General features: G+C 43.9%; 4 protein-coding genes and 1 long non-coding RNA gene across 5 annotated transcripts in view; 3 read left to right on the top strand and 2 right to left on the bottom strand.

Moving 5' to 3' along the window:
• Positions 1 to 16808: 16808 nt before the first annotated feature.
• Positions 16809 to 24794, bottom strand: LOC311232451. Its single transcript, XR_014619952.1, has 2 exons — positions 24658 to 24794; positions 16809 to 17478 (listed from the first exon to the last, which is right to left on the bottom strand). It is a non-coding gene; the product is annotated as an uncharacterized lncRNA (long non-coding RNA).
• gucy1a1 (guanylate cyclase 1 soluble subunit alpha 1) lies at positions 23115 to 35796 on the top strand. Its single transcript, XM_084319255.1, has 8 exons — positions 23115 to 23832; positions 24110 to 24171; positions 24473 to 24564; positions 24687 to 25417; positions 27604 to 28089; positions 31175 to 31318; positions 33438 to 33592; positions 34620 to 35796. The coding sequence occupies exons 1-8, from the start codon at positions 23581 to 23583 to the stop codon at positions 34813 to 34815; spliced, it is 2118 nt and encodes a 705-aa protein (XP_084175381.1). The 5' UTR covers positions 23115 to 23580; the 3' UTR covers positions 34816 to 35796.
• Positions 35797 to 37184: 1388 nt separating this feature from the next.
• Positions 37185 to 82715, top strand: gucy1b1 (guanylate cyclase 1 soluble subunit beta 1). The gene is made up of 13 exons (XM_084318071.1): positions 37185 to 37315; positions 37650 to 37723; positions 50879 to 50979; positions 51166 to 51284; positions 51684 to 51881; positions 56400 to 56630; positions 57399 to 57515; positions 58920 to 59053; positions 65375 to 65572; positions 71707 to 71944; positions 74191 to 74331; positions 76325 to 76479; positions 79426 to 82715. The coding sequence occupies exons 1-13, from the start codon at positions 37313 to 37315 to the stop codon at positions 79556 to 79558; spliced, it is 1842 nt and encodes a 613-aa protein (XP_084174197.1). The 5' UTR covers positions 37185 to 37312; the 3' UTR covers positions 79559 to 82715.
• Positions 82716 to 111519: 28804 nt separating this feature from the next.
• fabp2 (fatty acid binding protein 2, intestinal) lies at positions 111520 to 115037 on the top strand. The gene is made up of 4 exons (XM_084318774.1): positions 111520 to 111642; positions 113475 to 113647; positions 114374 to 114481; positions 114792 to 115037. Exons 1-4 carry the CDS (start codon positions 111576 to 111578, stop codon positions 114840 to 114842), a joined length of 399 nt encoding a protein of 132 aa, XP_084174900.1. The 5' UTR covers positions 111520 to 111575; the 3' UTR covers positions 114843 to 115037.
• Positions 115038 to 121906: 6869 nt separating this feature from the next.
• The window catches only part of usp53b (ubiquitin specific peptidase 53b), a gene marked incomplete at its 5' end in the record, with an annotated part of 59216 nt that continues 36943 nt past the window's right edge, over positions 121907 to 144179 (bottom strand). The window contains 6 exon segments of the mRNA XM_084318217.1: positions 121907 to 122042; positions 123855 to 125062; positions 126224 to 126305; positions 132189 to 132250; positions 134644 to 135355; positions 136196 to 136318. Of these exon segments, the coding sequence (XP_084174343.1) occupies positions 121966 to 122042; positions 123855 to 125062; positions 126224 to 126305; positions 132189 to 132250; positions 134644 to 135355; positions 136196 to 136318 (2264 nt within the window). The 3' untranslated portion in view covers positions 121907 to 121965.

Consider the following 144179-nt stretch of genomic DNA (forward strand, 5'->3'; position numbering starts at 1 on the left):
GAGGGGTAGACCAAAGAACACCTGGTGAAGGACAGTGATGATGGAGCTGAAGGAGATGGGTCTTTCCTGGGACGAAGCGCAGGCCAAAGCACGAGACCGGATTCAGTGGCAGTGTATGATTGCGGCCTTATGCCCCAACCGGGACGAAGAGGATAAGTAAGTAAGTAAGTAAGTATTGTACCCATTCTGCAATCTGTTAATAAAATGTTCAATCAATCAATCAATCAATCAATCAATCAATCAATCAATCAATCAATCAATACAATGGAGCTAAATGGCACTCAAACTCAAGTTTGTGGCTCTCAAATGAAAAACTTAAAAGCAACGTCTCTTTCTAGATCCCATTATACCATTCTGAATTATGTTCTAGATCTAGATAACCCACAGACCTTGTTGTGAACAGTTTCACGTAGGAACTATGTTCTACTGAACTACACCCCATAATAACAAATGGGGGTCAGTCCAGCCTGACCTGAATGCAGCCTTTGATACCGTGAGCAACAGCATCTTGAAGACCTTGCCAACGAAGGCATTGCACTCAGCTGTCTCCAACAGATCACACTTCATTTCACTTAAAATCCACTCCTCATCCACAGTCACACAAGGTGTTTCCCAAGTGTAGTGGCTATTTGTCAACAACAAACAATAAAAACTAAAAAGCCACTGAAGCACCAGGCATCGAATCTTACGCAGATCAGGAAGTCCATTGTCCAGACAGGCATTGACGGTTTTGTGGCATTTATTGTGATTAAAGAATATACAGCAAAAAGATGTTTGAAATTGTGTTTTCTTGTCTCTCCCTGACGCTGGTAAAAAACCATACACCTTCCCTGGTGCCCACTGTGCTGTTGTATTCTAATCACCTAAATACACCCAGCTGTGCTCCCCAATTGCCCAAACCCCCTTCAAAATAAAAGCATTTAGCTGCAACTCATAACAACTTAAATAATATGGCTGTAAACAAATTAACTCTACAAAACCACATAACAAATAAATATATTAAATAAATGTGAAAATACGGAATAGCTCCTACACCAAGGTTCCGCACTCTGCCCACTCTTTTTCATCATCTACATCCTCCCTCTCTGTCAGATTCTCCACCATTTCAACCTGGACTTCCACTGCTATGCAGATAACATTCAGATATACCTCAGTACCACACAGTACCACACACCGACTCCTGCCTGTTTGCAATAAAAGTCTGGATGCAACAAGATTTCCTCAAACTCAACAGTGACTAAACTGAGCTTCTCCTCATCGGCTCCAAGTCCACCCTCCGCAGTATCAACAACCCAACACTCACTATTGATGGCACCACTGTCGACCCCACCTTGTGATCCTCAACCCCACCCTATCTCTTGACTCCCATATCTGCCAAACTGTCAAATCCTCCTACTACCTTCGCGATACTGCAAAGATCAGGCCCTTTCTCTCACACCCTGCTGCTGAAACACTGATTCATGCCTTCATTTCCTCCTGTCTTGACTACTGCAACTCACTCCTCTACAGCATCAGTGCTATAGTTCCAGTCCTAAAAGACCTCTACTGGCTTCCTGTCTCCCACCAGATCAACTACAAAATATTGTTCCTGACCTACTAAGCCCTTCTGCAACCTTTCTTGGACCAAGTGCAGAGAGATGGAGGCAGAAGCAGGTTGAAGGTGTGGTAATCAAACAGTTTTTACTCAAGGCTTCAGGCAGGAAAGAACGAAAATCATCAGAGAAGGTTGGCAGCCTATCTGTCTAACCTAAACTGGTAACAAACAAATGACTGGGAGACAGGAAAGGAACAGGCAAACAAACGATCAGACACTGACTAAATGGGGCAGAAAACTAAAAATATACAAGGGGCTGATTACACATACAAAACGACGAATGAATGACGACGAACAGCGCCCACGAGGGGGACATCTGCTGGACCAGGGTGGAAACACAAGAGAAGAGACGGGGCAGAGGGAGACTGGGACAACTGTGACACCTTGACCAACTGTGACCCGGACCCCCCCCCCCCCCCATCACTCCTGTCCTCCACTCTCTCCACTGGCTCCCGATCAAGGAACGCATAAAGTTCAAAACATTACTCCGCACCTTCAAAGCCCTCCATAGCCTGCCCCCCCCCCTACCTGACTGACCTCCTTCGCCCCTACCGCCCCACCCGTTCCCTCCGGTCCTTTTCCACTGCTTCCCTCACTGTCCCGTCATCCAAACTTAAAAGTTTTGGTGACCGGGCATTTTCACGAGCTGCACCCCGACTTTGGAACACCCTCCCGCAGACTGTTAGACTCTCCCTCACTCTCCACCTTTAAATCCAGACTCAAAACCTACCTGTTCTCCCAAGCATACAACCGTCCCTCCTCCAACCTACCACCTCCTTTTCCCCTTCCCTACTTTCTCTCCCTCTCCTGCCCCACCCTCCCCTCGGTTTCCTTACTTCCCTGACTGTTCCCCTACTGGACTCTGTATTTGTTACTACCCGTGGTTTTATGTCTTGCGTATATACTGTTGCTTATTCCCTGTGGTTCTTTGTTTCTCTGTTCATTTGTTTTGCTCATTGTCAGCGTCTTTGGGTTCTTGAAAAGCGCTTTATAAATCAAATGTATTATTATTTATTATAATATCTCACTGACATCCTCTTCCCCTTTATGAAATTCTACATTAGGATCTGGGTCATGAAATGTAGTCACAATATTGAAAACTAAGTAAGAACCTGACAATCAGAAGCAGGATTGGAGATACGAGGTTCCCCCTCCCCTCGACAGCAGCGCTGTCTAAACCTGTAGCTTAATAATTATTGCTTAAATTAATTTGATGTTGAAATACGTGTGTTTTGAGTGTTGGAACATCACGTTCCTGTCCCGTATTTCACAGACATAAATCGCATGCTAGTCAAACCTTCCCAAAAGGAGATGGGAAAACTCCCACAAGCCAGGCCTTCCTCGTCTGTTTATTATTTAAGAGTTTGTTATGTTAGACAGTGGAATTCCTCTGTTCGGTCATGATAATCCAGGCCACTCAGTATCTCCTCTTTTAGACAAAGATATGTCTCCAAAAAGCCTCATTTACCCTGTGCATTTAAAAAAATCCACAATAGGATTGGAATGGATTTCATAACCTCCAAGGTCATTATTCAACACATGAAGGACCATGCTTCAATTAAAATGAAAAACACGAAAAATCACCTAAATTGGAGTTAGAACGAAGGTTTTATACAAGCAAAATATTGAACAATTTGTGGGCTTGCTTGATATTGGTAGAATCTTTATTTGCATCACATGTTGCTATGGCACTTGGCTGCATATGATCACACAGTTCCTATAAACAAGCAGTCAAGGAAGTACGATTTTATTTTTTTATGTACACAGCCTCTCACTTGTTGCCAGTTAATTGGCCGACCCTATGGTCAAGGTCATACACGTTTCAACTTGACAACATAAATATTTTAAATGGACCCAAGTTTGTATCCTGTTGCAGTGCAATGATTGTGGTGTTTGCTAATATCAATAGCGTAGAGATTGAGAATAATATAAACAGGAAATAAACTTGGGATGTTGCCTAGCAACACAATTTCACTGAAACAAGCCTATAGTCAGACTCCAGATGTGCTACTTTCATCTGTCAATCACTAGGGAGGCGGAACGCACGGAAGTTCATCTAACGTAACGTTAAGTTAAATAGTGTTTGCAAGTAATTATTAGGTTTTAACCTTCTAAATGGGTGGTATGCCTCAGGACAACTCAGAGAGTGTCAGCCAAGTTGTCAATTACCGAAAAGTAGAATTAGGTTGCCGTCATTCGTTTTTCAAATAGCCTAAACTTCATGGCACTCATTGTAGCCTACTGTTCTATGTAGCAAACATCACCCATCTGGCTGTCCAAGATGATTGAAACAATGTGGATAATTAGTTGGAAATTTGGGAATAGTTGAGCAGAGCCAGACGTGTCTAATGAAATCACTTACCCTTTTCTCCAGAGTCAGACAAAAAGATACCAATTTCCTCTCTGTGCGTTCAGTAGAAAGCTATCCGGCTGCAAGCTAGCCTAGCTTTAGCTTAGCACAAACAAATGGAAGTGGATACGGACCACTTGCCTGGCATAAAACTCTGGGAGAGGTGTTTTTGGCAGACAGCTAGTAGGCTAGCTTGTCCGTATCCACTTCCCTTCACTTGTGCTAAGCTAGGCTAGCTTGCAGCCGGATGGCTTCCTACTGAACGCACACAGAGGAAATTGGTATATATCTTCTTAGATAGAGTGTAAGTGCATGTTCCTTTAACCCTTGTACTTATTATGTGAAGTCTGTCCACCACTACTGATACTCTATGTAGCCAACTAAGCCTAACAATGTTGATCCACTGAAGTTTAGAGTAGAAAAGGTAAGAAAGGAGCTGACCTTTACTTGATCTCCAACACATGTCACACTTAGTCAGTGGGCTGACTTCCCAGCGTACAGTCAACCTCTGGGATGAGCTACTCCCAGTGGCATCTGTAAAGATTAGAGAGACTGCTGGAATGCTGTTAGTGAGAATGATTTGTATGTGTGTGTGTGCATGCGTGTGTGTGTAGTGTGAAGAAATCACCAGAACCTAAACTGAACTTCAGGGGCAGCACCAGACCCCTTTTTAGTGTCTACGCCCCCCCATTAATGTGTTCATACCCCCTAATATTGATTATATTCTACCAATGGGATTGCGATTGGTTCACCATCTTTCGCTAACGTTCACAGGCTCAATTCCAATGCTAAAGCGAAGGTAGAGGTATCACCTAGCAGCCACATTAGATTATTGGGAAAGGGGCTAGACTTTGCTCCAAAATTTTACTGGAAAAGAATCTGTGGCCATTTACAACAGGGTCCCTTGACCTCATTTTCATAAAAAGCACGTCATTGTTATGTGGTTTTATAAAAAACAATTTTTAAAATCTAGACATTCGCTGATTGATTGATTGATTGAAAATGTTATTAACAAAGGCGGTTAGGTGGCCGAGCGGAGATTGCGTTCGTCACCAGCCCCGGAGCTGTGAGCTCGATTCGCCTGTTCGAATCCAGCTCACAGCTCCGGGGTTGTCACCAGCTTGGCTGGCCGTCTGCACTGATACAATTGGCTGTATCAGAGGGTGGGAGAAGCTGGCGGGGTGGGTCCGGGTCGTTGTAAACAGCGACTCTTACAGTTCGGTCGGGGCGCCTGCTAAGCGCGGATTGGACGTGAGGGGGATAGTGTGGTCCTCCCACACGCTACGCCCTCTCAATGAGAATCCGCGCTGCCAGGTGAAAAGAAGCGGTGATTGGCTGGACGTGTGTCGGAGGAAGCACGTGGTAGCCTCCACTCTCCCAGATGATCTGACTGTGGGGGGTAAGTGCGCAGCGATCAGGAAGGGACTGGGAATTGGCATACGACTAACATTGGGATGGGAGAAAATCGGAGGAAAATGGAGGGGGAAAAAGACCAATAAAAAAAAAAAAAAAATGTTATTAACAGATTGCAAAATGGTACAATACAGTACAGCTCAATACACACAATTGTTAAGGGGATGCAGACCATATGTAACCTGAGGTACACTAGGACCCAGGAGTTCTCCGGCCAGGTACTGCTAGTGTAACGGATATGTACCGCGATAGTGTGACTACGGTACATAGAAGTAAAACTCACTCCCCTGAGGCATCCAGACTGAGCGCTTAGAGAGGATATCCTTTCTTGGCACAGCAGTCTGTGTTGCTGGCCCCGGTGCGGACGCCCGGGGTTCGACTCCCACTCAAGGCATGGTCGAAGTGTTTGGCAGGTACAGTGTTGTACCGGCTACAGTGGTGCCGTGACCCGGATGCCTGAGTGGTGTGAGTTTAGGGGGGGTGAATCTAACGGATATGTACCACGATAGTGTGACTACGGTACATAGAAGTAAAACTCACTCCCCTGAGGCATCCAGACTGAGCGCTTAGAGAAGATATCCTTTCTTGGCACAGCGGTCTGTGTTGCTGGCCCCGGTGCGGACACCCGGAGTTCGACTCACCCTCAAGGCATGGTCGAAGTGTTTGGCAGGTACAGTGTTGTACCGGCTGCGTCTATGCCAAACGCAACGCAGTTCGGTTTCCGGGTTCCTCTGATTGGCCGCGATGCCCACGTGACACGCGCTAGAACGCCCCCTTATCCACCGCTGCCGCTACAGCTTGCCTGTGTGTTGACGCTCGCCTGTGTGTTGACGCGCGCGCGGCAGAGCTGAGAAAGTAAACATTACAGTTCTACTTTATAAAATGCTAATTGTAAATATGTTTAAGTCCACTCCACATTACAGTTGATGCGTGATGCTGCTGAGGCGGTTGTTTCTTGACTGGCGTTGCATAAGATTTACATTTAGTCAGCTAGCTGATAACTGCATAAGCAGCATATTAAGATGACTGCGTTCCTTGACTCAGAGTGGCGGCGCGACAATAGCGTTTCTTGACTCAGGCGTCTATGCCAAATACAGCTGATAACTGCATAAGCAGCATATTAAGATGACTGCGTTTCTTGACTCAGAGTGGCGGCGCGACAATATTATTAATATATTGAAATTCTTTTATTGGGAAAAACCACTTGAGATACAGTATCTCGTTTTCGAGAGGGTCCCACATTTTGTGCAATGTAACACATGACACACAACAACAACAAAAATTAAATAAATACAGGACATACAAAAACACAACAGAACAAGTACACAGTGTAAGAGGATATGTCTCATTATAAGAGGATAAGAGGATATGTCTCAATCTCCATCATAAGATGCCCACTCCACGGCAGTCACATGACGCTGCCACCGCAGGGCAAACAAATATGCTTACCCTGCGATGACACCGCCAGGCAGCCGCCGCGAGAAAGGCCCAACAAAACATTCAAAGGGTGAGTAGAATACAGGATGTAATAGAAATTGAGCTGACTGGCAGGAGAAGAGGAGCTATCAACCTGCCCAACAAGCGCCCCAAATCAACCAATCGGCCCCCCCTGCCTAAAAATAGGAGTAGAGCCAACTAGCTAACCCGTAACACCCGCATAAAGGACGGCTGTGCCCCACGTCCCCTCACCAGCGCAGGAGCCCCACCAAGGAAGCATGTACACTTGACAATAAAATTAGAACAAAAGAGGAGAGCTCTGTCATTGAAGTGGGTGGTGTTACCAACAGCGCGTTTCTTGACTCAGGCGTCTATGCCAAATACAGCTGATAACTGCATAAGCAGCATATTAAGATGACTGCGTTTCTTGACTCAGAGTGGCGGTGCGACAATATTATTAAACAAGAGAGCTCTGTCATTGAAGTGGGTGGTGTTACCAACAGCGCATTTCTTGACTCAGAGTGGCGTGTTTCTTGACTCAGGAAGCGAGCGTCAAAGCCGCTCTGCCGCGCACGCTGCAACACACAGGCGAGCTGTAGCGGCAGCGGCAGCGCTGGATAAGGGGGCGTGCTAGCGCGGGTCACGTGGGCGTCGCGGCCAATCAGAGGAACCCGGAAACCGAACTGCGTTGCGTTTGGCATAGACGCGTACCGGCTACACTAGCCTTGAAAAGGAAGTCCCGTGAGACTTTGACCAAACTCACGTTTGTTCTCGTCAGCTGGCATTTACACTCCAGGTGAGTACAGTTGCAGAGGAGGTCGTGCTGCTCCACAGGTTTTTAAGGTATGAGCAGGTTAAAACACTATAATTTGATAGATCGGTTCACCCTTGCCAACTTCCATTTATCTTTTATCATTTATCATTTATTCTATCTATCTTTTGTGTAGACGTGTTTTGTGTGGCCAACCATCCTGGTGTCTGGGAGCACAGTTGCTGGCTGGCAATTGGGAGCTTGAGGTGGGTGTCACATTTTAATTGTTAATTGATGCGTTTGTGTGGCACATTCAGTATTACATTGTGTTAACAATTGTTTGTATTTCTAGGCTGGACCAACACGGCGTGTAGGGCAGCCACTGTTTTTCCTCTTTTTAACTTCTCTGTGCGTCAAGTAATTTCCTTTTTAGAGTTTTAATTCGTTTCCATTTTTACCTCTGTGCCATCTGACCGCTTTATTGTATTGTGTATTTTATCCAGCAGTGCAGTGATGTTTCCTATTTATTAGACGTGCTGTGTGGGTGCTCTATAGAGGTGCAGTGCTGAGTTTGTGTGCAATATTCGTTTTTAATTACTAGTAATGGTGGTCTAGATTGGTCCAATTAGGTAACTATGATCCCTTTTTAGTGTTTTTATTTAATAAAGTGTCAAATCTTGGGAATACAAAAACCTCTGTTGTACGCCTGTTCTTTTATTAGAAACCCTGTGTGGTCTGGGAACTCAGAACATAAATGTGTAACAATGAATGAGGGTCTCTACCCTTAACAGAGAGTGGCGCAGTTTCTATATATTCAACCATTAAGGTTACATTTGGCGCAGTTGACAGGAGTTTTTTTTTTTATCCACTTTTTCTCCTTTTTCTGTTTTTCTCCCGTCCCAATTTAGTCGTGCCAGTTCCCCCTTCCCTGTCTTGATCGTTGCTTGCATGTGCCCCCCACTGGTCAGTCGTAGGGAGGGTTGAAGAATCTATCGCATGTCCCCTCCGATACATGCAGAGTCAGCCAGCCACATCTTTTCACCTGCCAGTGCGGACTCTCATTGGCGAGGTGTAACGTGTGGGAGGCTCACACTACCCTCGACATCTCCTGTCCTTGCTGTGCAGGCGCCCTGACCGACCTGTAGGAGTCGCTGTTTACAACGACCAGATTATTTATCACCCATCGACTTCCCTCCCGCTGACTCTGCCAATTGAGTCAGTATGACGGCCGGCCCCAGCCGGAGGCAACGCTGACAGCCGGATTCGATACCGGTGTCTCACACGTTGGTGATGAGCGCTTAGACCGCTGCGCCACTCAGCCGCCAGGATTCAGAGGTTTTTGTAGTCTCATGTGTGGTTTGGTTTTATTTGATTTTATTGTGAGGCACAGAGAGTATTGTTTGGGGTTTGAGGAAAAACAGTGGTTGTCCAGGAAAAGAGGACATCCACAGCACTCTACCAACAGTTACAGTGAACATTCCTACCTGATGGATACTGACATTCAAGAACAAATTAAGGCCTTGACTAAGCTTGTTAAACAGCTGCAGGCAGAAAATACTCAGCTTCGAGACAGGGGAAATACACCAACCCCTAAAGCATCAGGCCAAGCAGGACCCTCTGGGCCTTTAGCCCCGACAGAGAGTAATAACGTCACTATTAACCCAGCACCTGAGAGAGTGTATATTTATGCACCCAGTGAAAGGAGGTGTCCACGTTTTTCCGGCGTTATTGCCCAGGATAATATGACTGTGGAGGAGTGGGTGGAGGAAGCACGAAAGTCACTGTCTGTGCAGCAAACATCCCTGGTAGAACAGACAGCATTTCTGTGTGATCTTTTAGATGGAGAGGCTAAGAGGGAGGTTAAGTTTAGCTCCGCTACAGATAGAGCTAACCCGGAGGCCATCTTTACTATGCTGTTGAATAATTTTGGCTGTGATCAGACGTATGTGACGCTGCAAAAACAGTTCTTTCAGCGGCAGCAACGAGGAAATGAATCCATTCGTGAATTTGCTCAGGCACTGTTGGAGTTATTGGATTTGCTTAAAAGCAAAGATCCACGGGGTGTTCCAAACCCAGACATGGTAATTCATGACACCTTTGTTGAGAATGTACGGGATGCTAAACTACAGCGTGAATTGACACATCTAGTCCGGCAGCACCCCACCCATTCATTTAAAGCTATACGTGAAGTTGCCATTAAATGGGAAAAACGAAGGCCCCATATTGACACCCACAGAGCACGAGCATATTCATGTGACCTACACACCTCTGAAATAGTAGAGAGTAATGTTGACACCAGTGCCATTTCTGCCTGGCTCAGTGATGACTTTAGGGAACTTAAAGAGTGTTTCCGTAGGCAGCAAGCTCAACTTGACGCCATTCTCAAACATGTAGGTATACCAGCTACTGCTGCTAGCCCCACAGAGCCCCAGGCTCACCCCAGTAGGCACAGGCCAGGCTCGTACCGTTTCCAACCAGATGGCAAAACAATATGTATGAGTTGCAACAGAGCAGGCCATATTGCTAGGTTTTGCAGAGTGGAGCTGGGTGGGGCCAGGGGGGGGGGGGGGGGGGGAGTCAAGGACACAGGACAGACAGGTGGGGGCAATGGTGAATGCAGTGGAGCAGCAGGGAAACTAGCACCCTTCTGTGTTGAGAACCAGGCACCAGAGGGGGGTCATGTGGGTTAAAATGAGAACAAGGTTGCATCACGTTTAATTGGACAGTGCCCAGTGATTCAGGCCAGAATAGGGGGGGTGGAGGTGCCGTCCCTACTTGATACTGGGTCAATGGTGACTACAGTGACTCAGGCCTTCTTTGAAAAGCATCTTAAACCCCAAACCAAAGAGCAGCTGAAATCCTGTAACTGGCTTCAACTGAGCGCAGCAAATGGGCTGCATATCCCGTACTTGGGATATGTGGAGCTAGATGTGGAAGTCCTGGGAAAAGTCCTCCCACAGATGGGCATCTTGGTCGTAAAAGACCCTCCGCTTACCCAGCGTCGGAAAGTAGCTGTGCCTGGCCTGCTGGGAATGAACATTATCAGTGCATGCTATGATGAACTATTCCGTGAACACGGTAACCACCTCTTCTCTGTCCCCCTAGTTAAACAAGCAGGGACAGAATGGGCGAGCGCACTATCCCAGTGCCAACAAAGGGAGTGACTCCTGGAGACCGGCAGAGTGGGAGAGGCAGTGTCATTATCGGGCAGGGCAATCCGGATACCGGCGGGTTCTCTACGGATTGTCCAGGCCACATGTAATCAGGGCCCAGTACTCCATACAGTACTACTGGAGCCACTGTCGTATGGAGAAGGTAATCTGCCCAACAATCTACTAATCTCCAGTGCCCTCCTTTCTGTTTCCAGAGGGGCCATCAATGTCCCTGTGGTTAATGTGGGGGAGGAAGACCAGTGGCTGAAACCACGGACGGTGTTGGGGACACTTCATCTGGCTGAAGTGCAGTCCTCATCCCAGACCGTACAAGTGGAGGAGCAGACCCAGGAGGAAGGACGGCAGGTTGCATTCATCTGCTCCATGGCAGCAGAGCCCCCTCCACCCGCTACCATCGCTGGCCTCGAGGAATTGAAATGGCCTGACCTGTCTCCCCAGGAAATAACAACAGCAAAGACTCTGTTGTCACAGTACAGTGACACATTCAGCCGCTATGATGAGGATATGGGCTGCACCAACTTAATCCACCACGAAATCCCTCTCGTGGATGATGTCCCGGTACGCCAACGATACCGCCGCCTTCCTTCTCACTGGTCAAGGCTCACATCCAGGGGCTGTTACAGCAGGACATTGTGAGAGTGAGCTGTAGCCCCTACGCCTCACCCATCGTGGTCGTCCTGAGGAAGGATGGGAACATACGACTCTGTGATGACTATCGGCCACTCAACCGCCTTCTATACCCCGTTTGGCCTGTTTGAATTGAACAGAATGCCATTTGGACTGTGCAACGCGCCAGGGACATTCCAACATCTGATGGAGCACATCTTGGGCGATCAGAGTTTCCAGTCAATCCTACTGTATTTAGATGACATTGTTATCTTCCTAACCTCCTTCAGTGAGCACTTGCAGCGGTTGGAGATGGTCCTGAGTCGGCTCCGGCAACACCACCTGAAACTGAAGATGTCCAAATGCCACTTATTTCAGAGGGAGGTGAAGTATTTGGGCCACATCATCTCGGCCGCCGGGGTGGCTACTGATCCGGAGAAGACCAGAGCATGTGGTGGACTGGAAGCACCCATCGACTGTCTCAGAGCTCAGATCCTTTGTGGGGTTTGCGTCATACTATCTGCGTTTCGTTGAAGGGTTCGCCAAGCATGCCGCTCCACTCCACCGGCTTGTTGCAGAGCTACAGGGAACCAACAAAAAGCCCAGCTCAAAATCCAGTGTAAAGTTACAAGGACACTGGAATGAACAGTGTGAACAGGCCTTTCAGACCCTGAAAACAAAGTTGACCACCACCCCAGTCTTGGGGTATGCCGACTTTAAGCAGCCCTTTATTCTAGAAATTGATGCTAGCCATCAGGGCCTCGGCGCAGTACTCTCACAAGAACAAGATGGAGCACGCAGGCCGATTGCGTTTGCCAGCAGGGGGCTTAGGAAGACTGAGAGAAACATGTGAAATTACAGCTCCATGAATTTGGAGTTTCTGGCGCTGAAGTGGGCGGTGACTGAAAAGTTTCGAGAATACCTCTTGGGAACCACGTTCACCATCTACACAGACAACAACCCCCTGAGCTATCTGCAGACAGCTAAGCTGGCAGCTGTAGAGCAACGATGGGCCTCGGAGTTGGCCAGTTTCAACTTTGACATTAAGTACCGACCGGGCCCTGTCAATCGAAATGCCGACGCCCTTTCTCGCATCCCAAACACTCAGCCCATCTCTGCAGCCCTCCCTGGCATCGACATCCCATCGCAAGTGGCAGACCGCCACTCACAGAGCCCCAGCAGGACACCAGAGCTCACAGCCCACACTATGGCTGTGGACGCAGCTCCAGTGCGCACCCAGGCTGACCTGCAGGCCCTGCAAGCCGCCGACCCTGTGATTAAAGCCTTCCTGCCCTATTGGAGAAGAGGGCGGCCCCCAAATGGAGCAGAAAGGGTCAGAGAACCGCCTCAGGTGTTGGAGCTGGCTAAACAATGGAAGAGGATCAGGGAGAAGCACAGGGTACTTTACCGGGAGATCTGGATACCCCCAAGCCAAGAGGCTGTACACCAGCTACTGCTACCCAAAGCATTGCAGGTCGAGGTACTGACCAGTCTACACGACAATCATGGCCACCAAGGAGCAGAGAGGACAACTGGCCTAGTCCGGGAGAGGTGTTACTGGTCGAACATGCGTTTGGATATCGACCGGTGGTGAGAGTGTGAGCGGTGCGTTGTGGAAAAGGCAGTACGGCCAACAGTCCGCACCACCATGGGACATCTAATGGCTTACAAGTAGGGATGCTCGATATTGGCTTTTTTACCGATACCGATATTCCGATATTGTCCAACTCTTAATTTCCGATACCGATATCAACCGATACCGATATATGCAGGGTTTCCCCCCCAAAAAAAACGGAATAATTTCAGGTAACTAATCATTTCACTGGATGCAATATTGTTATTGTTTTTTTTTGTTTTTTTACCGATACCGATATTTTCCGATATCACATTTTACTGCCGATATCGGCCGATAATATCGGTCGGCCGATAATATCGGACATCCCTACTTACAAGCCATTGGAGGTAATAGCCATTGATTTCGCCACCTTGGAAAGGGCCAGTGATGGCAGAGAGAATATTCTGGTCGTCACCGATGTCTTCTCCAAATTCAGCCAGGCGTATCCCACGTCTGATCAGAAGGCTCACACAGTGGTCAAGATCCTCACCAAAAAGTGGTTCTATACATATGGAGTGCCAAAACTGATTCACTCTGACCAAGGCCGCAACTTTGAAGGAGAGCTACTCAAGCGCCTCTGCCAGTTGTATGGCGTGGCAAAGAGCAGGAGCACCCCATACCACCCAGAGGGGAATGGACAATGCGAGAGATTTAATAGAACCATCTTCGATCTCTTGCGCTCCCTCCCAGAGGGGAAGAAACGAAAGTGGCCTCAAGTGCTCCCTCAGCTACTATTCACATACAATACCACTGCCCACCAGTCAACAGGCCACTCACCCTACAAACTGATGTTTGGCCAGAAGCCCCAGCTGCCTGTCGATCTGCTTCTGGGTCAAACAGAGGAAGAACAGACGCCACCACACTGGAAGATTGGGTGACCAGACACCAAGATCACCTAGCCTCGGTCTATGTGAATGCCGGGAGGTATCTCGAGGCAGCTGCTACGTCCAGAGAGCACTGGCGGCCTGAGCCAAACCCACCCATCCTCTTAACAGGGACTTTAGTCTACAAGAGGAACGGACGGAACAACGGACGGTCAGCATTCTAACCCTTTCAACCTGCCCCGGCCGTTAGCCCCATTAGCTCCAGCCGTTAATTCCCACCAAGTAGTCTCCAGGCCATGGGACTAAGTGTAGGGTAAATTATGTTGCCAGGACGGCAAGATTTTAAAGTGGGGGTGTATGTAACCTGAGGTACACTGTCTAGGACCCAGGAGTTCTCCGGCCAGGTACTGCTAGCCTTGAAAAGGAAGTCCTGTGAGACTTTGACCAAACTCACGTTTGTTCTCGTCAGCTGGCATTTACACTCCAGGTTGTTACAGTTGCAGAGGAGGTCGTGCTGCCCCACAGGTTTTTAAGGTATGAGCAGGTTAAAACACTATAATTTGATAGATCGGTTCACCCTGGCCAACTTCCATTTATCTTTTATCATTTATCATTTATTCTATCTATCTTTTGTGTAGACGTGTTTTGTGTGGCCAACCATCCTGGTGTCTGGGAGCACAGTTGCTGGCTGGCAATTGGGAGCTTGAGGTGGGCGTGACATTTTAATTGTTAATTGATGCGTTTGTGTGGCACATTCAGTATTACATTGTGTTAACAATTGTTTGTATCTCTAGGCTGGACCGACACGGTGTGTAGGGCAGCCACTGATTTTCCTTTTTTTAACTTCTCTGTGCGTCAAGTAATTTCCTTTAGAGTTTTAATTAGTTTCCATTTTTACCTCTGTGCCATCTGACCGCTTTATTGTATTGTGTATTTTATCCAGCAGTGCAGTGATGTTTCCTATTTATTAGACATGCTGTGTGTGTGCTCTAATTACTAGTAATGGTGGTCTAGATTGTTCCAGTTGGGTATGATCCCTTTTTAGTGTTTTTATTTAATAAAGTGTCAAATCTTGGGAATACAAAAACCTCTGTTGTACGCCTGTTATTTTATTAGAAACCCTGTGTGGTCTGGGAACTCAGAACATAAATGTGTAACAATGAATGAGGGTCTCTCCCCCTAACAGAGAGTTGCGCAGTTTCTATATATTCAACCATTAACACTTTCAGAGCCCTTGCTTAACCTTGATTTACCCGTTGAATGCCACCATCCACTTCAATGTTAGCGTTAAAAACGCCTAATCTATGTTTATTATTATTATTATGGCTATGTGTCTAATCTGCCCGTCGCTTTATCAATGACTCGTTTGCAGTCAACATTGTCGAAGCTGATTGTTTTTTTATCGGTTAATTTTCGTTTTATAGCATTTTGAAAAGCCCTTGTTTTCAAGGAAAATATAAAGATTCCACGATAAAAGACATTTACTGGAATATTCTAGAATACACAAAAACGTTGTAATTTTTCCAGGCTGATTCCCGTCCCGCGATGACTTCCATGTTGATCAGACTTCTTGCCAGCACAAGGAACCAGCTGGCTCCGCCTCTACATATCTATAGATCCCAGGTCAGTCTAAGCGACTGACCTGCAGTTACACAGGGATAGACGATAGGGGGTGCTTTTTTCCATTCTGAGCTCCTGTAGGGGCTGCTGTACCAACGGTAGACTCGGTTGATGAAATATGATTTCAGATCGCTAATAAAACAATAAAACGATATTTGTCGTCGTGGGCACTCCGTGGGGGGGCTAATAAAACGAGTTATGTCGTCCGTGGCACTGAAAGGGTTAAGGTTACAGAAAGACTTTCGTCTTGTTTACATAAGGGTCCCCCATTTTCAATTAATCATAACATATATGACATACATGACATACAGATAGACAGTACTGCTACATCTATACATTTATGACATACCAGATTTACAAATACAGTACTGTTTTTGATACAAGAAGAGTCTAAAAAAGAGAGTATACATTTGACGAAGAAACTGTACATTGGAGGAGGTTGGTAGGTAGGAGGTTGGTAGGAGGGGTGGAGGGGGCGGGTTGGGTAGGTGGGGTGGTGCGGGGGGAAACTGTACATGGTGGGGGGGGGTTGGGTAGGCGGGTGGGGGGGGTAACTGTACATTGGATTATCGACTAAACCTTACTTGTTCCCAAGAAGAGGGTCTCGTGTATTATTGGGTTTAATAGGACATTTATTGTACATTGGAGGGGGTTGCGTTAGGACATTTACAGGGGCCAGTTTTTAATTGCAGTCTCTCGTAGGTGCTCTTTGAGAGTGGTTTTGAGGCTGTCAGGTATATTTCCCTGAACGGCCTGAATTCCCAATCTCTGCCCCTAATATGAGCAGAGGAATCGTTTTTTTTTTTTTATCCACTTTTTCTCCCATTTTCTATATATTTTTTTTCTCCCATCCCAATTTCGTATCATCCAATTCAACCCTCCCCTGTCACGAACGCTGTTTCTTGCCTCCCACAAGCCGGCTGCAATGTGGACTAAGTCATACATAGCACAAGTCCCCTCCGGTACTTGAGGTAACAGCAGTCACATCTTTTCACCTGCGCAGCTCGATCTCTCAGTGGCGAGGAGTAACACGTGGGAGGCTCACGCTGCCCCCGACACTTCCTGATTCTACTGCGCAGGCGCACCAACCGACCTGTAGGAGTCGCTGTCCACAACGCCCGATCCCCACCCATCAGTTTCCCACCCCCTAATACGGCCAATGTGTATTAGTACGGACGACCAGCTAAACTGAAAGCAAATGTGGAGCGCTGGGCTCGAACAGATGAGCCCAGCGTCTCCAGATTTTGTGGCGAGCGCCTTGCCCACTACGCCACGTAGCCGCCCTAGCAGAGGAATCGTTTATGATTAAGTTTCATGAGAATAGTGCCACCATGAGGCCAGATGACTCCGAACTTTATACAGGTACTGTCTCCTTGCATTGTCACAAACGGGTCAATTGTGACAAACAGGGAGTCCACACGTGAAAGCAATTTAACAAAATAATTTATTTAAACCTATCTAAGACAATTAATTACATAAACAACGAATAATAATAATATAATAATAATAATGCAGGACCTCTTTAGGGGGGGTCTTTATTCGGCATGCAACGAACTGGACATGCAATTGGAGCAGCACACACACACACACACATGCATTGTCTTTTTCTCAGTCGCCGATGCGATTGAGTCTCTGCACTTGACCCATCCCGTCGTCCTTCCCCCCATGGGCAGCCAGGAGCAGATAGGGCGTCAACGTGAGCTGCGCCCCGGGGACCAATCCAAGTGCTCCTGCCCGTCTTCGTCAAGGACACCACAGCGTTAGCGATCTGTTGTTGTGCATGTTTTTCCATTGGGTTTATCTTATCGGGGGGGAAACCCTTGCGAGCACGGGGAGAACATGCAAACTCCACACAGAAAGGCCTGAGAGATCACCCACCTGGGTACCTGGCATCATGGAAACCTGGTCCCCAAGCGGGAATCGAACCCTGGACCTTCTTGCTGTGAGGTGACAGTGTTAACCACTACACCACCGTGTATCACAATCAGTGATGAAATGCAGTGTGTGGATGAGTGAAAAGTGTGGTTTGGTGCGTGTGGTGTAAGTATTAGTATTCCAATATCAAAAGACCCAATGGGTGGTGGATAACCTGTTCCTGGGAGATGGGAAAAGCAGACAGAGGGAGTTTAGACAGGGGAACATATACATGTGCAGGCAGCTCTCACTGCCCAGGTGAGTCTCATTGAGCTAACGAGCCACCCACTCCACGATGCTCCCTGGTGACTCACCCATTAGCAGGTAGAGTGGGGGTCGTCACACTATGGTTAATCAAAATCAATAGGGTTCTTCCTCTACTAGGAGTGATGAATGTGCACAGCAAATTGTAACAGCTATTTGAGTTATCGTGTTCACGCTTAGGATCTGCTATGGTGGCGGCAGACGCGGTGAATCCATAACATCCCTGACACGGTCATTCAGAGATATAATTATATTTTTGCCTATTTCTGTATACTGTTCTCCCAAACCGTGTTGGGGTTGCGAATTGGTTAAATCTGTACAGCTGAGACTTGTGGGTCCAAAGACATGAGTGATGATGTGAGAAGTAACCCTTTTCTTTATCTCACTGTATAAAATGACTGTGACCTCTTGGATAATCACAGCATCATGGAATGTAACCCTCAAACACCACATTGACCATATAAGCATTTTGGATATACTTCTGTATATTTACAAATTCTGAGCTCATTCTTGCAGTCAGTGTCATGTGTTTAACATGTTTCGGGGGTACCATACCCTTTCTTTCTGGCGCAGTTCAAAGTCACAATTATACATTGCCTTTGTGTGAGTGTGCCATAAAAAAAAGTTTCCTCAGTGAGTTATATATATTATGTTATTGTACAATAACAACTACACAGAAAATATGAAATATCTTTGTACATCCTTCAACAAAACTTGATGGTTTTGGACTAAGACGACATAAACCTGATATGGCTGTAAAAAATAAAGAGTATTGATGTGCCAATGAGCCCACTTTGATTCAGATATCTGAATGTTGAGAGGTCAAGGGACTCCATTGAAAATGGTAAAAGCTATATTTAGCCTCTACCAGGTAAGCTAGCATACCTTGGTTAGTACTAGTACCAACTACTAGCTGTATCTACGGATTCCTTGTGGTCGCTATAGTTTCATGAGATACTGGTATCTTCGCTCTTGCCTAAAAAATTTGCCCACAAGAGCCTCTGAAAGACAGCCGCATCACCGGCTATACCTCTTCAACTAGACCTGGGCCAATAAGAGTTTACAGTTTGTAGTAGTATAACTTTCAGTAGAAATAAATGCCCGCCTTCCAATTTATGCAGGAATCTCCAGATGTATAAAATGACTGAAAGCAAATCACAGTATGAACTTTCCCTAAGTGTTCTTCAATGTCTTGAGGGGATATTCATTTTAACATTTGTTTCTCTCTATTCTGCAGCGGTCAAAATGGCTCAAAATCAAAAGTTCAGCAACTTATTAAGCCTCCACATAATGGAGCTTGGGAACGGCCATGTCTCTACAAAATACAGATATAGGATTTTTTGTAACATAAAAGAATGCAGTTAAGGGGGAGCTCCAGTAGCTCACCGCGTATCTCTGCGCTATTTCGGCGTGGGGGACAACCGTGCGCGTCACGGATCTGGGGTACACGAGTTTGACTCCCGGACTCGCCGTATTTTCTCAGAGTGTCTTCCCCCGATCTATATCCCATTCAACCTGTTTCTGTCGGTCATGCTTGACCAGAAAAAGCGATAAACGCTAAAAAGAACCAGCTGTCTGGTCAAAGTAAAAAAATAAATAAAAAAATGCAGTTAAAAGACACAAGTCATGATTAGCCTGATGTCATGTCTGCTAACGACTAATAAATACGGTAATACATTCTGATTATTTCCTTTAAGTACTGCAGGGACCATTTGGCTAAATGGTTTTCAAATTGTAACCAACATTTAATATCCCATTCAAGGCAGTCTGTTCATTTACAACATTCTGGGATTTTTAGTATCTATAAGTAGCTTTACTTGAGTATTTCCATTTTAGGGAACTTGATACTTTTACTCCTCATCATTTAACAAATAATATATATTTTTAAAAAAGGATCAGAATTGTAATTACTTAAATAGTTTGCTGGTAACAGTCAGATGCTGCGGGATAATGAACAATATCTATTTGCCATCTAACCAACAATGAAAAACGTCATATCAAGAACAGGAGGCGAAAGAAGAGATGATTGTTAGCTTTTGATAAAGGCTCTTTATTAACTTCTGTTTAATACCGATTGCTCACAGCAATAATACAGTAACTACACTTTAACTCGTCTAAATTGCTCAAAACTCATGGGAAACCAGCATTTAGGGGTTTTCTTGACTCGCAGGGGAGCACAATTATGCAATTATGCATAATTGCATAATTGCATAATTGCATAATTATGCAATTATGCCACATCAATGTGGAACGCCCTACCCACAGCTGTAAAGGAATGTGAATCACTACCCACTTTCAAAACCACTCTCAAAGAGCACCTACGGGAGACTGCAATTCGAAACTGGCCCCTGTAAATGTCCAAACCCAACCCCCTCCAATGTACAGTAAATGTCCTAACCCAATAATACACAAGACCCTCTCCTTAGGACCAAGTAAGGTTTTGTCGATAATCCAATGTACAGTTACCCCACCCCGCCTACCCAACCCCCACCCCCCACCCCCACCCCACCCACCCAACCACCTCCAATGTACAGTTTCCCCCCCCATCCCACCCCACCTACCCAACCCCCCCCCCCCTCCACCCCACCTACCCAACCTCCTCCAATGTACAGTTTCTTCGTCAAATGTATACTCTCTTTTTTAGACTCTTGTATTATATTTGTAAATCTAGTATGTCATAAATGTATAGATGTAGCAGTACTGTCTATCTGTATGTCATGTATGTCATAATATGTTATGATGAATTGAAAATGGGGGACCCTGATGTAAACAAGACGAAAGTCTTTCTCTGGTCTGCATCCCCTTAACAATTGTGTGTATTGAGCTGTACTGTATTGTACCCATTCTGCAATCTGTTAATAAAATGTTCAATCAATCAATCATGTCCAGACTAATAAGAAGAACTATTTAAATGATACGGTTCACTTTATTTGAACCCAGGCCGTATTTATCTGGCATGATGTTGACATGTAATGTCACTGATCACTTTGATATTGAGAATGTGCTGTCCTCTCACCAGGCTCCAATCCAATCCATTGGGACAAGTGTTTTAGCATAAAAAACCACAGGTCCTTTTCCAAAATAGAAAGCCTTTTTACTCAAGTACTTTACTTAAGTATTTCCATTTTAGGGACCTCGATACGTTTACTCCTCATCATTTTAAAGGAAATAATCCTAATTTCTTACTGTACTGTATTTATTAGTCATTAGGAGGTATATGCCATCAGGCTAATCATGACTTGTGTCTTTTAATTGTGCATTTTTTTTTAATGTTACAAAGAAGCCTATATATTTGTCATGTCAACAGGCTGCCAGATAGAACCAGGCTACCAGATAGAACCAGGCTACCAGATAGAACCAGGCTGCCAGATAGAACCAGGCTGCCAGATAGAACCAGGCTACCAGATAGAACCAGATAGAACCAGGCTGCCAGATAGAACCAGGCTGCCAGATAGAACCAGCTACTAGATAGAACCAGGCTACCAGATAGAACCAGGCTGCCAGATAGAACCAGGCTACCAGATAGAACCAGATAGAACCAGGCTGCCAGATAGAACCAGGCTGCCAGATAGAACCAGCTACTAGATAGAACCAGGCTGCCAGATAGAACCAGGCTACTAGATAGAACCAGGCTGCCAGATAGAACCAGGCTACTAGATAGAACCAGGCTGCTAGATAGAACCAGGCTACCAGATAGAACCAGGCTGCCAGATAGAACCAGGCTACCAGATAGAACCAGGCTACTAGATAGAACCAGGCTGCCAGATAGAACCAGGCTACCAGATAGAACCAGGCTGCCAGATAGAACCAGGCTACTAGATAGAACCAGGCTACCAGATAGAACCAGTCTACCAGATAGAACCAGGCTACCAGATAGAACCAGGCTGCCAGATAGAACCAGGCTGCCAGATAGAACCAGGCTACTAGATAGAACCAGGCTGCCAGATAGAACCAGGCTACTAGATAGAACCAGGCTACTAGATAGAACCAGGCTGCTAGATAGAACCAGGCTGCTAGATAGAACCAGGCTGCTAGATAGAACCAGGCTACCAGATAGAAGTGTTCTTGTGAGGATTCGCCTGTTCCCTGGACCTTTATTCCCTGTCTCCTCACCTCACCAGCCCCCACCCTTGCGATGATTTACTCTCCTCTACTCTTCACCAGCCCCCACCCTTGGACTACCTTTCGCAGCTGTCATAGTTTATGATTAGCGCCCCAGAGGGCTTTAAATACCTGGACCTCCCTCCAGTCCTTGTCGGGTCGTTCTTGTTACTACAATCTACTGCCGCGTCTCCGGCGTGAGACGTCGTGCCACCCCGGTACATCACCACCTGTCGCCGTTTGCCTGGAGTGGGACGCCGTCTACGCTCTCTAATTCTCTACGGGAGGTTTCCCAGTGTTCCCACTCCAGACGTCAAGCCGGCGCGCATCGCTTCCTATTTCCACGGGAGGATGCGTCTCTTCGCCCGGGTCCCCTGGGACCCCTGTGTTCTGCGCTGCCCGTCTGCAGCATCGGAGGAGGATCTCCGTGCCAGGCCTCCGCCGTCGGGCCCCTGGCCCCGTGCCAGGCCTCCGCCGTCGGGCCCCTGTTCCCGTGCCAGGCCTCCGCCGTCGGAACCCTGTTCCTCATCCCTGTAAGCAGCTCTGGCCCTCGCCCTGTCCAAGGCCTTACTTACCCTGTTCTCTGTCCCTGTCTCCAGCCCGCCTCTCCGGGCCTCTGTCCCTGTCCCCCTCTCCAGTGCCCCTGGTCCTGGTCCTTGACTTTTAGCCCTGGCCCTGTCCCTTGCCTTAGTCCCTTAGCCTGTTCGCCTCTTAAAGGCACAGTGCCACATTTTTTCCTTATTTTCTTTGACTCTAGTGTTTTTGTGTTCTCCCTTAAAGGGACTGTGCCGCCTTTTGTTATGTAAGAAATAAATGCCCTGTTTTGGCTTACTCTCATACCTGTCTTGTGTTGTGCGATTGGGGTCGGTTACAAACCATAACAGTTTTACAGCATCAGAAAGATGTGATCCAGAAGATTAATTTGGATTGCATCTAAACAGATGTGTGTCTTCATAGGTTCCACTGAGGAAATGGCTGTAACCCACACATGGTATCAAACATTGAGTTTCGGGCCTTGTGCTATCTGGTTGCCCATAGGATAGTTTGATCTTCATGGGTGGCTATAGCTATATTATATATATCATCACTTTTTTTTTAAATAATCCCACATCCCGTCTCCATAAAATAAAACGTTCCTCCTATTGGTTCACAACAATGAAGTGAGTGACAACATTGTATTGTCTAGTCTCTGTTCAAATCAAGTCCCTCCTGTCGTTGAGTGCCACCCGAACAACCTCCTCAATGCCAATTCGTTATGATTTCAAGATACTGATGTTTACATGATAGGACCACATTTAGAGAGAGAGAGAAAAAAATGCAGCCTTTGATGTTACATTTTTATCTCAATATACAAATCTGATTATATTGATTTGAGTGTCACAAGGGGTTTTCTATAGAGAGCTTTTTTTCCCTACTAAAGGACCCTGGTCTTGGGAGAGTATGTCTCTATACGCAGCAGCTCTAACGGCCTGAAAACACTTGACAGTCTGCAGCTCATAGGTTGATATACCAACCTACTTGCGCATGGATTGGCGCGTTTGTGTTTTTCTTCAGACTCTCATTGGCTTTTTGCTAATGATATTTCTCTCTCTCTCTCTCTCTCTCTCTCTCTCTCTCTCTCTCTCTCTCTCTCTCTCTCTCTCATCGTTTACCCGTGTACTGTTCAATGAACAGCCTATACTGTCTTTGATTTTGGACTTTGGTGCCGATCATTTGAAAGGACAGCAGCGCACAGAGAAAGGCAGGTCGCTTGGTTGGTTCACCCATCATATAGGATGATGAGCGCATTAGATCATCAGCCACTTTAGAGACTATACATGAGAACGATGGAGTTTCCGACTGATGATCATCAGACCACAGTTGCTCGACCGAAGCACCCCGATTGTCCCCTCTGAGATTAGAGATTAGAAGAATAACAATGTTTTGCGCACAATTGAAAGAACTGAAGATCTCGGGAGAGTGTCCCTTCTCCATGATCGCCAAAAACAATGAACGCGGAGACTTTGAGGAGCGCTCATCAAGTGATGCCGCGGAGGATATATCGCCTATTTCTAAGGATGTGCCTGGAAAAATATCTGAGGATACTGTACCACCGCGACGGAAAACGAGCAGATCGAAAGTTAACCTTCATTCACTTGGAGATAGCATCCGAAAACTGGCATGCCCAGAGGTGAGTACAAAAATAAAAAATTTAAATATATATCCCTTTATTATTAGTAGCATGACAATATGGGTTTGAAAAGATTGTCTGTGAAAACACGTCCAGACACTGATGATGTCTCGCCTTGGTTATTATTATTATAACCTGCACGGAACTCTCATGCGCATTGGAATCCATAAAATTAAAAACCGTTTGTTTTATGATGGTGGAACATTGCTGGTCAATCATGCGTAAATGATTGTAGAATTTTTTTGTGGCTGCTTATACTGGACTCTTTGTTATACAGTTTCAAAGACTGCTTACTGCGCTCCAACGAATGATGCGACTTTCACTAATGGACAACGAAAGGTATGGAAATGTTGTGTCACATATACTTCAAATATAAACTGCTGTTATTGGTGTGACAGATACAAATAATATAGGTCAAATGATTGCTTGTTTACAATCAGGCCTATTGTACAGAGACACTGTTCCGGGTGAAATAATATAATTTATAGTCTTTATATAAGTTATATAGATCATTTTAATTGTATGTTTAGATTGATATAGGCCTATATGGCTGATTTCTGTGTGGCTATAGAGAACAGCAGAACATATTGCTAATTGGTTATTAAGATGTGACCATGGCCTTTTATGTTGTCTCCCCCAGTCCAGCAACGTGTTACACAGACATATGTCAAGGCAGCATTGATAAACCAGAGCATTTAGTGGACATCATGAAGACCTACTCAAGCAAAACAGGTACACAGTAACCTCCTAAACCCCAAACGATGTAACAATGTAATTGTCATGTAAGGCCACGTGGTTATAGTTACCCCCCGCATGCCCTCTCACCTCTGTACCCTCATCTAACCACCATGCAGGCATCAAAATGGACACTCTGAAAGTGGCCTTCGGCGAGGAGCTCTTCAACCTGTGCTACGAGGAAGACGGACACATCCTGAGGGTGGTAGGGGGCGCTCTCCACGACTTCCTCAACAGCTTCAATGTCCTGTTGAGGCAGAGCAGCGGCGGCACGTCGCCAAACCTGAACAAAGCGGATTGTGTAAACGAACCCTCTGTGCTGTGCTTAGACAAGGATCCGGGTCTGCTTACTGTCTATTTCTTCAACCCCCGGCCGGCCACGGAGCTCTTCTTCCCCGGCGTCATCAAGGCCGCCGCCCGCCTGCTGTACGACACCACCGTGGACGTGCTCGCGGTCGACTCCCCCGGTGCCAAGGACACCATCTTGCAGTCCGGCCTGCAGCCCAGTCTTCTCTACACCGTGGTTGTCAAGGATACCAAGAAGAGGCTGACCCCCAGCCCCCTCCAGTCCAGCTCGGCCGGCACCCTCGCCACGTCCGTGTTCTCCACTATCTTCCCCTTCCATCTGTTCCTGGACCGGGACCTGGTCCTGGTGCAGATCGGCAGCGGGCTCCGGAAGAGGATGACGAACAGGAAGGACGGCCTGAGGCGGCCCGCCATGTTCCAAGAGCATTTCTCGATAGTGACTCCGCTGGTCAAGTGCGCCTTCCAGAGCATCTTGACCATGTTGAACACGCAGTTTATCATAAGGATCAAGCACAGCGCTCCCGCCACAGATAACACAGGGAAGGTAGGTTGATATCCCTGCAGATCCCTGACCTCGAACATTTGAAAAGTCCATCCAAATGTTGACTTGATGTTAAATTTAGCCTGCCAAGGGGGGGGCGTGGGGGGGGGGGGGGGGGGGATCAATTTACTGTTACAGCTAATTAGTGGCATACTTATCCTGGGGAAAAGATCAACATCACAGCCCCGTAGGGCCTCATCAGAGGCAAATGTCAAACTATTTCATCCACCAAAGGCACAATCATGCTTATATGCTGCTTCTCTCGAATGGGCGCAGATCGATTTTGGTCTGAAAAAGTGATCTAAGAATAAACAAAACAGAGGAGATAATAGACGGTATGATTTATTGCTCGACATACAAGGTCCCATAGCTCCACTCTGACATGTGGGCTCCAGTTCACCGTTTCTTTCCCCTTCATCATCACCAGATAAAAGGATTTCTTCAGAATAAAATTAAATAGAGTCAGTGCTGACAAAAACAGGGGATCACAGACTATCTTTATGATTCATTGCTGGACATACAAAGTCCCATGTCTCTGTTTTAACATTGGGCTCTATTTATTTTTCTTTCTTTCTTTCTTCATTGACGCTAGATCTAAATATTTTTTTTAAGAATATAATTAAATAGAATCTTATAGGTGACAATAAATTGGCTAAGAATTTATTTATGTGGGGAAAGGCCAACAGTCGTTCAAAACATCAAAGGAGACCATTCAACAATAAGCATTTTATAATATTCAACAAACCCATCCTTTGTAAGAAGCCATTACCATTTGGCCGCAGGGAACCGGTCACTCCACACTGTTGCTGTGTTGGTATGTGTTTTTAACCCTACTGGACTGCCATAATATATTGCACATCCCGCCAATTTATATTATTGTGAATGGTGAAGCATGCAAACTGTTCCCACAAGGCCCCATTTAATGGATCCTATACAGTGTTGCAAATCAACATAAAAATGCAAATCTCGTAACCTTTATTATGGTTATATAAGTGTATTATTATGGTGGTTGGACTAGGGAGTTATGGCCATTATTGGTAATCTAGGCAGGGGAAGTGAACAACTGTCCCTGTTCCTATTCCTATACCTCAAAAACGTCCATTGAGGTGCCCTTGAGCAAGGCACTTTAAATCCACCATCTCCAGTGGAGCTCCTGAACAATTTGTTGGTTGTGTTAGTGATCCAAACAATGAATCCATGTCCACGTTTACTTAACAGGTGAAAGTGTTACACTTGCACACGTTGCTGATGTGGCCAAATGACATTCAGTAATTTTAATTTGAAAGGACTTTTTTTCAAAGGTGTGCCATGGTTTTGTATAAGTAGACATTGTACATTTTCAGCGCAGCAGGTGTTGCTGATCGAGCACAGCATGTTTACAAACTGGAAACTCACTGGAAACCCACACTCTTAAAGACAACTATGGATATTAACTTATTCAATAAGCCCCCAAACCTTATATGGATTGATCTGTCAGTATCACAGGCATGTTTCCTCATTTCCTTACAAAAAAAGTATCATGGTTTCAGTTTTACCATGGTACCAGCCATTGTATGAATACTCTACCATGGTACTGCTATAGTAAAAGTAATGTATCGCCATGGTACCACTTCTGTAAATGGTAAATGGTATAATCCAATATAAACCATGATACGGATGGTATTGGCATCATTTTCTATTGTATAATCTTTAATACAAATTGATGATATTATCTTTTGTTGTCCTTTGTATGTTTCTGTATGTCATCAAGTTTAATAATGCTCGACCTTCACCTGTATTCGTTCTCCAGTTTGCGTCATGACTTAATCTGAAAGCTCCATCATCTTTAAAGCCATAAGGGCAATGTGGACAGCATGCGTCTCACTCTCCTTATACAAGCCACCAGCTACACAATAGACATCACCAATAGTTTCCACCTAAATGATCAAAAAGATGATGGGAATAATATCATTATGCAATTGCTTACATGCCAGGGTATGAAGCTCTATTGTAACTTTCAGTATTGCCAGAGACACAGAGGCCTTACGCGAAATGTTCCATATGTAAACAAAGTAGTGGGGTGGCACTGTTTAAACGGGGGCTGCCATACTGCAATCCAGGATCAAAGAATCAACAAGGCCAGGGAGCCACAAATATATATTTTCAAAAGGTTTACTATACCCACTTTATTAACTATTCTTTCTTTTCAGCTCATGGATCTGAAAGGTCAGATGATATATGTTCCTGAGTCCAATGCCATCCTGTTCCTGGGCTCTCCCTGCGTGGACAAGCTGGAGGAGCTAACGGGCCGCGGCCTCTACCTGTCAGATATCCCTATTCACAACGCGCTGCGTGACGTGGTCCTGGTGGGCGAGCAAGCCAAGGCCCAGGACGGGCTGAAGAAGCGCCTGGGAAAGGCCAAGGCCGCCCTGGAGCACGCTCACCAAGCGCTGGAGGAGGAGAAGAAGAGAACGGTGGACCTCCTCTTCACCATCTTCCCCGGCACCGTGGCCCAGCAGCTCTGGCAGGGCCAGACGGTACAGGCCAAGAAGTTTGACAATGTGACTATGCTGTTCTCTGACCTCGTGGGCTTCACGTCGGTGTGCTCCCGCTGCGATCCCATGCAGGTCATCACTATGCTCAGTGAGCTGTACACCAGATTTGACCACCAGTGCGGGGAGCTTGACGTTTACAAGGTAAGTAAATACGTCTCAAGTGCCGCCCCTCATCTCTTGATCCTCCAATCACGACCGTTGCTTTGTCCGAGGAAAGTTGTGATTGGAGGATGAAGAAAGGAGGGTGCGGTTTGAGATAGGTACATTTGAGGGTAACACGTGGTTTGAGCTTTGGTTTTAAATATGCGCCTGACCTGATAAAGGATAATTTTTTTTTATTCAAGAGAGAAATCAATATTTGGAGAACATTGCTCTATTGACTTTGCATTTGTTTTGTGGCTTACTGGCCAGTGCTGTGGATATCCAGTGTGAACTGAAGTAATATATGTACGTATTGTATTGTATTGTATTGTATTGTATTGTACAATATGTACATATTACAAATAAGTACATATATTACATATTCACCATTTCAAAAAAAATATGATATTGCTGGATCTTGAGTCATATTTGATCTGCAATGCCTAGACAGTTTGATCTGAACTACATCTTGTGGTACAGTGTTTGTAAACCCCACATCGTTTTGGTGATGCTCTTTGGTTACATCTAGTAGCTAAATCTACTTCGTTTTCGATATAAAGATATCTCTCACTCTTATTCCCAAACAATACAAGCAATAAACAAACCTATGTACAGCTTCATAGTACATGCAAACTCATATTTAGCTGAATGTTTCAACCAAAAGCTCAGTCAATCAATTTAAGAGAGAACAAATGTATCTTTAATGCTGCAATAGCTATTTTCTGATAATATATTTCACATTTTCAAAGCTTCTCATGACCACCTGCCATTAAAAGGTCATGGTGTCCTATTCAACAACCCTGCTCTACTAGTGGCCAGTCTGTTGTTATTCCATCGTTTCTTTGTTGACAAAACCTGGCCCACACTTTAGCTTTTCCTATTTTATAAACCTATACATTTACTGTAAGTACTGTGAAGTATCTTTTTAAGCAAATCTCTTAATTACATCAATATTGTGCTGTCTAAACAGTATTGTGATTGTAGGTGAAGTATTTATCTAGTACCTTGTTTAACAACCAGGAAATGTCCAAGAGAACGTTGAATGTATTGTAGATGAAATCTTGTAATCCATGCACAAAAACAAAGTTTCTCCCCAGCAAATCTCGTAGTTACAACAATATTGTGCCGGCAAGGCATTTTTATGTTGATTGTGAAGAGGCTTTCGTTTGGGGAAAATTAAGTTTGTTTATAGTGTCAAATTGTGGCCCCTTAGTGGTCAGAAATTCATTATTGCAGCGTTAATACACATAAACAAAGCCAGCTCATACTTTCTCATACTCATACATTTCAATATTTGAACATTTTGCTGGCAATCTAGCTGGAATATTAAAATAAAAACAATGGAAAATGCATTAGGAATGTTTTCATCCCGTACAATAACTCCCATTAGGACTGTATGGAACAATGATGGACTATCATGGCCCCCCAGACAATCGTAGCTTCCTAAAATAGGCCAGAGCTGTCAGTATAGATGAATGGTTGTGACTTCTAATGTAGCGAACTTCACTGAAAACGAAGAAAGTTATGACTTGATCCAGACTAAACATGTTGCTATAGTGCTCATAGAAATGTAGTATTGCATTTTTATTTTATAAAACAGCCAATAAAGCTTTCTCCCGGAGTTGGAAGGATGAGTGATCTCAAACCCTGCCCTCCGATCACAACCGTTGCTTCCCTCGGACAAACTTTGTTTGATCAAGAAAAGAGGGCGGGGTTTGAGATAGGACAATTCTGTGCACAGCACATCGAGTACTAGCATATATAGGGCATATAAGGTCAAGCTATTTTCGACCACAAATCTGGCGTAGACTCCAAACTGCAAGCAAAGACGACACATACATACAACATGTCTGACTAATCTGGCTTCATGTGTTTGCAGGACAGACAGTGCTTGTGCCTCGACCAGACTTTGTGCCAACCGCTCCTAATCTACACGGAGGTTGGCTAATGTAATCAGAGTGTCAAGGAAGCATAACAGAGAGCGCATGTTTGACAAATACCTCGTAAAACACTAGGAAGTCAGTGGTTCGTCCATGGCCCTGTTTCTACTCCACATTTGCGTCTAAAAATAGTTTCACTTCGCATTCGAGTGCTTCTCCTACTCTGATTTACACACAAGAGAATTGGCTTTACTCTAAAGCTTTTTAGGCTTTAGGCTTTACTTTTAGTCTATGGGGTCCAAGGGTTAAGTACTACTACAGTCTTTCTCCTCTGTGATTTGTCTATTGTCCACTCTTATGCCCACTTTATTGAATTATATTCAGAGAGACACTGGCAAATCTGCAGCACCAGCATTATACTTTATTATACTGTGATTTATTTGAGTCAAAGCGTTAAATAGGACATTATTTTATTTCATCGAAAATCAGCGAATCAATCGGACATCTCTGTCGAATTGACTTCATGTATTATTATTACTGGTCATAGTGGAACAGGAATATCATGCCTTTCCAATGTAATGTATACTTTTTATTAACTCCCTTGGGGAAATTCGTCCTCTGCGTTTGACCCATCCTAACTATTTTGGAGCAGTGGGCAGCCACACGTAGTGCGGCACTCGGGGACCAACTCCAATTATGATGTCAGTACCTTCATGGTCAAAGGCAACGGCAGGATATACAGTACAGTACCTACAGAATCATGCATGTCTTTCTTCTGCATGGTGTTGGGGAAACTGGAGTATCCGGAAACACGGATCCCACGTGTCCCTTATTTACCAGTACCCACGGAAACACAGGGAGAACATGCAAACTCCACACAAAAAGGCGCCCATGCTGGTTTGATGGTTTGAACCCAGGACCTTCATGCTGTGAGGCAACAGCGCTAACCACCGTGGCACCCTTCTGGCTACTCTACCTACTCTTTACCACTCTACCTACTCTACCACTGCACATAAATTAGGTATTTCCTTTCTAAAGTGGTTACCAATGGTTACAGGCAGCCATGTTGGACTTGGAAGAGAGACACCTACACAACCATTCCGTACAATGCCTCTGTTTGCAATACTGAAACGTAATAGAGCCTTATACCATAGTATGCAAGCAGTTTGCATATGATCATTTCCATAATCTTCCTTCTTTTTTAGGTGGAAACTATTGGTGATGCCTATTGTGTAGCTGGTGGCTTGCATAAGGAGAGTGAGACCCATGCTGTCCAAATTGCACTTATGGCTTTAATAATGATGGAGCTTTCAGATGAGGTCATGACACCAACTGGAGAACGAATACAGGTGAAGGTCGAGCATTATTAAACTTGATGAGGTATGCAGATACATAGAACAACATATAATATATACGGGTGAAGGGCGAGCATTATTAAACTTGATGAGGTATGCAGATACATAGAACAACATATAATATATAAAGGTGAAGGGCGAGCATTATTAAACTTGATGAGGTATGCAGATACATAGAACAACATATAATATATAAAGGTGAAGGGCGAGCATTATTAAACTTGATGAGGTATGCAGATACATAGAACAACATATAATATATACAGGTGAAGGGCGAGCATTATTAAACTTGATGAGGTATGCAGATACATAGAACAACATATAATATATACAGGTGAAGGGCGAGCATTATTAAACTTGATGAGGTATACAGATACATAGAACAACATATAATATATACAGGGGAAGGGCGAGCATTATTAAACTTGATGAGGTATACAGATACATAGAACAACATATAATATATACAGGTGAAGGGCGAGCATTATTAAACTTGATGAGATATACAGATACATAGAACAACATATAATATATACAGGTGAAGGGCGAGCATTATTAAACTTGATGAGATATACAGAGGTACATAGACAAACAGATAACAACATAACACTACACAACAACAACCACCAAACGCACATAGCACACACATCCACACGCACACACTCACTTTAAACAAACACACTGTAGCACCCACTCCACACACTTTATATTTATTAATGAAGGATTGCACTACAACTCGTACACCTTACTGTAAATTGTACCTAAATTGTACCTCATCCCATTTCTGCTTTGCACTATATAGTACTGTACATTAGTACACTGCATAGTATTGTATATTATATGGTAACTCAGAACATTGTACATATGTCTATACCGAACACTGTGACCTCATTTTCTTCTTCTAAATTACATGCTATACTATGTTATTTGATACTATCTTGTCTAGCACAGTCTCTGGAGCGTAACAGTAAGAAGCATTTTGTATGAAAGTATTCTGTACTTCTGTATGACAACTATTAAAGAAACTTGAAACTTGAATATATACAGGTAAAGGTCGAGCATTATTAAACTTGATGAGGTATACAGAGGTACAAAGAACAACATATAATATATATAAAGGTGAAGGGCGAGCATTATTAAACTTGATGAGATATACAGATACATAGACCAACAGATAATATATACAGGTGAAGGGCGAGCATTATTAAACTTGATGAGGTATACAGATACATAGACCAACAGATAATATATACAGGTAAAGGTTGAGCATTATTAAACTTGATGAGGTATACAGAGGTACAAAGAACAACATATAATATATATAAAGGTGAAGGGTGAGCATTATTAAACTTGATGAGGTATACAGATACATAGAACAACATATAATATATAAAGGTGAAGGGCGAGCATTATTAAACTTGATGAGATATACAGATACATAGAACAATAGATAATATATAAAGGTGAAGGGCGAGCATTATTAAACTTGATGAGGTATACAGATACATAGAACAACATATAATATATAAAGGTGAAGGGCGAGCATTATTAAACTTGATGAGGTATACAGAGGTACATAGAACAGTACCTCTGTATGAATTTGTGTTGAAGATAAAATAACAAAAAACGAATATACAGTAGTATTGATAGGCTGAATATGTTTATTGTGAAAATCTCTCTGTTATATAAACCAAGTTTAATAGCACAATACATTGTAGCTATTTCGATTCTAGGTCAACAGGAAACTCATAATCTAAGAAATGCATGACATTTGTGCTCATAATTGCGATGCAATGCAGCAAAGTTGGGGGATACATTATCTAATTCCATAAGGATTAAAGTTCTTTCAAAAAGAAACGTTCCCAAGTTCACTCAAAACACACGGCGACAACTGCCAAAAGAATATCATTATTATAATCTTTATTTAAAAGATTTTTATACAAAGAAGAGATCATGTTTGCTACTATTTATGTTAAAAATTAATAATTCCCCACAGTGGGGAATTCCCCTCAAAGAATTACAAAAGACATCATATAAGGATGTATATAAGGATATATAGATCTACTCATGTTGATACACGTTGTCTGATACACGTCTTGTCTTTTCTTCACAGATGCGTATCGGCCTCCATACTGGTTCAGTACTTGCTGGTGTTGTTGGTGTAATGATGCCACGCTACTGCCTTTTCGGCAACAACGTCACGCTGGCAAACAAATTCGAATCTTGTAGCCAACCTAGAAGAATCAACATCAGCCCTACCACCCACAGGTACCAGCACTTCTCACCATAATCCTGTCCAGATCTTCCCACTTGTTTACGAGAGCGATTGCCCTCAGAATGCCTTCTCACGACATATAAAGGATGCTACTTTTACTTTTGTTGTACTCTTTTCATGCTAATTGTGTTTAACCCTTGTGTGGTTCAGGTCTGTGGAACCCGTTTTCAATGTTTACTAGAAGAGAAATGGTTTTTAACCTGAGACTTCATTGGCCGTGGTTCATTTTATGTGAAGAACATATAAAAGAACACATTTTCATTGAATGAACGCTGTGCACTCCCCTACATATTTATATTACATACCTGGTGTTCGGGTCCACTGGACCTGAAAGTGTGAAAATTGTAGGTGATAACAAGTAAATATGGTAAATATGAAACAAAACGTTTCACTGTGTACCTTCACTATCTCCCTCCACATTGTGTCTTAAATTTCTTTCAAGATAAACTTGATTTAATCCATTCATGTCATGATTATAATGGTTATTATTTTTACAGACATCACATTTTATCGCAATATTGATAAATGTGATCTAGCAGAGGTAAATGGCGAATATTAACCATATATGCTGTCTAGATCGCTTGTAACTGAGATAAAGTTAACCTGTATTTTTACATTAATTGTTATGACTTCATTGTTTTAAAATCCCAATAATGTTGCGGGTCCAACCATAACAACAATGCAAACACCACACAGGGGTTAACGGAATGGTTTCTCACTCTCTCACTCTCTTCACTCTTTCATTTCACTCTTCTTAGGCTTGAACGTCCCCCGGGCGAGGACATGTTGAGCGGATAAGATATACAGAAGTCACATTCATATTATCCAATAAATCCCGTTACCGTTAGTTTCCGAGCGCACATGGCACCGGGGAGAAATATGAAGTGTTGCTTTCTTCTACACAGGCCACTGAAGACTGAACACAGCCCTGTGTTTCCGCTTATGTCAAATAAGTTGCCATTTTTCACCGATTTATGTTTTGTATGTTTCCCCCCCCCCCCCCCCCCCCCTTTGTCCCAGATTGCTGAAGGATCGCCCAGAGTTCCTCTTCGTCCCCAGGACCAGGCAGGAGCTTCCGGCCAACTTCCCAGAAGATATCCCTGGAGTTTGTTACTTTTTGGAGGCTTTTGATCCGCGGCCGTGCCAAACTACGAATGACTCTGAAATGAAAGAACCCTCTGACGGCACCACAAACTCCATGCATGAGCAAACATAAAAAGACAAAGTGCCCTTGTGAACAACACAAAGCATGCACGCCTTGCACGTTTTGGTTTGGGTGTCCTAGGGGCAGTGTTGTAGTCGAGTCACTAAATCTTGAGTCTGAGTCGAGTCTCGAGTCCCCAGTGTTCGAGTCCAAGTCCAAGTCTGAGTCACCAAAGAAGAGCCAGAGTCGAGTCCCCGTTACTGTAGTCCGAGTCTGAGTCCAAGTCATCAAGGTTGAGTCCACTCCATTCTGCCAGTCAAAGAGCTGACATACAAATACAAAAAAAGGTCTACATTAAACACAAATGACAGCGGTCACCATTTCAAAGGGACTTTATTTACTTTGTGACACAATAGCCAAACAAATGCACTATCCATCAATATCTTATGCCAAATGATTAGGGCATATTACAAAAAAAGTCAACTGTATTTATCAATGAACAAGTCCTGAGTCCTCGTCTGCACCTTCCAAGTCCGAATGCAGTCAATGCTCGAGTCCAAGTCCAAGTCTGAGTCATCAGTGCTCAAGTCCAAGTCTAGTCACGAGTCCTGAAAATCTGGCCAGGACTCGAGTACTGTACAACACTGAGTACTGTACAACACTGAGTACTGTACAACACTGTACATACACGGTCAAAATGTGACGGCTGCTTGCAGTTAGGTAGATATGAGTTTTGTTGTCAGTCTGGTCTCTCTGTACAATACAAATTGTTTCGGAAAATCATGTGTCAAGTTTGCTTTGTTTTCCTTTCAAAATCGCTCTTATCTCGGATGCCTCCCCGGAGGACAGTTTTGTTCACAGAGCATGTAAATTACAAGAATGATTTGATACTGTATAAGAGCAGATACCGTATAAGCAAGTTATTAATTCTCATTTTGTCATAGTTTTTTTTTTTTTTTTAGCATCTTGAATAATAGATACTGTATCATAGAGTAATGCTTTGTAGATATTGATCTCAAAACCGTCCTTTCTAAAAAAAATAAAAACCAAAAACATTTGACCACCGAATTTGACCACTGTATACCTGCATGTCAACAGCAGTCTGTAAATACTTCAAAATACACTCTCAAAAAAGCTGTGTTGAAATAACTGTCCCTAACTTTCAGATGTGTTGAAAAATGAGTGATTTGTTATAAGCAATACATCTTTAGCATATTAAACCAATTTCCAATACATGACTCCTCAACCAATGGCACATGGTATTTCAATCGTAGTTAAGGGGATTGGTCTGGCCTTTACCCCCCGCCTGCCCCCCCCCCCCCCCCCCCCCATTGAATTGATGGAATAGATAAATATGCTTCATGGGACCTGTGGGATAATTTTGCAAAGACTTAATTCTTCTATCATAGCTGAACTGTTTCCTTTTTTGTTTGTAACTAATTCTTCCATTGAAACTGTCTCAATTCACTTGTGTGCACATGGCAATACTCTTGTGATTCAATACAAAGCAAATGTACCAGAAATAATTGTAGATTTTTCCTGATTTTTGTACAGCCAATGCAGTAAACATTAGCATATTTATTTTGAATAAAATGTAACATAAATAGGCATTATATATTAGTCATTAAGCCTTAAGAAACCCATTTTCTTAGTATAGGTTATCTATTTTTTACTATTTCACTGAGCAGGTATTTATACTGTATGCATTACAGCAGTTTCATGCGGCACGCCTTTTTCATACAATGGGAATCGGACCATTGCTAGACAAGAAATGTTCTACCATCAATTAAAATGAATTGCTGTAATCAGTATTATTATTATTATTATTATTATTTGTATTGTAATCATTCACAATAAATATTGACGTTAAGGCACTTTTGTGTGATGCATTCCCTGTTGCTTTGCTTACCCTAATTTGTTCTTGCAACCATAGATATAATTAATAAATTGCAATGTTAACTTATAGGCCTAGTTGACACAGTGATAAATGTGGTGAATTATATTTTAGTTATATTTGGACAGATGTAGATTCCTATGAATAGGTTTTTCTTCTTCTTCAAACAGAGATGATCAAATTGTTCTAAATCGAATGTTGTTTAATATTATTCTAATGTAGTAATAAGTAGCCTAATATTAGAATGGTCAGAATAGTGTAGTTTCTTTCTTTTCTTTGAATCACTGCAAGCTAAATGTTGTCGGCTGTTAGCCTCTAGCCTACCTTTATCACATAAGCTCAGGGCCCCTTTTCCCAAAATAAATCATTTTAGCACTAATAATTTAGCCTATTGACTCAAGATGACACTTGTTCCAGTGCTAAGAAGCCTTTGGGAAACTGGGCCCAGGTCAGTTCATCCATACCAACGGGACAGCCCCCCTGCTTCATTCTCACTGGTCTGTATTGAAATGCGTTTCTTCTCCTCGAGCTACAATTGGACAGACTCGCCGTCAGTTTCTGGTGGAAAAAAAGGAACGCAACGTAGAGCGCAGTAGCGTCTACAAGCGATGAAGGTGCTTTAATATACAGCGATAATATCTTAAAAATAAGGAATCGCGAAGAACAGCGCGCAAAATGGTACGTTGCATCGGGATTTATTATATATCACAACCGCGTTGTTGACTTATGCTTTTTGATGTAGCCCGTATCACTGTGTTTGCGTTTGACGTTTCCTGTATAAGATACCGCTATAGATACCGTTATATAACAATATCTATAATTGTATTTGCATATCAGTTTACAGTTTAGCCTAAAAACATATATTTGTGTGTGTATTTTATTGAGTCGTCTATATGAGACTCAGCCTGCGTAGCATATAGGCTTTTATACGCACGCATGACCAACCCATCTCATCGGTAGATGATCTGTTTTGCAAATGATCTATATCTCTGTGTTTTCCGTCCATTTCCAGTATGGGTTTGTGAATCACGCCTTGGAACTTCTCGTCTTAAGAAATTATGGTCCGGAAGTGTGGGAGGACATCAAGTGAGTTTTTTTTGATCGCCTGCATTAATAAAACCCCAAATCAGTAGCCCATCACTGCATGGTGACAAGGAAGGAGTCCGGATATTGTAGCAAGTCTATAGCCAAAAAAGTTTCACCTTCAAACTTTTTAGATGTTCTACCAACAAACGGTTAACCTAATGATCAACCACCATCCTCTTATTACTGTTTGTGATCAGGCCGCCGCCTAGTCTCACCTGTAACATTCAGATGATCACTTTGCATTTTGAAACTTGTGAAATAATAATCCATAACATGAAGAATTATGACATTTAGACTAGATTAGATTCAAATGTATTGTCATTATACAGTACAAGTAGTACAGTAGGATATATATGCGATATATGGTATATACAGCACTATTGTACATGCTATCATTAGATTATATTCACATTTATTATACATTATACAAGTGCATTTATGTAGCAGTAAAGTGCAACAGCAATACAATGTACAGGATATTAAACTGGGTACAAAATATACAAATTAGTACTGAGTGGGTAGTGCTAATCAGATGTACAGAGTTGTAGTATAATATGTACAATGATACAGGTGTAAAGACAGTATGGTACAGTAGTAGTCATACTGGCCAGCAGCGTAACTAATAAGAGTAGGATATGTACAGATAGATATAATATGTACAGATAATATGTAAAATTACTATGTGCAGGTAAATACGGACAGGTGTGGATAGGTATATACTGTATGTGGTGAGAATAAATATATATACACATCTGTATACAGCATTTGTACATTATTATGCCACATCAATGTGGAACGCCCTACCCACAGCCGTAAAATAATGTGAATCCCTACCCACCTTCAAAACTGGCCCCTGTAAATGTCCAACCCCCCACACCCAACCCCTACAGTTTCTCCCCCCTCATATATATATAGTTTTAGAAACTCTGTCTCTTAAACAGTACTGTATATCTGTATACTGTGTATGTCATAAATGTTATGATGAATTGAAAATGGGGGACCCTGATCGGCCTGATGTAAACAAGACAAATGTCTTTCTCTGGTCTGCATCCCCTTAACAATTGTGTGTATTGAGCCGTACTGTATTGTACCCATTCTGCAATCTGTTAATACAGTTTTCAATCAATCAATCAATCAATCAAACATGCTATCATACAGAGCTAAGTGTTATTTGCAAGTATATGGGTAGACTATAGTATGAGGTTCAGATTATTATGATTACTAATATGAATACAGTGTAGGGCAGTTGTAGACACTGGAAAGCAGTAGGTAGGTGTCAGGATCCTAGGCCCGGTCCTGGCTGGACTGGGCAGGATGGTAACACTGGGCAGTATCCTCCACCTAACTTTGGGCAATGCCCTCTATCTGACATTGGCCCTCGGCCTGACATTGGCGCCCTACCACCCTCTAGTGGTGACAAACAATCGGTGCGCTCCAGTACACTGGACATCCTGACTACTGTGTTAACTATAATTAATAGTTTGATTAATGTGGTGTCATGGTGTGTACTGTCATTGTCTTTCCCTTCCCTGGTGTGATGTCATGCACTGTTTTGGGTTGTTAGGAGTTGCTTTTGTGTTTAGTTGTGTTTAGTTGTTCTTTGCTTATTGTCTAGGTGTTGTTGTGATTCTGTGTTGGCCAGGTGTTCTTAATTGTTAATTAGTCGGGGTATTTAGGTGTCTGTCTGTCTCCCCTTCGTTGTGGCGACATTCCTCCAGTTACCCCCTGTTCCTCCACGTCGTGTCGCACCGTTCTCCCTCTAGTAAGTCTTAGTGTTTGTTGTTTTTGTATTGTGAAGTTTGTTATTTAGTTTCTGTATTCTCCTTGTATTGCACTGGATTCTACAGTAAACACCCTTCTCCAAGCTTCACTCCTCGCCTCTGCCTCCTCCATTCCTTCCCTTTCTGTATTATTGCATTCAACCTAACCCCGTCGGGACAGAATGTCGCCACCAACATTAACGAATGCAGCAGGAAAGGCAAGCGATACCATCACCGTTGTCCTGGCCCTGATGGCCGGTGACATGAAGAGTTACTCACTGGCCAAATGGGGGTTCCTACTCCGGAAGATCGACCAGGTCGCCACTGAGAACCCGACACTGCAGACGGCGATGTGGGAGATGGCTGAACATATTGCGGTCCTCATGGAGAAGCATAAGCCGAAGGCTAGTGTAGCTAGCCTGCCGACTGTTCTCAGGCTTACGGTCAGCCTAGATCCTCCCACAGCCGCTGAGGTTGCTCGGATGTCCATCGCCGGTCGGACGTCCACAGCTAACCTAGCTCCGCCGGTTAGCTTAGTGTCAAGAGCTAACCAGCCTCTCCCAGCTAACCTAGCTCCGCCCGTTAGCTTCATGCCAATAGCTAACCAGCCACTCTCAGCTAACCTAGCTCCGCCCGTTAGCTTCGTGCCAATTGCTGACCGGCTGTTCCCCGTTAGCACAGCTCCTCCTGTTAGCTCCGCCACTATAGATGGCCAGACGTCCCCAGTTGGTACAGCTCTACCCGTTAGCTCCGCTCATACAGCTAACCAGACGTCCACAGCTAACATAGCTCCGCCGGTTAGCTTAGTGTCAAGAGCTAACCAGCCTCTCCCAGCTAACCTAGCTCCGCCCGTTATCTTCATGCCATTAGCTAACCAGCCACTCCCAGCTAACCTAGCTCCGCCCGTTAGCTTCGTGCCAATTGCTGACCGGCTGTTCCCCGTTAGCACAGCTCCTCCTGTTAGCTCCGCCACTATAGATGGCCAGACGTCCCCAGTTGGTACAGCTCTACCCGTTAGCTCCGCTCATACAGCTAACCAGACGTCCACAGCTAACATAGCTCCGCCGGTTAGCTTAGTGTCAAGAGCTAACCAGCCACTCCCAGCTAACCTAGCTCCGCCCGTTAGCTCCGTTTCAATAGCTAACCGGCCGTTTCAAGCTAGCACAGTCACTGCCAGACTAGGCTCCAGGTTCAGGGTGAGCCTAGTATCTGAGAGAGACCAGATGTCTCCAGCTAGCACAGTCTCCACTGCCAGACTAGGCTCCAGGTTCAGGGTGAGCCTAGTACCGGAGACGGACCAGATGTCCCAAGCTAGCCAGGCATCCCCAGCTAACATAGCTCCGCCCGTTAGCCCCCTCCCAATAGCTAACCGGCCGTCCCCAGTTAGCACAGCCCCGCCTGTTAGCCCCGCTACAGTAGCTAACCAGACGCCCACTGCCAACCTAGGCTCCAGGTTCAGGGTGAGCCTGGTAGCGGAGACAGACCAGATGTCTCCAGCTAGCACAGTCTCCACTGCCAGACTAGGCTCCAGGTTCAGGGTGAGCCTAGTACCTGAGACGGACCAGATGTCCCAAGCTAGCCAGGCATTTTCAGCTAGCACAGTTCCCACAGTGAGTCCAGGGCCCACAGTTAGCCTAGCCCCCGAGGCTAGAATGGCTAGTAAGGCCTCCACAGCTGGTCCAGCTTCCACGCCCAGTCCAGCCTCAGCTCTGGGTCCTGGCTCCTCATCCCCGGATCCTACACCACGCCTCGCCGCCGGGACCGATCCGGTCTCCACGCCCTGCCCGGCCTCTCCACCTGGTCCGGCTGCCGTGCCGGCTCCCGGCTCTTCGACGGATCCTGGCTCCCCGTCTGGTCCAGCTCTGCGCCGTGATCGGCGTCCTGGTCCTCGCCGTGGTCTCCGCCGGGGTCTTCGCCGTGGTCTTCGCCGGGGCCTGCGTGGGATCCTGCTCCGGGGGTCGTCGCCGCCGCACCTCCATTCCGGCTCTCCGGAACCGGTCCCTAGTCCGGCGGCTGGAGGGCCTCTCGTCCGGGATCCGGCTCCAGGGTCCAGCTCCCCTTCCCGGGCTTCTACACCTGTACCCACCCCCCCTCGTCGGGCCTCGCTTCCCAGGTCCAGCCCTCCTCGTCGGGCCTCGGTTCTCAGGTTCTGCCCCCCTCCCCGGGTCTCGGTGCCCATCCCCACCCCCCCTCGTCGGACCTCTGTTTCCAGGTCCAGTCCTCCTCCCCGGGCCTCTGTTCCCATCCCCACCCCCCCTCTCCGGGCATCTGCGCCCGTTTTCTACCCCCCTGGCTGCTATGCCCCTCCTGGGTTTTTTGTTCAGCATCCTGGTCCCTCGTCTTCGGGTCCTCTCCCTGGGTCCTCTCCGGGGTTCCGGCTTCCTCCCTCACCTGCTTATGGACGTTGTTTTCGGGTGTCTGGAAGCCACCCGTTGAGGGGGGGGTACTGTCAGGATCCTAGGCCCGGTCCTGGCTGGACTGGGCAGGATGGTAACACTGGGCAGTATCCTCCACCTAACTTTGGGCAATGCCCTCTATCTGACATTGGCCCTCGGCCTGACATTGGCGCCCTACCACCCTCTAGTGGTGACAAACAATCGGTGCGCTCCAGTACACTGGACATCCTGACTACTGTGTTAACTATAATTAATAGTTTGATTAATGTGGTGTCATGGTGTGTACTGTCATTGTCTTTCCCTTCCCTGGTGTGATGTCATGCACTGTTTTGGGTTGTTAGGAGTTGCTTTTGTGTTTAGTTGTGTTTAGTTGTTCTTTGCTTATTGTCTAGGTGTTGTTGTGATTCTGTGTTGGCCAGGTGTTCTTAATTGTTAATTAGTCGGGGTATTTAGGTGTCTGTCTGTCTCCCCTTCGTTGTGGCGACATTCCTCCAGTTACCCCCTGTTCCTCCACGTCGTGTCGCACCGTTCTCCCTCTAGTAAGTCTTAGTGTTTGTTGTTTTTGTATTGTGAAGTTTGTTATTTAGTTTCTGTATTCTCCTTGTATTGCACTGGATTCTACAGTAAACACCCTTCTCCAAGCTTCACTCCTCGCCTCTGCCTCCTCCATTCCTTCCCTTTCTGTATTATTGCATTCAACCTAACCCCGTCGGGACAGGTAGGTATACATTGAGTATAGGCAACCGAGTTCAAGTCGTACAGTATGGGTAGCAGAGCCTAGGGTGTAGGCAAGCCTGGGTGTAGAGTTAGAGGTCAGAGTTTATATGGTGGAGGGGGGCGGGGGGGGGGGGGCTGTCAACATGGCACAGAGTTCAGAGAGATGACAGCTAAGGGAAAGAAGCTCTTCCTGAGTCTGCTTGACTTGGAGCGGAGGTTCCTGTAGCGTCTCCCGGAGGGGTGGAGGGCAAACAGTCCATGATTGGGATGAGAGGTGTCCTTGACAATGCTGCGTGCCTTCCTCAGACACCGCTTGTGATGGATAGACTCAATAGGGAGTGATGTACCGGACCGGTGATGTGTTGGGCCAGTTTTCACCACCCTCTGCAGTGCTTTCTGGTCAGAGGACATGCAATTGTTGTACCAGACTGTGATGCAGTTGGAGAGACAGTTGAGGTTGAGGAGTTGAGGAGACAGGTGGGCTTTCCTCAGTCTCCTCACAGATGAAGAGGCTCTAGTCTGGTGAGCCTTCTTGACCAACTGCAACTGGTGCTGAGGTGTTGAGGTTCCAAGAGAAGTCCTCAGAGATGTGGACCTCCAGGAATTTCAAGGTGGAGACACACTCGACCTCCGTCACATTGGTGTGGGCTGTGGACGGGGGCATTATGCGCTCGCTCTAGTCTTCCTGAAGTCCACGATGAGCTCTTTTTTGGTTTTCTTGGTGTTGAGGGCCAGGTTGTTATCAGTGCACCACACCGCCAGGTGCTGGACCTCCTCCCTATAGGCCGACTCATCATTGTTTTTGCGTTTTTGATGAGGCCCACCACTGTTGTGTTGTCTGCAAACTTAATAATGGTATTGGTGCCATGTATAGGAGTGCAGTCGTAAGTGAAGAGGGAGTAGAGGAGGGGGCTCAGCACACAGCCTTGCAGGACGCCGGTGTTCAGGGTGAGGGTGGAGGAGGTGAGATTGTCTATCCTTACAAACTGAGGTCTGTTCATTAGGAAGTCAAGTATCCAGTTGCAGACAGAAGGGTTGGTGTCAAGTTCCTTGGTTTCCACAAGGTCTACACCTGGTGGTGTAGTGGTTAACACTGTCGCCTCACAGCAAGAAGGTCCAGCGTTTGATTCCCGCTTGGGGACCAGGTTTCCGCGTTGCCAGGTACCCAGGTGGGGTATCTCCCAGGCCTTTCTGTGTGGAGTTCGCATGTTCTCCCCGTGCTCGCAAGGGTTTCCCCCCGATAAGAGAAACCCAATGGAAAGACATGCACAACAGATTGCTAACGCTGTCACGTCCCTGACGAAGACGGGCAGGAGCACTTGGATTGGTCCCCGGGGCACGGTCCCTCGCCGACGCCCCTATCTGCTCCCGGCTGCCCTTGGGGGGAAGGACGACGGGATGGGTCAAGTGCAGAGACTCAAATTGCATTGGCGACCCAAAAATTGCATGTGTGTGTGTGTGCCGCCCATCGCATGTGTATCACTGCATGCCAAATAAAGACTTCTCCAAAGTCCTGCATTATTATTATTATAGTTTGGAGATGAGTTTGGAAGGGATGATGGTGTTGAATGCTGAGCTGAAGTCGATGAACAGCATTCTCACATGGGCGTTGCTCTGGTGGGAGAGGGAGGAATGGAGCACTGAGGAGATAGTGTCCTCCGTGCTCCTGTTCTCACGGTAGGCAAATTGGTGATTGTCCAGTGAGAGTGAGAGGCCAGATTTGAGGTGAGCCAGGACCAGCCTCTCGAAGCAACAGGGTGGAAGTCATTAAGGCTCAAGACAGAGGAGTGTTTTGGCACTGGCACAATGGAGGTAGTTTTAAAGCACGTTGTGACAACTGCCTGGCCTAATGACAGGTTGAAGATGTCAGTTAAGACCCCGGACAGCTGCTCAGCGCAGTTCCTGAGCACTTTGCCAGGGATGCCATCAGGGCCAGCTACCGTACGTGCATTAGTCCTGCTCAGTACTGTACATTTACATTTAGTCATTTAGCTGACGCTTTTATCCAAAGCGACTTACAAGTTCTGTACGACAAGTCATCAGGAAGGGTACAACTCTATCAGCTGAGTAACAATGTTCATCAAAGTGTTGAGTGTTACAGTGTAGGTTAGTTTATTAGGACAAGTGCATGACAGTAAGGTTAGTTATGGTTAGATCTTTTTTTAATAATCTTTTTAAATTTCAGATAATGGTTGAAGAAGTGCGTCTTTAGTCGACGGCGAAAAATTTGACGGGTTTCGGCTGTCCTAACTGGGGTGGGTAGTTCATTCCACCATTGTGGGGCAAGGACTGAGAATAGGCGACTTCTCTTTGATGACCCTCCCGGAGCTTGGATAGGAGTAGGTCTGAGGTGGCCAGAAGATGCAGAGCGTAGGGGTCTTGAGGGTGTGTAGTTCTCTGCTCACATCGCAGCGACAACCAGAACCTGCCGATTCCTCCTGAGCAACGTCAGAAGGATACGCCCCTTCCTGACAAAAGAAGCCACCCAACTCCTCGTCCAATCAACAGTCATCTCCCACCTCGACTACTGCAACGTACTGCTAGCTGGCCTCCCGGCCACTGCCACCAAGCCTCTTCAACTCATTCAAAACACAGCGGCCCGCCTGATCTCAAACCTACCGAAGTCGGCCAATGTCACCCCACTTCTTAGGGACCTGCACTGGCTCCCCATTGCTAGCCGAATCCCGTCCAATCTTTCGCCGTCGACTAAAGACTCACTTCTTCAACCATTATCTGAAATGATAAAAAAAAAAAAAAAAAAAAAAAATTACTGTCATGCACTTGTCCTAATAAACTAACCTACACTGTAACACGCAACACTTTGATAAACATTGTTACTCAGCTGATAGAGTTGTACCCTTCTTGCTGTCTTGTCGTACAGAACTTGTAAGTCGCTTTGGATAAAAGCATCAGCTAAATGACTAAATGTAAATGTAAATGTAGTTAGAGACCATTGACCGGAGGTAGGCGGGAGCGGTTCCCTTTGCCGCACGGTATGCTAGGTCGAGGGCCTTGAAGCGGATTCGTGCAGCAATGGGGAGCCAGTGCAGGTCCCTAAGAAGTGGGGTGACATGGGCCGACTTCGGTAGATTTGAGATCAGGCGGGCCGCTGCGTTCTGAATGAGTTGAAGAGGCTTGGTGGCAGTGGCCAGGAGGCCAGCGAGCAGTGCGTTGCAGTAGTCGAGGTGGGAGATGAGGAGTTGGGTGGCTTCTTTTGTCAGGAAGGGGCGGATCCTTCTGACGTTGCTCAGGAGGAATCTGCAGGTTTTGTTTACATACATGCACAAACCTCCACCTGGATTTACCAGAGCCGTCAGCTGTTCTGTCTGTGTGTCCTGGAAGCTCAATAGCACTGACTGTTGTGAATCCCGCTATTTAACCAGCTTTCCGTGAAGAACATTACATTGCAATCCTTAGTCCATTTATGATTGATGATCCGCAGCTGCAGTTCATCCATTTTGTTTGCCAGAGACCGCACCTTAGCTAGGAAGAGGCTGGGTAATGCAGGGTGATGGGGAGCTAAGGTTAGCCTAGCTCGCAGTCCTCTGCGCCTACCCCTCCTTTGTTTACGCTCACGGCGGGGGCAGGGGGTTGTGATGATATTCCCCGGTGTAACCCACTTGACGTGTGTCGCTAAGTTTGCAGGTATATCTAAATATCTAGGTTCTAAAAGGAGACTGGCATACATTAAAGCACTGAAGTACCAGTGAACCTGCTTCCGCTTGGATGGACAGTATTCCCAGATTTCCCCTCCTAGACTCTCTTGTCTCCGTTTCCTCTTCTGGAGCTGCCTCGATCGGCAGAAAACCACAAGGAAGAAGAAGATATCTGTAGTGTGCGTTGTGGACCGTTGCCTCTCAGGCTTGACTACATAGTCGAGTCCCCTATTGATTATTTTTCAATCAATTGTTTCCCCGCCCCTATCAAGCCAAGCAATCTCTGCCAGCTTCTAACAAACGTTTGCTAGCCTGTAGCTAACCGTTAACAACAACGCCTAACGTTATCTAAATTGTGTTTGTTCTCCTTGAATAGTCGTCCAAATGCGTGTTCAAGACTAACGTTACCTAATACAAATTGAAATGTAACGTGCAGCCCAGCTCCAGGCCGGGTTCATCTTTCACATTCACCTGTCAGACGTGTGACAGAAGTGTGGTAAAGTGACATGTATAGCCCCAGGGAACTGGAAGGAGAAGTGGATCACTCATTCTTCGACAGTGATTGTGACAACGACGGCAGCAGCATCAGAAAAGATGGAGGGCAGCAGCAGGTGGAGAAGAGGTCGGAGGCCGAAAAGGGCAGCCTACCAGTGCCTGACCACATACAGGCTAGCCAGAGTCAAAATAGATATAGACAAAACATATTATCGAACAACAATTATCAGGATTAGCAACAACTCTTCTTCTTTTTCTTTCGGCTTTTCCCGTCAGGGGTCGCCACAGCGGATCATCCGTTTCCATCTGTTCCTGTCCTCTGCGTCGTCCTCCGTCATGCCCGCTGCCTGCATGTCCTCCTTCACTGTGTCCATAAACCTCCTCTTGGGCCTTCCCCTCCTCCTCTTTCCTGGCAGCTCCATCTCCAGCATCCTCCTCCCAAACCATCTCAGTTTTGCCTCTCTCACTTTCTGTCCGAACTGCTCAACATGGGCCGTTCCTCTGATGTAGACATTTTTGATTTTGTCCAACCTTGTTATTCCCAGATAGGACCTTAACATCTTCATCTCTGCCACCTCCAGCTCCGCCACCTGATTGTTGGTCAGTGCCACCGTTTCTAGTCCATACAGCATAGCTGGTCTCACTACCGTGCTGTAGACCTTTCCTTTTACTCTTGCTGGTACCCTTCTATCGCAGATCACCCCCGTCATCCTTCTCCACCCGGCCAGCACTCTCTTCTTCACCTCCCTACCACAGTCCCCATTACTTTGGACAGTTGACCCCAAGTATTTAAACTTGTCCACTTTTGGTACCTCTACGCCTTGCATCTTCACCACCCCTCCGTCTTCCTTCCCATTCACACACATGTACTCGGTCTTACAAGATTAGCAACAACCAGAATGCTAATTTGCTAGCAGCTAACTCAACGGAACACCGGGCATCTCCATGGTTGTTGTATAACTTTTCTTTCAGCTTTCAAGAATATCTCAATTCTATTTTCTACTTTTCTATGTTGATCAAAGTGGTTAGACAAATCAAACCATCTGCATAAGAGCTACCTGTTGGCACTAATATTGTGAAAGAGAAAGAGGAAAATGAAAAACACATCAAAATGGCATTCTCACCTCCCTATTTAAATTACACCAGCAGGGGGCACCAGATGGACCCTAACAACCCAGAGGAACAGTTGTTCTAATAATTTGTCAAAACTGTCTGGTGATAATAATAATGAAAATAATCACTGCTGAGACAGCCTGGCTACCAGGACACATGGAACTCAGTACCAACACACATGACTGCTATAGAACAATGTGTTGTTTGTGATGAAACAGAGACTCTGGGTTTTGAGATAATGTCAACACGCCCCCTTTTTTGTTCAGAGTGTTCAAATATTTGCCTGGGCCCGAGTTTATTTTTCATCTTTAGTCTGAACTGTCCTGGACTTGATCCAAGAAGAAAGCAGCAGCTGCCTTTTTGCAAACGTCTTGAACGCTCCGCAATTTATTACCCTCCACGAACACAAGCTCTCAACATCATTCTAGTGTTATTTCTGCAAATGTAATGCATCATTATTTAATGCCTTATTCATCAGGGCTTTGGTCTATTTTCAGAGATCCCTATTCTGAGCAATTGAAAAAAGAATTCCTCATTTTCCTTTTTGAAGTTTTTCATCACGTGGCATGTTTACTCAGCTGTTACTCAGTCCTGATAAAAGTTATGGCTGCTTGCCAAGCTCTGAAAAACAATGTTGTTTGACAATCAGCGCATCATTAGGCTTAATAACAGGCTTGTTTATTCATTCGCCAAATGTATTTGAGTGCCACATTTCATTATTGCATCCTGGTAGCGGACCTTGAAATGCCACCGCAATTTAAGGAGTTATTTGACAGAGATGTAAACCTCAGCATGTGTAATTATGTAACCGTGTAGTCCTAGTGCAGTATGTTTATCGCCGTGGCATCCGTCCAACCAGTCAAGGGCAAGGGACAGGTTTTTAAACTTTTCTGCACCCTAGAAACACAAGGTTGCGACAGTATGTGTAGGTTGTTTGAGTAGCATGTTACTGCAGTACCGAAAGGCCGCAATTCCAGGACCGCAGTCCTGGGAGTGCATTTCTAGGACCGCATTTCTAAGACCGCATTTCTAGGGCCGCATTTCTAGGACCCTAGTTTTTCGCAACAACGCCACCTATCGGATTGGACGACCAAGGGCCGTATTACCATGGACGACAATCAGAGTGTGAGTACTGAATGTGAATCAAGTTTTATTCGCGTAATGTTAAAAACAATTCCGAGGGGTGTCCAAATTCAGCGAACAAGGCGAACGTATGCAAACTATTTAAAACTTATTTTCTTTAGCGTCGTGTTCGCCGCAAACTTTGCAAACAAACAAAGCGAATTGTCTGAAAAGGTAGTGTATGGTGAGCAAAAAAGAAGCTGGACTGAGGGAAATGTACCAGCTAAAATAGTAGGATAATCTTAAAGACACTGCAATCATCTGTTTATGGTCGCTTGCTGCAAAATGAACTGTTAGCTTATTTGTTTGATTAAACCCTTATATTAATTGTTGACTTAATGACTATGATCATTAATTCTAGCCAGCAAATTAATTAAAGTCTCTCACTTTCAGCTATATTAAAATCAGCAGTAGTCTTCAGTGAAACACTTGTTTAATACTCATTGTTTACAATTTTAATTGTATTAATTAAATAATGTATGGATTAATAATCCATACATAATAGTCTCTTCATTTTGAGATTGTTTTGTAATGTTGGATGAGACATTTGGCATTTTTAATAGTCAGTTATTATGTAGGCCTATTCTGCAGGCCTATACCACACGTTAGATTCTGTCATGTACTGTAGAGCCAAATTTATATGAAGTGATTTCATGGACCTGGATTAACCAAAATGTATTTTGGTCCAGTACTAGGTTTAGGTCTAATTTTTGTCTGTGAAATTATTTCAAAATGTTCAGTTTGACCAATTAGTCTCTCTCTTTTTCAAGATGCATACAACAAACCAATAACGGAGATCCTTGCCAGAGTTGGAAAGATGCACCACATGCTGCAAAGACATTCACTGCCCGTTCTGTTGCCTACTTCACAATCTGGGGTTTGAATATTGAAGGGTCAGGGAAAGTCAGATATCAGTCAATAACATGTTATTTCTATTCGGTTTTCTTGCATCTCTCTCTCTCTCTCTCTCTCTCTCTCTCTCTCTCTCTCTCTCTCTCCCTCTCTCTCTCTCTCTCTCTCTCTCTCTCTCTCTCTCTCTCTCTCTCTCTCTCTCTCTCTCTCTCTCCCTATCTATCTGTCTCTCTCTCCTCTCTCTATCTCTCTCTCTCTCTCTCTCTCTCTCTCTCTCTCTCTCTCTCTCTCTCTCTCTCTCTCTCTGTCTGTCTCTCTCTCAACTGAAAGTGCTGAACTATGTCTAACTAAGCATGCATGCAACATTCCAACTTAGCAACATATGGGGGGGGGGGGGGGGGGGGGGGGGGGACGACACACACACACACCGGGTGACATGATCAGAGGGGGTGGGACCAGAATGATGTTCTATAAAGTGTTTGTGCAGTTTTGTTCCAATACGTTTTTCTTGCCGGTTGATTTAATTAGTGGTATGTAATGCATAGAGAAGCGCTTTGTTATTTGAATGCATGACACGCAACCCCCTCTTTTAAATAAATCTTTTTTTATTGTTTTTATATTGTTATAAAGATGTTATGTTGTTATACACTTTATTGTGTGTCTCTTTTAAAATATATGTTTTTAATCTTTTTATATTGTTATAAACATGTTATATTGTTGTACGTCTCTTCTGGATAACATCGTCTGCCAAAAGAAAAATAATAAATAAATTATACATAAAGAAAAAACCATCTGTGTCTTCCTTTAAAACTATAAGAAGTTGGACAAAGTAGCATTTGGGTGGAATAAACCTTTAAACCTAGGATCTTAGAAATGCAGTCATCTAATTCGCTAGGTGACGCTAGGGTCCTATAAAAACAGGTCCTGGAAACACGGTTCTGGAACTGCAGCCCCTGGTACTGCAGGTACCTACTGTAGAGTTTTTTTTTTTTTTTTTTATTCAATGCGATGCTTGAATTTGTAACAAGTTAATCCCTCTTTCAGGAGGGAGGCCCAGCTTGACATTGAGGGTCAGTTCCTCGTCAGAATCATATATGACGACTCCAAAACATACGACCTCGTAGCCGCAGCGAGTAAAGTTCTCAGTAAGTGGCTTTTATCGTTATTACGTGATACAGGGATGTGTTTCATACTGTACCACTAAGGGCTTGTGGTCATAATAGTGTGCTGATACAATTATATGTATTATATAATACAGTACATTACAGCTTTATTTTCACTATATACCTAATCGATTGATGAGGAAATAAAATATCCTTTCTATATTTCAGAGATTGAAGCGGGTGCCATTTTGCAGTTGTTCGGGAAGATGTTTTTTGAATTTTGCCAAGAGTCGGGCTATGATACCATCTTACGAGTTCTGGGGTCTAATGTCCGTGAGTTCCTGCAGGTAAGCACATAAGATTAGGCATTTCCTTTGTTGCCCGTGGGAGAGCTGGCTAGTGTAGGGGCCACAGTGGCTCAAGAGGTAGAGTGGTCCTCTGGTAGTCGGAAAGTTCCCGGTTTGATTCCCGCTCCTCCCGGGCAGCGCGTTGATGTGTCCTTGAGCGAGATACTTAACCCCTAATTGCTCCCCAATGTGCAGGTTGGCACCTTGCATGGTTGCCTCCGCCATCAGTGTTACGTGAATGGGTGAATGTGAGGAACAAAAATTGTAAATTGCGTTATAAGTGCTATATAAATGCAACATGGCCATCGTGTGAATGTTCAATTGTACCAGAATATAGCATCATGGTAGGTAACGCTGGCATTAAATGTTGTCCCCCTAATCCTTAATACCACTCCTCAGAATTTGGATGCCCTACACGACCATCTAGGCACCATTTATCCTGGGATGAGGGCTCCGTCGTTCCGCTGCACAGACGCTGAGAAGGGGAACAATCTGATCCTGCACTATTATTCCGAGAGGGAAGGTCTCCAGGACATTGTGATCGGCATCATCAAGACCGTCGCCCAGCAGATCCACGGGACAGAGATCGAGATGAAGGTTGGCCTTCTGTTGCATTTTCTTTTTTTTTACATTTTTATTTTTACATGAAATACATAGTGAAACCGTGAGCGGCGTCACTTGGTTTGTGATGGCTTACAAAATCCTCCCGCTGCTGAATACAGATAGATGCCTTAAAGGTCAAATCAGCGCATCCAAACGCATACAAATGGATATCCCCCCCACGGCCACAACATGCTTTCATTCTCTAGTTGATTGACTGAGCTCTTTATGCAAGGATTAACTCTAGGCAACAGGTAAATATGAGGTTTTGACTGTATTCACTCGTATTTCGTTGATGAAAAAGGGTTGTTCACATTGGTAAGACACTGGGGTTAAACAGATCTATATTTGGGTTTACAGTGGGTTAAGAAAATTCCAAATATTCTCCATCAGATGAATCTCGTCAAAGATGTATGTGAATATACCCCATGTTGATATGGGCTTTAAAAGTCACATATTATGGAAAATGACTTTTGCCTAGTCTTGGTATGGATTTGGCAGTGTGAAATATTAAGTTGGAGAAATTAAATAGGTGCTCCATGCCGTTTGGCCAGGGTTAAGATTAACAAGATTAACAGATTAACAAACAACAAGGGGACATTCCACCACAAAGCAACATTAAACAAATGTACCAGATTGAGGCATAATTGATTAATTCTCTCTGCAGTACGTGATTGACCAAAGCAGCTGTATGTCATAATATACCCTAATTGGATATCAAAGAACTACAACGGGCCCAGGAGTTCAAAACTTTTAATCCCTATCTGATCCGATCAGATTTTTAAATCCTATTTTGTGATCCAGGATCAGACAACTCGGCCAGATTTGGTCCCGGTATTTCAAAGCAATCCAGGTTAGGATCACCCTGATCCAGATTCAGACTTTTCAAGATGACTAGATCCTGAATATCAGTGCTTTAATCCTACCGATCTCCATCTAGTGGATATGAAAAAGAATACAAGGAAGACAAGAGACCACATTGCAGAGACATCTATAATGTCTAATTATATTGTTAAATACATAAAGGACATAATATCATAATGGAATTGTAATACAAAACATATTCCCACTAGGGTAACAACAAAAAAACATTCATTCAAAGGCAGCTGATCATCCAGGCGTGCTTTGAGGAGCTGAATTCTAAGTGAGGTTTCAGTTTGCTGAAGGTGATGACAGATGATGGACTTTCTTTTTGTTGAAGATATTTTCTCTTTAATCTAAATTACATTTGTGATTGACAATCTTTGTTGGGATACTTTTATGAGCATAAACATTTATGTCATCAACATTTGGTTGAAAACAAAATAGGCCACCACAAATGTGACCAAAAAATGTAATTGATTTGCCATGAAGGCAAACATTTTTGTATTATTTCAGTTAACAAAATGTGCCATCTTATTTATATTGAAACACATTTTTTTTAATAAATTGCATAGTACATTTTGCTCTGGTAATCCACCTGAAATCCACCCCTCTGGTGGGATCAAGATAATCCATTGTTTTGGGATCAAACTGATCCCATCCTGTGTTGTCGGTTTGAACTACCCGTTTTGAAGATTTGATCCAGATTAAAGCTTGGATTTTATTTCCTGATCTGATCGGATATCAAAGTGATCCTAATCAAATCAAATCAAATGTATTTGTAAGGCCCGACAACACACGTTAATGTCCCCATGGGCCGGACACGTCTTCTTTAAACAAGTCAAGAAGAAACATCACAATAAGTCAAGAACAAAACAAAAACACCATAAAGGCAATTTTTTTTTAAATAAATGCAAAATAAATGCAACACTCCCAGACATACTCCCCGCGCAAAGGTAAGGAAAAACTCACTAAAACCTAGCAATAGGAAAAAATGCACCACAGGCAATGTGGAGGAGAGAAACCTTAGAAGGGACATTGAAACACAGATAAGTGCATGCGATAGCAACTGAACATTTTGAAAGATTATAGATAGAGCTGATAGCGGATCTATTTGAGGCAAAGGGGCGGTGCAGAGAGGGTCGCATCCTCTCGGTCATCATCACGGGATCCTGTTTTTCGGTTTTTAACTACCCAAAATCCAAATCTACCCAAAATCCAAATCTGATCCAATCAGATAGGGATTAAACGTTTTGAACTCTTGGGCCCAGGTAACGGAGTAACCAAAGTCTTTCTCTGATCTGCATCCCCTTAACAATTGTGTGTATTGAGCTGTACTGTACTGTACCCATTCTGCAATCTGTTAATTAAAATGTTCAATCAATCAATCAATCAATCAATCAATCAATCAATCAATAGGGATTACAAGTTTTGAACTCCTGGGCCCAGAAGTACACGCTCAGCCCCTCCCCTCTTCGTGTGTGTTTGGGTAGGAGGGGCAACCTTTGACTGGCGTTGCCATTTTCACTCCTCAGTGTGGTCCTCTGTAAAGCACAGTGGTTCAGGGCTCCATCTCTGGACTGGCGACATGTACAGAGTTGGCCCTGAGCTCATTTTACTCTGTAGTTAAGTAACCTTTCTACAAATACGAGACAGGCCCAGAGAGGAATTCCCCCTTTAACAAGCTGCTCAGAGGTACTCCCCTTTGTGATGTCACACCAAGGACACAATTAATCAATTGACTTTACTTAATCATGTAGCTGTGGTTTTTGTAGCCAGTGACACTGCCTACCTAATCTACTGTACAGTTTGTAAACTTAAAACAAAAGAATGATAATAATCTTTACTTTGAGGTAGCCAGGGAAGTGAATAATGGATGTAAAATGTGGTGTGTGCTGCTGAATATGGCCTGTTCAATACAAGGGAATGTAAAGGTGTGAGACATTTAATTAAATTAATATTCGATTTGGACAAATTTCTCCAGAGATTCAGATTCAAGGATGTATAAAATGTATAAAAAATATAGGACCTTAAATCTTTTTATTTGCAATTCCCGTTAAATTGTAACATTCAATATATTGCTAAACACATTGATTGTGTGTGTATGTGCGTGAGTAAGCAGCATGCATACTGTACATGCATGTGTGTGTGAGTTTTTTTGTGTGTGGGTGGATGAGGAAATGATGAAAGAGATCATAATGGTTTAATAAAAAGCCACCAAGGACGGCGATGTTGTTTGATTGGGCGTCCAAATGCCTAAATGATGTCACAGTGCTGCGACAATGACAAATCTGGTTCAGGGTTGAGTTGAAATAAGGTTTTTTCGTTTACGTCTGTGACTCAGAGGCTATTTTTAGATCTAGGGTCTGTAGCCTGGGGACATTGGGAGTCTCTCCTAGACCATTTTTGGCACGATTCTAACCTCATTCGCAGTACGTGTGCTCGAATCAGAACTTTTGTCCTCATTATTCTTTCATCGGATCATCCAGCTATTCGCTGCCGTGGCAGATTCAGAGGCTTTCTGTTGTGCTAGAGTTGTGCTCAGCGATCTTAACGGCAGTAATTACATCTTTTAGAGTCAGTGATTAGAGAGTTGGACCTCATCATATCAGACCAATTATCATTTGTTTGTTGACTCCCCGAATCAGAGGAAATTATCCAAACAAACGAGCGTGATTCTTTCCAGAGATGTCTGTATCGGCTGACATTTTTATTTGCCACAAGAGCTGCCATTGAGACTAATCACACACCGTAGAAACAGGCACAGTGCCCTATGTGTAATGAAAGAGCAGAAAATGACAGATGCTTCAAATGTGACACCCGATTTCTGGAAATGTTAGCCACCGTTGCCACGGCAACAGGGCGCAGAGACTGCATGTTGACGTCAGCGTTCCTATTGTGCCCATAAGCCCTCCCAACAATATCATTGTAACCAAAGGTCTCCTAACTCTGTAACGCTACGAGTATGGACATTTGTTTTAATAGGTCAACTACACTCTGGACTGATGATAGTCCTTGATGAATGTGCTTCTTTCTACATTTTCAGTTCCTGAAAGGCATACAATTAAAGGGGTGACTTCATCAAAAAACAAGGCTGATTTATTTTGCACATAATTCCACACACATCCAAAAACTCCCAAAACGGTTTTGTGCACATTCATTTAGTTTGATAGGTATTCAGAGTAAATTAGTTTGAATATGGCTACCAGTGATGTCATCGGGGACGTTGAACCCTTGTGTTGTGTTAATTACAGTCAACAGTGTAGCAGTCCCTACAGGACAAGGCATTGCTACCTTTTCATCTACATCATTTTATGGAGCTGTAATGAACAAGAATTCACTGGTGGCCATATTCAAACTAATTTACTCTCAATAACTGTCAAACAAAATGAATGTGTGCAAAACTGTTAAGAGGTTTTTTGATGTGTGTGAGATTATGTGCAACATAAATCAGTGCCCCTTTAATGACATAATTAGAATTTCGTAAAGCAGTTTTCTGATAAAACTTCAACCCTGGTTCTGTCAGCACTGTAACCATCTGTCACAAACACCAAAATACACCGTCATTTCATACACCGTATACATTATGTTTCCTTTTTTTAGAACCGATTGCATTGTGCAACTTCATTTATTTGGTAACTTCATCCTGTGCAGATGGTCCAGCCAAAGAACGAGGATTGTGACCACATCAAGTTCCTGATCGAGGAGAAGGAATCTGAGGAGGAAGCGCTCTTCGAGGACCTGGACGGCTTCGAGGAGAATGGCACCCAGGAGACCCGGATCAGCCCCTACACCTTCTGCAAGGCCTTCCCCTTCCACCTCATGTTCGACAAGGACCTGGTGCTCACCCAGTGTGGGAACGCCATTTACCGCGTGCTGCCCCAGGTGTGAATTTACACATTCATCGGCTGCCTAGTTAAGTTTTATATTTGGCCAATCAAAGAGATATTTCATCATGTTAGAACTTAAAGCTGCTATATGTACGATTTTTGTTTTGTTTTAATTTAGCTGCTTAACGTGGAAACACTGACTCACAGTCTACTGTGAGTGAGTTTCGTTGACCGCTGTAGCAGCAGTCCTGAGATGTTCCACAGCGAGGCTTCCTATTCTATCAGAGAAGCACAAAGGAATTACGTTCAATAAAAACACGATTTATAGGCTGAATCTAAATGTTTCTGACTTTGTCTGGCAGGCAAGATTACATTACGTTCTTATTGAACATAATTTGTACGTGGTTGAGTTGAGTCATTCCAAATGATCAAAAATACATACATATTGCAGCTTTAATATGTACTACTATTAAAGCACCAGGGCAGTACTGGTATACAGAAAGATACAGAAAAACTTTTGGCCAATTTAACCCATCAGAGGAAGGACCATATAAGTCCGTTTTGACATTATTTTGGACAATCCAAATCACTTGGGCTGTGAAGAACTCAACCTCTACTGTCTTTAAAATTAACTAGGAACATACTTAACACTCCAACTTAAAAACCTAAAATAGATGTATATGGTTCTTCTCAAGGATGATGATTACTCTAACACCCACCAGAGGTTCTACAATAAGGGAAACATCTTGTTGTGTGGGTGAGAGGACTTCTAAATTCGAACCGAATAATGTCTAATTGGACCACATGTGTGTTTGTTCCCCAGCTTCAGCCTGGCACCTGTAACCTCCCCTCAGTCTTCTCTTTGATCCGTCCCCACATTGACTTCAGTTTCCACGGCATCCTCTCGCACATCAACACCGTCTTTGTCCTACGAAGCAAGGTAGATAAGTCCGCTTTTTGTCACACCATGTGACGATACTCATGTCAAACTGTGAAACCATAATAAGCTATAAATGTGACTTTCTATAGCTTTTTTCCTTCGAATTCTGCAGCGCCATAGCAATATCAAAGACGCTGGAAGAAGCTACAGATAGAAACACCGGTACAGATAGATCTGTGTACTGATATATTGATATTGATATTGTATATTGATGAGCTCACTGACACGTTCAGCAGCAGCGTTGCATTTTAAGAGGATATTATAATTACCTGTAGGTAATATGGTAAAGAGGGGACTGTTGGGGTGTACACCCTAACAGTAAACCCTGGTTCAACTAAATGTATCGAGGCCCTTACAAATGAGAGAGATGAATGTTTTTGCTGATGGAAGTTTGGTCGAGAAGCGCATACGGTATATGTCGCAGAGAGAACTCAAATGTGACATCAGGAGAGAGGGCGGGGCCACAAAGACGAGTTAGAGAGGAAGTCCAGTCAAATATTCAGCGTCATCGACACCGTGAAACCAATAGGAGACATTCATTTGACTACCTGCGCAAGAAGCCTTCCTGGAAAAGGCCAAGGAAACTATAAAAGAAGGAAGGGTCATCACATCACAGTGCAAGTGTGGAAACTTTCGGTTCAGCTGACATTGAATGTGATCATGCCATCTCCTCATCACTTTGTTGCCTAGCTAACTAGCTGACGTTTGATATATTGGTTGATTTATATTTCCTCAGATAGCTTGCATATTTAGAATTTTAATACAGGCTTCAAAAGAACTGGCACCAAGAAGTCTGGCACCGAGCAGAGCATAGAGCGCTGGTATTCTGATGCGATGACCCTTCCTTCTTTTATAGTTTCCTTGGAAAAAGGCCTCCCTAACGCCAGTATCCCACTGCCACGGGAATGCATTGGAAGGAACACACTATAAATCACCGTCAGTGTCAACAGACTTGAATAATGAATCACACACGGAGTAGGAGCATCTCGGAGGAATCCTGAGCCTCGTCTCGGCTCTAAGCCGGGACGGAATAATGAGCTCCAGTGAGAAAGAAGAAATGCAGTTTTACAACAGCGTCCCGACTTCAAGGTTTATGTACACAGAGCCCTTATAGCAGGCTATGCCATAACCTTTGCTATGCGAGAGTAAACCCTACGGAATGATGCCGTCTCTTGTTGGAGCTCCCACTGATCTCTCCCCCCCATTATATTATAGCAGACCGTCCGACCTTTCATGTGCTACAAATCACCCGTCCTTGGCGGGATTATGATAAAACCTGCGCTGAACTCGCTTCTACAGTAGTTTTACGACATAACCAGAGAAGGGCCAGTACGTACCTACGCCATGCTTAGTATTAATTCCCCCGGTGTCTGTGTGTTAAATGACGTGACGTGACCTGGACAGGAGGGCCTGCTGGACGTGGAGATCATGGAGAGCGAGGACGACCTGGCGGGCGCGGAGTCCAGCTGCCTGAGGCTGAAGGGACAGATGATCTACCTGCCGGAGGCTGAGAACATCCTCTTCCTCTGCTCCCCCAGGTACGGTGCCACATGCCCGCGCTTGTCTCGGAGACGGTGTTTAGGCCCCACTACTACAGGGATAATAATAATAATAAATAATAATAATAAATTGTACTTGTAGTGCACTTTTCTTTCACTAGAGCTACAGGGTTAAAACATAGTATAAACAGAAAAGTAAAAACAACAGAAAAAAAAAGAAATCACAAAAAATAGCTAGCATTCAAATGCCTTTTGAAATAGGAATGTTTTCAGGCCTGCTTTAAAAGAGTCCAGGCTCTGTGGTGCCCTCAGCTGGATGGGGAGGCTGTTCCACGGGCGTGGTGCAGCCGAGCAGAAGGCTCGGTCCCCCATGGTGCTGAACCTGGTACTGGGGACCCGGAGGAGCAGGCTACCTGCAGATCTGAGGGTACGGGTGGAGGACTTTAGAGTGATGAGTTGCGTGTCCATTTATACAGTTATGGGTAAGCAGCAGTATTTTGTAGTTGATCCAGGGATGAGACGGGGAGCCAATGTAGTGAGTGGAGGATGGGGGTTATGTGCTCATGTTTACATCCTGGACTCCACCCTTTCCTACCAATCCCATGTCAGTTCCGTCACCAAATCCGCCTTCTTCCACCTCAGAAACATCTCCAGACTCCGACCATCACTTTCCGACTCCACAGCTGAGACCCTTATCCATGCCTTCGTCACCTCCCGCCTGGACTACTGCAACGGGGTCCTGTCCGGGGTCCCAAGCAAAACCCTGGACAGGCTCCAGTACGTTCAAAATTCAGCTGCCAGTGTTCTAACCCGCACCAAACCCTGGCAGCACATCACCCCCACCCTCATCCACCTCCACTGGCTCCCCATCAAATCCTGCATCACCTACAAAATCCTCCTGCTCACTTACAAATCCCTCCACGCTCTGGCACCTCAGTACCTCACTGACCTCCTCCACCCCTAAACTCAGTCACGGCCCCTGCGATCCACGGACACTGGTCAGCTCTCCATTCCCCGAACCAGACTGCGGACCCTCGGGGACAGAGCTTTCAGTGTGGCAGCTCCCACCCTCTGGAACTCCCTCCCAGCAGAACTCTGCAACGCCCCAACTCTGGACTCATTCAAAAAACTCCTCAAAACCCACCTTTTCAACTTGGCTTTTAACCCCTAATTTCTCACTTTGTATGTTGTGTCTGTCCACTATGTTTGTTACTTTTGTTATTCCCCCCCCCCCCTATGTAAAGTGACCTTGGGTCTTCTGAAAGGCAGTATATAAAACGAAGTTATTATTATTATTAGACAGAAATCCTAAAGGTCATCCAGAAGGGTAAAACTGGAAAAAGTCCTGGAAGTGATGGATTTACTTACAAATTCTACAGGGAGTTTAGATACCTAGTTACTCCCATCTTATGTAGAGTTTTTAATGAGATCCTACAAACAGGAAACTGGCCGGACACATGGAATTCGGCAATCATTACTGTTATACCTAAAGAAGGAAAAGACCTGACAGACTGTTCATCGTATAGACCAATATCCCTCTTAAATGTAGATCAAAAATTATTCACATCAATTATAGCAACCAGACTCTCACATATACTACCTAATATAATTAACCTGGACCAAACAGGATTTGTTAAAGATTGTCTCTTAAAACTTTGAGTGCCAACGACGAGATATCTCGTTTGTTCATGCCGATCGTTCAGTGCCAACGACGATAGATCTCGTTTTTTTTTATTAGCGATTTGAATTCATATTTCATCAATCTAGCCTCACGTTAGTGCTGCAAACTCTCTCTGAGCTCCATTGGGAAAATACCGCCCCCTATCGTCTCTCCCTGTGGTACTGCACCCCTTTGGAATGGATTGAATGAAACGCAAGGGAAGAAAAAAAATCCTGCTTCCTCATTTTACTTCTCAGGCAAGTCACCCGAGACGATCGAATCCATTGTGGAGCCCCAGAACAGCGTGGAATACATATTTCCAGTACCCAGCGTTGGATCAATAAACGCGATCGATATTTGGAATGGCAATCAGGAATTGGAATAATCTTTTTGGAGAACATCTGATCTGAGGTAAGGAATCTATTTGACCAGTCTTAGGATAATCAGAGCTTTTTTCACAGAGATATCAACGTGTGCCCTATGTGTGTGTGTGTGTGTGTGTGTGTGTGCTGATCAGGAAATGAGATAATCGATTTTTCAGCCCGCTTATATAGCGTGCATAAGTACATACTATCGATAATCTAGCGTTTATTTTAAAACGATTCATAAATAGGCCGAAAAATTTCAACGTTTTTTGTGTATTCCAGAATATTCCAGTAAAGGGCGTTTATCACAGAATCTTTATATTTTCCTGAAACTTTCAGAAAACTAGTGTTTTTCAAAATGGTATAAAACGGAAATGAACCGATTAAAAAACAATCTGTTTCAACAATCTTGATTGCAAACAAGTCATTGATAAGCGACGGCCAGATTAGACACATAGCCATAATTTAAGATGTAGTTTATGCGTTCGCAAATATGAGAGCGCTATCATTGAAGTGGGTGGTGGCACTCAAGCACTAAATCGTGCGCCCCCTGCTGGCACTGAAAGTGTTAAGCGATAATGTGCAACGTACTCTTAACATCATTGATTATGCAGTACAAACAAAGCAACAAATGTTGACATCGATGTTAGATGCTGAAAAAGTGTTTGATCGGGTGTCATGGCCCTTCATATTCGGAGTATGTGAGAATTTTTATTAAATTGATTAAGGGAATATATAAAGAACCTAACGTAAGAGTGAATGGGACACTCTCTACAAGCTTTATTTTAAAAAGGGGGACAAGACAGGCGGTCAGGTGGCGTAACGGAGATTGCGTTCGTCACCAACCCCGGAGACGCTGGATTCGCCTGTTCGAATCTAGCTCACAGCTCCGGGGTTGTCACCAGCTTGGCTGGCCGTTCACACTAATACAATTGGCAGTATTAGAGGGTGGGAGAAGCTGGCGGGGTGGGTCCGGGTCGTTGTAAACAGCGACTCCTACAGTTTGGTCGGGCGCCTGCTAAGCGCGGATAGGATCTAAGTGGGATAGTGTGATCCTTCCACACGCTACGCCCTCTCAGTGAGAATCCGCGCTGCCAGGTGAAAAGAAGCGGTTGATTGGCTAGACGTGTGTCGGAGGAAGCACGTGATAGCCTCCACTCTCCCAGACCGACTGTGGGGGGTAAGTGCGCAGCGACCAGGAAGGGGATTGGGAATTGGCATAATGACTAACATTGGGATGGGAGAAAATCGGAGGAAAAAGGAGGGGGAAAAAGATATAAAAAAAAAGACAAGACAAGACAAGGGGACCCATTATCGCCCCAAATATTTGCTTTATGCATAAAACCCTTAGCCGAAAGCATAAGGAAATATAAGAGGATAAAAGGTCTAACAAAGGAAGATGAACATAAACTAGCACTGTATGCGAACAACATCATAGTGTATCATACAGATATATATAGTTCACTACCAGGGTTAATAGATGAAATTACAAACTATAGGGCTCTCTCTGGATATAAGCTTAATTTAAATAAAACTGAAGCTATGGAAATAGGTGGCCACTTGGAGAAAAACTTCACAAAACAGTTTAACTTTAAATGGGACCAGAACAAAGTGAGATATCTGGGAATAACTATACCTAATAACCTAGACCATCTACATCAGTGCTATTATGGAAATTTGGAGAACTCTGTAAAGGAGGATCTGAATAGGTGGAACATTTTACCTCTCACTTTATTTGAAAAAAATTATATTATTAAAATGAACATCTTGCCACGTTTTCTATTTTTAAAGCTTTTTTGAAAATAGAATTGAAAACCGATACCGATATTTTCCGATATCACATTTTAATGCTGATATCGGCCGATAATATCGGACATCCCTAGTATGTACACATGGATGTGTGCCTATGTATATGTGTGTGTTTCTGCAGCTTTCTCCAGAACGTGATCTATAGCCCCAAATGCATTATATTGATGATGCAATACAGTTTTATGGCAATCAGCGCGATATAAAAAATTCCAACTAGACGTACTTCTAGAAGTTACTACACGTCATCTGATGTTGACCGGATGGGCTAGGGGGCGTTTATAATTCCGTGGGCAGCGTTATACCAATCATCTAATGTGGGTCAAATGTTGATAATAGCAGTTAGTATCGAAGACGGTAACGTTACACGCTGAAACTCACCCCAGTCTCCGCGCGCCGTTGGGCGATCATCGTCGAGTTGAAATCTTATCATTATGGGATGTAAATTTACCCGGTCCATCTCCAGCTTGTATAATGGTATATACGTCCAAATCATGTTGTTTATCGAGTTATTGGCAATCGATCACTGTGTAGTGTGACGAGCCAGAGTCGCGGGACCTATAGCGAGCGCCGGAAGTACTACGGTCGTCTAGGACAACCTCTATTCAACATCCTGTTTGGCGATTGCGCCGATCGGCCACCAGATGGCGCTCCTGAACCGCCAGAGAGCTCAGTGGGTCCTGCTGGTGGATCTCAGGCCAGCGGAGGGGACATTATGAATCCGATCGCAGATTTTTGAAATATTGATATAAGGACGCTGTACAGCGTCCCCCGGCAACTTGAGCATGGCCAGCAATGACGTGAAAAGACGTTTCATGGCAGTCAAAGTGTTAAGTACAATTTCGAGCTACTTGTACTTTACATGTGTATTGTCATTTTAGGGAACTTTATACTTTCACTCCACTACATTTCAAAGGGAATATTGTACTTTTTACGTGTATGAAGATGATATACTTTCACATTTGAAGCCTGTCAACTTCAAGAGGACGTAATCAGAGCAGCATAACTGGATCACATACCACTTTAACTGTAACATAACCTTTAATCAGAGCAGCATAACTGGACAACATACCACTTTAACATAACCTTTAATCAGAGCAGCATAACTGGACAACATACCACTTTAACATAACCTTTAATCAGAGCAGCATAACTGGACAACATACCACTTTAACACAACCTTTAATCAGAGCAGCATAACTGGACCACATACCACTTTAACCACTTCAGAGGTCAATGGGTTGAATGTTCCCAAGCACTGGAATAGACAAACATAATGTAGAATGCATTATTTTACTTTAGATACTTAAGTACATTCAATAGCAAATAGTTCTCTACTTTTACTTAAGTATAATTTGAATGGAGGACTTTTACCAGAGTACTCATTTATCTCGGTATTTCTACTTTCACTTAAGTAAAGGAACTGTGTACTTCTTCTACCACTGCTTGCACCTCAAAGGGTTAATCTGATAATGTACTGTAGGCCCTTCTTGTCACAATATAGAAGCGCTATTGGGCGAACCTTTCTTTACCATCACTTTTTTTGTGTCTGTACTAAGAAAACAACAACAAACATTAACATTTTAAGTATCCTTCGTTACATAAAAAAATATATATATATATGTAATGGGCACAGCTACCCTTACACTTGTGTGGTTAGTGGTAGTCATTAGTTAAATGAGCACTACCAACACTGTTTACAATACATGTTAAGGTGCAACAACCTAGAGACCAAGGGACCATCCATCTAGCTCAGATACTGTATGTCTCTCCTCTTGCATTCCATATACTGAAATCTCTTTGTGGCTTTCATAAAGAGACAAACAAAAACATTATAATATCTAGGCTCATTGAACCCCCCCCCAACAGAGGTAGAAATAAGCGTGTCTCTATTTGTAAATTGTTTTTCAATCCCCCACCACCACCACTGCCACTCCATATGTTCAGATTGCTCTGTGTGTAGCCGACATAATGACACCTCGCTGCTGTCCTGTAGAGGGCCTGTAGTCTACATTGTGCTGGCAGGTAATTTGAGGCTGAATTGTATCGCTTCCTCCAGTGCCTCCATTAGCTTCCCTGCTCTCTGCATAACCAATCAAACATACCAGAGGGACACTGTACGCATGCACACAGGGGTTAAGGAGACCCCCTGGGCCCTTATTCACAAAGCCTCCTGATCTCGGGTCAGTGACCAGGACCACTGTTTATGACCTTATTCGATCTAACAGACTGAAGCGGACTCTGAATCAGTACTGCCACTTTGTGAGTGTCGGCGGCAGGGGTCTTCAATAATGTCACAACGCATTGCTCTCGGACTGACGATAACATCATTAAATGAAACGCTGCCACTGCAAACCCACTTACCTCCATATTACAAAAGCCAGGTGATGGAATACATCACCATGCTGCTGCAGCTTCTCACAAATTAGACTCCCAAGTCGGATTACGAGCGGTAACGTTCGGTAATGTCACATTTTAACTAACTATGAAATAAGCCTCGTCTCTCTGCCTTTTTATGTTTCCGTTCAGCGTCATGAACCTGGACGACCTCACGCGGAGAGGCCTTTACCTGAGCGACATACCGCTGCACGACGCCACGCGTGACCTGGTGCTGCTGGGAGAGCAGTTCAGAGAGGAGTACAAGCTGACCCAGGAGCTGGAGATCCTGACGGACCGTCTGCAGCACACGCTCCGAGCGCTGGAGGACGAGAAGAAGAAGACAGATAGGTTGGACCGTTTGTCATCTCTGTCTGAATTGAGTTTTAATAGGCAATGGGGGCCTCTCCGTGACATTTATATTACATTGTATTAGATTATATCAAGTCAGTATAGGAAAATAAATCGAATAATACATTGTGTTGACAATACATTGTATACAGATGAGCCACTGTCAAACGGACTCTGGCTATACGATTTCCTTGACCCCAGCTCTAGGAAACAAAGAGGCTGATGAAAATGGTTTGTGAATGTATTTTGTACATCATCATGTCGATATATATTGACTATTTAGTGCAATTTATGTTTGAATAAGATTAGGTCAAAACCTAGTATATGTCTGGACTATATGGTCAGTGTTCAGAATTGTGGCCAATTTGGCGGCTGGGTGGCGCAGCAGACATTGCCCTCGTCACCAACGCAAGAGACACCGGGTTCGACTCCAGCTGTCTGCGTTGCCTCCGGCTTGGGCCAGTCGTCATACTAACTCAATTGGCAGAGCCAGCGGGTGGAAGTCGATGGGTGGTCATCTGGACGTTGTGGACAGCGACTCCTACAGGTCGGTTGGGGACGCCTGCACAGCAGAGACAGGAAATGGCGGGGGTAGTGTGAGCCTCCCACACGTTACACCTCGCCAATGAGAGTCCGCGCTGGCAGGTGAAAAGATGTGACAGGCTGCCTCCTCGTGTATCGGAGGCGACACGTGATGCAAGGCTTCTATCCTCCCTAAAACCGGCCAGTGGGGGGCATATGCGAGCAACGTTCAAGACAGGGGAGGGGAGAATTGGCACAGCGGGTAATTGGGATGGGAGAAAAATAGAAAAAGAGGAGAAAAAGTGGAGGAAAAAAAACAAAAAAAAGGAATTGTGGCCAATTCCACTTCAGTGTTTACCAGTGACATCATTAGACGGTCACCTGATCTAGCCGCCCAATCGTGTAACTTCATCACTCAGGCGACAGACATTTGCGTTAGTGAGCAGCTGCTGCAGCCGCGAGTGACATTTAGTGACATTGCCAGTCACTGAGGTGCTTCACATCTAAAAACTAGGAATCATTATAACTGATTTACTTATGGAGATTGATATTCTTAATGGTTGGCAGATATGTCTGATGAGATTTAATTAACTATGATCATAGAGCGATTAGTCTATTGTAGCCAACTATATTGTAGCCGGCTGTTGATGGGATCTGTGGAAATGTTTCCACCTGGCAGGATAATTATTGTTAGCAGCTTTAATCAGCAGGCATATTCTCAACCAAATTTTTTACGACAGATGTCGTTGCCAGATGTATTCCACACTCTGTGTAACAGTGGATGAAAAACAGTAAAAGAACCTCTTCCACCACTATCTCTGACTGTGACACATAATACTAGGTGCTACAGTACACACACACACACACACACACACACACACACACACACACACACACACACACACACACGCACACGCACACGCACACGCACACACACACACAGTGCCCGACAGCCCCCCCCTCCTCCTACTCACAGCGCTGACTGCTAACTTCTTCTCCTTCTGCACACAAAGAGCCGATAGCTTTCTCTCTAAAAATAGCAGTGTTTTGGTGTTAGAGAGGACGCCTCAGGCGGCACTAAATTCACGTGACCTGTGACGTGGTCCCAAAACTCTGACAATGTTTGTGCCAGTTAGATGTCTAATGTTTGGCCGGTTGGACGTCTGATGTTTGGCTGGTCGAGGACTATGAGGCTCTGATCTAGCGCAACAGGTTTGCAACTGCAAAGCCCATCTGTAAGCGCGGCCAAAAATATGACTCCTGTAAGCAATGACATAGCCTTTCACTTCTATCCAAATATAGCAATGTTTACAATGCAGACGGCCCATATATTGTACTGACACTTGTCCAGCTTTCTCTCCCCCAGTAGGCTACCTCATCTAATTCACTTTATTTTTACAGTACAGTTTTTACTGTAAATCTAGTACAGTGATTAGAAGTTAGACAAGTACAGAAAATGAATTGCTGGTATGCTATGATTCTACCGTGGGCTTGCTATGATAAATGTGACATGGCACTGCTGTGATTTATCTTGAATCTACCTTTTTCATTTTGGAAATGTTCCTGGGAGTCTATGGGCAAGTTATGGTTGTTTGTTTTTCTCACATGGGAGGCAAGTGCCTTTACCTCAAGACTACAGAGACACACTGTTCTGATAGCCTCGCCCAAACCCTAACCACACTGTTAGCTTAAACAGTGCTTCTCAAACTTTTTCTGTCAGGCCCCCCTTTGGCGGACCAAAATATTTTGGCCCCCCCCCCCCCTCGCCCCAACAAAATAGTCATGAAATGGGCCATGTTTAAATTTATTGAAATAACACCAATATCGTGACCTTTCAAATTGGCCCTATATTTTGTTTTCAGAGCTGTCATGGATGAAAAGCCAGCTTCACACAGATACTGTATGTGGTGCTGAATGGTATCAACACCTTAACTGCTGCATCATGAGATACTTGGTGCAAATATGAGAGCTCTGTCATTGAAGTGGGTGGTGGCAGCTTACTAACAGTAGCGATTTTTATTGTTTTGTCATGACCAAACATAATCCCAACATAGATAGGAGGTGTACTGTATGTCAAATGTCGGTCATGTGGTGGAAGTGTTTAGTACAGTCACACAACAGAACACCGCTGTAGTACAGTCACACAACAGAACACCGCTGGTTCGACCAGCGCTTTTGCCGCGTCTCTCTTTGCGCGAGGGCGTGTGCTAGTGGATTGATTGATTGGCCGTGCGGCCAATCAGAGAAACGCTGAACGAAAAGCTGAACACAAGTTGGTTGCCTTTAATATTCACGCTGGTGGGCCATGAGATGAGATACTTAGTACTCAGCACCACACTCTGAAACTAGCTCTATCAGATGAGATTTCAAAGAGTTCTTCCAAGAGTTTGGATGGAGATGTGTCAGGAAGCTTTGTCTCAATGTTGTCTGTAAATGTTTTTTTTATCCAGAGTAACTTGGTGATCCTTTTCTGTGTTTTATTAAATAATGATTTTCAGATTTTGAGAAATGGTATTTTCATGGAGAACAGTGCAGCTGCAACAGATAGCACTTTAGTAAAAAAGACGTTTTTTTTTTTTTTTTTTTTATAAATCTCAAGGCCCCCCCTGTCATGCCTCTGGCTTAAACTAACCATAACCGTTGAACCCTAACCTTAACCTTAACCATAACTTCATATCTTAACCATAACCGGTAAGCAAATGTTAAAACTAACCTTAACTGTAAACATAATCACAGTATTGCTGTATTTGTATTTGAGAGCAGTCTCCTGCGACCACAATCATTGATGCTTTAACTCCCAGTAGCTGTGTTTGGTTTGGACTTTTGCCAATACAAAACGTAAATACATTACTTATACAACGCATACATTAAATATATGACTTATTCCCTGCGGTCGATTCATACTTTATTTACGTTTTCCGATGAGACCGACCCATACCGTTCCAGTCAAGGCCACAGGACCGTAGGACCACCGTGGGTCACATTCTGTCAGCAGACCCAAGTCGATATTTACTAAGAGAAAATTCTAGAACCCCTGTGGTCGTGACGGCTGACTGGGATCTGACTCCGGCTTCCCCCTAAAGGGTCTGTCATAGCAATTTGGCACAGCGGCAGGAGCTGCCTGAAGAGGCGCACAGAGGTGGAACCCGCTCTGCCTCTATTAAGTGTTCTGTAACAGGCCTCGTCACACGGAGGTGGAACCTCTCCCTCTATTAAGTGTTCTGTAACAGCCTCGTCTTCACGGAGGTGGAACCTCTCCCTCTATTAAGTGTTCTGTAACAGGCCTCGTCACACGGAGGTGGAACCTCTCCCTCTATTAAGTGTTCTGTAACAGCCTCATCTTCACGGAGGTGGAACCTCTACCTCTATTAAGTGTTCTGTAACAGCCTCATCTTCACGGAGGTGGAACCTCTCCCTCTATTAAGTGTTCTGTAACAGGCCTCGTCACACGGAGGTGGAACCTCTCCCTCTATTAAGTGTTCTGTAACAGGCCTCGTCACACGGAGGTGGAACCTCTGCCTCTATTAAGTGTTCTGTAACAGGCCTCGTCACACGGAGGTGGAACCTCTCCCTCTATTAAGTGTTCTGTAACAGGCCTCGTCTTCACGGAGGTGGAACCTCTGCCTCTATTAAGTGTTCTGTAACAGGCCTCATCACACGGAGGTGGAACCTCTCCCTCTATTAAGTGTTCTGTAACAGGCCTCATCACACGGAGGTGGAACCTCTCCCTCTATTAAGTGTTCTGTAACAGGCCTCGTCACACGGAGGTGGAACCTCTCCCTCTATTAAGTGTTCTGTAACAGGCCTCGTCACATGGAGGTGGAACCTCTCCCTCTATTAAGTGTTCTGTAACAGGCCTCGTCACACGGAGGTGGAACCTCTCCCTCTATTAAGTGTTCTGTAACAGGCCTCGTCACACGGAGGTGGAACGCGCTCTGCCTCTATTAAGTGTTCTGTAACAGGCCTCGTCTTCTCACAGGAAAACACTGCTGGATGCCATTATTATTCCCCTCGCCGTCCTCTGAGATGACTCCGGCTCAGAGCATTGATTAGAAGTCAGGGACCCTTTCTAAAAATGTAAGGCCAGCGCTGCACAGTGATTGCTCTCCTGTTGGCTTTAAGAGGTTCACGAGGACACGTTCACCGCTTGATGAAGGTGCACAAATGCCTACGTGCCGTTTTCAAGTTGATACTGTGTTGCTTTTCTTAATAGTCAACTGTGACCATATGTATGTATGTATGTATGTATGTATGTATGTATGTATGTATGTATGTATGTATGTATGTATGTATGTATGTATGTATGTATGTATGTATGTATGTATGTATGTATGTGTGTGTGTGTGTGTGTGTGTGTGTGTGTGTGTGTGTGTGTGTGTGTGTGTGTGTGTGTGTGTGTGTGTGTGTGTGTGTGTGTGTGTGTGTGTGTGTGTGTGTGTGTGTGTGTGTGTGTGTGTGTGTGTGTGTGTGTGTGTGTGTGTGTATGTATGTATGTATGTATGCATGCATGCATGCATGCATGCATGCATGCATGTATGTATGTATGTATGTATGTATGTATGTATGTATGTATGTACCGGTATGTATGTATATATGTATGTATGTATGTATGTATGTATGTATGTATGTATGTATGTATGTATGTATGTATGTATGTATGTATGTATGTATGTATGTATGTATGTATGTATGTGTGTGTGTGTGTGTGTGTGTGTATGTATGTATGTATGTATGTATGTATGTATGTATGTATGTATGTATGTATGTATGTATGTATGTATGTATGTATGTATGTATGTATGTATGTATGTATGTATGTATGTATGTATGTACTGTATGTATGTATGTATGTATGTATGTATGTATGTATGTATGTATGTATGTATGTATGTATGTATGTATGTATGTATGTATGTATGTATGTATGTATGTATGTATGTATGTACTGTATGTGTGTGTGTGTGTGTGTGTGTGTGTGTGTGTGTGTGTGTGTGTGTGTGTGTGTGTGTGTGTGTGTGTGTGTGTGTGTGTGTGTGTGTGTGTGTGTGTGTGTGTGTGTGTGTGTGTGTGTGTGTGTGTGTGTGTATGTATGTCTGTACGGTAACATGTCTCATTTTCGCTTCACTCTATTAGTCTATTTGATGCATCATTTAAGACATTTTGCTTTTGACCGGCAGCCATGATCCCAACAGTTGCCATAGGAACAGCACCCTCCCAATCTGAGAACAGCTTGTGTGAAGAAGAAGAAGAAGAAGAAGAAGAAGAAGAAGAAGAAGAAGAAGAAGAAGAAGAAGAAGAAGAAGAAGAAGAAGAAGAAGAAGAAGAAGAAGAAGAAGAAGAAGAAGAAGAAGAAGAAGAAGAAGAAGAAGAAGAAGAAGAAGAAGAAGAAGAAGAAGAAGAAGAAGAAGAAGAAGAAGAAGAAGAATTATTATTATTATTTACCAAAAGGTGTCTGGTGTTGTACACCAAATAAACATGCCATTCCAATACTCCCAGTGTAGAGAAGTGCAGACAGTATAGACAGCCCTGGGTTAGTCAAGTACACAAAACTCTACAAGCTGTCACAATAATTTATCTCAAAATATCCATCGTCTTCTCTGCTCCTTCCTCAGGTTGCTGTATTCCGTCCTGCCCCCTTCCGTCGCCAACGAGCTGCGGCACAAGCGCCCCGTGCCGGCCAAGCGCTACGGGAACGTGACCATCCTCTTCAGCGGCATCGTGGGCTTCAACGCGTTCTGCAGCAAACACGCGTCGGCAGAGGGGGCCATCAAGATAGTCAACCTGCTCAACGACGTTTACACCAGGTTTGACATCTTGACGGACTCCCGGAAGAACCCTTACGTTTACAAGGTTGGAAAAAAGCGTTGAACGTTGTCTCTGAGAATGTTGCAAATGTCTCTGTGTGTATATGCAAAAATTAAGCAGCATTGTACGACTTGACGCATTGACAGCAAATGTGGATTTATAACAGATGCTGTGTTGTCTAATTTATGTCAATAGCATGATATTGGCAAAAAAAAATCCTTTTCCAGACAATTCTGAAAGACCTTGGCATACTGTAATCATGATCCTATAATTGCCATAATCTTCATAGACATCAAAGCCCCTCAAAACATCCCTAAAATTAGTTTTTGATTGATTGATTGATTGATTGATTGATTGATTGATTGATTTAAGTTTATTTCAAATATGTAACATAACAAACAAACCTCAAGTACAGATATAGCCTTAAGCCGTTCAAATAATAAATGTATATAAATATATATATAACAAAGAACAAACAAAAAGGTCAAACTCAATTGAAATTTTTTAAACATTTTTGACAATTACATATATTTGACTAAATAGGCCCTTTCAGTGTGTATTTGATCAGGGTTGTGGTAGAATCCCAACAGCATGTATACTTGGAGTCTTGCTACTGTAGCACTCACAATGAGACCAGAGAGAACACAGTGTGGGTGAGAATTGATTGGAAATAGGTGGGTTACTGCGGATAAGGTCACTTCCAAGAGCCCCAGTGATCACTATGTTAATTTATTTATAATGGATGACTGCACTTAACCCGTTAGAATCGTTCCACAACCCAAATCCACAGCTTGAGGAAAAACACTTAAATCCGTTAATCTCATAGTTGATTAATAGTCGAACAGTAGCAATTTGAACATATGTACAACCAGTAACCTTCTGGAATGATTTGTAAGTATTTCAAAGAATTTGAATCGGTTGATTAAGGTGTTTCTCCATATGTAGCCGTAAGTTACAAACAAAATGTAGTTTTTCTGAGGGACTACATCGTTTTATAGTCTTCATGCAGCAGCTTTACACTCTAGGCTTTCAGACAAGAATGCACTTTAAGAAGTCAAACAAACGGACCTGACCACTTCCATGGGACGGCTTTCAGGCACTAGGTCACCAAAAGAAGTAATATTTACTCTACACGCTCAATGACTAGGTGGTCCCAGGTTTTAACTGGCCCCTAAGAGGCGCTGGATGTCTTTAAGCTGACGTAAGTGTTTAAGTGTTTGTCTCAATATATTTCACCTTGCGTGTGTTGTTACACAACGGAGCCGCGTGATGATTTCACATGAGCCAGAAGCAACGCGAAGCAAATAAACAAAACCAAAGTGCAGCAGTGTCAATTTGCAATGTAAACCAACAATTGGGAGACATTTGTCTCTGCTGGAGATATCCTCGACATTTTGTGTTGCCAAACTATGTGAGCGGCAGAATAATGAGTCGGGTCAGTTGGGGTTGACTGGGCTCACAACAGGACATGTTGTCTTTGTTAACTCTGTCCTTCACAGGCAAATGCGTGTGGAGAAACGAGAATGGAACAATTTGACAGCTAGCACAATAGAATGCCACACATTGGGCCGTATTCCTTATGTTCTTACGCCACAAATGTGGTCTTACACACTATAGGAGTTGTATAGCCCTATTTGTAACTCCTTGCACCCCGACATCTATTGTGGACCTCCTAACATTAATGTCTTTGCAAGCCTGGGTGATCACCAGTTACAAGAGGTACACAATAGATGTCAGGAGCAAGGAGTTACAAATAGCTATCAAGCTTTGCTTCCTGTCTGTAAGACTAAATTGAGTGCTAAAGAAACTCCTACTATACTGTATTGCTTTGCCTCTGTGACTCTCTAATCAGAGTCACAACCCCATAGTGTCCTTAAGCCTTAGACCGCCGTTTCAGTATGGTGAGTAAGAACAAATTATGCGTGAGGACATTTCATGAATGAAGCACATTGTCTCCGGTTTCCACCGGCGACTAAAAACACAAGTCTTTAAACTATATCTAAACGTCTTTTTTTTTTTTTTTTTAACAAGCCTTCTTACTGTCTTTTTACTATTATGTACCTTACTACTATGCTAACTACTGTATACTTATACTACTACCTATCATGCTGATATGTCTATACTACTATGTACCCTTCCTGCTGACTTGTTGTTCACAATTTGTAAGTCGCTTTGGATGAAAGCGTCAAGCCGAATGACTAAATGTAATGACAGCTTGTATGCAAACATGTGTTGACAAAATATGAGGGAGACGTGTCGACGTTTTCAACTAAATGGTTTTCTACCCACAGGTGGAGACGGTGGGTGATAAGTACATGACTGTGAGTGGCCTCCCTGAGCCCTGCACGCACCACGCCCAGTCTATCTGCCACCTGGCTCTCGATATGCTGGAGATCGCCGGCCAGGTCAAAGTGGACGATGAGCCTGTACAGGTGTGGATGTGGTGTAATCGTCCTTAGGACTTTTGTTGATTGTTCAACTTGACAACAAAAGCAAAAAACGTGAGCCAGCATTCTAGAACGGACTACATTTTATCTCCTCTGTCGGTTGTCAATATTTGCGAACACTGGAACAGGAAAAGAACTGTAGTCTGAGCTGTTTCCTAGCAACACATCAAACATTCACATACACACACACACACACGCACACACCCACACACACACACGCACGCACGCATGGTGCATGCACACACACACACACACACGCACGCACACGCACGCACACACACACACACACACACACACACTTAATAATAATAATAATACTTACTATACTGTATTGTATATGCTATTTGTAAATGCGTACTACACAGAGAAAGTGTTATTACATTTTTTTTTATGTCTGAGCTAGTAACAAGAAATAGTAAACAAGTAATGTAAAATAATTTATAAACAATTTAAATTCATCGAGAGTAACTGTAGGAATTATTTGATGACGAGTGATATGTCTGCGTGCTACTGAGTCCGTTTGCATCCTGGTGAACCTCAGAAGGCGTGACTTGGATGTAAAACAGTGCACTTTTGTGTAACCGAGCAGTCAGGAGTTTGCTATTGTATTAGTGACCGCTGAGGCTTCGCATTGGGGGAAAAAACGTGTCTGTTTAACAAAAGATTGTTTATTAGACACGTGGTGTGTTGGCTTAAGAGGAGCCCTGTTTGTCAGTAGACACAGACTCAAATCATCTCACCGTGCTGCTGAGGTTAAAAATAGCGCGGCGCCATTATCAGTCGTCCCAAACACCGCAAGCTGCTGCTCACCGTCCGAGCTCCGGAGGTCCTGCGCCTTGTCAAATAACAATATAGATTACATGAGAGAGTATTTCTTTTGGAATGGTTTGTTTACGGTTACATATGTGTTAACTTGAAACATTACAATCTACATCTATTTATTCTGTCCATGCGCATGTAGATCTCTGGCAGAAGCGTTGACCTTAACAACCACCTACTGAAATGTTCCAAAACACAGCCGGCAGGAATGTACGGCAACGGACAACAGGGGCCCCTGTAAAGAGAAACATTTGGACGGATCGCAGCTCGGTTATCATGTCTCCTTCTATTTATCTCTGACCCTGCGCTGTGCAAATCATTTACACACTCCTTTGTTTACCTTTCACACGGTCTGATCCAATTGTTTGGAGGGGGGGGGGGGGGGGGGGTTTCGAAGTATAAACAGTTACACTAAACTACAGCTACGCACTCACGTGCCGCTTCGGTAATCCCCCCGCAAATGAACAGTACATGTGTTCTTCTGGACCGTAGGTTATCAGCGCTGTAACTATTATAACGTTGCTCGCAAAATTTTGAACCTTTTGAGCCAAGATCTAGGTGTTTCTACGCCTTATTGGCATATTCACGTGTCCGAAATACGTTAGGATTAGGGGCTGTGTGATATGGAAGAAATTAATAGCACAATAACAATAAAGATATTCATTCAAGCCTTTATTTATTCTCGAAAAGGACAATTGAGGTCACCCTCATTTTTAATGTCGTTGAGACTTAACGGACATTCCAATGCATACATAATGCAGTATGTGATCCCTGGTCACACGTGTGAAGCGTGAACTAAAGCAGCTTATGTTCTTCGCATTGAACCGCATGGTAATATAAAGTGTGATAACATCAAACCAGTTCACCTTTAAAATGATAACATTTCAGAATACATTTTGCAAGAGATTTAAGTTGATACAAGCTGGCTATCATTAATTTAGACAAGAGAATTTACCTATTTCAAATCCCGCCCTCTTTTCTTGATCCTCGTTGAAGCAATAGTTGTGATTGGAAGATCAAGAAAAGAGGGCGGGATTTGAGATAGGTCAATCATGTACCACAATATAACAAATGCCTGCCCAATATGATCCTATCAAAAATAGGGGCCTATATTGTGGTGACCATCATTTTTGTGGTGACCCTTCTCCTCCCTTCACAGATCACCATCGGCATCCATACAGGAGAGGTCGTGACCGGGGTCATAGGGCAGAGGATGCCCCGCTACTGCCTGTTTGGAAATACCGTCAACCTCACAAGCCGCACTGAAACGACGGGTGAAAAGGGGAAAATCAACGTCTCTGAATACACTTACCGGTGAGGACGAGGACCTCTCTGCGCGTCACGATGCCGGCAGAGAGCCTGTTCTGTTCTTGTGAAACAGTGATGTGGTTCAACCACTTGCAGTGGAGAGATGCGTGAGAGCGCTTCAGAACACCCCTCAGTACACGGGGATCCAGGCTTGATGTTAATAGCTATTCAATATCGCCCTGCGATGGTCACGGAAGAGATGGAAAGATGTATTGTAGTGAGACTCGTGATACAATACCATACTGATATTTGGTCCTCGATAGCGCTAATAGCACGATACACTGTATCTGCAATAATTGATCTGTTGCAAGAAATCTGATCTATGATAAATCATCATCTACGATATCTGTAACTGAAAAATTTAAAATACCCATAAAAAGGCAAAAAGCAGGAATTATGTGTTTGTTCACAGAATTGACATGAAAGCTTATCAGATTATTTAGTGCACATCACAAACTGGCCAAATGTATAACAAATTGCATAGTGTCTCTTTACACACTGACAGCAACTTAATTATTATTTACTATTAACTTTGTTAGCTTTGTTACCATCTGTAATACAAATATATATATACATCATCTGCTAATAAGATAACGTCGTATCTTATAAGACACTACTGTCTCATGGACCTGACTGCCGCGTACGATACTGTCTGGCACCGTGGACTCCACCTGAAGCTGATGAGGATGGTACCTGATCGGCATATGGTGAAGTTTATCATGGAGATGCTGTCTAACTGCAGTTTTGTCCTACACACCAGCGATGGCCAGCGCAGCAGGCTCAGAAGACTGAGGAACGGTGTCCCACAGGGGTCAGTTCTTTCTCCGATGCTGTGTTTAATATTTACATCTACGATCTCCCAGTCACAGCATCCAGAAAGTACGGCTACGCGGACGATCTTGCCATCATGTTGAGAAGACCCACATGGAAGGCACTGGAGGACGGTCTTAACCAAGACATGGACATCCTAGTAACCTACGTACCCCGGGGCGACAGTGGCCCAGGAGGTAGAGCAGTCGTCTGGCAATCCGGAGGTTCCCGGTTCGATTCCCGCTCCTTCCGGGCAGCGTGTCGATGTGTCCTTGAGCAAGACACTTAATGTGAGTAACAAATTGTAAAGCGCTTTGGATAAAAGCGCTATATAAAAAAGCAGCCATTTACCATTTATATACCTACAAAAGTGGCGCCTACAGCTCAGCACCAGCAAGACCATTACAGCAGCATACCATCTCTGCAACTGAGTCGCCAAGAGGGAACTGGAGGTATATGCTGACCACAAGCGTCTGGAGTTCCAGCAAGCCCCTAAATACCTTGGCGTGCGTCTGGATCGGACACTGTCCTTCAAACAACACCTTGAAGATGTCAGGGCAAAGACAACATCAAGGGTTGCGCTGATCCGACGCCTCGCTGGTACAACCTGGGGAGCCACTGCCAAGACCCTTCGGATATCCACCCAAGCCCTGGTCTTCTCGGCAGCGGAGTACTGTGCCCCAGTCTGGAGCAGAAGCCCACACGTTAAAAAAGTTGATGCGGCTACTAACAACGCCCTCCGGATCATCACTGGATGCCTGAAGGCTACACCCGTCTTCCTGCTGCCAGTCCTTGCAGGAATCGCACCAGCTGGCCTACGACGAGAGGCTGCAACTCTCGCCCTAGCAAGGAAAGCAGTGAAGCATGACTGGCACACCCTACATAACACCACAACAACAACAGCACCTATGAGCAGACTCAAGTCCCGCCACCCCTACAACACGGCGGCACAAGAGATTGCTCCGTTCCACCACTGAGGACCTGTCCAGAAATGGATGGCTGGCGGCAGCCTGGAAGAGAGAGTGGGAGAGTGCTGGGCCAACCCGTATCCACCACTACATCTGGGATCCAGGAGATGGCGCCACAGGAGACGATCTTCCACGCCGGCAATGGGTTCTGCTGAACCGTTTAAGATCTGGGGTCGGTCGCTTTAAAGCAGCATTAAAGAAGCGGGGCCTGGTAGACAGCGTGTGAGTGTGGAGACCTTGAGCAGACTGTTGACCACATCCTGACCATCTGCCCCCTATACAAACCACCCTCGGAAGCCAGCCTCTTTGATGTGGGACCAGAGTTAAGGGCATGGCTACAAGATACGGAGTTGGACCTCTGAGGTTACACGAAAGAAGAAGAAGAAGCAGTAAAATGGGATTGTCAAGCAAAAAAAATGTAAATGCATCACTGTGTACTAGGGCTGACCCCTATTAGTCGATTAGTCGACTAATCGGTCGAAAGGAGCAGTAGTCGACTGGCCAACCTCTTAGTCGAATATAAAAAAATATATATAAAATATTTATAATTTTATTTAAATTTTTTTATCATTCTTTCCAAAAGAAAAGAGGCCTAGAAGCGTGGCTAACGCTAATGGCACGCATACCAGAGGCTAACTGCCTACGAAAACAGGCACAGAGGCACTGAAAGAGGATTTCACCTCTCAAAATTTGTTTAGTCTAGTGTGTTCATTAGATGGGTGAAATTGATTGATATTTAATATCAAGATGTATCCATCAGTGGACCAATTGCATGCTTTTGCAGAGGACAAGAAGCCTTCAGTCGACTCCTTCAGACATTAAGCACCCCCCACAGCCCAAATGGAATGATACAAAATAAAAAATAAATATATATATATATATAAAAAATATTATATATCGGTATATATATATATATATATATATATATATATATATATATATATATATATCTTTTTTTTTAGTCGACCAATAGTCGACTAACGGCAAATTATGGCCAATCATAGTCGACCATCCAAATCCTTAGTCGGGGACAGCCCTACTGTGTACTTATGTATTGATATAATATCAGCACGCATAATCTTGCAATATATAGATTTTCCGAGTTTATCCATTGGTAATATTACATAGATTGAGTGTAACCCCCCCCCTGACCATGTTGAAATGTGTGTTCCAGGTGTTTGCAGTCTACTGAGAATGCTGACCCTCAGTTCCATCTGCAGTACCGGGGACCTATCGCCATGAAAGGGAAGAAGGAACCGATGAAGGTGTGGTTTCTGTCCAGGAAAACCACAGAGGCTGACATTTAAACATTTAAAGGGGAATTCCACTGAAATTGACTTCTTCTGCAAAATAGGTTTTCCTAAACATTGTGCAAAATTTTTCTTTCTGTTATTATGTGTTTTGAGTTATAAGCTCCCAAAGTGAGGAATATGCTAATCCTATGACCTCATCAAATTGCATTGCCTATGATTGGTTGAAAGGAAATTGTATGTTAATGTTAATAATGTTAATGTATATAATAATGAATAATGTTAATAATAGTAAATACAATTTATATAGCACTCTTCTAGAACTTTACGTGAAGGGGCGGTGGACAGACAACGGACAAGCATAACACAAACACACATGGATGGATGGGGGGGGGGGGGCTTTGAGAAGGCAGTGGAGAACAGGTGGGTCTTGAGGCGGGATTGAAAAACAGAGGCTCTGAGTATTGGAAGAGGGAGTTCCAGAGCCTGGGAAGCTGCCCTGGAAGAAGAGCTCTGTCCCCAAAACTGCAACGGTTGGACTTAGCGTTAATGACAAATGTTAATGTGTCTGTATTAATCATCTAGCAGGTCTTCTTTCAACCATCTCAAGTCAGTGCAATTCGATGATGTCATAGGGTTGCATCTTCCTCACTTTGAGTACTCATAACTCAAAGCCAGAAACTAGAGAAAATGTAGTATATTATGTTGGCACATTTTGGGGGAGATTTGTAGAATGAATAACTTAAAAGCCAATTTTAGTGGAATGCCATTTTAAGGCCGTCCTATAACCCTCAAGGCTAATGGGCTGGAGGATGAGTCCCTCAGTAGGAGCTTGGGGGTAAGACACATGCACAGTGAAACTTTTCCTTTTTCCTCCAATCACAACTGAGGGACAGTTGTGATTGGACGATCAAGAAAAGAGGGCAGGCTTGGGATAGGTTAATTGTACTGGTGGAGTGCCAAATGGAATGAGAGTCGTTACTTCCTGTGTACGTGTTACACTCCAGTGACCTCTCCTCTACCTTCTTGATAAACTTAAAGGTCCCCTCCACAAATTTTTTTTTCTAGAGTTAACTCCTCTTGGAGGCATGACTTTGACAATACAGATTGTTATTTGTGCAGAACTTATTACCAGAGCGCCCTTTTCACATGCTTCCACTGGGAGGAGGGAGAGGGGGAGCTTCTCTGTACTTCCTCAAAATCGGAGCCGCCTGTGTGACACAACTAATCCTGCGAACCTGTCATGGCCGCTTACTCGCTATTGCCCAGCTAGCCACACTGTCATCCAGGAAACACTACCTGCTACCGTGAAACTAGTATTATAAGTTGATACATCTAGTGATCTACTGTATGCACAAAAACAAGATTGTGTAAGACGTGTTGTGTTTGGGTGAAACCAATTTTTGGCAAACTGTACAACTACTGTAGTTTAGATATATATATATTTTGTAACCATACAAAACAAAAATATACAACATTTCTACTGTGTTAAAAACACACGTGGAGGGGATATTTAATCATTTCCTAGTTTTCTGTTTTAGAAGATGTTAACACCAGTAGTCCCTTCAGTCCCTATTTCAATGCAAATTTAAATGCTACTGACTACTTTTTAACGCAAGAATCAAATGGATTATCCCAAATTAAACTAGAAGCTGGTATCTGTGGTTAGACACGAAGACATTATCCTGGTGAAGGGATGGTGTAAAAAGAGAGACTTCATCTCCCCTCACGTTCACCTGTTTATTCTTGCCTCCTGCGGCCTAATCTTGTGTACCGAGCATCCTATTTTTTCAAAACATACTAAGAACCTACTATATATAGGCATACTATTTTCAGACAGCTTTCACTATGTAGAACATTTTTCTAGGTACCTTGAAGGTTTTTAGGCCATAGGAGATCTTACGTGTGGTTTTTTTGCTCACATTCTTAAAAAATCTTTACAATTCGTAGCACTTAGATTTATTCATGTACTTCTGTGTAGTTTGGAGGTTCGCTTGATGTCACATTAGCTGCAGACATTTTTTAATGAAGCAGATTGTTTTTAAAGTACCTGTCTTGAGTCTTTAGGACGCGTAGAGCTAAATTAATATGTTACACGCAGGTATTCCCAGCATACAATGTGTTGAGAAGACAGATTGATCTGTACCAGTGCCCCTCTGCAAGCTCTTTTGTATCTCTGAACAACATGTCTAACATCCTCCTCTCAACACTAGAAATGAGCATTTAGAGGCTGCTTTTCTAATTGTAAAAAAAAAGAAAAAAAAAATTTGCCACAGAAACGGCTTGTTGTTGGTCAAGCTGCGATGCCAGACCACATCATCATTTTCACCTGAAAGGTTGTTTCTAAACCTACTGTAACCCTTAACCTCTGTGGAAGCTGAACCCTGAAACCTGCATGTCAACAACAGGTTCTGATTTGTGAACCGCGGTACAACAGAAGGAGTTAGATTGTCTTGACTGTCTGGTATCCTATGAGTAAAGTCCTTGCAGAGGTGACCACAGAGAAGTATTTATACCGTACAGTGCTTAAGCCATACTGTATTATGTTTTATTTATCTATCATTCCATATTTTAAGTACAGTAGTACTGTATACCGGTTATGGGGGATATATTGCAGCTTCATGCATATTCCCATTCACCTTGTGTCTACATCCACTGATATATTTTTAAGTATTATTGTATTAAAGTATTATTGATCACTGTCAAGTTATATTTAAAATATATATATTTATATGTCGTGCACTGATTATTATTTATTCTTTCATTATGTGGTGACAAATAAATCTATGGGCCAAAATATATATATTCTATGCTCTCTAAAGTCTAGAAAACACTGAGCCTATACTGTTGATAATGAAAACTATAATGTTTATAAAACATAAAAGGGTCATTATGTGCCAAAAAAATACATTTGAACACTATGTTTTTCTGATTTTTAAGCGTGTATTAGTGTCACCTAGTCTCACTCTTGTGTTGTTTATTAAATATTTCTAATATGTTATTATCGCATTCTGTAATATGTTATTATCGCATTCTGTATCATCAGCATAAGGTCACTGCAAATGCATCTGCTGTGGTTCAAGGACCTAAGCGTACGATTCACTATCTTTGATTCTTGTTATGCATCTCACTCCCAAAAATGTATCTGTGCCAAGTGCCTCTTGTATGAGTGCATTTTTTGTGTGTAAGAATAGACTATTATATTTGAACACTGCTTTCCTTGGGGAATCGCTGAATAAAAGAGATTGCCCAGAGGTGAGATGTTTTCCTTTTTTATGTGGTACTTTTGTCACAGTAGCAAGATAAATGACTGTTCAAGGTTTACAAAGACCGGAAGGGCTTTTTGAAGTGAACATCATGCAGACTTATTTCACCTCATGATGGGAACTCTGGTTGTGGGAATAAGTATAGACTGGGAAAAACGAATAAAGCCTCAGCTTTAAGCTGAACAGAGTAAAATAACAGTACAGTTGTTGTGATAACAGAATGCACGATGATTGGCATATCTGACATTCAAAAATAAATACACCATTACAGTAAACCATTAGTTCCACTGTAGGCGGTATGGAAGTTAATTTTAGAGCTGCTTGTCTGCACTTGGCATAGAGCTGGAAGAGTGCAGCCAGGGGAAACCAGAGAGTTCTTGGCTTGCATAAGAGAGGGACAGTGTTATCCTAGCCAAGTATTCTCTCTAGTGGCCACTTAAAGGAGTAGGCTACAATACTGTTGATATAAATTTGTGAATTTTACAGAAGGCAAAAAAATGCTGTGGCAGAACTGTACACCAAACCGTGCAACTGATACCATTCAGTGATCACTGAATAATTAGTAATGATTAGAGATTTAGTAATGATGCCGGTAATATCGTAACATTGAATTTGATTGAATTTCCTAATAGAATCAAAGCGACAGGTTTGAATCTAACTTTCACTTATTCCTTTCAATGTATTCAATGTTTATTTGTTAGAATCTCACAAACAGATAAAAGCTACGTTAATTAAGAAAAAGGTTTGTATTTATTAAACGTATTCAAATAAATAAATAAACATTTATATTTTCTCCACTTTAGCCTACATGTTCTGTCACAGCTTCTGGGTGCTACAACTGGGATATTCTTAGTATAGTGTGTAAGTCTGTTAATGGTTAGCTTCTGTAGTGCTCAATCAAATGTGTCTCCTCGTCGACTGATTACATTGGTATAGGGTGTAAGTCTGTTAATGATTAGCTTTTGTAGTTCTTAATCAAATAATATCTCCTCGTCGCACTGATTACATCACTGAAGCCAGAGTGGAAAGGTCCTCCCTACAATGACTTGAGGGACCTTTACTGAGGCGCCAGTGAAGGCCAAGGTTGGCTAATAACAATCTGAGGCAAGATCAGAAACGATCAGTGACTTGGATAAGGATGAGTTATGTCATCACAGGCAGGAACGGGACATTTTGTCCATTCGTTTTCTCAGAGGAGTAGCCCAGGGGATACTGAAATGGCCGTGGACTAGATTCTATTAAAACCAGAGGATATCTTTAAACATTAATGATCACAAAAATACGTCCTGTCCTTCTGCTTTAATATAATCTGTATTTAGGAAGAACATCATCTGTATTTTTTCTACATATGTATGTTAAATTATTAACCTAATCTGCACTGTGTAATTTGGCGAGGGAAAATGACTCAGAAACAAACACTTGACATTTCTTCGAATTTCTGCAGCACTATATCTACTAGATTGAACTTCTGTTTTGATGTCAAAGCAGCTGGCAAGCTTGTTTAATGTTAGCTGCTTCATCTATCATGATAAGCTCATGGTTAGTTTTGCTCCTACTCATTCAGTTTAGCAACTGGCTAAACCTACTTAGGACACTTGCCAATTTCTTATCACTTGTATTCATTTGCAAAGTGCTATAGCTGGCTAGCTAGATAGAGATGTTGTCAAGACTTTCATATTTGTAGGTACGTTGCCACAAGTGAAGTATCACTTCTTTCTGTGCATCATATCTTTACAGTAGACTTCTAGAGTGCTGGCAGCTAGGGCCGGCTCTAGGCATAGGCCATACGGTCGTCTCCTAGGGCACCATCCACAACAGCTGCCAGGTCAAAAGATTATTATATTGCGGGGGGAAACAACTGTTGACACCATGGTCTTTTGGAGGCTCTAGCGGTCTCAGATGTAAGGCTACAGTGAAGATACAGACATCATCTAAAACTAGAGACCCAGAAGAATCTAGAAGTAGGCTACTTGGAAATTGATGATAATGTGCTCCATTTGATTTGGGAAAAAAATCAGTACAGCCATTTACAATGGAGTCACTTGACCTCTCACCGCAAGATATCTGAATTAAATTGGGCTCACTGGAACCAGAAAAGTCTCTAATTTACTTGTATCTATAGTAATTATGTTACTAGTCATCATGATCTTTCAATGTGGTAACAAAATAAATTGGTAGTTGGCTTCACTGTATGAAATGATTATTTTTTATATATATATTTATTTTGTACTTATGTCTGAATTATTTTGCAAACAGATGCCTGCTAAAGAGTTCCAGCTGAGAGGTATGAGCTGAAAAACACAATGGGTCCATAGCCTGAAGTCTTATCTAGTACAGGTCCAAAGTTGATAACAATACCTACAGAAACTAGTTTTACACATGTTTCTAGTGTGTATCGGTATGTTGGGCTTCTCCAGTCTCTCTTTTCTAGAGAAAAGGACATATATCCACGGAATTATCCCTCACGTCATATATCCTCGTTTCCAGAATTTCATTGGCTACAAAAACCTTTCACCGGGAGGTGAAACCGGATGTGGTCACTTTTTATAAACTGATGCTCGTTGGCTGTTTGGTCTTATAAGCTGAAATTGGCAGCAAGTAATAGGGTGTCAATCAAACGGCTGCCATTTTAGCTTTCAATCGACGTGTTGGTTCATAGACGATAACACAGCCGGATGCCGACAGACAAGTGCTGCGACGTGCGACTGCCCGCAGGCGTCCAATGCTTAATATAGTTTATGGTGTATCTATGTACATTGATGATATTTTCACAAATAAATGCAGGACTCTTCAGATGTCCAGATTGGATTTCATTATATTGTCGATTGGGGGAGGTGGGGGACCAGTCTGAAATCCCACCTAGGGCACCGAATGTAACAGAGCCGTCCCTGGGGATTAATGGTTTAGAATCCCACGGCTCTGAGTGAGGTAAGTGAGTGAGGCAAGTTGCTGTGAAACATGTTGATTTTATAGAGGTGCCCATTTGATGCATTGATTGCTGGCTTGCCACGGCTATTCTTTTGGCCTCATAAATCTAAACAAAATCCTTTTTGAGGCAGTGTGAACCAAATATAGCTTTGAAGATACTTCTTATAGTAAATATATCTCTAAATTGTTGGTCCTGCACATGTATCTCTATATAGAGATGTTGGTGCACACCCTAGCGTTATCCCAGGTGTATGTGTGTATCTGATGTTAGATTAGATTAGATTAGATTCTTTAATGACCACCCAGCCAGGCTGGTGGAATTTGTTTTCAGTGCAGTTACAGCATTGTTCCAACATAGAACATAACATCACTTACAATACATACATACTACATGCAGTTAAATACATAATCACAAAGACCACAATAGTGAGGGCATATCTACTTTATACACTAACTGCTTTTATTACCTTTTTATTTACCTACTATGTCCTATTTTATAATGTTTTATAAATAATCAGCCCTTTAAGGGACAGGTGTTGCAAATTAGATTTTGGCTACAAACACTATGACACAGGCATTATCTATGTATTTGTATCTGTCCCTTTCAAATCAATCAATGTAATTAACCCAGTGAAACAGTAGCCTGGCTATACGCTTTTTAATATTTTTGGCATTCAATGAACCCAATGTTCCTCTTAGGACAATTTTATTTTTTCCAGTAATGAAAATAAATGTTTTCTTTCTACAACTACAGTATTTGTTTTCTCCAACCTACATGACTGCTGCCTTCCCTCCCTCATGCTGTCTAACACTAGCACAGCCGACAAGGGGTCACATGACCCATAGGCATTTTCAATAAATGTATCCTCGTCACTCGGTCGAGCTCCAGCTCTGTCACTCAATGACTTTTCCTAAAAGTACCCGTTTTATCTGGCACGGTTTCTGAAATTTCAAAATGACTTCAGGAAAATGTAATTAGAACGTTATTCCACATTATGGGCCGTTGGAACAGACGAAAGTCACAGCACTTTGCGAGCGTCTAGCGCTGCAGGGGTGGCCAACCCGTGGCTTGCGAGCCGCATGTGGCTCTTTGCCCATCAATGTGTGACTCTTCCACCCAAAAAAAGAAGAAAAAAAAGTATAAATTATTTTTTGTAATTAAATTTTTTTTTTTTTTTATGTCACTCAAACCTACATTTCATTGTGGTAAACCTCATACTTTTATATTCAGAGGTAATTATATAGTTTACACTGTTTATTGTTCTCATATTTCTCATTTCATTTGGGACCTCTGCCGCTTGCAGGGACGGCTGCCGCGTTCGCGGCAAAAGGGGGCGGGGGGGTCGTAGCCAATCAGAGAAAAGCTGAACACAAGTTGGTTGCCTTTAATATTAACGCGTCTTGCAACACTGCCCAGAAGAGGATGTTCTTCCTCCGGCAGCTGAAGAAGTTCAGACTGCCGAGGACCATGGTGGCCCAAATTCTACACGGCCATCATTGAATCCATCCTCACCCACTCCATCATCTCCTGCCCTGGTTCTCCCCGCCACAGCAGCAAAGGATCTCGCCAAGCTGCAGCGGGTGATTCGCTCTGCGGAGAGGGTGATCGTCTGTCCCCTGCACGACTCCAGGGGGCGCTGAAGAGAGCAAGGAATATCATGGCCGACCCCTCCCACCCCGGCCACGGCCTCTTCACCCTGCTCCCCTCTGGTTGCGGATACCGAAGGCTGTGAAAGCCCAACACAGACTACTGAGCTTTTTCCCCTCAGCCGCCAGGCTGATCAATGACTCTGATCAATGATCAATATTTAGAAACAGACTTATATGGTTCTTCAGTGCAGGGCATCTACCAGTGGATAATTTATGTGTATCAGCACCTGGAGTTCCAAGCAGCCTATTAATGAAACTGATTTTCCACACACAGGGATCATACAACGCAAACATATACAGTATATTGTATAAAAGTAATTTTGAGGACTATTTTCATCGGTATGTTTACATTTAGATAGACAGCATAAAATAATCAAACCACTCTTTCCTCTCTTTCTAACACAGACACACACTATCTCTCCCTCTCTCTCTTACTACCCCCCCCCCCCCCCCCACACACACAGACACACACACACACACATTATCTCTCTTACTACCCCCCCCCCCACACACACAGACACACAAACACATTATCTCTCTTACTACCCCGCCCCCCCCACACATACACACACACACACACACGTGCACAATCACATACTATACACATAGCCTTCACTCCCAGACTTACAGTATCTATCTACACACACTACCCCCTCACTCTCTCTCTCTCTACACACACATCTTGTCCACATTATGCACACACACACACACACACACACACGCACGCACGCACGCACGCATGCACACACACACACACACACACACACACACACACACACACACACACACACACACACACACACACACACACACACACACACACACACACACACACACACACACACGCACACACACACACACACACACATCCTTATAATAGTTCATTTGTAGTGTCTACTCCCCTGGATAAATACATTGTTAGCTCGCCATTCTTGTTAGCTCGCTACTATAGGACCATTATCTCTCCATGTTGCAACATGTCCTTCTGTCAGGAAAACCCTTAATCAAAGACTGTCCGCCTATACGTGAATAATATCTGGTGAAATCATTCCACATCATCTATTGACAATCTACGATTATCTGTATAACATTAACCAAAAATGTCAAAGGTCCCTTTAGTGAGGTAATCTGCAGTGGGCCAATTAAGGTCAAAGTCAGGCACGTGCACACATAGAGGCCAAGGGGTGCTTGAGCACCTGCCTTTTTGAGCCTCATCAAAAAAGTGCCCTTTTTGGATTTTTTTTTAACCGTTACACATATAGACTGCCCTTCCAACTGAAAAATATCAGGATAGAATAAAAATATTAGGTAAAGAGAGAGAGATGCCCCATATTCGTAAGAAGCATTTCGTATGAAAGTATTCTGTACTTCTGTATGACAACTATTAAAGAAACTTGAAACTTGAAACTTGAAACTATTCCATTGCAGTTTGCACGGCCTCCTCACCGTGCCTCTCCGCGGACCTATATATTTTATGCATAGCGTGGGTGGTGATGATGATGATGATAGAAACCGCTGTAGCACATACAGTTGAATGCTGGTATTACACTCATTGAGGGACACGAAGAAGTCAAGTCCGATGGGATTTGGGAATCTCAAATACAAATCGGGATTGGAATAAAAAAAATGCATTTATATTAAACAATACAGAATATACAGCACTTCTTGGGGTCTGTAGGGTAAGCACTTATTCCCTCCCCCCTGAACATTTATGGAGATGTATGGGCCTTTTAAGTCAGTGATAAAAGTGTCTTTCAAGGATAAGTGAGCTCCTGCACTGATTATTATAGTTCAATATTCAATATTTGATCACCAAAACCCCCCAAAAAGCATAAAAAGCCCCCCCCCCCTACGCGCGCTCGGTTAATATATACACACAAGTGTAGTGCCCTTTTCAGCCTTTGAGCACCTGCCCCTCTAAAGTCCTGTGCACGTCCCCACTGAAAACGCATGATCAAAGATATAAATCAGAGCCACAAAGATCAAAGACCACACAAAACACACAGTACTAATCCAATACAAATGTGTCTACGATATCTGTGCTGTGAGTCCCATGCTATGTTTACTGAGTTCTGATAAGCGAGGTTTAGTTCAACAAAACAGTTAAATATAGCTGCAAGCAGCCTATACAAGGGTGCAAGCCAAACCACATACCGGTATATTGATGTTGTAACTTGTGAACTGGAAAATACAAATACCACAAACTTCCACAAACAGTGCCCATGTTTTTAAACCGATAGAGACCTTCCAACGTCTGTGTGGTTCTTCTTCCAGTATGGCAGCCTGTAACCATTGGTAACCACTTTCAAAAGAAAATTTCTAATAATAACACATAGCAACTGTTGTTTTGCACATATACACTGTAGCAAACGTTGTCTCTTCCATTGCCATGTACAAAACAATGGGTGCTATATGTTACAGACAGCCATGTTGGAAGACAAAGAACTACACAAACATTCCATGCAAGGCCTCTATTTAGCTGGGTTGAACAAATGCATAACTATCACCCAAAACGCATTATCAGCCACAACACATTATCACCCAAAACACCTTATGACCCAAAACACCTTATCACCCACAATACCTTATCAACACCTCATCACCCACAACCACAACACATTATCACCAGGAGTGTGCACTGTGCAGAACGAGGCTGTCTGAAACACCGAGACTGAAAACACTGGTTCGATTATGAAACGCTCAACACCTTTACTCGACAGTGACATCTGGTGGCATCCACAGTCATAGCAGCTATTGAGGGTCCCTGGGGATACATCTAGTCCGTTGTTGTAGGTAAAATGCTGTTGTCAGTGTAGGTTTGGTCAGCAGTATGGTGCGTGCGGTATAGAATCCGGTTTTTGTCATTTTGCCAAAACATGGCGTGTTTCGTAGAATGATTTGTGTGGAACAGAATGTAAAAATCTACACAACAAATGGCCTTTTTTTATGTAACATTAAGTGGCATATGTCTATTGTACCTTTGACAATACATGTTTGAGTGAGTGTATTTTGAACATGAGGTTTCATATCGTTTGTTCAGAGAACAGTGCAGTTACTGGCAGCCGCAACGCAACCATAGCAAGCTTTCCAAAACACAGCGGGTATTGAGAGTATTACTGTAGCTGCTATAGAAGGTGTCTGTGGCTGAGCAGTAAGATCCTGGTCTACTAAGAAACATGTCATGAATTGATGAATGATGAATGATGAATTGAAAATGGGGGACCCTGATGGAAACAAGACGAAAGTCTTTCTCAGGTCTGCATCCTCTTAACAATTGTATGTATTGAGCTGTACTGTACTGTACCCATTCTGCAATCTGTTAATACACTTTTCAATCAATCAATCAATCAATGATATTGAATCCAGAAAATCCAGAATTTTACTTATCAATAGTTTGCCACAACTGTGTTTTCATAGGTCAGTGGTTTCATTGAACATATTATACAAGGCTATTCCCATTGTATAATACCCTGCGTCCAATATATTGTATGTGATCTTGGCAGATAAAGATAAGAATAAGATAAGATATTCCGTTATTGATCCCCTTGGGGAAATTCAGGCTTCATAGCAGCATGGGGGAGGGGGAGAGGAGGTACAGGTATGGGCAGGGTAATAGTAGAAAGACATAAATACATAAGGACACCTTTTACAGCCACAGAATACAGTACGTTGCTATTAAAAACAATACAGGAAATACAAATTTAAATTTAAATAATAATAATAATAATAATAATAATAATAATAATAATAATAATAATAATAATAATAATAATAATAATAATAATAATAATAATAATAATAATAATAATAATAATAATAATAATAATAATAATAATACACTATGGAACTAAATCCATGACAGGATAATCAATCAAAACTGACCAAAAAAATCAAGTAACTTCAAACTAAAGTGTTTTATGACCATATAACAGGGAAGACTCAGGTTTTCAATATTTGCATTGTTATTACCCACATTCCTTTTAGGGTTTCATATTGTTTGTTAGAGAACAATGCAATTACTGGCAGCTGCAAACATCCGAAACACAGAGGCGGAATAGATTTACAAGATTGTCTCAAACCTAGACAATCTGCCGGCAGCTATTGAGGATCTTGTAAATCTATTCAACAGATGTGCATTCATTTCTGTGGCTGAGCGGTAAGTTAGTGGTCTTGTTGTAAGCAGTATGTCATGATATTGAAACCAGGCTTTTGCTTATCAATATTTAGCCAAAACAGTTTAATGTCATGATTTGTGTGAAAAATAATCTAACAAATAAACCCTTGCACTGAAGAACCATATAAGTCCGTTAGAAATGTTCTTGGACAGGCCATGTATTTGCAGTTGTGAAGTTAATTTAAATCACTTAATAAATGTGAATGTGCTATATCAAGAAACGACTCAACCTCTACTGTCTTTAACTATGAGTGAACACAGCACTCTAACTTACCATCTTTAATAAAAACATTGAAAACATTGTTCCTCTGAAAACGTAATGGTTCTTCTTCTGAGGTATACTCAACAACAAACAATGTTGTAAAATGTTGTACATGTTTGAATGAGTGGATTTTGAGCAAGAGGTTTCATATAATTTCATATCAACACCTATCAGCCACAACACCTTATAACCCAAAAAACCTTATCACCCAAAACACCTATCAGCCACTAGACCTTATAACTCAAAACACCTATCACCCAAAACACCTTATAACTCAAAACACCTATCACCCAAAACACCTATCAGCCAAAACACCTATCAGCCACTAGACCTTATAACTCAAAACACCTATCACCCAAAACACCTATCAGCCACAACACCGTATAACCCAAAACACCTTATCACCCAAAACACCTATCAGCCACAACACCGTATTGTGAGGTTCGCCTGTTCCCTGGACCTTTAATTCCCTGTCTCCTCACCTCACCAGCCCCCACCCTCGCGATGTTTTACTCTCTTCTGCTCTTCAACAGCCCCCACCCTTGGACTACCTTTCACAGCTGTGATAAGTTATGATTAGCGCCCCAGAGGGCTTTAAATACCTGGACCTCCCCTCCAGTACTCGTCGGGTCGTTCTGTATGCTACCATCTACCGCCGCGCTCCTGGTGAGACATCGTCATCGCTCTCTATTCTTCCACGGGAGGATTCCTTTGTTCTCACTGGGAGACGTTGTGCCATTCTGTATGCTGGTTCTTTGTTCTGGACTCTTTATCCTTTTCTGTGTTCAGTGTTCATGGAGTCCTGGACGTTACCATCACCTGCCGCGTCTCCGGCGTGAGACGAGGTGCCAGCCATCACCACCTGTCGCCGTTTGCCTGGAGTGGGACACCGTCTACGCTCTCTAATCCTCTACGGGAGGTTTTCCAGTGTCCCACTCCAGACGTCAAGCCGGCGCGCTCCTACTCCAGACGCTCAAGCCGGCGCGCATCGCTTCCTATCCCACGGGAGGATGCGTCTCTTCAAGCCGGCGCGCTCCCACTCCAGACCCCTAGCCGGCGCGCATCGCTTCCTATCCCACGGGAGGATGCGTCTCTTCAAGCCGGCACGCTCCTACTCCAGACGCTCAAGCCGGCGCGCATCGCTTCCTATCCCACGGGAGGATGCGTCTCTTCAAGCCGGCGCGCTCCTACTCCAGACGCTCAAGCCGGCGCGCATCGCTTCCTATCCCACGGGAGGATGCGTCTCTTCAAGCCGGCGCGCTCCTACTCCAGACGCTCAAGCCGGCGCGCATCGCTTCCTATCCCACGGGAGGATGCGTCTCTTCAAGCCGGCGCGCTCCTACTCCAGACGCTCAAGCCGGCGCGCATCGCTTCCTATCCCACGGGAGGATGCGTCTCTTCACTTCCGAGGAGGATCTCCTTGCCAGGCCTCCGCCGTCTGAACCCTGCCATCCCTGTAAGCAGCTCTGGCCCTCGCCCTGTCCAAGGCCTTAACCCTGTTTCTCTGTCCCTGTCTCCAGCCCGCCTCCCCGGGCCTCTGTCCCTGTTTCCCCCTCTCCAGTGCCCCTGTTCCTGCCCTGACCTTTTTGCCCTGGCCCTGTCCTTTAGCCTTAGCCCCTTAGCCTGCCCGCCTCTTAAAGGCACAGTGCCACATTTTTCCCTATTTCTTTGTTTCCAGTATTTTTGTGTTCTCCCTTAAAGGGACAGTGCCGCTTTTTGTTTGTATTGAATAAATGCCCTGTTTTGGCTTACTCTCATACCTGTCTTGTGTTGTGTGATTGGGGTCGGTTACAAACCATAACAGTACGACCCGACCCGTCGACGACCCCAGCCAGCACAGACAGTGTATGTTGAGTTTGCCCTTTTTAGTTCCCTCTAACCCACTCTAGCTCCCTCTAGCTCCCTTTAGTTTCCCCTGTTAGTTCTCTTGTTAACTCCCCTGTTAGCTTCCCTGTTAGCCTTGTTAGCTTCCCTGTTAGCCTTGTTAGCTTCCCTGTTAGCCTTGTTAGCTTCCCTGTTAGCCTTGTTAGCTTCCCTGTTAGCCTTGTTAGCTCCCCTGTTAGCCTCGTTAGTCTCTCTTGTTAGCTCCCCTGTTAGCTTCCCTGTTAGCTCCCCTGTTAGCCTGTTAGCTCCCCTGTTAGCCTCGTCAGTTTCCCCACTGCTAGGACTGCCCCTTCAGCTAGCAAGGTCAGTTTCCCCACTGCTAGGACTGCCCCTTCAGCTAGCAAGGTCAGTTTTCCCCACTGCTAGGACTGCCCCTTCAGCTAGCAAGGTCAGTTTCCCCACTGCTAGGACTGCCCCTTCAGCTAGCAAGGTCAGTTTCCCCACTGCTAGGACTGCCCCTTCAGCTAGCAAGGTCAGTTTCCCCACTGCTAGGACTGCCCCTTCAGCTAGCAAGGTCAGTTTCCCCGCTGCTAGGACTGCCCCTACAGCTAGCAAGGTCAGTTTCCCCACTGCTAGGACTGCCCCTTCAGCTAGCAAGGTCAGTTTTCCCCACTGCTAGGACTGCCCCTTCAGCTAGCAAGGTCAGTTTCCCCGCTGCTAGGACTGCCCCTTCAGCTAGCAAGGTCAGTTTCCCCACTGCTAGGACTGCCCCTTCAGCTAGCAAGGTCAGTTTCCCCACTGCTAGGACTGCCCCTTCAGCTAGCAAGGTCAGTTTCCCCGCTGCTAGGACTGCCCCTACAGCTAGCAAGGTCAGTTTCCCCACTGCTAGGACTGCCCCTTCAGCTAGCAAGGTCAGTTTTCCCCACTGCTAGGACTGCCCCTTCAGCTAGCAAGGTCAGTTTCCCCACTGCTAGGACTGCCCCTTCAGCTAGCAAGGTCAGTTTCCCCACTGCTAGGACTGCCCCTTCAGCTAGCAAGGTCAGTTTCCCCACTGCTAGGACTGCCCCTTCAGCTAGCAAGGTCAGTTTCCCCACTGCTAGGACTGCCCCTTCAGCTAGCAAGGTCAGTTTTCCCCACTGCTAGGACTGCCCCTTCAGCTAGCAAGGGCAGTTTCCCCGCTGCTAGGACTGCCCCTTCAGCTAGCAAGGTCAGTTTCCCCACTGCTAGGACTGCCCCTTCAGCTAGCAAGATCAGTTTCCCCACTGCTAGGACTGCCCCTTCAGCTAGCAAGGTCAGTTTCCCCACTGCTAGGACTGCCCCTTCAGCTAGCAAGGTCAGTTTCCCCACAGCTAGGACTGTCCTTCCAGCTAGCTTGTTCTCTCATGCTGGTCCAGCCCTGTCTGCTAGCCTAGCTCCGGCAGCTAGCGCAGCCTCTATGTTAATGTAGCAGTACAGCTAGCATAGGCCCTGTAGCTAGCAGTGCCCTGGCAGCTTCCCTGTCCCTCTGCTAGCCCCCTTTTGGTGTAGCTTCCCCTGCTAGCATGGCCCAATGTTTTTGTTTGTTGCTTTGTCGTGTCCCCTGCCCCACTGTCTGTGTTTTTGGGTCGCCCGGTGGCTCCCGTGGAGGGGGGGGTACTGTGAGGTTCGCCTGTTCCCTGGACCTTTAATTCCCTGTCTCCTCACCTCACCAGCCCCCACCCTCGCGATGTTTTACTCTCCTCTGCTCTTCAACAGCCCCCACCCTTGGACTACCTTTCACAGCTGTGATAAGTTATGATTAGCGCCCCAGAGGGCTTTAAATATCTACCGCCGCGCTCCTGGTGAGACATCGTCATCGCTCTCTATTCTTCCACGGGAGGATTCCTTTGTTCTCACTGGGAGACGTTGTGCCATTCTGTATGCTGGTTCTTTGTTCTGGACTCTTTATCCTTTTCTGTGTTCAGTGTTCATGGAGTCCTGGACGTTACCATCACCTGCCGCGTCTCCGGCGTGAGACGAGGTGCCAGCCATCACCACCTGTCGCCGTTTGCCTGGAGTGGGACACCGTCTACGCTCTCTAATCCTCTACGGGAGGTTTTCCAGTGTCCCACTCCAGACGTCAAGCCGGCGCGCTCCTACTCCAGACGCTCAAGCCGGCGCGCATCGCTTCCTATCCCACGGGAGGATGCGTCTCTTCAAGCCGGCGCGCTCCCACTCCAGACCCCTAGCCGGCGCGCATCGCTTCCTATCCCACGGGAGGATGCGTCTCTTCAAGCCGGCGCGCTCCTACTCCAGACGCTCAAGCCGGCGCGCATCGCTTCCTATCCCACGGGAGGATGCGTCTCTTCAAGCCGGCGCGCTCCTACTCCAGACGCTCAAGCCGGCGCGCATCGCTTCCTATCCCACGGGAGGATGCGTCTCTTCAAGCCGGCGCGCTCCTACTCCAGACGCTCAAGCCGGCGCGCATCGCTTCCTATCCCACGGGAGGATGCGTCTCTTCAAGCCGGCGCGCTCCTACTCCAGACGCTCAAGCCGGCGCGCATCGCTTCCTATCCCACGGGAGGATGCGTCTCTTCAAGCCGGCGCGCTCCTACTCCAGACGCTCAAGCCGGCGCGCATCGCTTCCTATCCCACGGGAGGATGCGTCTCTTCACTTCCGAGGAGGATCTCCTTGCCAGGCCTCCGCCGTCTGAACCCTGCCATCCCTGTAAGCAGCTCTGGCCCTCGCCCTGTCCAAGGCCTTAACCCTGTTTCTCTGTCCCTGTCTCCAGCCTGCCTCCCCGGGCCTCTGTCCCTGTTTCCCCCTCTCCAGTGCCCCTGTTCCTGCCCTGACCTTTTTGCCCTGGCCCTGTCCTTTAGCCTTAGCCCCTTAGCCTGCTCGCCTCTTAAAGGCACAGTGCCACATTTTTCCCTATTTCTTTATTTCCAGTATTTTTGTGTTCTCCCTTAAAGGGACAGTGCCGCTTTTTGTTTGTATTGAATAAATGCCCTGTTTTGGCTTACTCTCATACCTGTCTTGTGTTGTGCGATTGGGGTCGGTTACAAACCATAACACGTATAACCCAAAACACCTTATCACCCAAAACACCTATCAGCCAAAACACCTATCAGCCACAACACCTTATAACCCAAAACACTGTATCACCCAAAACACCTATCAGCCACAACACCTTATAACTCAAAACACCTATCAGCCACAACACCTTACTGTATAACTCAAAACACCTATCAGCCACAACACCTTACTGTATAACTCAAAACACCTATCAGCACAACACCTTACTGTATAACTCAAAACACCTATAAGCCAAAATACCTATCAGCCACAACATCGTATAGCACTATAGCTCAATACACCTATCAGCCAAAATACCACTATATATATAATCGCCACGAAAAAATTGCTGTATCTCTGGCATTTCTTAGCTGATCTGCAAACTTTTTGTGTCATTGTGTAACTGACAGACATTACTTCATGCATGTATTTTGCGCCATTTTCCCAAACTTTGTTTGTTCACAGCAGCCATGCTTTTCAACCAATTCATCTGCTTGAACAACAAATGCGTAAATATGGCTCCTGAAATATGCTGCAAGTTTGGTTCAAATTGGTTTATGTAATGTTTATTTATATAGTAAGTAATGTTTATTATGTTTATTTATATAGTAAGTAATGTTTATTTATATAGTAAGTAATGTTTATTTATATAGCACCTTTCACAGACCAGGGTCACAAAGTGCTTCACATAGTAAAAACATCAATAAAATGCAAAGATAGCAGCATGGTAAAAGAAAATAATAAAAAATGTGAAAGATCAGGAAAACCAAAACAGATAAAAATACAGAACATAATTAGCCAAACGCCTGCTTGAACAGCACAGTCTTTAGCTGCTTTTTAAAGGTGTCTACCGAGACCACAGATCTAAGGTCCAAGGGCAGAGCATTCCATAGCCTGGGGGCCACGGTTTCGAAGGCTCGGCCCCCTTTTGTTTTTAATCTAGACCGGGGGGACAGCCAGCAAGCCCTGGTCAGACGACCTGAGCGATCTGTTCGTGGTGTATGGACACAGTAGGTTGCAGATGTAGGCAGGTGCCTGACCGGAGTGCTCTATGTGCCGTACATTTCACATCTCTACTGTATATAGTTTATTTCACATCTCTACTGTATTATTATTATTATTATTATTATTATTATTATTATTATTATTATTATTATTATTATTATTATTATTATTATTATTATTATTATTATTATTATTATTATTATTATTATTATTATTATTATTATTATTATTATTATTATTATTATTATTATTATTATTATTATTACCTTTATTGAAGATGAATGAGTGCTTGTATGTTGTGTGTAAGAGAGTGTATGCAAGTGTGAAACTGGGGTATCAGCAAGAGCAGGAGGGATCTACTAAGAGCGTGTTGATTATATTCTTGAAGGCTGTCAGTGAAGTAAGAGCTGTAAGTTTAAGGGTGTCTTGAATAGCGTTCCAGTCATAAGCTGCTGCAAAGTGAAAGGAGTTTCGGCCGAAGGTGGTCTTGGATCTTGGGATGTTTAGTTTGATGAGTTCGCTTGATCTTGTGCCGTAAGTGCTATGAGAAAGGTGGAGCAGGGAGGAAAGATAAGGTGGGGTCTTGGCCAGGATTGTCTTGTAAATGGAGTGGAATCAATGTTGGAGTCGCGGGTGTGGAGGGAGGGCCATTTAACCAGTTTGTAAAGGTCACAATGATGTTTAAGCCAAATGTGGATTTTATGAAATGACTGCTCAATGGAAGTGAGACTGTCTTGAAGAGTGGAGGCCACGGAATGGAGAGAAGGGCCAGAAGCATACAGGATGGTGTTATCAGCATAAAGGTGGATCCGAGAGCTGCCTGCAGCCTTCGCCACATTAATATAAATGGAGAACAGGGTAGGATCCAAGATTGAGCCCTGAGGCACCCCTTTAGTGATGGCAAGTGGCTCAGACAGGATATTCTCTGTCTTGACCTGTTGGATCCGGTTAGTAAGGTAGCTGGCAAACCAGTTGCAGCAGGTGGTTCAGTTGTATATGGTTCAGTTTCACATCTCTACTGTATATGGTTCAGTTTCACATCTCTACTGTATATGGTTCAGTTTCACATATCTACTGTATATGGTTCAGTTTCACATCTCTACTGTATATGGTTCAGTTTCACATCTCTACTGTATATGATTGCATATAATATTCAATGCTTGTTATAGCGCCCCCATGAGGTTTGTTCGTTCCACTATTTTGTAACTTTTGCTGGTCTATCAGCTTGCCAATTGCATAAAAAGCACATGTGGCAGAAGCTGAATAATAATAATAAAACCACCAATTACATTAGGATTTCGTGCCTTTGGGGCTTGCACCCCAAATATGAAAAAAACTAGTACAGGTGATGATGCAGTTGTACAAACTATGCAGTTAAGATTTGTGAAGAGACGTGCTGCAGTTTCCACCCTTAAGCCCTTAGACTCTGTACTGTAAATCATTCAGCCATCAGATTACCTGTGATGGTTATATTACTCACCATTGTGTCCTGTACAATAAGGGTGGTCCTCTTTGGTGGAAAAAGGAGATTTGCACTGGCATTTGTTTCTATATGAAGCCATAATTAGAGATTGTCCAAGCTACATTGCCTTATTGTTGAAATGGACCTCTGGACTTTATGAATGACTGGCTTACACATGCTTAGAATTTACACTGCACTTGGTAGATCTGTCTTTGGCTTCTGTGCTCCTGAATGGTGGAACGCCCTGCAGGGGACATTGCAATGAGGTGCACTGGTGTCCATGGGTCCATTTAGAGAACTGGTGACCAAGCAGGACACCACAATCTGTAATAGTTTTTCAATTGTGTTTGAGTGTATAACGTCTTAAAGGAATCTATTTTTCTATTTATAGTACAGTTTTATTTATTCTTATTACTATTTTAAATTTTTTTGTGTTCTCTTCCTTGTACTTTGTATATCAATTGATGATATATCAATCGCTGTTCATACCCAGGCCTACTCTGACCACATCATCTCCTACAGACTCGCCCTCACCCAAACCAAGTCCTCCTTCTACTCTCTACACCTCCAAAGGCCAAGGGAATTCCAAAGCCCTCTTCTCCACCATCACCAAACTCCTCCAGCCCCCCGACGACCCTGTTATGTCCTGTTATGCTACGTATAGGTTGTGACATACTAGCAGTTACATTGTAGGCTACTGTGCCTTTAATAGACAGGCGTGGTTAGCGCTCGAGGTAGGGCTGTGTTGGTAACCTAAGAGTCAGTCGAATAAAGTAATGAAACCACACGGTCGTGTGTTCATTGTCTCAACATAATAATTGGCGAACGAGGATGGCTGATTTCGTTTTACCACCGCCACCACCGTTTCTACCTGTTCCCGGTGACCCAGCGGTTCCATGGGTTAGATGGCTAACGTCATTGGAGGACTATTTATTGGCGTTGGGACTGGAGGATCTGGAAGAAGCTAGGAAGTGCGCACTTCTGCGACACTGCCTCGGACAGGAGGGGCAACGGATTTATGCTACGCTTACATTAGCCGACGATCAGTACTCTACTGCTACCGAGGCTCTGAAGTCGCATTTTAGCTCGGGAAGAAGCCGTCGGATGTACCGGTTTGAGTTCCGCCAGAGAGCACAGAGGTCTGGTGAGACTGTTTCGCAATATGTGTCTGCCCTGCGGGAGCTAGCCAAGCATTGTGATTTTAGGAACTTGGAGGATGGACTCATAGTCGACCAGCTGATTGAAAGAACATTGTGTGCTCAACTGAGGGAGAGACTGTTATTAGAGCCGGACGCCATGACACTAGCTGATGCAGTAGTGATTGGAAAACAGTTGGAGACAGCTATCTCTGAGGCGCGCAAGTTTTCCCGCGCGGTGCATGAGCCTGTGACGTCACCTCCACCCGGAGTTCAGAACGTGGCCCAGGAGGCAGCTGGCGCAGACGGTGACAACTTCGATGTGCAGAGAGTGGCAGACAGGGCGCCGAGGGAGAGGGAGAATGGACAAAGGCGTTGTGGTAACTGTGGCTCCCCTAAGCATGCAACCAGGGACCTGTCCTGCCCTGCTCTAGGCAAGCGCTGCCGTAACTGCAACAGGGTTAACCATTTTGCGCGCTGGTGTCGCTCTCCTCCTGATCATGCACAGTCTGGGGCTGTTCCCATCAATACAGTACAAAGCCCACAGGCCTCATTCAGTCATTGCACATGTCGTGTGGGTGGGGCCTCCATACCACTCCTCGTGGACACAGGGGCTAAAGTGTCGCTCCTGAATAAGTCCACTTATGACCGGCTCTTCAGTCACGTGCCGTTGACTACAGCAGCAAACGCCCTGTCGGGGTATGGCCACGCCCCGATCACCACTTTAGGGGTAGCCTGCCTACCTGTGGAGTACAAAAAGAGACACATCCCTGACACCGAGTTCTACATCACACGGAGAGGGGCTAACATCATGGGGCTAGACCTGTTTCATGCTCTGGACTTCACATTGACCGACGCTGGGGGTCTACGCGTCCTGCAGGTCACCGCGTCCTGGCCTGACCATCACCCGACACTGTTCGAAGGCCTGGGCTGTATGACTGGATTTGTGCACCAGCCCTCGGTGGACACGTCTGTCCGACCCGTCATTCAGCCGCTGCGGCGCATTCCCTTGGCCCTCCGTGATGCGGTGGAGGAGGAGATTCGTCATCTGGTGAAGGAGGACGTCATAGAACCGATCAACGCCTCTCCCTGGGTGTCCAACCTGGTGATAGCCAAGAAACGGGGGGGGCGCGGACTGCGTCTATGCGTCGATCTGACAGACGTAAACAAAGCCATCATCCCTGACAAGTATCCCCTCCCCACAGCGGAGGAGCTGACTAGCCATTTCCATGGCTCCACGATTTTCAGTAAAATGGATTTATGTCACGGCTACCTGCAGGTTCCCCTGGCACCGGGCAGTATGGACCTCACAGCGTTTGTCACACATGTGGGGGTTTTCAGGTACAAGCGCATGGCTTTTGGCCTGTCATCAGCCCCAAGCTGTTTTCAGAAAATAATGTCGCTCATTTTGGCTGGCATCCAGGGGGTCAGCATCTACTTGGATGATGTGGTGGTGCATGCGCCCACCGCTGCACTCCACGACGCTCGCCTGGAGCAGGTCTTCCAGCGCTTCAAGTAAAACGGGGTCACACTCAACGCGGAGAAGTGTACATTTGGAGCTACTGAGGTCGAGTTCCTGGGGTTCAGGCTCTCCAGGGAGGGTATCACCCCGATCATGTCCCACACCGAAGCAATCCTGTCCCTGCCGGACCCGCAGTCGCCGTCCAAGCTGTCTTCTTTTCTGGGCATGGCTGCCTACTACCTCCGGTTCATGCCACACTATTCTGACTCGACGGCCCCTCTGCGCCAGCTGTTACGCAAGGATGCGGTATGGGACTGGACCCCGGCCTGCCGGGAGGCTGTGCGCGTCATCAAACGGCAGCTCACGTCCCCGCCAACACTGGCACATTTCAGCCTGACCGCGCCCACCTTGGTCACCTGTGACGCCTCTGGGGTGGCGCTCGGCGCCGTGCTATCCCAGGTTTATGGAGGGGTAGAGCGTCCAGTGGCTTTTGCCTCTCGGGCCCTCACACCAGCCGAGCAGAAATACTCTGTGGGGGAAAGGGAGGCCCTCGCCTGTCTGTGGGCCTGCGAACGCTGGCATGTCTACCTGTATGGCAGGGCGTTCACCATTCGCACAGATCATCAGTCTCTGACAGCGCTGCTGGCGACCCGAGGGGCGGGGCACAAGCCTATGAGGCTACTGAGGTGGGCTGATAGGCTGAATCAGTACAACTTCGGACTCGAGTTTATGCCGGGGTGCTCTAACACGGTAGCTGACCTTCTTTCAAGAGCCGTCTCTACGACAAAAGAGGCGGGTGAGGCGAGTCCTGAACAGGAGGACGACGTGGACTGGGTCCACATGCTGCATGGACCGCTCAGCGCAGTAGTCACGCTGGCTGAGCTGCAGCAGGCTGCGGCTGAAGATGAGACATTTACAAATCTCCGTGCCTATATCCAGGACGGCTGGCCAGCCACGGTGGAGGACAGACTGCTCCCCTACCGCCGAGTCCGCGACGAGCTCTCCTGCTGGGGGGAGGTGTGCCTCGCCCGCGGTCACCGCGCTATTATACCAGAGGCGCTGAGGGCCAGGGTATTGCACATGGCGCACGACGGCCACCTGGGGGTGGTTAAGTTGAAACAACGCTGCAGAGACACAGTGTGGTGGCCTCACATAGACGGCGACGTAGAGGAGCTGGTGCGCAACTGTACCTGCTGCCTGCTGAGTGGGAAAACGGGCCAGCCGGCTACAGCACCCCTCACCCCGACCCCGTGGCCGTCCGCGCCGTGGGAGCACATTCAGGTTGACCTATGCGGAGAGCTTCATGGGGCCCCGGCACATGCCCGCTACCTGATGGTCGTGCACGACCTACACTCGAAGTGGCCAGAGGCCATCGAACTCAGCTCCATCACCACACAGAGCATCACCGACAACCTCGTCAAGCTGTTTGGGCGCTGGGGCCTGCCCAGTGTCGTCACCACGGACAATGGGCCTCAATTCATCTCGGCAGAGTTCTCTGAGTTCCTGTCACTGAGGTCCATCAGGCACATCAGGACGTCGGTCTACCATCCTGAAAGTAACGGCGGCGTTGAACGCCTAAACAAATCTCTGAAGAATGGAATCAGAGCCTGCCTGGAGGAGGGGAAAACCTTCAGCGCTGCACTCACCCAAACTCTCCTGACCATCCGGGCATCCAAGCACTCCACCACAGGGGTCTCTCCGGCTCTGCTCATGATTGGGCGAGAAATGAAACAACCACTAGACTGCTTGAGAGCTGAACCGGCCCCTGCATGCGAGAGCCCTGGGCTCGAGAAGGCCAGAGATCAGGTCCAAAGCTCACAGGCTCAGATGAAACGGAGGTATGATGCCTCTCACAGAGTACAGACTATGTCAGCAGGGGATTGGGTCAGGATTAAACACGCCAACCGCAAGAACAAGCTGAGCTCATACTGGTCAGCACCCCTCCGAGTGACCCGTCAACTGGGTCCGGCCACCTACAGACTAGATGATGGTTCTCGCTGGCACTCAAACCGCCTGCATAAGGTGGGTGCCCCGACACTGCCTGCATCATCCATGAGCCAAGCTGCAACCCGCAGTTGGCAGCCCCGCTTGGAAGCAACCAGGGTGGGAGGTAACCCACCACAACCACCAGACCCTGCTCCCCAGCCTGCTCGCCCTCAGAGGGTGAGGGCTCCACCCGCTTGGCATGGGGACTATGTTACTGGGTAAATGCCACGGGTTGGTGGACTGAAGTGTTCAGTTTCTGTTCATGGACTGGAATGTTCTATTGCTGTTGCAAGAGGGAAGGGGGGGGAAAATGTTATGTCCTGTTATGCTACGTATAGGTTGTGACATACTAGCAGTTACATTGTAGGCTACTGTGCCTTTAATAGACGGGCGTGGTTAGCGCTCGAGGTAGGGCTGTGTTGGTAACCTAAGAGTCAGTCGAATAAAGTAATGAAACCACACGGTCGTGTGTTCATTGTCTCAACATAATAGACCCCCTCCAGACCACCTCCTCTGATCTCTGCAACAGATTCACGGAATTCTTCCAAAACAAGATCGATGCCATCTACCAGCAGCTCCAGTCTACTCCTGTGTCCCCCACACCTCCGGTTGTTAAACATGACCCTCTGCCCCATCCCACCTACTCCTTTTCATCCTTCTCCCTGGTGGACACCGACTCCATTATGAAGCTGGTGTCGGGCTCTAAATCCTCCACCTGCTCTCTGGACCCCATGCCCACCACCCTGGTGAAGGCTGGCCTGCCTGCCCTCTGTCCTCTCATGGTAGACATCATCAACTCATCCCTGTCCACTGGCTCAATCCCTGCTGACTTGAAGGTGGCAGCAGTCACCCCAATAAAAAAAAAAACCCCGGTCTGGACCTTGATAACCTCAACAACTTCCGCCCCATTTCAAACCTCCCCTTCCTCAGCAAGGTCCTCGAGCGTGCAGTAGCCGCCCAGCTACAGAGTCACATGGCCCACCATGACCTGTTCGAACCACTCCAGTCTGGGTTCAGGGCTAAACACAGCACCGAGACCACCCTGATAAAGGTAACAAATGACCTCCTCATGGCTGCTGATGCTGGCAACATCAACATCCGCATCCTCCTGGACCTCTCAGCTGCTTTCGACACCATCTCACACTCAAACCTCCTAGACCTCCTGGAAAGTGTCCTTGGCATCACTGGTACCCCCTTGTCCTGGTTCACATCTTACCTTACCAACAGGTGGCAGTATGTTTCCCTCGGGGGGTCCAGGTCGCGTGTACCACTTCCGCAACGGATTTGATTTCCGGGGTTTGCCTGATTGGCCACTAAGCCCATGTGACCCTACGCTAGCACGCCCCCCTTACCCCGCTTACGCCTGAGAGTTAGCGCCTGAGTGCGCTAGTTAGCTCATAGCTACCCAGCTTGTTAGCCAGCATGAATACCCGATTTAAAATGGTTCTCTCCTCCTTGTATACCCTTGTCCTCACAAGTATTCTGCCAGGGAACTTATGGACATGACAATAGTATTTATAAGGTGTTTGATCATTGTGTCGTTGTACATATTGTGTATACACCGTTGCGTTAGAAGCTAACAATAGCTGCGAGCTAACTAGGCTACAAGCTCAAACACCCTACAACCACCACTATTGTCGCGTCCACAAGCTCCCCCGGCAGAACACCCGCAAGGACAAAGGCACACAAAGAGGAGAGAACTACCCCAAATCGGGCACTCATGCCGGCCAACAAGCGACCTGCGTCTATGCCTTCTACATCGGGCATTCATGCTGGCTACCAGGCTAAGCTGCGTTAGCTTCTAACGGTGTACACAATATGTACAACGACACAATGATAAGCTGCATTAGCTTCTAACGGTGTACACAATATGTATAACGACACAATGATTTACATTATTACATATGGTAACGTGGTTGTGGCTTTTACAAATAGTGGTTCGCTTTAGAGATGGATGGCTATGATCACAGAGCAACAGATAGAGCTTCATTCATCACTCGGCTAGTAGTAACAAGGCTCTCTGGCTGCCGCTAGCTGGTGTGTGACTCTCAGGCGTAAGCGGCGTAAGGGGGGCGTGCTAGCGTAGTGTCACGTGGGCTTAGTGGCCAATCAGGCCAACCCCGGAAATCAAATCCGTTGCGGAAGTGGTACACGCGTCCAGGTCAGCTCCAGCACCTGTTAAACAGGGTGTTCCCCAGGGTTCGGTGCTAGGTCCACTCCTTTTTATGATCTACCTCCTCCCACTCGGTGATATCATAAGGAAACACGGCCTCCACTTCCACTCTTACGCAGACAACACGCAGCTTTACCTCCACACCAAACCCTCGGCTCCCCTTCCTCCCCCCTCCCTCACTGCCTGCCTCCAGGACATAAAAACATGGATGACCACCAACTTCCTTCAACTCAACAACAAGAAGACTGAATTAATAGTTGTAGCCTCCCCAGCCCTCCTCCAAAATATCGACCACCTTGTTCTCTCCGTGGATGGCTACTCCATCTGCCCCTCCACGGAGGTAAGGAACCGGGGCGTAATACTGGACTCAACCCTCTCATTTCACCCTCACGTCAAGTCTGTCACCAGATCCGCCTTCTTCCACCTCAGAACCATTTCCCGCCTCCGCCCCTCACTCTCCGACACCTCAGCGGAAACACTCATTCACGCCTTCATCACTTCCCGCCTCGACTACTGTAACGGAATCCTTCTTGGTGCTACACTCACACGAGGCTTCCGCTCCTCCAACTCCGACCTCCTCACCATCCCCCGCACCAGGCGTTCCACACTGGGAGACCGAGCTTTCGCTGTAGCTGCCCCCAGACTATGGAACTCCCTCTCCACCTCCATCCAAGGCTCTGACACCATCAACCTCTTCAAAACCAGGCTAAAAACCCACCTGTTCACAAGTTTGCCTTCACGCAACACGTGAAGTAGCCCACCCCTGACTCTTTTCTTTTAAGCCACAGATCCCGTTGTTTTGTTTCGTTTTGTTGTTTGTTTTGTTTATTAATTTCAACCACTTCATCCCAATGGACAGCACCTTGCTTCCTTTTTTTATCTCTTTTATCTTATTTGTTTTTTTCCTGTTGTTACTATACACATATATTCAAAAATCTTTTGTTTTTTATCTTTTCTTTTTTCAAAATTTTTATTTTTCCACCCTTTCCTTGTACAGTGTCCTTGAGTCTGAGAAAGGCGCTTCTCTCTTAAAATCCAATTTATTATTATTATTATTATTATTATTATTATTTATTATTATTATTATTATTATTATTATTATTATTATTATTATTATTATTATTATTATTATTAGGATTGATGATGATTATTGATAATGACTAATACTCAATGAAACTGTAAATGACGGTCGCCTCAGTGAAAATCTTGAGCCAAAATAAAGATTGAATGAATGATTTCTCCTCTGCAAATATTACTAGTATAATGTAGGTGCACGGTTGTACAGTACATACGATTCAATAACAAAAATATGACAACATTTATTGACTGAGCTCTTGATACAAGGATTAACATTAGACAACATGAATTTGTTTTTAACAACACTGCATTCTGTGGCTGTATTTAAGGATAAGGATAAGGATAACTTTTATTGATCCCTCACGGGGACATACACATAGCTCATAGTCTCATTAAACAATCATCATATCACAATCGTTACATTTTTACAGTAACAACGGCACAACATAAATTCAAACAGGCATGTACATTTGTTGACACATGTCGACTACAGTATGTCTTTCTACTATTATCCTTCCCATACCTGCACCTCCCCCCTCCCCCATGCTGATAAGACGCCCGAATATAGCCAAAGGGATCAATAAAGGAATAGCTTATCTTATCTTATTTGACCGTAATACAAAATTACAACATATAACACAGACCTTAAGTTACACGATTGTAAAAGAAAATGGCTGTGTGCCAGCATTCAAGACACACCCTTTATGCCCACCTCTCTGTAACACTATAGACAACATATAAACGTTTTTAATAGCACTTACTGTATCATGTGGCTGTAAAAGGCTTTATGTTGTGAATATTTGTACCGCTAGAGGTAAATTATGTATTTTCCATCTACTGGTCAAACTATTGATGAATGTATATGCATGTACCCAACGTTGATTTGGTTAAGAAATAACACTTTTAACACTTACAACACTGCACTCAGTGTTAGGGAAGCTATACTCTGAGAGCATCGTTTTGGAAGCTAGCAATTACTTCACACTGGAAGATTTTGAACCACAGCAAAGCTATAAAAAACAATGCTGGGAAGTTAATTCATGCATTCATATCTAGCCGGTTAGACTACTGTAATGCACTTTTCACAGGTCTCCCTAAGAAAACCACAGAGAGGCTTCAGCTTATCCAAAACTCTGCAGCCCGACTGCTAACCAAAACCAAAAAGAGAGAGCACATTAGTCCAGTCTTAGCTACTTCACACTGGCTTCCTGTAACATTTAGAATTTACTTCAAGGTCCTTCTCCTTACATACAAAGCCCTAAATGGACAGAGACCAGATACATTGCCAACACTCTATTTCTCACTATTTAAATGAGAGATCAGGGAGGCCAACTCTTCAAATGTTAATATTTAGGATCATTTTAATGCAGTTAATATTTAGGATAATTTTTATGTTTCGTGCCCGGCATGTTGAAAGATACGTGTGATCGATCTGGTAGATAGAGTAGATCGATATGTCCATTGGCTGATGATAAATCCCCTTATTGCATAGTGAAATCTGCGATGCAAACGTAATCCAAGCTACAGGCTGCAGATCCAGAATCGAGCTAACATAAAACTCCATTGAAAGTAAAAAAAAATAGTCCACCATTCAGCCACAGGGCACACTGCATTATCGCGATAGCGCCCCTAAGAGGATCTGGCCGGTTTTGCACCTTCTCGAATTCAAAGAGTAGGGTAAATCTGCAGTGCCGCTCGGCGACCTTGAATATGTTATTAAAATGGAATAAAAGCAGGGCGGTCAGGTAGCGGAGATTGCGTTCGTCACCAACCCCGGAAACGCTAGGATTCGCCTGTTCGAATCCAGCTCACAGCTCCGGGGTTGTCACCAGCTTGGCTGGCCGAATTGGCAGTATTAGAGGGTGGGAGAAGCTGGCGGGGTGGGTCCGGGTCGTTGTAAACAGCGACTCCTACAGTTCGGTCGGGGCGCCTGCTAAGCGCGGATAGGATCTAAGGGGGGTAGTGTGATCCTTCCACACGTTACACCCTCTCAGTGAGAATCCGCGCTGCCAGGTGAAAAGAAGCGGTTGATTGGCTAGACGTGTGTCGGAGGAAGCACGTGATAGCCTCCACTCTCCCAGACCGACTGTGGGGGGTAAGTGCGCAGCGACCAGGAAGGGGATTGGGAATTGGCATAACGACTAACATTGGGATGGGAGAAAATCGGAGGAAAAAGGAGGGGGAAAAAGATAAAAAAAAAAAAAAAAAAAAAATGGAATAAAAGCAATAACAACTTGCCACGGATATATCCGTGCTTCTGTCCACAACGGGTGGAATCGAAACACGGAGATATCCGTTGTTCGTCCCCATTGTGTTAAATCCATTATGAAAAACGATGTGATTTAATGCTCTATGCCCAGCCTTACCTTGACCTTGTCTATTTCACTGCTATCTATTTTATGCTCGTTTTATACTTATTGTATGTCTGTACTTTATGCATTGCTCTTGATCTGCCAATTTTGTGCACATTTTATGCCTGTCTTTTCTTACTGCTGTGAAGCACTTTGAGCTGTAATTCTTGTATGAAAGGTGCTATACAAATAGTGTATTATTATTATTATTATTATTATTATTATTATTATTATTATTATTATTATTATTATTATTATTATTATTATTATTATTATTATTATTATTATTATTATTATTATTATTATTATTATTATTATTATTATTATTATTATTATTATTATTATTATTATTATTATTATTATTATTATTATTATTATTATTATTATTATTATTATTATGTTGTTATCATTACCTTCAGGAGAAATATAGTTTGGTTAACTATAGTTACTTGAAAAAAGGAGTTGGAGCTACTTTATAAAAATAAGTTAAGTTAAGTTGAACCTTTATTAACCCCCTTTGGAAAATTGGTCCTCTGCATTTGACCAATCCTAACTATTTAGGAGCAGCACCCATGGGACCAATCAGTTGTAATGCCGGAACCTTGGTCAAGGGCAACGGCAGGAAACCCAGCATGTCTTTATGGTGTGGAAGCCTTCCAGAAACCAGAGGAAACATGTGGCGGACATATAAACTCCACACAGAAAAGCCACCTGCCTGGGTTTGAACCCATGACCGTCTTACTGTGAGGAAATAGTCCTATGTCAAAGTCAAAGTCAGTTTTAATTGTCGCTTCTCATGATGTGCAAGACATACAGAGAAATTAAATTGCACTTCACCCTTCCCACGGTGTATATACAAAAATATCTAATACAAACATAAAGTGACATATAGGACACTATAAATAACATATGGACGATGTACATACACTATACAGGATATATTATATACAATATAAACAGTGGCTAAAATTTATATTTTTTAGCAGCAGTAGTACATAGTAAGTAGGCTATAACTAATAAATAATGGCAGTAGAATACAATAATGGCAGTAAAGTAAAGTGGCAGTGAGATGATAGATATGGCAGTAAGCTAACATAATGTAAACTAAAATAATGGCAGTATTTTAAGTAAAGTGGCAGTGAGTTGTGAAGTGGCAGTGAGTTGTGAAGTGGCAGTGTATGTCTGTGTGTGTGTCAGCGGGGGGGGGGTTCTTAGTCCAGGTTGTGTGGTGGCAGAGTGCCAGTGCTGATACAAAAAAATAAAAAAATACTCTGACCCTAACTAACCTTACTGTCATGCACTTGTCCTAATATACTAACCTACACTGTAGCACTCAACACTTTGATGAACATTGTTACTCAGCTGATAAAGTTGTACCCTTCCTGCTGTCTTGTTGTACAAAACTTGTAAGTCGCTTTGCGATGTAAATGTACATCTGCAAAGTAATACAAAATTAGAACATATAACACAAAATGAAGCAACACGATTGTAAAGGAAAATGGCACTCACTTTAATAGATGCCAGAATAACTGCATTTTTACAATTGTACAAGCTACATCATTAAATCATTAAATCATTAAATGGTCTCGTCTGTTGGTTTAGTTGTCAGACCAGAATCTCTTGTACAATAGCGAAGGGGGAAGGGGTCGGTTAAATCTGTCTCACTCAATAGAGAAGAGGCAGTGGTTGAATAAATACTGTACATAGATGAATAAAATAAAAAAAAGTTATAATATAATTACTTTCTTTTCTAGTCCTACAACCCAAAATTGTAATTCCAGTAGTTAACTACTGTACAAAGTAATTGACTACTAAAATCACTATGCCACTTTTAATTTAGTTGAACTATTAGCAAACTACTGCAAAATGTAGTTAACCTACTGTAAACTGCTCTACCATTTTGCAACCTTTTGCACACTTTTGCATGCACGGTGCTCACAGTTGTGGTGACCATGTGCCAGCATTCGAGGCACACCCTTCATAAGCAGATATATTATGCATACAGCATATTATCCACCCCCCCCCCTCTCTCTCTCAATAAAAAATTAAACATATGAGAAGATGATAATCCACGGTACCTTTTTCTGAACTATGACATCAGGCAGGTGTTGCTTTGATGTTGCAGCGAACAATCAATTCCCCTGTGAGCTTTAAACAGCCACATCAGCACTCTGATCCAGAGTGAGATACGGGTGTTGCGCGCTGTAATCACCCTTTAAAAGGAGCAGTGTTGCCCGAGGGCAAGTCACTCCCAGGTGTAGAGGCAGAAACCACAGCAACCATCATGACATTCAACGGAACTTGGAAAGTAGACCGCAGTGAGAACTATGAAAAGTTCATGGAACAAATGGGTGAGTTGCCATCGGCAGTGACAGACTGACTGCAGTGGATTTCTCATTTACAAGGCAGTTGCTGGATAGGATTTTTTATTTTATTTTTATTTTTAATTTAATTAAAAAAATTATATCTTTTTTAACATTGACCCATAGAGACACCGGTACATGACTTAAGATGTAACCATCTGAACCATCGACTGTCACGATCAGAGACAATATTTGGTCAAGTAACCAATGCAAAAGCACAGAATTTGAGCATTATCATTATCTTTGTGAGGATGTTTTTTTTCTATTTAAAAATCAAATGTAATTCGCTCAGTACTGTAGGTAGCTAGAAATTGGCACAGGCGAAGCCTGCACTGAACTCACTGAACTCACAGACTCATCACAAAAGACCCGCTGTACTGTAGAAACATTCCTTCTTGCTGTTTTGGGTGTCTGCTCTCCAGCACAGTGGGTTTGAAATGGATCAATGAGTTATGAGGTTACAATGCAGACAAAGGCCAAACCTCCATCAGAAATGTGACACATTTAGTAATTTAGCTGACGCTTTTATCCAAAGCAACTTACAAATTGTGTATAAGTCAGCAGCAGTGGTACACCTCTGGAGGCTCAGGGCAAGTGGTATTGTTTGTCTAGCAGTGCCAGATTTGAGTGGTTCACATTTATTGTATAGTAGTATAGACATACATACCAGCATAGTAAGTAGTAGTAAAGGCATAGTACATAGTAGATAGTAGTACAGACATAATAGCATGGTACATGGTAGTAAAGAAGGAAAGAATAAGTGTGTTTTTAGTTGACGGCAGAAAATTGGGCAGATTTCAGCTGTCCTGACTGTGGTGGGAAGTTGGTTCCACCACTGTGGAGCCAGGACAGAGAATAGCCTGCTTCGTTTAAATGACCCCCCAGGAGCCCGAAGAGCAGCAGCAAGATGCAGAGTATATAGGGGTCTTGGGGGTGTGTAGTCAGAGACCATTGACCGGAGGTAGGAAGGTGCCGTTCCCCTTGTTGCACAGAATGCCAGGGCAGATTCTCTGAGAAGTGGGGTGATGTGGGCTGACTTTGGTAGGTCGGAGACCAGGTGCCACTGTGTTCTGCATGAGTTGAAGCGCCTTGGTGGCGCAAGCCGGTAAACCAGCTAGCAGTGTATAGCAGTAGTCGAGGCGAGACCTGAATGTTGATTGAAGGAGGAGTTAAGTGGCTTTTTTTGGTCCGGAATATGTAGTTTGTGTTGTAGTGTTATTTTTTATTTTTTTATTTAATTTATACAAAATATCATCAATCATCTACTAATCATCTAATCATCAACTACATATACGTTTTGAGTATTCTGTACACCTAAAATCTCATTAAGTCCCATTCAAATTATTTCACAAATGACTTCATGGTCGAACACTTCGATCGCAAAGGATTTCTAACCAAAACTTAAATATGCCAACTTTATTCAAGTTTATGTTGATTTGTCCAGTTACTTTTGGTCCCCTAAAATTGGGGGTACTACAGTATGTATAGAAAGGGCTACAATTCCTACACAGTTCACCTTATGTGGACGTGAACACCCTCAAATGACCACTGAAAGTGCACTTTAACCTCGTAACTCATCATCCAGTTTCAAATCCAACGTGCTGGAGAACAGAGCCAAAACAAAAGTCATTGTACTTACAGTATGCACTGTGCTTTTTTTATTGGCATCTGACTTTTGTACCTACTTATCTTCTGAAAATACACAATCAAAGGAAGTACAGTGCACGCACAGGTGAATTGATCGATTCACAAGAGGCTTCCTCTCATTGTCTCATTGTCTCCTGGTCTGTAAAATGCGCGCGTCTGTTCTCTGGTCTCAGGGGTCAACATGGTGAAGAGGAAGCTGGCGGCGCACGACAACCTCAAGATCATCCTGGAACAGACTGGGGACAAGTTCCACGTCAAGGAGAGCAGCGCTTTCCGCACGCTGGAGTTGGACTTCACCCTGGGAGTCACATTTGAATACAGCCTTGCAGATGGAACAGAACTATCAGTGAGTAGATTTATATATCCTCATTACCCTTCAATACACTTTTATATATCCACATTACCCCTCAATACACTCATTTATATATCCCCATTACACCTCAATACACTAATTTATATATCCCCAATACCCCTCAATACACTAATTTATATATCCCCATTACACCTCAATACACTAATTTATATATCCCCATTACACCTCAATACACTAATTTATATATCCCCATTACTCCTCAATACACTAATTTATATATCCCCATTACTCCTCAATACACTAATTTATATATCCCCATTACTCCTCAATACACTAATTTATATATCCCCATTACTCCTCAATACACTAATTTATATATCCCCATTACTCCTCAATACACTAATTTATATATCCCCATTACTCCTCAATACACTAATTTATATATCCCCATTACCCCTCAATACACTAATTTATATATCCCCATTACCCCTCAATACACAGCGGGGGGTACACGATCAAGTTGTGAGGCTATAGCATGGATAACCCCTGTGTCCGGTTAATATTTCAATCAGGCCCTTTATACGACCACAGCCACGTTAACCGCCTCTCTCTGCCAGTACAACCAGTGCTGTCAGTTGTTGTTATTTCTGCGATGTGTTCTCTGTGTGTGTACTGTGTCCCCATTGTCCTCAGGTGTAGCTAGAGAGGATTTACATGCTTCCTCGTGTGTCATGTACACTTTCATGCTTGGTTCCACAGGGTTCATGGGCCCTGGAGGGAGACGTGATGAAGGGCGTATTCAACAGGAAGGACAACGGCAAGGTGCTGACAACTACCAGGGCCATCGAAGGAGACGAGCTTGTGCAGGTGGGTTGTGTAGCCCTCGGGAAGCAACAGTTGTGATTGGACGATCAATAAAAGAGGGCGGGGTTTGTGGATTTTGTGAATATGGGTCAAATGTTTTTTTAAATAAGTTTACCACCACTTGCTTTGTATCAGCAAACCTAGAACTTCATAAAGTTGTATATATATAATGCTCACTTATACAGAACAGTAGATTGCTTGCTGGATTACATGCCCTATAATTGAGATGAGACAAAGGAAATTTCGCAATTGCAAGGAGACGATATACTGTTTTGTAACTCTGACTAAGTCCACCTCCCTCCTCTCCCCCCAGGCCTACGACTTTGACGGTGTGCAGGCCAAGAGGTTCTTCAAGAGAGGGTAGAGAGAACCCTGTCTCCCGTCCAACGGAACACAGCGGTTTGACCTCTGGATGACACACAGCACTGCATTAACTGGTTATATCAGTATTATATCTCTGTGACCAATAGCCAACATCACCTGTATACAATGCACTATATGGAATATGAATTGCACTGGATTTTGATATTTAGAATAGTAAAGTAATTTCATAAAGTGCCGACTGTCTCATTGTCTTTTTGTTGTCGTCGTCTGTTGTTGTCCGAATGCTCCGTGGAGGGGCGTACAATTAAAAAAACAGTGGCGTACACAGGGTCTCAATTGATCCGTCTCAATCCCCGCCCCCCCCTTTTTTGATCCTCCAATCACAACTGTTGCTTCCCTCATCTGTCCGAGGGAAGCAACAGTTGTGATTGGAGGATCAAGAAAAAAGGGGGGGGGGAGCGGGGATTGAGATAAATCAAAGGCATACTGGTGTCTATCTCCTGGCTGAAGGGATGCCCTGGAAAGACATGCAATTTAACAGTGGAAGGAATTACCAGCACTCACGGAAAATGTCCTTTTTGGCTGCACCAAACAGACGCGTTTCAGCAGAGCTTTCATCAGCGTTTAAATCAGATGTGTTTCAGCACACAGCCTTCAGCCTTTACCTTTTACATTTAGTCATTTAGCTGATGCTTTTATCCCAAGCGACGTACAAGTTCTGTACAACAGGTCAGCAGGAAGGGTATAACTCTGACAGCTAAGTAAACACCGTTCATCAAACAGTGTTGAGTGCATAGTAGTAAATACATATTAGCATAGTAATATATGCAAGGAAGATTATTGCGTTTAAAATGCAGATGGCTGCCGAACCATGTCTGTTTGGTTGTTTGCTGCCCGCACAATAACATCACTATAAGGATGTTTTGCACAAGTGCCGGTAAAATAATTTATCAAGACTGTGCATCCGGTGAGACTCTTTCAAAAGGTCTGAGTTGTGCTTCACACCCTCCTTAGTCTACCATGTGGAATTTACCCAGAATGTCACTTCAGATGGACCATAAAGTCTTTGATAAGCGGAGCTTGTAATGACCAGACCTTGATGACCTGAACAAAGTCCAGGCCGCCTCCCCCATGGGCTGTAGCCTCTACAGTATGTAGTATGGAACTCTGCAGGTGATTGATTGAATGAACATTTTATTAACAGATTGCAGAATGGGTACAATACAGTACGGCTCAACACACACAATTGTTAAGGGAATGCAGACCAGAGAAAGACTTTCGTCTTGTTTACATCAGGGTCCCCCATTTTCAATTCATAATGAATTGTAAGTAAGGGTGCAATTAGCACCGTGCAATCCATTCTTTGTGGATCTAGCCCTACCAAGGAAGTGTCCTACTACCAAGTGTCTACTTGGTATTTATTTTTGGCCCCTGGAAAGGTCTGTGCATACAGTATGTCACAAAGGGACACACAGCACTACAGAAGAAACGATTCCCATTTCAGTGACAGCATCATTTAAAGTTTATTTAACAATGAATAAAAATAAATATATATTTTGACATCTACAAAAATATAAAGTGTAGACAGATATACTGTACATCTTTCTTTCCTTCTTAAAACAAACAATTAATGAACCATTCATTAAAGCAGCACCAGCGACTCAATTCTGCCTTCATTTAAGGCCAAATCCTAAACCGCTCACACAAGTGTATCAATAGGATTCGGCCTATAGTAGAAGTCCTATGGGCCTCCACAGCCTATTGAAATGCTCACACACAACCAGTGACACAATGAGAACGTTCTCTTTTGTTCTTGAGTGTTGATGTGATAAACTGTAATCAGTATACACCCCCTAACCCTTACCCCAAAAAAGATATGGATTGATGCAATGCCAACTGTGAGAGATGACACATAAAATGCAACACTTTTTATGGATCTGATCTTATTTTGAAGGTTGTTGAAAGTAGGTGGCTTCCTTTTCTGTGTGTACAACATACAACTCACACATATAAGTGTGCACACCAACACAGACACACAGACATACAGTACACACACAGGCCGCGCACGCACGCACACACACACACACACACACACACACACACACACACACACACACACACACACACACACACACACACACACACACACACACACACACACACACACACACACACACACACACACACACACACACACAGAAAGTGAGGAGTGTGTCATCAGGTGTGTCACTATTAGCATTCCATATTTAACAAGATATGAATGACAGCCTCTGGTTACAGTATATTAGTGAAACCCATACCCCACCAATAAGGCACTCTGGATACAACTGAAGTCAACACGTTCATAATACAAAAGGAGTAGAAGCAACGCATTTCTTATACAATACAACATTTACACAAGATTATCCAACAGAGGCCTTGCACGTAATGTTTGTGTAGTTGTCTTTCTTCTAACATGGCTGCCTGTAACCATTGGTAACCACTTTAGAAAGAAAAGGCCCAATTAAATAAAACATTGGAAACGCATGATATTACTGTTCTACTGTGACTTGTTTACACAATCCAGTAATAAAACATATATTTACTATATTTGTATTGATATATTTCTCATATATCAACACATGACAACCGTTGTTTCTTCCAACATGGAGGAAATAATAAGCAGTGTAAACATTCCGTGAAAGGCCTCTATAGACGGTTTCAATAGTCGACAGGAACAACACTTGGGTCCAAACTGTTCCCCTAGCAACAGAATTCCATTGAAACTGTCTATATATGATGTCAAAAACTCAGAAATAAAATTAAATATAACCAACGTCCAGTTAAGAAAACACAAATATGAATTTAAGGAGACACAAATAAATAAGTGAAGACCACTGACAGATCTGATTAATGAGCTCTGATTGATCTTCGAATAATCCCATCAATATGACTGTGTTGATTTAGTTACTCAGTGGAAATATTAATATTCCTGTCATGATAGTCAATTTATGACATAAAATTCAGTAGCGTTACATTCATTTACCTATCTCAAACCCTGCCCTCTTTTCTTGATCCTCCAATCACAACTGTTGCTTCCCTCGAGGTGTGATTGGAGGATCAAGAAAAGGGCGGGGTCTGAGACAGGTCAATTTCCTAAAGCGTGTAAGTGTGAGGGCTGCCTATTGCTTATTAACAGCGAAGGAGTGCGCCGAATGCTTCCGCGTTTTCCCTGATTGGCTGCGACACGCCCCGCGGCAGGCGCGGCAACCGCAGAGCGGAGTGGCAGAGCTTGCGGCATTATTTAGCCGTAAACCGCCATGATTCTCATTCGAAGCTTAGCTCACCTGGCAGCGCGGTGGTCCTGCGGTCCTGCGGTCCTGGTTTCAAGTTCAAATCCCATAATTTTTTTTTATTTTTTTTTTTTTTAACGTGTATTCTTTCGCCGGTTAAGGTTAGGCATGGTTAAGGTTAAGGTTAAGGTTAGGCATTGTTTCGGAGTTGGTTAAGGTTAGAAAGGTTAAGTTTAGGCGCTGTTAAGGAGCTGGTTAAGGTTAGAGTTTGTCTTAGAGAATGGCAATATTCTTTCTATGGTTAAGGTTAAGGTTAGGCATGGTTAAGGTTAAGGTTAGGCATTGTTTCGGAGTTGGTTAAGGTTAGAAAGGTTAAGTTTAGGCGCTGTTAAGGAGCTGGTTAAGGTTAGCGTTTGTCTTAGAGAATGGCAATAGACAGCCTATTTCCGCACTGCCGCTCTCTCGCGCTGCCGCGGTCACATGGTCACATTGTCACATTCTTGCACTCCTCCGCTGTTAAAAAGCAACACGCGTGAGGGCTATGTAGACCTAAAAGACGGTAGAGGTTGTGTACCTTTGGGTGATGCACAACACGCACACTCCAAATGATTTCAATTGACTGTCCAGTTACATTAGCTGTTGAACAATTTTCAAAGCCAACTCATGGGTTCTTAATCTGAACACTTTTTTAAATGCCTATTGCAATTATAGCGTTTATTAAAACGTGATGCAAGTTTGCAGTGAATATACTGTATTCGTTCTGCTTACATTTACTTTCTTCATGCTGCTCAAGGCTTTGAGGTTGTATTATTATTATTATTATTATTATTATTATTATTATTATTATTATTATTATTATTATTATTATTATTATTATTATTATTATTATTATTATTATTATTATTATTATTATTATTGTTGATTAGGTTGCCAATAGTGTAATATTAAAATGAAAAGCTTGGGAGCTTGCAATGCTTACACCAACACGGAACACTCAAACACACAAGCAACAATGACCCTAGAAATGCATTTAGTTGGTGTCAACATCAAACACATACATATCTGATAAATGCAGGAACCTTGGAGTAGGCTGTTTCAACTTTTGGGAACAGAATATAATTGAATTGGGCTCCTGTAGGTCGTCTCATACATGAAACATATGAAACAAAACTGAGAAATACTCTCTTTAACTGTTTTGGACAAGTGATTAGGAATGTTGGATGAACAGCATACAAATATTAAAAAAATATACATATATATATATTACCCAGTAACTGAATTCATAGTAATATCTTAAACCGTCAATACAAAGTATGGATATCCAATAAGTCCTTAAGTGAAAATAATATACAAGAATAAAAATCTAGGTCATGTGTGAATTAAATTTGGATTTATACCTGCCATTAAAATAAAACGTGTAGAAAAAAAATCCTACCAGTACGCGTTAATGAAAAACTGCCTTGTGAAACGCATCACTGTTTTAATTACCAGTTTCTGCCATGATTTAAATAAAGCTCCACCTAGAATTGAGATGTTTGCTGGACTCAATCAGAGTAAATGATTTTCATGCTCATGCTTATAGGCCTACCGCACACATTACTATTATTACCTGGAGAAGACCACATGCACCTTTGTTAAAACCTTTACCAGCAGGATAATATGGTGTAATGCATGATACAAAGAAAAGAAAATGCCTTTCTGTTGAGATGATATTGGCAAATACATGTATCTGTAATGTTAAAACACCTGTACATACATAGAGCTGTATAAATATGTCTACTTAAACTTTAGTTTGGTTGAATCAAACCCTGTTTCCTTTTGGTGCGGTTCGCTTGGTGTGAACACAGTAATCGCACTCAGGTGCAGCACCAAAACAACCAGACCAGACCTTGTGGTAGAGGTCTTCACCAACACAACCAGACTGAGACCTTGTGGAAGAGGTGGTTTCGGTCCGGTTACAAACAAAATCACTAATTTAAGCGGGTTTGTGACCGGAAGGTCGCCGGTTCGATCCCCCGGACCGGCAGGAAAAATCTGGGCTGGGGAAGTGAATGAATAACTCTCTCCCATACCCTTAACACCAACCGCTGAAATGCCCTTGAGCAAGGCACTTAACCCCCAACTGCTCCAGTGGAGTTGCTCAGTGGCCAACGGTGTCAGACTGTGGTTGTGCTGGGCAGCTCCCAGGTGTGAATCGAACTGTGTGAATGTGAAACAGGGCGTAGCTGAAAAAGAGCATCCGTGCTCAGCGAACCTACCCTGGGTAAATAAAGGCAAAAAAAATAATAATAATAATAAATGAAGCTGGTTGGTCAGTTTTTGTTGACATTTCCTGTATATTTCCAAATGTATGATCTTTCATCATCATAATGTTATTATTTTCGCATCTGGTAAGTTCAAAATAGCCAAATAATGTCATGATACTAAACAAATACCTTGTATGCATAATTCAGGTGACAGTAGCCTAGACAGTGGTGCATAATTAATGACTGACTAGTGAATTGGAAAATGTATAGTATTTCCTAGCATTGGTGCAACAAGCCATGTTTGTCCACAAGTTATTTTTTTAATGAAGTTGTATAGTGATGGATGAAATGGGGCTTTGTATGGGGGATATGTGTTGCCAGGTTATATTGAGAACCCGTCTTATTATCTTCATACACTATACTTATTCCTGCACATAAACCCCAAGACCACATAAATGTGAGAGCAGGAAGTTTAACTCCAATATTCTGACCATTAGACAAGCAGCCACTTTGACCGTGTGACATTTGTTCACAATGTCTGGTGCGCTAGACAAAGTGCAGTGTGAACGCTAAACTAACCAAATTAACAATGTACTGTACAGGTGTGAAAACGCCCTTAGTCCACTGAGTCATAGGATTTCTTTATTGACAAATCCATTTTTCCAATGTAATTGTCCTCCAGCAAGTAAATACGATTATGCAAAATGACCATTTCAGAAATAGCTTTTAACGAAAAAACCAATGAATTGTGTGTGAATACTGTGATAATGAAGACAAAAAAAGTTCATAAATACTTAAATAACCAACTGACGGAAAATGTTGGTGGCGACGAGTGATACACCAGGCAGTGTTATGAGCAATATATTAGTTGGGCAACACTCCAAGCAACAGGCAACAAACCCAGAGACACACAGGGTCAAATATCAGTTCATACTGTATGTTTCCTGGTAAAGTTGTGAACAAAACCAACAATGCTGTGGCAACTTCTGTGGCAACACTGTTCAAAAGGATACTGTGTGACTGTCACCACTGCCTTTTGTTGACAGAAACCTTCATGAGTCAGCTAAGCTTTAAATCAATCAATGTTCCAAAACAGTTGGGTTAATGGTGCATATCACTAACTGCATGTATCGTGAGTGAAGAACGTCATGAGAATTCATTGAAAACAGTTACGATTTTGGCAAAAAGAAAAAAGAAAGAAAAAACAACAACCCTTGGGGGGAACGGAAGACATTTCTTTCTGGTCGATCATCCAGAGGACGGTGCATCAAAATAAGTTACAGTTTCGATAATAAACTTGCATAAATTGGCATTCCATTCAACTTGAAGATGTTGGGCTTCAGAACAATACGTTTCTATTCAGTAGACTCTTTGGCATCCAGTTCAAAACTCATTCACATGAGAAGACAATCAGTAACGACTTCAGAACACGAAGCTTTTCGAGGATACTTCTGGGTGACCTCGAAGTGTATGACGGCTGTGTATGGTCTGGACAAAGATATTGATTACGCTTTTCTCTTTTATAGACAATAGCCTGTCGGGTCAAATCATGAAGAAGATGCTGAAGAGAGGAATGGATATTTTGTGTACTATGTCGCCTACTGTCCGTCCGTCCATGGAAATATAACTTACCAAGTAAATAGCATCATAAAAAACCTCGCTCATCCAGACCTTTGGCAGTCACTGGGTTCCATTTCGCTGTGGGCTTATTGCTATTATGGCCTGTGAAAAAAGAAAGCATTAAAGGCAATATTAAAATTATTTTCATTATTAAACCTAAGATCTGGAATATTCTTTTTATGTATGTATGTATTTGTTTATTATTATTATTATTATTATTATTATTATTATTATTATTATTATTATTGTTGTTGTTGTTGTTGTTGTTGTTGTTGTTGTTGTTGTTGTTGTTGTTGTTGTTGTTATATTATTATATTATTGTTACATATTAATAGATTCATGAAGAGTCTAGATGAGGCAGTAGTGGGGCAGCAGAGGGTGCCATTCTGCAATCATAGATTGTGCCTTACTTGTAACTTAATAATCTATTTTTCTATCATCTGGCATCATACTCATTGATTCTAAACAAAACAATGTCAATCTCATCTGGCTGCAAATCACTTGTGCAAATTGTGCAAAAGTCAAATAAAGAAATAAAGAAATATAGAAATACATGTTCTCAATAGCAGCAGAATATGTATGCATTTCTAACTTTGAAATGACTGTTAACAGGTTCAGCGCCAGAGGTCGCTGTGGGCGTATGGCCGTGTGTGCCAGAGCTTTGTTCAATGGGGATAAATGCCGGTGTTTGCAGTGCTAAAACCATATTAAATATTATAGCTATGGATCTAATAACATAGTCGATTGTCAGTGAGTTTCTTCCGGTCAAGATGCAAGAAACAGATACTTTTTTCACCCATACATTTCCATCTTATACCGTGGTGAATATGAGTATAGTTTTAGAGTAATTCTGTGTAATCCCAGGAAACGCCGCCAAACAGCGCTTTACTGCATTTCATTATAAATCGTGCCATTCCTCGCCTGGATCAATAATCAATCTTAAATCAATGCTAGATTATCGGTATTATGTTTCATCATGCATGCATGAAAGGGTGGTGGGGGGGTTTCTATGCTTCGATCGCCACCAACAGAATACGTTACACAGTACATTACAGACACATGCTCCGATCGCGGGGAAAGAATTATCGGATCAACGCAAGATTGATAACATATAGCCCTTACCTTGTCTATGATGTACTGCAAAAAGAATAATCCAATTATCTGATCGCGATCGTGTTTCCAACATAATCCAGCATTGAACATGAACAGGGGGGGGGTGACCTTCGTCGATGCATCCGTTATAACCGCTTGCCCTGCCTGAGTATTTAGACCCCGCCCGCACGCCGCAGCTCGGCCCAGACACCAAGCCACATCGTTTCAAATGGAGTGCAATAGCGGCCGCAAGGCGTTAGGCGGCGGTATTGGACGTTTGCGATCTCAGACCCATTCCCAATGATAACATCAGGCTGGATGGATGAATTATGAAGGAAAATATCGAATAAAAGAAATAACGATGAAAACCCGACTTTTCTCGGGTTTGGCACCCAAAGTTCGGCGAGTTAACCCGACTTATGTCAGGTCTGGCGTCCAATGTGTTAAGAAAATATTTTCTATTTGATGAATAAATACATTTAATTAAATAGAAAATCAAGCAATGGTTGAGGTTTCAATGTCAAATTTGCACCACAACAAAACAATTGGGGGAAAAAAGATAATTCTGCATATAAATATACTGCTACTTCGTTTGAAAGACCTTTTGAGCATCATTACAATTCAATGAAGCAAAAACCAAAGTACAGTAACCTCACATAAGATTAACAACCAATTGAATACATTTTGTATGCTTCCCACCAGGTATTTGTCATATTTCCACGTGTGTGTGTGTGTGTGTGTGTGTGTGTGTGTGTGTGTGTGTGTGTGTGTGTGTGTGTGTGTGTGTGTGTGTGTGTTTTCCGTGTTTCTAGAGAAGCTTACTTGTATCAGGTCTGGTTTTTGGCACGTCTAGAGAGTGTGTGTCCATAGTGAGCGCGTGGCCGGCATCCCGGTGCTCAGGCATGGCTGTCCGCGGCACCGTGGCAGAGAGCACCAGGGGTCTCTGGTGGTGATACTTGAGCCGGTACGTCTCCGTCATGCAATTGTCCACGTTGAAGTACGTGGTGAGGGACACCTCCTGACCTCCCCCTCCTCCGGACCTGCACTTGGGCAGCGCCTGCTCCGCCCCCCCTCCTCCGGACCTGCACTTGGGCAGTGCCTGCTCCGCCCCCCCTCCTCCGGACCTGCACCTGGGCAGCCTGCCGGTGTCCTCGCTCCTCTCCGGGTCCGAGCCCGATTTGGAACTGGCGTCCGAGCCGGGCCTGCTGTGTCCCGAGGTCTCGGCCTTCCTGACGTGGGATGCGCCGCTCTTGCCGGCGAGCCGCGGGCTTGTCTGAAAGGGTTCCTGGAGCAGCCGTGGTCGTAACACGTTGTGGCTTGTTTCGCCCTGGTGAGGGCCGCCGCTCCTCTGGCCGGGTCTGAGGTGGGACGACGTGGCGGTCGAGGGTTCTCCGGCCGGGGGGTGTTGTTGGAGGGAGGGGACGCGGGGACACAGGGAGGAGTCACAGGCGGCCGGCTCGCTGTTGCTGGAGCGGTAAGCGCTGTCCCGGTCCTCGGGCTCGGAGAGAGCCAGATCGTCAGAGCTGTTCCACTCCGAGCTGCTGGTTTTGGAGACGCGCCTCAGGGCAGGAGCGTCTCCGTTGTGCCCTCTGCCGCCTGGCCCCTCGTGCTGCTCGCCCTGGCCAGTCCTGTGATCAGAGCTGCTGGGATCCCTCTGGCCGGTCCTGTGGTCAGAGCTGCTGGGATCCCTCTGGCCGGTCCTGTGGTCAGAGCTGCTGGGATCCCTCTGGCTGGTCCTGTGATCAGAGCTGCTGGGATCCCTCTGGCCGGTCCTGTGATCAGAGCTGCTGGGATCCCTCTGGCCGGTCCTGTGGTCAGAGCTGCTGGGATCCCTCTGGCCGGTCCTGTGGTCAGAGCTGCTGGGATCCCTCTGGCCGGTCCTGTGGTCAGAGCTGCTGGGATCCCTCTGGCCGGTCCTGTGGTCAGAGCTGCTGGGATCCCTCTGGCCCGTCCTGTGGTCAGAGCTGCTGGGATCCCTCTCCGATGACGCTCCTTTCCTGGAGCTGCCCGCGGTGTATTTCGACTTCCGTCTACAGAATGGAAAGATGTTTAAATCAGCTATGTTTGGTTCAGAGCGATGGATGTGTGGTAATTTCCATGCCATCTTTCTGGGGTGGTTCCTACCTCCCTAAAACAAGTCACATCACTCGTAAAGAAAAACCAACCATGAACCCCACCTTCATAGAGAACTATCGCCCTGTCTCTCTTCTCTCCTTCCTTTCTAAATCACTTGAACGTGCTGTATCTGTGATGTATGTGGCTGTTGGTGTGTTACTACCTCACCATCCCTACTCCTGCCCTCTAGGGGGAGGGCGAGCACTTCTTAAGGTGACAGCTCAGCCCGCTTCCGTGTTCGTTGTTATGGCAATAAAGCTAGCTACAGCCATGGTCTGTAGTCCCTGTGAACAGCGTATTCCGTGTGATTAATATGCTACCATTGTCCGGGATCACATATATAATAGTATCCAAACAACTCACTGATTATCTATTACAGAATTACCTCCTAGACCCTAATCAGTCAGGCTTCAGGACTGGTCACTCCACAGAGACAGCCCTCATAGCGATCACAGAGGCTCTTCACTTAGCAAAAGCAAAGGGCCTCTCCTCTGTCCCGATTCTCCTGGGCCTGTCGGCAGCCTTTGACACAGTCAACCATCAGATCCTCCTTGCATTGCTCGCAAGATTGGTAGTGGTAGGCACTGCGTTGGCATGGCTGTCATCCTACCTCGACAACCGCTCCTACCAAGTATCATGGAGAGGGACCCTGTCGGCCCCTCGTCCCCTTCAGACGGATGTCCCCCAGGGCTCGGTCCTTGGACCCCTCCTCTTCTCCCTCTTCACCAAATCTCTGGGTAACATTATCACGTCTCATGCCTTCCTTGCTCCACAATGGTGGAATGAACTTCCCACCACAGTTAGGACAGCCAAAATCTTTCCCGTCAACTAAAAAAAACGTAATCTTCCTTGTCTATATTACTACCTACTATACTATGTTTCTACTATGCACACAACACTGCAGAACCCACGTTTCAACACTGTTTGATGAACATTGTTAGTCAGCTGAAAGAGTTGTACCCTTCCTGTTGACTTGTGATATACAGAACTTGTAAGTCGCTTTGTCAGCTAAATGACTAAATGTAAATGTAATGTATAATTGAAACATAACTTTTCTTCTCAGAATGGAACGTTACCTTGAATTTGGACTACACTTCAGATGTGAGTGTGACACATGGTGGTCAGTGGCCTTTCCCTGGGTTTTGGGTTGATGTTTACCTGGAAGTAAAACAAAATCACTGAAAACAACACACAATCCCGATGGCAAATGGCAAATCTGATAGTAAAACATAAAAAGAATCTCCAGGATTTATTTTCCATAACTATTCATTAGCCTACTGATTTAGGTTAACAGATGCACACAATCAAACCGGTAGAATCAATCATCATACCCATCCGTGATATAATTAAGATAAACACAATGCAGACACGCAAGATAACGGCAGGTAAGACACAGCGGGGGGGGGGGGGGGGATTGACGTTACACAGCAGGAGGCCTGTCCCCCATCCCCCCCTCACTGAGCAGGAGACCACTTCTCTCTCAGGACACATGGTGGCAGCACAGCGTTAGCCCGTATGAGGAGATCCTCACAGCTGGATGGGCCAATAGGCATGCTCCGTCTGCACGCACGCACGCCGAATTCCTTCACTTTAAAAATAGATGTGTTATTTTTTTCTTCGCTGTTGCCCTAGAGTGGTCCATGCAAGGATGAAAAGCTTTTAACTGTTTGCTGGATACGCTGGCTGTGGATTCACATGGACCTCACGCCGCATGTGGCGATGCATGTTTAAAACATTGCATAAGACAAGAGAGGATGTTCGCAACAATGCCGGCGGCCCAGCTGTGCTTTCTGAACAAGCTTTTTTGGGATTATCATCAGATTAATGACTGCGTGGGGCTTATTGGGGTGACTAGGTTAAAGCGGGCGGTCAGAGCTCAGAAGAAGTCCAACCAAATATACAACCAATTGTTACTAAAACATCTGACACGTTATTATTGAGAGTTGTCGTTTTACATTTGTGAATGTTAAATGCGTGTGAATAGAGGGTGCCTTCTCCAAAAATACATGGAGATACAGTGTTAAATGTCTTGAATCGTCCATTAAGCAACCTTTAAATTCTAGAAAAGTGCAAAATAAATCACATTTATTATTATTATTATTATTATTATTATTATTATTATTATTATTATTATTATTATTATTATTATTATTATTATTATTATTATTATTATTATTATTATTATTATTATTATTATTAATAATATTATTATTATTATTATTATTATTATTATTATTATTATTATTATTATTATTATTATTATTATTATTATTATTATTATTATTATTATTATTATTATTATTATTATTATTATTATTATTATTATTATTATTATTATTATTATTATTATTATTTATTATTATTATTATTATTATTATTATTATTATTATTATTATTATTATTATTATTATTATTATTATTATTATTATTATTTTCAAGTTTCTATAGAGGATTTCTCTCTCCGGGACAGTTGCATGGATCATTCAGAGGTTCAGATCTCTCTCATGTTGCAAGCAGCAAATCACTCTGTGTGTTACTGTATTTTTATCTGTTGGCCTCACAGGGTGAAACTGTGAAAGACATGTACTTGAGCAAAACGCACAGCCCTGGTGTTTCAGCACTGAATCGGTAAGGTAGACTATGTCCAAATGTGCAAACATAATGTGTATTAAACATTGTCACTAAACTATTTATTGTTCTCATCTAAAAAAAAACAACAACCTCTCATCATATTTCCTCTATTTTAAAAATGAATTGTCGGGGAAGCAACATTGTACAGTATCAGATGCGAGGGATATGGGAAGGACTTTGTAAACATACTGTACAACCCTGTACTGTACAATCCAGACAAAGGTCGGAGCATTAAGGGCCTTGTGCCCCGGATCCTTTCACCATAATCTGCCACTGCTTGGATAAAAACTAACTTCCCCTTAATCAGCTTTTGCTTTTTCTCAGAAATGTTGAGAGGGAGAAAAGGGTAGAGCAGCGGTTCTCAAACTACGGGTCGCGACCCAAAGTGGGGTCGTGGGTAGGTGACAGTGGGGCTGTGCATTGCCAAGTCATCTGGCAACATATTTTGCCTAAATATGCCTCGTTTTATAAATGGGTATTGATAACATAGTGCTGTAATACAATTTTCTAATAAATATGCATGATCAAGTTAAAAAACATGTGCTTTTATTTTGATATTCCTTAATTCCACGTTGAAATTAGTACGCGATATATTAAGTGTGGGGTCGCCAAAAATGGGGTTGTGGTAAAAAAAAACCTGGGGTAGAAAATAGAATCTCTAGTTTTTTTTACTTAACTTTTTTTTCATCCAAGGATGAATGAAGTATTTAGCTGCATGTGAGTTCTCGTTGCTGCATCTTGTAGCACAGTGCCGTATATCAAAACCAACCAAATTATTTACAATAGAAAAAGATAATTCTACATACGAAAGAAATATAGTGCTAATTGTTTTGGAAGACCTTTTGAGCACTGTTGCAATTCAAATGTGAAGCAATATCAATGGCCATTTCTGTACAGTAACCTGGATGTTTTACCTTTCTGTACAGTAACCTGGATGTTGTACCTTTCTGTACAGTAACCTGGATGTTGTACCTTTCTGTACAGTAACCTGGATGTTGTACCTTTCTGTACAGTAACCTGGATGTTGTGATCCATGTCTGATGCTTCCCAGGCAGATACAGTATGTTTGAAAATGATGAGAACACCACATGGGTGGGTCCTACTTTAACAGATATATATATATTAAGGCTGTCAAATATATCGCGTTAATATCGCGTTAACTCCCGATTCTATTAATGCCACTAATTTTTTTAACTCAAGATTAACTAAAAAAAATAAAAAATCTTTTTTTATTTTTTTTACTAGACTTCACTCAGGTGTATTATTGATGCTCTCATTGATACTATGTTTGTTTCTGAAGTGTGTGTGTGTGTGTGTGTGTGTGTGTGTGTGTGTGTGTGTGTGTGTGTGTGTGTGTGTGTGTGTGTGTGTGTGTGTGTGTGTGTGTGTGTGTGTGTGTGTGTGTGTGTGTGTGTGTGTGTGTGTGTGTGTGTGTGTGTGTGTGAGATATAGAGAGAGAGGGGGGTGAGAGAGATGAGGAAGGGGCAAAAGAGAAAGAGAGCTGGGAGAGTGTGTGTGTGAGGGAGAGAGGGGTGTGTGTGATTAATCAGCCCTTGTGTGTGTGAATGTAACAAGTTCCTAACGTTTTCTTTCCCCTATTATTTCATGCACACTTTATTCATTGTTTTAAATTATTATTTTCTTTTAAGTTATTTTGTGCATCACTCTGTTTTGAATTTGATGCAAATTTGCAATGCATGAGGGTCATCCTTTTGTGTTAAATGGCTGCACAAAGCAAGCATTTGTTGACTCGCATGTTGATAAGAGTATTAAAACTTGGAACTTGAAAAAGATCTGTTTAAGGTAAAAAAATAATTAAAAATAAAAATGTGATTAATTTGCGATTAATCGAGAGTTAACTATGGACAATCATGCGATTAATCGAGTTAAATATTTTAATCGTTTGACAGCACTAATATATATATAAAAGTGTGTCATCCACATTTCAAATAGATGGTGTTTGGAGACAGTGGAAATGAGAGAGGAGTGGAAATGTAGCCTACAGTATCTTCCAGTACAGTAGGGAAATGTGTGTGAAATGTGAATGTGATACAACAGATATACTGTAGTGACACGAGAATTGGTTTAGAAGTGGTTGTGGTTTAGAACTTTACATCCATATCAAGCAGTGGAGGCTATTATGGTAACTTTCATGAACATGCTGTTAAAAGCATACAATTACACAATGATATCGGCCCTTAACACCGAGAGCCCAAAATGCTACAGTATTTGGCAGCCGCTTGGCATTTAGGGGATAAAGAGAGAGACATATTTTCTGCCCAAATCTTCTTTACAGGGCAGTGGGAAAAAATTTACTTTTCTAAATACAAGCATAAAACTATACTTTTCTATATATATAAAAAGTTGCTATACCAGCTGCACCTCCCTTTCACCTAGCAGCTGTCAGCCAAAAGCCCATGGAGACGGAATGAGAAATGTCCCATGCCTGACTGGTTCTCATGGAGAGACCTAGCTATTTAGGTTGTACTGTATACATAGGCAATGGTCTCATGTGATATGTCATATTTATAACTCAAAAGTCATGCATGCATAACTTTTTTGCATAGTTTCATTGTCGTATCTTATTCTATTGTATATGGCTGATGCCTCTCTTGAAGGCTGTTTTAGGCTAGAAGTGGCCCAGAAACCATTCGTTTTCAATCAGGGGCGAGTAGGCAGGCAGGGAGGCACGGGCAGTCTGGCGGGTGGCGCAACACCACGCAGGCTCGATCCCCCGTCACACGCACACACTCGCCCATGGACAGCGTTGAAGTGTCTCTTTATACACTTAGTGAGGCGCAGAGTGACGTGGGTGTTCTGTCTGCTCACACACAGGGAGGGAAGCGAGGCTGAGGGGCTTCATGCAGAGAGTTGTCTCCAGCCTACGACGGCCTTGTGCCTCATTCATTATTTGCTATTGCATTAGCCAATAGGAACATATTGAATTAAATAGAAATCTGTCAACATAGCAATCATTTAACATATGCTGAAGCAGACAGACGTCATAAGCAATGACCTATTATTCACATACATTTGTGGGGGGTGGGCCAAAAATATCTACGAATGACAAATTGTTTGTATTTTGTAATGCTGAGAGAAAATGTTGCAATTATCACCGTGTCCTTTCATTTAAGGTACCTTTTGTGTCATAAAAAAACATGTTACGGTTGATTCATAAGACTAAATCCTACTCGCCACAGAGATAGGAGATACCTGCCAAGTACCTAGAAATCCTACTCTGAGCTATGAGTATTTTGGTCACAGTCGTACTTAATGTACAGTGTGATTCCTAGGAGTCTGAGCAGCTCAATGACTACCGGCCCCTCGGCTAAATTAGGTTTTCACCCACAGGGGTCCGCTTACTGTCTGCCCTAAATTCATCATTCATGTCATAATATCTTAAAAAAAGATTTACATTTAGCCTGGTAATAATGTGCAAAATGGAAAGTTTGAGATAATATTATGAACACAAATATTTACTCTTTTATCCATCTTATGCTTTAATGAATGAGGATATGGTATTGGACATGCTTGTGCCAAACTACAACAGCATGTTAATAACCACTGGTACCAAACTACAACAGCATGTTAATAACCACTGGTACCAAACTACAACAGCATGTTAATAACCACTGGTATCAAACTACAACACCATGTTAATAACCACTGGTACCAAACTACAACAGCATGTTAATAACCACTGGTATCAAACTACAACACTATGTTAATAACCACTGGTACCAAACTACAACAGCATGTTAATAACCACTGGTACCAAACTACAACACCATGTTAATAACCACTGGTATCAAACTACAACAGCATGTTAATAACCACTGGTACCAAACTACAACACCATGTTAATAACCACTGGTATCAAACTACAACAGCATGTTAATAACCACTGGTATCAAACTACAACAGCATGTTAATAACCACTGGTACCAAACTACAACAGCATGTTAATAACCACTGGTACCAAACTACAACAGCATGTTAATAACCACTGGTATCAAACTACAACAGCATGTTAATAACCACTGGTACCAAACTACAACACCATGTTAATAACCACTGGTACCAAACTACAACAGCATGTTAATAACCACTGGTACCAAACTACAACAGCATGTTAATAATAACCACTGGTACCAAACTACAACACCATGTTAATAACCACTGGTACCAAACTACAACACCATGTTAATAACCACTGGTACCAAACTACAACAGCATGTTAATAATAACCACTGGTACCAAACTACAACACCATGTTAATAACCACTGGTATCAAACTACAACACCATGTTACTGCGGTTTTGTCATTTTCAGGGACTACATTTTCTTATGGGGACCTCGCTTGTGAAAACGTGATAATATACAGATAAATATACAGGAGTTTCAACTTACCATTATGTGAAGGTGAGCGTGCTGTGTTCTGTTTTGCATCCCCTCTGTTTTGATGTGACTGACTCTGACTGGAAACAAAACAAAACGTCAAATATTCCTGTCAGTGGTTTGTCAAGGTACCTGACACAGTATTCAAGGACTGAACATCTGTATCACTGGTCAATCATCTCCCTGGCGTCTTCAAGTTGTGGGTTTATTTAGAGCGTTTGTGCTACTGCTTAATATTATAAAAGCACAATGGTTATTGGTCTGATTATATTTACATATGATATATGTGAGGAGAGCACTGTACCCATCAATAATAAACCCTGGATTAATGGGGACATTAAAAACCAGCTGAACAGAAAGAAAATAGGATTGTCATGGCAAGGGACACAGAGGGGCCCAAGAATAGAGTACGAAAGGAGCTCAAAAAGGAACTTAGAGCAGCCAAGGACATCTACAAGGACAGACTGGAAGGTAGGCTACAAGCCAACAACCCCAGAGAAGTGTGTGTGTGTGTGTGTGTGTGTGTGTGTGTGTGTGTGTGTGTGTGTGTGTGTGTGTGTGCGTGCGTGCGTGCGTGCGTGCGTGCGTGTGTGTGTGTGTGCGTGTGTGTGTGTGCGTGTGTGTTGGGGGGGGGGGGGGTTAACTGGCTACAAATAGCAAGGCATGGCTGTTGAGGAGTTTAACTTTTTCAACAAATTTGCACCCCTCCCACCTGCCTGCACCAAGGGTATAGTCTGCTATGCATTCAGCTGCAACACTCTTCTAACGCATATTCACTCACCACAGTTAATGTAAAACTTGGCCCACAATGCCCATCAAGGCATTACATTTGCCGGCCAATTTAAATTCTAGATGGCCATTGTGCCGGTAAATACTGGCTAACAGGAAACCATGGTCCCAGTGCCCAAGAAGGGATGGCCAAGTTGCTCTGATGTCACGTGTCATGAAGACGTTTGAGAGGCTGGTCCCGTAGTGAGTGCCTCCCTAGACCCCCTGCAGTTTGCATACCAGGCATGGATTACAGATGACCTCACCAACAGACCACAATACATCAGACTGCAGGGCAGCTGGTCTGCTGGTGTGCTGGTGAGCAACACCGTTGTCCCCCAAGGAACTGTGCCGTCACCCTTCCTGTTCACCTTCTACACCTCCAACGTCTGCTTCAAGTCGGGTACGTGCCAACTACAGTAGTTTTCCCGACGACTCCTCCATCATCAGTTACATCACAAACGATAATGAGGAGGAGTACAGTGGATTGCTAACTTAATAGGATTGAAGTGATATTTGGCTTAAAAAATCGGTCGCCTGACAAAAAAAAAAAAAAAAAAGCCTGACGATGTGCATTGGGCCGCGGCTCTCTGACGCCTTATTTTCTGGGTCCCGGCCTGAAAAGTTTGGGAACCCCTGCTCTACAGGACGGGTCAGAGCAGGACAACACAGATGCCCTCTACAGGAAGGGTCAGAGCAGGACAACGCAGAGGTCCTCTACAACAGAGGTCCTCTACAGGATGGGTCAGAGCAGGACAACACAGAGGTCCTCTACAGGAAGGATCAGAGCAGGCTGTTCTTCCTGAGGAGACTCTGTACTCTGTTCTTGTCTGTAGTAGGTTTGGTATGCTGGGGGAGTAACATCAACTCAAGGGACACCAACAAACTGAACAAGCTGGTGAGGAAGGCTAGCTCTGGACAAACTAGAGGCAGAGAGGAAGACGAGAAAGAAGCTGGACACTATCCTGGAGAACCCCTGCCACCCCCTCTATGAGGAGCTAGCAAAGATGATGAGCATGTTCAGCCATAGAATCGTACCCCTGCACATTTATATGTATTGATAATCTGCGTAATCGATTTATTTATAATAGGGTAGACTAAGACTCTGTATGGAGTATTGTACATTGTACAGAGTAGACTTAGGTTAGCTATATATATTTGTACATGGGGTTGACTTAGGATAGAATTATGTATATTATTTTATACTGTACATACGCACATAGTGATATTATAGTATAAATGTGTCTCACCGCCTCATCTTTTTATTATCTACTATACTATACTTTTAATTTAAATTAATTTCTATTACCCTGAATGTACCCCCCTTGAGTGAGTGAGTGAGTGAGTGAGTGAGTGAGTGAGTGAGTGAATGAGTGAGTGAGTGAGTGAGTGAGTGAGTGAGTGAGTGAGTGAGTGAGTGAGTGAGTGAGAGAGACAGTGAGTGAGTGAGAGAGACAGTGAGTGAGTGAGTGAGTGAGTGAGTGAGTGAGTGAGTGAGTGAGTGAATGAGTGAGTGAGTGAGTGAGTGAGTGAGTGAGTGAGTGAGTGAGTGAGTGAGTGAGTGAGTGAGTGAGTGAGTGAGTGAGTGAGTGAGTGAGTGAGTGAGTGAGTGAGTGAGTGAGTGAGTGAGTGAGTGAGTGACTGCAGGATAAAAAGCCTGAGTTTACATGAAATAACAAGACATACTATTGTTTCTCACCTCTGCAACTGTGCTTCGGGTGTTAACTTCTGGTCTTTATTTGCAAAGCAATCTACCCCAGGCGAGTCTGGATTGGTGGAGCCACTGCTAAGCCTATCACTACTCTCGTAGCCAGACTCTGTCCTTTGAATGGTCCACGTGTCGCTACGCAGCAGGGTCTTAGGTCCGCCCTTCAGCTTGCCGCCCCTCTGGTTGACTCGGCTCTCCGACTCCAAGGAGCTGTGACTCTCCGTCTCGTGCCGCTGCTCATCCTCGTAGATGGTCATCAAACACTTCTGCTTCCGGTCGTCTCTGCTGCGGACGTGTTCCCGCTCCCGCTCCGCGTGCGCCCGCTCCTGGGAGGAGGGTTTACCGCAGGGGCCGTCGTGTTGCTGCTGCAGACGCCGCTGCTCCAGTTCGTTCAGCACGTTGTCCACGTTCAGCACCTCCCGGACGGGCCTCCAGGTGGACTTGGGTTTTCCGCGGCTCCCGCCCTTCTCCCACTGTTCCTGGCCGCCGTGCTGGTCGTGACGACTAGGGGAGGTGTTGCTCCTCCGACTGTGACCGCCGACCCCCGGAACACCGGACGGCTGTCCGCGCGGCTCCTGAGGTCCTCCTCTGCTCGAGTGGCTCGTTGGTTTCTCCGAGCGGGGACCGCTCTTCAGCTTCTGGTCTAAAGCGTGCGCTCTCAGTCCGTTCTCCGGAGGGGATGACGATCTGGTGTAGGCCGTATCTAGAAAGGGAGGGGACGCGGGGTCACGTTTAGAACGGGTGTTTTGTATAGAATGTGAATTAAGGATCTACACACCAACTCGCTATTTCGTGTTTATCGCTGCTGTCGAGTGAAAACCTCATATCTCCAAAACGGTCAACTTTCCATGAATTAACACAAGTTCTACATTGGGTTTTGAATGGATTTCGTTGTCTTTAGGACACAGATGAAGATGTAAATATTCAGTTCCAGTAAAAACGTGAAAATCAGCAGAATTGTAGGTGCAAGGTTTCTGCTCGACGGCAGCACAATGCTTTGCTGTCTTCTTTTGCCTCTTTGAATCTAAGATACATGTAGTTTCAAGTTTCAAGTTTCTTTAATAGTTGTCATACAGAAGTACAGAATACTTTTATACAAAATGCTTCTTACTGTTACGCTCCAGAGACTGTGCTAGACAGGATAAGTATGAAATAAAATAGTATAGCATGTAAATTAGAAGTAAAAAAAGAGGTCACAGTGTTCAGTATAGACATATGTACAATGTTCGATGCAGAATAGAAGTAACTGAGTTATCATATAATATACAATATACTATGCAGTGTACTAATATACAATACTTTATAGTGCAAAGCAGAAATGAGATGAGGTACAATTTAGGTACAATTTACAGTAAGGTGTACGAGTTGTAGTGCAAATCCTTTATCAATCAATATAAAGTGTGTTTAGGTGATCTAAAGTGTGGAGAGTGGGTGCTGCAGTGTGTTGTTTGTTTAAAGTGAGTGTGTGCGTGTGGATGTGTGTGCTGTGTGCATTTGATGGTTGTTGTATAGTGTTTATTGTTCGTTGAGCAGCCTGATGTACCTTTGTGTTGTGACGGCTCAGCTCTCCGATGCCCCCTCTCCTTCTTTGAAGCCTCGCCCGTTCTCTGCACATTCTCCATGAAGGGCTCCCGGAGTTTATTAGGACTGCCGAGAGGAAGTTTCACTGAGGAAATAAGGATTGGGAAATAAGGATGAGGTAATAAGGAAATAGGGATTATGGTAAATGTGTGTACCGTCTTCTTCAGAGTCAAACAAAAAGATAGGTACCTATTTCCTCTCTGTGCGTTCAGTAGAATGCTGCATGTTAGCCTAGCTTAGCACAAATGAATGGAAGAGGATACTTGTGTGGCTGGCCTAGCTTAAAACCGTCCATTGGCCAATGCCTAGGCTAGCCACTATGCATCCGCTTCCACTCATTTGTGCTAAGCTAGGCTAGCTTGCGGCCAGATAGCTTTCTACTAAACTCAGAGGAAATTGTCTGACTCTGGAGAAGAATGTAAGCACATTTCCCATAGTGTTCCTTTACTTAATTCCATTGATAGTATTGGGCTTCGGTCACAGTCCTGAGCTATCCTTCACACAAGTCTGAGGTCAACGGAGGAAGTGGCGGCTGATTTGTACAATGTGGATCAACATTCTCTCAACCTGCATCAAGCTTCTTCAACCCGACTACAACAGTATACCAAAAGGTAAGTGGTGCATCTATATAGCGCTTTTATCCAAAGCGATTTACAATTCTTGTTCCTCACATTCACCCATTCACACATACATTCACACATCGATGGCGGAGGCAACCATGCAAGGTGCCAACCTGCAAATCGAGAGCAATTAGAGGTTAAGTGTCTTGCTCAAGGAGGAGCGGGAATCGAACCGGGAACCTTCTGACTACCAGACGACCACTCTACCTCCTGAGCCACTTGTATGGACAACACGCCATTAGTGTCAGACTAGTATACAAAGTGAGGACCTGAATCATTATATTACATAGGTTGGTTGTAATTTGTATTCTTGACATTTTCACAATCAGGTCCTTTTTTTCTAGCATTGTGATCTGCAATGCTAAGCTATTTCTGGCTAGCGATCTAACCACCGCTTCAAGATTCTAGATCCCCTGTCTTATCAGAGAGAGACATGTATATAATGATGCATTTAGGATCCTCCTTAACACTTTGAGTGCAGACGACGTGTTATGACGTCTTTTCATGCCCCCCGTTGAGTGCCGACAACGCGAATTGTCGTTTGATTTTTTTATTAGCGATCTGAATTCATATTTCATCAACCGAGTCTCCCGTTGGTACAGCAGCGTCCTGTAGGAGCTCCGATGGGAAAATACCGCCCCCTATCGTCTATCCCTGTGTAATTGCAGGCCATTCGATTAGACTGGTGGATCTGTGGTGGATCTGTGTGGGGGGAGCCTACTGGCTTCACTATGCTGGCGAGCCGTCTGATGATGAGGGAAGTGATCGCGAGTTGGAAAGCAGCCTGGAATATATATTTACAGCAGCCAATAATCAATCAATAAACGTGATCGATATTTGGAATGGCGATCACGAATTGGAATAATCTTTTTGGAGAACATCTGATCTAAGGTAAGGAGTCTATGTTACCAGTTTTAGGATAATCAGAGCTGTATTCACTGAGATAACAGCGTGTCCCGTATGTGTGTGTGTGTGTGTGTGTGATGTTGAGGAAATGAGGTAATCGATTTCTCGGCTTGCTTCTATAGCGTGCATAAATACACATACTATCGATAATCTAGCGTTTATTTGAAAACGATTCATAAATAGGCCGACAAAAGACAACGTGTCTAGTGTATTCGAGAATATTCCAATAAATGCCGTTTATGAGGGAATCTTTATATTTTCCGGAATTTTTTTAGAAAACGATAGCTTTTCGAAATGCTATAAAAAGGATATGAACCGATTAAAAAACAATCCGTTTTGACAATGTTGACTGCAAACAAGTCATTGATAAGCGACGGGCAGATTAGACACATAGCCATAATTTAAAACATAGATTATGCGTTTTTAACGCTAACATTGAAGTGGATGATGGCACTCAAGGACATTAATCAACATTAATGGCCGGCACTGAAAGTGTTAAGCTCCCAAGATGGACTAGTGCAAACCATTTGTTTGTGACTACAAATGTCCCCACCTTCCATGCTCTGCTGAGGAACTTGATGTTTAAATGTTGTGTCGTTTATTAGAGTACAAAAAACAAGATAATAGGTGCCATTAGTGATGTAAAACAAACTGATACAAGGTACTCCTCTGATTTGTGGAAACATTGGAATCGATGCCTTTATGTATTTTAATCTATGTTGGCCTTGTTTCTTTTGTTATTGTATTCTTGTTGTTGTTTTGTATATGTGTAATATGGACCTTGAGTCTGAAATAAAGTCTTCATCATTAAAAGGCCTCGTTCACTGGAATCACAGCCTGCATGAACCACAGATGAAGCTAGGAGCGATATATTAATAGTCCATTCATTTTTCTATAGCTGCAGGAGAAGAGGAGAGATGGGAGCAGCCAGAAATACCACCCGCAAGAATTCATTTGAGCTTTTCATGGCATTGCCTGCTGTGACACTTCCAGATAAAGCACATGGATTTCACATATGAAAGAGACACATACAATTATATGATATGATGATGATATGATTTCCCGCGCGTCATTTTCATGCCTGTATTACATGTAAAACCTTCCTTTGACATATTTGTAAAGTTTTACATGTGATACCATGAAAATGACAAATGTGAAATCATGTGAATGTGTTCCAGAAACATGTGTGATAATGTGTGCTACTTCACACAGGACCTTCAGTGGCTTCAGTGGCACACAGAGGTGTAGAAGGAATGTGGTATCCTTGACTGTGTATTTCATAACTAATATGTGTGAATAATTAGAGAAAACCATAATGCAAAAGCCAGGTGTACCTTTTTAACAGCAGAGCTATTTCACTCAGGTTGTAAAGCTTGCTAGAAACTAAACCTTAGAACTATAAATTCAGTCTGGGAAAAAGCAGGCTTGTGATACTTTATATAGGAAATCTGGTATTAAAATATAGACAAACTCCACATTGGGTTAATGCTGAATACATATGTAACTTCTTACATTTAAGGTAATGTTGGTGACAGGTATAGACAAGACGGGTTGTTATGGTCATGTCATTCACAAATGGGTCACGTGGTGTAGTAGTATGAGTAAAAGTCAGCTGTTCACCGGCGGGTTTCAGGTATTGAAATGATGAGGGAGTGAACGGGGAAGTCATACTTTGCTAACCGCACGTTACACAATATCCAATCAAGCTGTGATTTGCTTTTAATGACGTTACTATATCAACTGCTTTTAATCGCAATAAAGTAACCAAACGCAGTATCCTGGAGCAGTGATTTCATGACAATCGGTGCGTCTGGCAGGTAGAATTGTTTCCCCGGTTTAGTCTCTCGGTGACTCCATAAATGTTTGGATAGTCGCCATACAGGTACAAATTAGAAAAGGTTTTAGTGTTAAACTGTCCAGTCATCAAGAAGCCACATGAAGACCCCCCGCTGTTGATACTGGAAGAAGACCCCGAGGAGGAAGACAGGGAGGGGGGCGGACCGCCCCCAGAAGACAAACCTGATTGGACCAAAACGTACTACTAGACTGCTATTATTGGTGGATATCAGGGTATATAATAGAAAACGCAGTGTTAGAGAGACATGCCAGACCCACCTAGGGTCTGCGTCTCTCACTACCGCCCATTCCAGAGACTACTGTGAGCTGATTGCATGTGAGTAAATACATGGGAAACACCATTGTTGTTTAGGTTAGAGTAACATGTATACAGATATCCATCTGAGACCAGATTTACTCATGTGTAATGCTCAGTAAGATTCTCTATTTCATTTGATAACCATGACTACTGTTTATGTACATACTAGGTTTGATGTGCAAACCTTATTAAGCCTATGTACAAACATGTTTGATGTACTATGAAATAATCCTTGTATGTAAACAACAACCTTCTGAATTCACTCTGAGCCCTGAGGCAAAATAAACGCTTGGAGTTGAACTATAGTTCCTTTTGTCTGGGCTGCACAGTTTATTTATCTATCAGTAGAGAAGACCATTCTATCATTATGATCCTTCTTCCTTTCCAGATAGCAACCTCATTGTACTGTAAATAACCTTAGATATTGATAATATACGACAGAAAAACCCAGAACATTCTCAGAGACCAGTCACCCCAGTCACAAACTGTGCACTCTGCTACCGTCTGGCAAACAGTACCGGAGCATCCGCACAAGAACCAGCAGGTTCAGGGACAGCTTTTTCCCCACAAGCCACAAGACTCCTGAACAAGGACACAAAACAGGATCTATCAAAAACTCATGAACACACACACCTCTTAAGACTCTTGAACACACACACACACACAAGACACACGCACCAGGGCATTATGGGGTAGAACACATAGTAGCTTACTACAAAACCTAGGGGTCCACAAAGATGACTTCAAACTGGAAATGGTAACAACAGATGAGGTACTCAAAAAACTGAGCGCCCTCCAACCTAACAAGGCCACTGGCCATGACAACATCCCCTCCAAATTCCTCAGAGACTCAGCAGCCGCCATCACCCCAGTCATCACACACATAATAAACCTCTCTATAAAACAGGGACACGTCCCCAAGGACTTCAAAATTGCGAGAGTGACCCCTCTGCACAAAAAAGGCAGTAAATTAGACCCAGGCAACTACCGCCCTGTTTCTATCCTTACCTCCATCTCGAAAGTCATGGAAAAAATTGTATACGAACAGGTCGAAAAATACCTTGCGGAAAAAAATCTAATCTACGAATTCCAATCTGGCTTCAGAACATCCCACTCCACTGACACATGCCTTCTCTATTTAAACGACCACATCAAACAAGAGGTGGACGCGGGCAAATACTGCGGCATGGTCATGCTGGACCTACAAAAGGCCTTCGACACTGTCAATCACACCATTCTGATTGACAAGCTAAAAGCAATTGGTTTTGATAGTCTATCAGTGAGCTGGATGCAATCCTACCTGGAGGGGAGAGAGCAGATGGTGGAGGTAAACGGTACCCTATCCCCCCCCCTCACAGTAAACTGTGGTGTTCCACAAGGAAGCATACTAGGTCCGCTACTGTTCCTAATTTATGCAAATGACATGTCGTCAGCTTGTGACTGCAACTTGTTCCTGTTTGCGGACGACTCAGCCCTGCTGGTCTCTGACAAGAACAAATTACAGGTTGAAAAAACCCTCAGCTCAGAACTAAGCAAAATCTGCATATGGCTCGCTGATAACAAACTATCATTACACATGGGCAAAACAGAGTCCATTCTCTTCGGTTCAAATAACAAACTCAGCAAGACCGACGGCTTCTCAGTTACAGTGGGTGACAATATTGTCACAAGGAAAGAAGATATTACCTACCTGGGTTCCATCCTAGAGGCAAATCTTTCCTGTGACAAAATGGCATCCAATGTAATAAAAAAAGTCAACCAACGAACTCGTTTCTTGTACCGGATCTCCTCACTGGTAAACAAGAATACCCTGAAGACTCTAGCAGGAGCACTCATTCAAGGGTACTACGACTATGCTTGCACCTCATGGTACCAAAGCACCTCAAAGGCGCTAAAAACAAAATTACAAACATCTCAAAACAAACTGGTCAGACTACTGCTTGACCTTACTCCTAGAACCCACCTCACCCCTGCCCACTTTGACAACCTAGGATGGCTTAGAGTAGACGACAGAGTACAGCAACTTGCAATGGGCCTGGTCTACAAGATACACTACACGACCAAGGTACCCATGTACATGACTAAATACTTCCCAAAGGTCAGTGAATACCACGATCACAACACCAGAGGGAGCTCCACAAATCATGTTAAACCCAGATTCGGCTCAAACAAGGGACTAAACACGTTTCGCAATTATGCCACATCAATGTGGAACGCCCTACCCAAAGCTGTAAAGGAATGTGAATCACTACCCACTTTCAAAAACACTCTCAAAAAACACCTAAGGGAGACTGCAACTCGAAACTGGCCCCTGTAAATGTCCGAACACAACCCCCTCCAATGTACAGTAAATTACCAAGTATGGTCTTGTCAATAATCCAATGTACAGTGTTGTTTGTACAGTTGTACAGTGTCCCCCACCCACCCCTCCTACCCACCCCCCCCCCCCACCCACCCAACCACCTCCAATGTACAGTCCCCACCCACCCCTCCTACCCAACCCCCCCCCCCCACTCCTACCCAACCCCCCCCCCCCCCCCCCCCCTCCCCTACCCCCCCCCCCCCAACCACCTCCAATGTACAGTCCCACCCCCACCTACCCAATCCAATGTACAGTTTCTACGCCTAATGTATATACTCTTTTCTTTCTGGACTCTTTTTGTATCACAAATACAGTACTGTAATTGCAAATCTGGTATGTCATAAATGTATAGATGTAGCAGTACTGTCTATCTGTATGTCATGTATGTCATATATGTTACGATGAATTGGAAATGGGGGACCCTGGTGTAAACAAGACGAAAGTCTTTCTCTGGTCTGCATCCCCTTAACAATTGTATGTATTGAGCTGTACTGCACTGTACCCATTCTGCAATCTGTTAATAAAGTTTTCATTCATTCATTCATTCATTCATTCATGCACTACACCTTAATATGCACATACACTTTCTGTAAAGATTTACTATTTAATTGTATCTTACCTCATTTTGATATTCTATTTCATTGTACTACTACTACTTATTGTTATTGGACACACACACAAACACATATGCACCCTGCACTGCACCTTAACATGCACACACACTATACGCAGTGGCGGCTGGCCACTGGGGGCGCTCGGGCGCCGACCTCCCTGTTAAAAATGTGTTTTTGTTTTTTGTTTTATAGCCCTATAAATAATATAAACATGTTTAAAATGAATAATATTTACTCATTTGAAGTATGTTTGTGTTTCCAATGCACAATATAACGTTAATATATCAAATAAAAAATAATCGTTTTCCTGAACAGGAAGTGACTCACTGCGCATAGGCGCATTTCTCCCTAGCCGTATTTCTCGCCCGGGCTAGACGCAATAGCGCTCTGAGTGCGTCATCGTTGTATCCGTTGCAGCCAATCAGTGCGTAACGCGCTGTGCGTTGAAATATGATGTATTATGTTGGAAGCCGGGCGCGATTTGAAGCGGTCTAGGCAAGCAGCCTTAGCAGTTTTTTTTATTTCCGTAGCCGCATTTCGCGGAGACGCTCTCTGATTGGCCGACGCGGCGACGACAGTACTTTTCCGTAGCTGCATTTTGCAGAAGTGGATGGCAGATCGCCAGGTAGTTGCTGTGTGTTGTGATGCAGTCTCGAGTCTGGACAGTGGGCAGTGGAATATACATCGACAACAGTCTGGGGGACAGTCAGTGGACATTAGAGATGTGCATCTCCTCACTGAGGCCGATGCGATGTGCATCTCGATACGGTGCCAACGATACGATACATTAACGATACATTTGAAGCACCGGGCGATGCGATGCGATATGATTCACCCCCTGTTGAGATACGATACGATTCGATACGATTTGATTCAACATAATGCGATTCGGGGCGATACGATGCGATTCAACATGATGCAAAATAATAATAATAATAATAATAATAATAATAATAATAATAATAATAATAATAATAATAATAATAATAATAATAATAATAATAATAATAATAATAATAATAATAATAATAATAATAATAATAATAATAATAATAATAATAATAATAATAATAAATAATACAATTTTATGGTATGACAGAGGATTTGGTTGTATTCCTGCAGCTTATATTATTATTAAAAATAAAAGAATCTACTGTAAGACAATTTATATAAAAACTCTTGGGTGCCTAAGAAGACTTTTGCATAAACTGTCTTTTCTATCCACTTTAGCTAAAAACACACGAGATTTATTTATCATTATTATTATTTTGTTGTTCCTATTTGTGAAT

The sequence above is a fragment of the Notolepis coatsorum genome, assembly GCF_963971535.1.
Source record: "Notolepis coatsorum genome assembly, chromosome: 7".
NCBI classification, from domain to species: domain Eukaryota; kingdom Metazoa; phylum Chordata; class Actinopteri; order Aulopiformes; family Paralepididae; genus Notolepis; species Notolepis coatsorum.

Bases quoted from the DNA above. Each gene is read 5' to 3' on its own strand.
- gucy1a1 (XM_084319255.1), top strand. From the start codon at position 23,581: ATGTTTTGCGCACAATTGAAAGAACTGAAGATCTCGGGAGAGTGTCCC. The intron at 25,418-27,603 runs GTAGGTTGATAT...CTTTCTTTTCAG, and splicing joins CCACAGATAACACAGGGAAG to CTCATGGATCTGAAAGGTCA. The intron at 28,090-31,174 runs GTAAGTAAATAC...CTTCTTTTTTAG, and splicing joins GGGAGCTTGACGTTTACAAG to GTGGAAACTATTGGTGATGC.
- gucy1b1 (XM_084318071.1), top strand. The intron at 56,631-57,398 runs GTGTGAATTTAC...TTTGTTCCCCAG, and splicing joins TTTACCGCGTGCTGCCCCAG to CTTCAGCCTGGCACCTGTAA. The intron at 65,573-71,706 runs GTTGGACCGTTT...CTCCTTCCTCAG, and splicing joins GAGAAGAAGAAGACAGATAG to GTTGCTGTATTCCGTCCTGC.
- fabp2 (XM_084318774.1), top strand. From the start codon at position 111,576: ATGACATTCAACGGAACTTGGAAAGTAGACCGCAGTGAGAACTATGAA. The intron at 111,643-113,474 runs GTGAGTTGCCAT...CTCTGGTCTCAG, and splicing joins AAAGTTCATGGAACAAATGG to GGGTCAACATGGTGAAGAGG. The intron at 113,648-114,373 runs GTGAGTAGATTT...TTGGTTCCACAG, and splicing joins CAGATGGAACAGAACTATCA to GGTTCATGGGCCCTGGAGGG.